The 142,510-nt window shown below is 44.0% G+C and overlaps 5 protein-coding genes across 6 annotated transcripts in view; 3 read left to right on the top strand and 2 right to left on the bottom strand.

Moving 5' to 3' along the window:
* Positions 1–31,597: 31,597 nt before the first annotated feature.
* gabrd (gamma-aminobutyric acid type A receptor subunit delta) lies at positions 31,598–49,890 on the bottom strand. The gene is made up of 9 exons (XM_076026106.1): positions 49,355–49,890; positions 39,558–39,673; positions 37,734–37,801; positions 36,006–36,226; positions 35,465–35,547; positions 35,184–35,321; positions 34,519–34,674; positions 33,641–33,852; positions 31,598–32,670 (listed from the first exon to the last, which is right to left on the bottom strand). The coding sequence occupies exons 1-9, from the start codon at positions 49,420–49,422 to the stop codon at positions 32,338–32,340; spliced, it is 1,395 nt and encodes a 464-aa protein (XP_075882221.1). The 5' UTR covers positions 49,423–49,890; the 3' UTR covers positions 31,598–32,337.
* A 1,941-nt stretch (positions 49,891–51,831) lies between these two features.
* On the top strand, positions 51,832–90,606 carry cfap74 (cilia and flagella associated protein 74). Its single transcript, XM_076026031.1, has 40 exons — positions 51,832–51,942; positions 52,576–52,666; positions 52,775–52,879; positions 53,000–53,060; positions 53,187–53,342; positions 54,616–54,714; positions 54,830–54,934; positions 56,583–56,759; positions 57,070–57,177; positions 58,498–58,600; positions 59,105–59,262; positions 59,531–59,738; positions 59,836–59,979; positions 60,892–61,050; positions 61,197–61,315; positions 65,607–65,673; positions 66,018–66,107; positions 66,284–66,469; positions 66,578–66,698; positions 67,495–67,586; positions 68,488–68,610; positions 68,686–68,807; positions 73,213–73,341; positions 79,577–79,664; positions 82,237–82,410; positions 83,462–83,595; positions 83,686–83,962; positions 84,842–84,976; positions 85,324–85,448; positions 85,863–85,994; positions 86,262–86,365; positions 86,450–86,505; positions 87,251–87,370; positions 87,466–87,621; positions 88,131–88,260; positions 88,544–88,698; positions 88,800–88,932; positions 89,069–89,199; positions 89,393–89,524; positions 89,966–90,606. Exons 2-40 carry the CDS (start codon positions 52,588–52,590, stop codon positions 90,068–90,070), a joined length of 4,998 nt encoding a protein of 1,665 aa, XP_075882146.1. The 5' UTR covers positions 51,832–51,942; positions 52,576–52,587; the 3' UTR covers positions 90,071–90,606.
* A 4,429-nt stretch (positions 90,607–95,035) lies between these two features.
* Positions 95,036–122,096, top strand: LOC142888086 (guanine nucleotide-binding protein G(I)/G(S)/G(T) subunit beta-1). Its single transcript, XM_076026105.1, has 11 exons — positions 95,036–95,437; positions 109,776–109,880; positions 110,758–110,796; positions 110,923–111,029; positions 112,961–113,024; positions 114,045–114,207; positions 115,798–115,864; positions 116,080–116,281; positions 116,386–116,602; positions 119,120–119,235; positions 119,766–122,096. Exons 2-10 carry the CDS (start codon positions 109,824–109,826, stop codon positions 119,224–119,226), a joined length of 1,023 nt encoding a protein of 340 aa, XP_075882220.1. The 5' UTR covers positions 95,036–95,437; positions 109,776–109,823; the 3' UTR covers positions 119,227–119,235; positions 119,766–122,096.
* Positions 122,097–122,656: 560 nt separating this feature from the next.
* nadka (NAD kinase a) lies at positions 122,657–135,682 on the top strand. Of its 2 annotated transcripts, XM_076026107.1 has the most exons (12): positions 122,657–122,812; positions 123,477–123,653; positions 125,572–125,655; positions 131,267–131,396; positions 131,616–131,724; positions 131,818–131,903; positions 132,002–132,104; positions 132,203–132,345; positions 133,281–133,380; positions 133,926–134,083; positions 134,986–135,068; positions 135,503–135,682. In XM_076026107.1, exons 2-12 carry the CDS (start codon positions 123,502–123,504, stop codon positions 135,648–135,650), a joined length of 1,296 nt encoding a protein of 431 aa, XP_075882222.1. In that variant the 5' UTR covers positions 122,657–122,812; positions 123,477–123,501; the 3' UTR covers positions 135,651–135,682. The 2 variants fall into 2 exon arrangements, with proteins under 2 accessions (XP_075882222.1, XP_075882223.1); XM_076026108.1 differs by lacking the exons at positions 122,657–122,812; positions 123,477–123,653; positions 125,572–125,655 and adding an exon at positions 129,498–129,802.
* Positions 135,683–140,442: 4,760 nt separating this feature from the next.
* LOC142888090 (uncharacterized) overlaps positions 140,443–142,510 on the bottom strand; it is a 6,231-nt gene continuing 4,163 nt past the window's right edge. The window contains exons 5-9 of the mRNA XM_076026109.1: positions 142,381–142,510; positions 142,168–142,284; positions 141,984–142,070; positions 141,153–141,294; positions 140,443–141,037 (exon numbers count right to left, since the gene is read on the bottom strand). The exon at positions 142,381–142,510 is cut by the window's right edge and continues 47 nt beyond it. Coding sequence (XP_075882224.1) covers positions 141,018–141,037; positions 141,153–141,294; positions 141,984–142,070; positions 142,168–142,284; positions 142,381–142,510 — 496 coding nt within the window. The 3' untranslated portion in view covers positions 140,443–141,017. The remainder of the gene's footprint in view (positions 141,038–141,152; positions 141,295–141,983; positions 142,071–142,167; positions 142,285–142,380) is intronic.

The following is a 142,510-nucleotide window of genomic DNA, read 5'->3' as shown; positions in this document are numbered from 1 at the left end:
CTTTGGGAAACAAATACACATCTGCAACGCTTCATTGACTTGTTTGTTGCTAATTTTTGTTTCTTTTTGTTCCGCGTCGGACACGTCGGAAACTTTCTTTTTTCCGCATTGCCGCCTCCATCACCATTACGTTTGTTTTCCACCATCCGCAACGTTTAAAATACACCAAAGCCAGATTGATTTATGGAATTTCATTTTTCCCAGAATGCAGCATGAGAAGCCCCAGAGTGCTCTGATATATGTCCTCTAATTAGAGCGAGCCGGCTAATGAGCTTTGTTTGGTCTCAGGAAACTAATAAAGGAAATCTAAGGCAGAGGTGGTGCCCTGTGGCAATTAGATAACTCATCAGATAAGCAGGAGGAGCGTTGTTTTTTTTCTCCCCTTCAAGTGCTTCCGTGCACGAGCGCCAACATGTGAAAAAGCAATGTTAAGCATCGTCATTACCTGAGATGAATTTGTCTGTTGCGGTCTTTGATTGATAGAGATTGATCTGCAGCGAGACGCCTTTTCTGGTTGATGGGAGCCAGACAGTTGAATTCATTAAGAGTGGGACCAAAACTTAAAGATCCAGCTCCGTTCAGGCTCACATCCGAAAAAATTTAAACAAAGTGCTCGTCGTCTGTGTTGGTATCTGGAGTTGTTTTCCTATTTCCCCTCCTCTCTTCCTGTTGTTTCCTGTCTCCCCTGTCTGGCAGCTGGCCTGGGAGGGATCATCAACTTGACCAGCTACACCTGCTCCCTTGACTCACCTGCCAATGGTCCACCTGATTGCCTTCAGCTCTTCTACACCTGTATTTACACCTTGTCTGATCACCTACACGCTGCCAGTTCGTCAGTTACTTCCAGAGCAGCACCTGTTCGACTGCATCCTCGCCACAGCCTGTTTAACTGCTGTTTTTCCAGCCCTGCATATTTGGATTCAGTTTATAAGTTGAACCTTAGACCTTTTGAGTTAATAAACCTTCATTTGTTAAGTCCAGTAAGTTGTGGGTCCTGTTTCGTTTGAACTTAAGTCGGGGATCTTTTAATTAGGATTTGTTGAATGTGTTTAAACGCGGATTCAAAGTTTATCTGAAGTAAGCAAAGCACATTCAATCATAGTGTGTTTACATATAAAATCATAACAGTTCCGCGCTCATTACGAAGACATGCAGGATGACACAAAACAGCTCAGGTCACATGAGCTGGACGTTGGTTCGTTCCTCAAAAAACCAAAGACAATAACAAAAGAACGTGCAAACGTGTTGTTCCCATAAATATTGATGCAAATGAAAAGGTTTTATAGACATGCAGGAGTTTGAAAGCTGACGCTCAAGTCCAACTCCATGGCCTGTGTAACACAAAGTCCCACGTAAGTCAGTAGGGAGTACAGGGGACCAGTCTCCTATCAGCGCCTCTGGAAACTGGTGCTGCAGAAGTTTAAGTACTCTCCCACTTCTGACAACTTTGACAGAAAACTCCTGATGCTCATTTGTTCATTAAAAAAATGATAACATCATTGCTTTATAATGATGTTTGTGATTGCTTGGGACTAAACCGCACTCCCCCCAAAAAATGAACTTGTCCTGAGGCGGTCATTCATTTTCTAACTGTCTTTGGCAAAAAAAAAAAAAAAAAAAAAAAAAAAAAGCTAGTTTTTAAAATGACTCAATTTCTGACGACTTTGTGTGCCGTGTCCTCCTGATAACTCGATTAATGACCACTTATTTCTTCCCTCCCGCTAACTGACTCTCCCCTGGAAATGGAATTCTGGTTATGAAATTCCATAATAAGAGTTTATTGCTCTGCTTTTCAAAGTGTTTGGCAGCTGGTGGTATGGTAATCCTCTGTCCTTGAATGCACCGCCAACAGGAGGGCACTCGGCCTGAGACAAGACTGAGAAGAAGATACGTCTGTATCTAGTCCCTGCTTATTGGCAAATGTCTTGTGATGGGATTTTTTGGAGCCCCTCAAAGTCCCAAAAGATGATTTATTTTGAGATGCCAGATGTTGAACTGAAGAAGCCACTAGATCTGTTCCTTAGCATGGAAAAAAAAACTCAGCTAATCCATTTCCCACCCTCCTGACAGTCATCAGGCTCCAAATGGGGCAGTGTCAGCTGACGTCGAGGTGTTAGGCAGGTGACACAAACTCAAAGTGCAGTTCTTGCTGTGCGGTGAGATACTTTGTGATGGAATTTGAAGGTGTTGGCAATTAAAGAGTTACTTCTCTGAATCATACAGCTGTATGTGCGGAACTGAATAGTTTAAGGAGCCGATATCACAAGAATACGAGTTCTTGGGTTTTCTTGTCAGCATGAGAGCAGAAAAGTATAATCTTCCCAGACTACAGGTGCTTTGTGTCGTGGTCTATTTTAGTGTTTATTCTGAAAGTCTCGTATGCTCTTGTATTTTCTGCCATTCCACTTCTCTTCCTGTTTTCGCACCATTTTTTGTTGCCTCATGATTTTCACTTGTGTCTCGTTGTCAGTCCTGCTCTCGATTGTTCTCACCTGTGTTCCCCAGTCCTGTGGTATAAATAGTCCTCGTCTGCTTTAGTCTGTTTGCGTTCATTGTTCCTTCTCTCAGTTGCCTTGTCTGTATATCCAGTTCTACGCCGGTTTTAATATCTAGTTAATTTTCCAGTTTCAGATTTCTTCACCCAACCTTTAGTTAAGTTTTGTTTATCATCGGGAATGAAGAGTTTCTGTTCTCCCCACCCAGAGTTTTCTTTTTTTTAAATCAAACTTTTGTTTTTACCTCAACCAATTGACTAACACTTTGACTTTAGCTAGCAAGGCGACTGAGGCTGCGCAAGGTTGGTTTTCTCTACTGTAAACGCCTCAAAGGATTAGCACAGCAGCACAGGCAGGTCTGATATACAGTGTGACACCAGCAGGCGCTGCAAGTTTTTTTTTTGGGGGGGGGAGGGAGTCTGATGCCAAAGCACCCTGAACTGATTGCTACGGGGCTTACTGTTGCTTGGGCGATGGCAGCAAGGGACAACATAATCCGCTCAGTGTTGGATGACTCACTACATACTTCTCAATGTGTCTGAGTCATAAAAAATAATGGGTACAATGAAAGGTCTTCCGTGGCGCTCAGTTTTCTCCGTCCGCTTCGGGGCACAATATGTCGGAGGAGTGCAGATCTTTTTTTTTTTTTTTTTTTTTCCCCCAGAACCATTTTGTTTTGTGGGTCCTCGGAGCAATCGCAGCGGTTCCATAATTTCTCAACATCTGTTCCTTGTGCTGCGAGACAAAGTGAGCGGTCTTGAGAGAGCGATCGCCAGGGATGTGAAGTTTTAAAGGACGCGGAAGTTTACTCGATTCTCAGCGTGGCCGTGAGAACTGCGAAAAGAAAGTTTCCCGAGTTGGTCTTAGGCATTTTTGGGGTGGAAATTTACCATTTTGAGAAATGTCTGTAATTAATTGGGTTCAGTAGTGGACAAACTGATTAATGAGGGAGTTGTTGGTGAGGACCATACTGCAACACTTTAGTTCTGCTGGTGGTTCTTTCTGTCTTTGTCAGTGAATTATTTATTTTTTCTTTTTCTTTTTTTTTTTTTGCTGTCTGTCTTTTGGCCCCGCCCTCATCAAACCCACTCTGCCCCTGCAATCAAGGCCACCTGGACGTCATAATTGGCTCGTTACCACACAGTGAATCAGCTGCACTCTGACTCTCAGTCCCTGCTGGATCCTCCTCCTGATGTCTCACACAAACCCACAGTCATTCAGATTGTTTCGTCCAAAGCCTTGTTTCTGCATGGAAGACCTTCCAGCCAGCTAACAAACCTCTTTTGTCCAATCCCCAAGTCAACCACTGCTTTACTGGATTCCCCCGCAGAAACTCCAGATCTCAGCACTAAATGATCCTGCAAGATTACTTGGTTCCTTCCGCTCCTATTGGAGTATCAGGCAACAAGGCCCCTCAGTTACAAGCGGTGATGCCATCTTTTAAATTTCCTGTTTGGTGATAAGACCAAGTAGTCACCTAAATCTGGTTCTTCCTTTTTCTGCTCGACCGGATCTGAATGAAAAAAGAAACAGTTGTTCACTTGCACCGTCTACATTCTCGAAAACCTTCCACATCTTGGCAAGAAGATCTTGGAACGCTCCTATTTTCCCGACTTTCGAGAGACGTTCGGCTTTTTAGGCAGATCGACACGTGATCACGTTATGTAGATCAAACGGTTTTTGATTTGCGCCGCCGTGTCCTCCAACCTCGGATTCAACAATCTCAAATGGACGTGTAGCGTCAGCTTAGAGGGTCAGGATCCCATCGTGGCTGCTCCGCAGAAGCCTGAACGCTCTTAAGCACTGGAGCTCAAACAGTGGACAGGTTTGTAGAACCTTTGTTCTCTCCAATTGAGTCAATTCTGCCAGCTTGGTGTGAAGCCTAAACTCAATTCTAGGCTGCGTCGCATTCGCCCGTGTAGGAAACATCCATGATAAATGAAGCCAAAAGCCAAGCGTCATAAACTCCGCCGCCTTCATATATTTTAATTTGAAAGTGTGACACCAGACAGCGGCAGGAGCCATTAGGGGGGGATTAAAGATGTATTTATCACTGGAGGTATTTCGCCGTAATGGACGTGCAGATAGCCTGGTGGCGGCGAGGGGGGAGAATAACACTGCCCCTCCCCCACAACCAGTGGCGCAAAAAAAGGGAACAAATGAAATTATGTCACGCACAGGTTTATGGATTAATCATCAACGACTCGCTAATTACGCGACTTATAATGAGGCGTAAAGATGGAATGGCGTTGATTGGCAAAGAGCGCTCCGACGTTGGCAATTACTGCTATCGCCCAACTCTGGAGGTGGCTGAGAGCCGGCTTAAGTACACCTTATTGGCGAGAACAAATAACGATGGGGACATCCCCCCCCCCCCCCCCCCAACACAGACACACACACACACGCGAAATGAATAATAACACATAATGTATTCATGTTTGACTAATAAAGGACCCTTCTTCATAATTTAATAATGACGGTATTAACGCGATTAAACCTCATCACCATTGAAAGTAATCACTGAGGGGCTGCTGGATTCCATTAGAATTAATTGTCCACGATGTCGCCGCCTCCCCCCCCCCCTCCCGGTGAGCGTCGCCACCTACACAGCGTCACCGCTCGCACGTCAGGGTCCCGTGTCGGGCCGGGGGTCGTGCCGGCAACACCGACCAACTATACACCCACCGGCCACTTTACGAGGTACATGTCTCATTAGTGACATGTACCTCGTAAGGTGGCCACTGCTCTGGCAGATGTGCTGCGCCGCTCTGCAAAGCTTCCTTTGGTGACTCGAGTTCCTGTTGCCTTTCTGTGGCTGCCGAGCAGTCTGCCCGACATGACCTCTGACCCGTGACGTCAACCACTCTCTTTTCGAGGTCATTCTCTGTAAAATCCAAGTGATTGGCTGCGATGTGCTGGAGACCGATGAGCGGTTTGTGATTGTGTGGCACCGACAACCATGTTCACCAACGGCCCTTCAGTCCTCTCCCTTCTGCGCTCGGAGGCTCGCTTTGACCTTCAAGCGGGCCGCCTCCACCGCATCTGCGGTCCTAAATGTATTGACTTGTTGCCTGTGTGATTGAACAATTTACCCAGTAAAGGAGTGCATAATGTGGACAAAAACTCCAAACAAAACCTACATTTGAAATGCTGCTGGGTTTTTTTTGTTTCGTCTGTTGCCAGGCGACAGGCGAGTCTCGAGCTGCTGCTTATTGTCGCTGTGTTAAATAAAACAGGAGGACGATGGCCAAACAACTCTTACCTCCCTCACCCCAGAAGGATCATCTCCCTGTTAAAATAAGCCATCCAAAGGATGGCAAAAACAAAACCATAAAAAAAAGTGCCCAATTTGTCTCAGCTGGTGGGGCGCTGGAGGCGGATGAGGCGCCCACAGCAGGCAGCTGAACCAAGGGGGCGCTATGCGGCTGTTTTTTTTTTAGAGTGGCAAACCTCCCGTCACTCTTCCTCCTTTTTGTTCAACCCCTTCCAGGTTTTCACCCCGACTGCCGTCGTTCTGCTCCATCAATAAGGCATCAAAAACGCATCGTCCCTTGGTGGCCGCATCTGTTTGTTGTTTGCACTGCCAGGCCTTCCGTGTCGTCAGCGCCACAGACGTCACAGGTGACTTTCCGTCATCGCACAACTCCCGCCATGTGTTCCGACCGGTGGCAAATGTCACTCTTGAAGTTCTTGGCGCCTTTCGTTTCAAGCTTCTCCCAATTAACTGGTCTGAATCAGCTACGTCAGCGTCTGGCAGAAGAGATCAGGTCGGTTACACCTTCATGTATTTCTTTAGAGTGTGTTGTTTTATTTATTTTCTGTTGTTACCTTTATGGTCCTTCTGTCACTCTGCTTCTGCAGATTGGCGATAATCAATGCTGGGTATTACAATATTTCTTTTAGGTTGTTTTTTTTCAGCTTCACTGCCTCCCATGAAGTGCAGATTGCCATGCACATCCGCATGATGAGGAAATGTCATGTATTGTATTAAAAACAACAACATCACTACATTCTCTGACAGGTTGATTGATGCACAGGGAATTAAAAATCTGTTCAAAGTTGAAGCCATACGGATAAATAAGGGATTCAAAACAAGGCATCCATCATTATTAAAAGTTAGAAAGTTAATAGTACAAGAAAGAACTTTGTGAAAGTTTGCGACTCTGTGAAAATGTGTGTAGTAGTCAGATGAATGTCATGCATGCCATCTCTGAGGACTGGTACGTAACAGTCTGAGTGACTGAAAAGCTATTCTAATTTGTCTAATTTACAAAAAGAGTCTTTCTTTGGAGTCTTTTCTTTCTTCTCCTCAGTCGTGTGACTGGACTGCGATCAGAGGTTCTCTCAATGTTTCGGTTGCGGCCCAACGTCATCATTTATCAGCAAGCCCACAGTGAGACCCAGAAAGTTGCTCTCTGCCTCAGTCGCAGTGTCACTAATCATCCAGTGCAGTATCAGTCTGGTTTACCCAGTGTCCAGGATGAGGAACGGCAGGCTAACACAAAATAATTGCTGTGAACTGAAAGGCTCTGCACCATTGGTAGCAGAGTTCTGAAACACTGGGGGATTCAGGTTTGTACTCACACAAGCTTAAATACCTTAAGATCAGGGGTCAGCTACCCGAGGTTGAACAACAACCTAATAACATGGAAATACATTTTAGCATTTTTATGGTCCCGTTTACATGGAGAGGATTTTTTTTTTTTTTTTAATCGAGCGTGTTGAAAGCATTCGGGAAAAAAAAGAGATTACATAAAGTCGTCTCCAAAAATATCCGCATGTACACGGCAACGCTGGAGACAACTTACGCCAGCCCTTGTGTGGCGCTGTGGTTTTACTCCCTGAAGGCGGAAGAAGAAGAAGAAGACCTGGAGCCCGGTGTATTTACAGAAGTAGCAGCTCACTAATATAGCACTGCGAAGACAGCAAGGAACGCACGCAAAAAGACGGTGTGGATAGCCGACAAAGTTGAACTCCTGCTTCGGGTTACTTACTTACTATCTCCGCCATCTTTGCTACCGGAGTACAAATGATGTTTTCACAGGTTAGGGGAGAGAACAGAATATTTAGCCCTCTGTTTCCAACCTCCAGCAAATGTGTTCTCTCTTAGCTTCCTCATCTTCAGGAAAGTAGCAAAAACAAGGTGGTCTCTGGGGGACTTAACCAACACCTGTCTGGATGCTGTTTAACCTGACCTGGCTGCCTTTTTCGGGCATCACAGACAGGCTGATCTCCAGAAGCACGAGTTTTAGCGCCAACTTTCTGAAAACAGGCAAAAGAAGTAAGAAAGAAGTAACTTTTGCTCACACCCGCATAGTTCACTGACAGGATCATTATTGGGAGAGAACACAGGTGAGTTCTGCATAATACCGAGACCTCTCAGAGTGCTGTGGAGGCGTCATTTCCAGCATCGTGCAAAAATGAACTTGTCACCCGCTAACTAATGAAGAGGCTGCTAGATCTGGGGACATTTTTGACAGTTTATCTCGCCGCAGCGCGGGTTACTCTTCTGCCAGATCCGAAAGAAAAGGGTAAAAGAGTGAAGCCAAAGAGCTGCACGGGAGGAAACGGCTCCGCTGCAAGGGGTGTTTTCTTTATTCAAATCGTCTCCTATTTGACTGTGGTTTAAATAGGCGGGATGCAGGGGTGTATCTACTTTAGATATTGCGGGATGAATAATTAAAAAAGCGGAACGTCAACACAGGGTGATGTGTACATCTCTTTGAACAAGCCGTGGAGAAAATGCATAAATACATAAATTGTATTTGTGTGTGTGTGTGTGTGTGTGTGTGCGTACGTACCTACATGTATTTGTGCATGCGTGCGTGTGTGTGTGTGAGGCCAACAAGGGAGACAGCCGCGGAATCCAAATTACACCGGGGGATGAAAGCGGGTGGTAATTTTAACATAAAGCGTGAAGTGTCAGAAAAGCTTTTTAACTCTTCCGCAGCAGCAGCAGCAGCAGCAGCAGCAGCAGGCAGTTTTTTGGGAAGGACGGCGGTGACACGAGCGATCCAGCCCACCGTCACAGGAACACAAACAGCTCCCTCAGTCGAGGAGGTCGGTGTTGACAACTACACAAATTACCTTTAGTCACTTGTTAACAGACGTACTTAAGAGGAGCGTAGACTTAACACCAGCGTGATTGGTTTGCTGTCATCGGTGCAACAGGAGTTTAGAGTCATGCAGAACCAAAATTGGAGTTCAAAGTGGAACACCGGGGTCGGGAAAACAGCTTTGTGCTCGTACGGCCATGGGCCAGGCTGTGTGTTGCAGTCATTGAGCTCAACATCACAGACCGTCAGTTTGCCCCTTCATGGAAACTTTTCCCCAACTAATTGGTCTTGACTTAAGCTGTTGCAGGAGACGCCTGTTCTGCGTCTGCGGGCCAAAGTTTGGTGGGCGACAACAAAATCTGAGAGCCGACACTTTCTTCCCAGAACGCAGGAAAATGTCTCATGGGAGGGAAAATAAAATCCTCAGGAGTTTCCGCACACTGAATTAAAAGATGGAAGATTAAAAACAAGTGACAAAAGAGGTTATTATTCATGTAAAATGCATTCATAATGTGTTTATCATCTCAGCTTGAAACAGAAAAGGAAGGTTTTTGGTGATAAACATCTGCTGAGCCACTCTGAGCTTTCTTTTCTCTCAGGAAAAGTTGCTATGAAATCATTATTAGGCATTGTGTTAAGTAGAATAAGTCACAACTATTGTGCCATAAAAGAAAAGGCTTAATTAGATTTTTTTTTTTTTTTTTTTTTGTCAGATTTTTCTCTGAATCAGATCACCGTAACCTAGCTTCGCAGCTGGATCACCCAAGTTAGAACTCTGAAATTGTACTTATCCATCTTGCCAGCGTCCAGCAGGCACTCTTTTCATTTGGTTGTATATTCTCAGTGGATTCTGCAACCAGTTATAGTCCTTGACAGCTAAGGAGGTGGGAGGTGCGATGTCAAGAGCAACGACCCTGAACTGCTGCAAATAAATCACAGAGGACAAAAAAGCAAGGAGAAGCTACCCCTTGTTGTGAAGAATGGCTGCCGTGAAAGAGATTAGCATAGAAGCTGCGGTTTAATGCAAACAACTAAACCCTGACTCCGACCCTGACACGGTGACAGCCACCTAGCTGCTAGCTACAATGTACGACGGCCCGTATCTAATGTGTGTTTGACAGGACATCACCTTTGAAGCTTCGCCTACCCATGCAAAATGCTTCCTATGGGCTCTTTTCAAGGTGGATACACGAGAAGATTCCATCAGATGTGTTGGGTTCCATGGGCCTTGGACTCAAATGATGAATCCAAACTCATAAATACAACACTTCGCTGTGTGGATGTTGGTTATTCCCACCCTGCAAGCCTTCACATCCTCAAGCGTATTATATTACTGCCACAAAAGTAGTACAGTTTACTCCCTAAATCTGCTCTTGGTTGGATGCCGCACACTTTAAAGCGCGTAAGCTCACCTCTTTAACATCTCCCAAAAGATTTGTTTCATTTAACCTACTCTTTGACCTAATTTCAGAAAAGCTTAGCGCAGACAATGAGAATTTAAAGGAGCGGGGTGTGCTCGACACACACACTCCTCCTCGCCCGCACTGTATTCTAATTCCACCTTGTTTTGAAACAGCGTCAGGTGAACAACAAAGTCGAGGCCAGGGGGCCTGCGTTTAACAATGTCGCCCGGCCTGTCAGTCACCTGCATCTGAGCGATTCCCTTCACCCTAGGGTCCACCTCCTTCCATTCAGCCGAATAAATGAGGTGCCAATCAGGCGGGCGGAGGTTTTTCACTCCACGCACTGAGTGCTCACCTCCACTGTCTGATCTGCGGTGCAGCCTTGTCAGAGGCAGTCGTTTGAGACAGTTTCACACCGTCACAAACACAGGTGCGCAACTTCGATGCAGGCTGGGATTCAACGGGCCAGCGTTTAGGAAAACTACAAGAATCATTTAAAAAAAAAAAAAAAAAAAAGTACAGGGGAAGTGGCCTACAGATGGTGCCGTCTTTAAACAGAAATGGCCCAAGATGTTTTGTCCATCTGAGAGCAGGTTACAGGACACATGCGTTCACTAGTTACATCAGCTGCTGTCGTGCAGCTTGATGAGTGTCAGACAGCAACAGAGAAGGCCAGCCAGGTGCAAGATTTTGAGATGCATTTTATTATTACCTTGTGGTTTTGCTGCATCTGTTCAGGAGTTACCTGGCTGCAGTGTTGATAACTAATATTAGATGAGCCAGTTTTTTGTTTTGTTTGTTTGTTTGTTTGTTTTACCTCTCGCGGTATATTCTGGCAAAAACAGCTGTCACCTTTTATACCCAAGTAATACAACAGTTAATATCCAAAAGAATTACAACTGCAATAGTTTAAAATGGACGTCAACCTGCATCAGTAGGAACAGAGTCAGCGGGGGAGGCCCAGAGCTGCTGACTGCATAAATCCTGTGACTATGTGGCAGTTTTCTGTTTAATTTATCATCTCGTCCCCACTTCCATCAGACCCGACGGCTTCACGCGAGTGTCCCTCAGTGGCGCTCATCATCCACGTGCTTCGTGCACGTCGGGATTTATTGGCTGTTTGCGTTGCGCTTCGTCGCATTTCCCTTGTTTCTGATTGATGCGTCGCGGGCAGGTTCCTCCCAGCGGAGCGTAAAGACATCCCCAGCAGCTCAAGAGCGGGTTTCCTATTTTTTTTTTTTTTTTTTTCATGCACGCTTTTTTAAAATATATGGGAAAAACCCTCTGCCGGTGAACTCTAAGCATGAGGATCAGCCAGATAACAGCATGAGAGGGTTGTCGGGGGGCCGGGGGGGGGTCATCATGTGGGCCTGACAGGGGAATCATGCGAGTTAGTAGGTTGCCTCTGGTCGGCTCGGGTCTTAATTCATGCTGAACTCTTGCCTTTCCACAAGTGGCTGAGGGCACCCGCTGAGCGTTCGAGAGCGACGATGATTAATGCAGTTATAAAACCAGCTGGCCGACTTTTAAAGTGTTGCACTAGATCACCCGGCGAGGGGGAGCGACGGCGAGGGGCGCATCGGAAACAAATCTCTCATCAAACTTTGATGTACTACCGCTTCACGCACACACATACACGCACACGCACACGCACACGCACACGCACACGCGCACCAAAATAAAAAAAAAAACTCCACCCTTCCCCTGTAATGTGACCCAGTTCTGCAAATATTTAATGCCTCTCAAGTTCTCCTGCGGTAATTTGTCTGTTCGCACCGGCGTTTCGCGTTCGTGGTTTAATTGGCCGGTTCGGACGGACGGGGCAATCAGAATGGATTTTTACAGCCTCTTGACACAAAATGGCTGTAATATATTTGCGCAGGGGCGGCTGTGATTATGACTTCCTTAGCCGAGAGCCGCTAATATTCATAGACAGGCTTCAGAGAGAGGGCATGAAAAAAATGATTACATGCTAAGCATATTATTCATTACTCCACCTGAGGACAGATGTGGTATTACACTGTAGGAGGCCACAACTGGTTCTTTGTATGTATTAATAGTATAATTTATTTACAGAGCCATACACATACTCGTACTCAGTCAGGTCACTCAGGAAAGGACAGGAAAAAAAGAGGAAAACTGCAGGTGTTCCACGTCTCTGCTCTGCTCTGTGCGCTCTTCAGAGTACTGAGTCTTCCATAATCAGAGAAACACTAGGAGAACCAGAGGAAGGAAAAAGAATCTCACCGTTTTAGTGGAACAGCAGTCGGTAGACAATGAAAGCGAAACAACGGGAAAGTGCGTGCACCTGGTCATGCAATTAGCAGCAGGTGTCTGGGTCCTAATTAGCTGGGACAACATGACAGCACGCGAGAAATCGAGGGAGGTAGAAATATTTATTTAGCTTTCACGACAGGGATGCAGAGAGGGGGAAATGAAATTGAAAAATCGAGGCTTAGAGGCTGAATCCTCTGAAGGGTGCAGCAACTTAAGGTTTGAGACCTGAGAAAGCAAATTAAAAAAAAAAAAAACACCTGAGATGTGGCTTCCCACTGTGGTTCCCTTTGCTGTTTCTAATTCAGTGGCAACTGTTAGTCGTCATTTATGTCAGTGTTTCAAATTACACTGTGAAGATAGTTGACCAAGTTCCACAGAAGTCCAGAAGAAACACTACTACTACTACTACCCTCACTTTACATTTTAGCCAAAACAGTGGAGAGAATTCTCTGTCGCTGTCTCACAAGCTAAGCCAGGGGATTGAATTTGGTCTAACCTGAGCATCAGGGGCCCTCTGATTAGCCTGAGATCTAATTAATGAAAATGTTAGATGGCAGACAAAACAAGGGCGGACAGACAAAAGAAATAAGCTTGGATTAGCTTGATGGATCCATTGCTTATACACTTTTTGGTCGCAATAATGCGACTGTTCAACTCTCATTCTCACTCTTGGATTAGCTAACCCTTTATTAAGCACTGGGTGAGCAAAATCGCAGCAGATCTTGTCGGTAAACAACCCTCAGATTTTGAGGGGGTTTTACTGTCTCAGGCAGGTGTGGTTTTTCTTCCAAAGGCACAGTACAAGGTTTAATCTGTGTGTAGAGGAGCAGTGGCACTTCACTCTGAGCCTCTCGGCTTGTTATCCGATGCCAAATTATCTGTTTGAACAAAGTCTCTCCGCTGCTGTACATATTGGATTCGAGAGGGCCGCTGTTGACAGTGACATATGAGGTCTGCTCGAGTGCGAATGTGTTGAGTGGATGTGTGTATACAGGTCCCGGTGTCTTTGTGTCAACTCATTTTCGCCATCTCATGTTCTGCCTTTTGCCCGTCTTGTGAGGACAGGTTCTACGGATAAGTTGAAAGCACAGCAAGAAGGTTGTGGATTTGCTTCCAACCGGGACCTTCAGGTATGGAGTTTACATGTGAATGTGTTGGCCTTGTAACAAGCAACCAACTTGTCCGGGATTCACTGCAACCATTAGCCCTAAGATGACTGGAAATGGTCCAACCAAAAGTGAATATATGAACATGAATGCGAGGCTTGTTAAGGTGAGACAGTTAATTGTAACTGTTGCGATTCGGTGCTTGGAATTGCACTGTTTCAGTGGAAGAAAGCCATGGGGACACGTATAGGGAACTTCTGGGTTGTAGGACATTTTGCGCAGTCCGCAAAGATATTCGAGACTTTGATTTCAAGGAAAATGTTCAAATTACTTTAAGATGAAAGGTTACTGCAGAGGTTTGGCTTCTCCATTTGATCATAACAGTTAAAGTTGGACTCAGCTGCGTGGGACGGCAAGATGTCGACTGGATGTTCCAACAGCGACTGTGCGTGTGCGTTCGCGTGTGTGTGTGTGTGTGTGTGTGTGTCAGATGCTGGGAAATATGAGAGCTGTGCAGCCACTCCCATGCACAGCTCCTCATTGCTGGCGAGCACACAGGGAGGATGTTGCCTTCAAAGACTCTCTCTTTCTTTTTTCTTTTTTTTTCTTTTGAGCACGTACCTGCTAACCCATACATCAAAGCTAGCCTATCAGTTATAATTTAAGGAACAGATATTTATATGTTTTTACAAATGTGCAGCACCCCAAGGGAAGCCCCGCTGGTAAACAGCGGGCGCGGTGTTCCTTCACACATGAGCTGGTCCATGGAGCACAAACCCCATCAAGCTCATCAGGCTTGTCAAAATTGTCTCTGACTGGCTTTGATTTTCGCCTCCCCGCTCGCTAAGAGTGAGGCGAGGCTGTTATCGTCGCGCAGTGGAAATGGAAATCAGCTCTTAGCCTACAGTGCGATTGCATGGGAGTCTCCGAGTGGCACATAAAACAGAATAGTCTTTATCAATTCTCAGTGAGTGGGTTTCAAGGACGAGCTCCAATCACGCTCGGCCGGCACATTAAGAGCGCTGCGGGTGAAATAATGCAGACATATATATAATAGGTTTTGCATCACAAGGCTCTTTTCAACACAATTTTCAATTTTTGAGTTGTTGAGTTTTTAATGTAAAGAGCTGAGGTAAGAAGTTTTCAGTTTTGATAGACTTTGTTTGAGTTAACATGGCATTGAAGATTATAGCCAGGATTCAAGAGTTCCTAAGCTAACTCGCATGTCTTTCTCAATGTAGATGTTGTGCAAAACTATCCTTTTACTGACCTGACGTTTATGTGTGTCATCCTGCCTTTCACTTCACTCCATCAGACTCACCAATATTTTCCAGCCACCATTGTCCAGAAAGATATCTGTTGTTGATTTTTCTAGCTGATGATGATTCTCTTTCGCCTCACTTTTCATTTCATGCAGCTGCTCACATCAGGATTGCAGCTCTAATGCAAGTACGGAACCATCTGCCTCGCTTAATCCAAAGGCAAATTGATGCTCTGGTGGAAATGATAAGTAAAAATGTATTTTCTCTTTGCAAATTTTGATGTGATCGGTTAGCGATCGCCTGGACGTTTCCATATTCACAATTTTCAGGTTACATCACATCGCCCCCTTTGTGTAATGTTCTCCAGCTTCTTGTTTCCTGGCCAGGTGAGCCGCATCATCAAGTCATGACAACAAAACAACTATTTGTCTTCAATGGCCATTGCTTGCTGCTCGCATAACAGAACAATAAACAATCAAACTCGCAGTACAGTAAATAATAAATACATAGGAAATCCGGAGTAGGACATCCTCCGGTAAGTAGTATTATTTCCTGCACGGAGTCACTTGACATTGTCCACAAATATTGATGGTGCACTTACAGACTCATTTGTTTAGTGGAGGGTCATGCTCACGTCCATTGCTGTTTAATTTTTGTTTATGTGTGGCACAAAACTACAACAGTGAACAAATGATTTTGCCCCTTTAATGAATGCCTGTGAAGTAAACAATTGGAAAAAAAAATAAACAATTTTTGCAGCTGTGCACTGTTATAAGCAGAGAGACAGCATGGCTGACCTGATCTTTTATTGGATTTAAAATAAAAAATAAAAAAAAACAGTGTCATAACGATATCAGAGGCGCATGTGAAACTTCACAGGCAATCCCTGTGATCCAAGATACCAGAGGCAACTGTGTTTACTTGTGTCTGGCAAAGAGAGGTGGAACTGGGTGGAGCAGTCCAACAGTGCCACCTGTGTCTGGACTCCGTGGGGAGATTTATCTTTCTCTGTCTTCCGTCAGACGACCCTACATCCTAAAATCCCCCCGCAGAGATTGACTGCCAGAGAATTTCTGACTAGAGTTAATTATCACCTGCTGGGATAAATTATCTTCACTTCATCCTGCCGGGATTGACTTCACTCCACCTCATCCATTCTATAATTTGGGCGACACTGATTCGTCGACGTTCATCATGTACCTATGTCATAATGTCGGTCAGAGGGGACGGATTTCTATAAATCAATGCATCTGGGAAATAAAAGACGTGGAGTGTTTGATTAAATGTATGTTTGATTTACACAAATGAATAGAAAGCCGTATTACTAAGCTTTAGGGGAGGTTTCAGGTTTATTTCATGCCAAGGAAGCAGTCTTTAAGGTGAGTGATCTGAATCAAGGCCAGCCTCAAGATATCAATTTTCTTTTTTTCCAAAGCTGTCCAAGTGAATCTACTCTGCTTCTTTAAGCTGCTCTGGTTGATTTTAAATGCAAAAGATGGAGCTGGTATTTGAGGAATTTTAATCACTCCATGCTGCCAGACTCTTCTCCAAATATTTAATTTATGAATGGGATGCAACACGGGTAAACACACAATGCTGTTATCTCTGCTGAGATGTGCCCCGATACGCTTTATATCTTACTTTCTACAGACTTTGGGGGCACCGGGGGCTGCATAGTGAAATAACAAATACCCTAATTTGTAAAAATATGTGTTTATTCTCTGAATCAAGCCTCTTCCCCTCACCACTAACCCACTTCCTGAAATAGATCCGCTCCATTCACTCTCTGAAGTGTTCCAAAGAGAAAAAGCGCTCCTGGCTGCCCATGTCCTACATAATGTAATTATGTAAACCAAACCAAGAGAAAGGAACCCGCGCACCACACAATCTACCACGCAATCAATGACAGATCATCTTTGAGAGAGCTATAAATGCACACAAATGTATTGAAGCTCGCTGGGGTTAAAGCTGAGCGTGGTGCGGCTCTTCTCATCCCAGGCATACTGTCGGAATGGGTGGTTTTTGTTAACGTGCATGATGTTGTCACAGATAAAAAGATTTGAGTGTTGTTGGGGTTTTTTTTTTAAGCCGCGTCAGGAGACAGCGGAGGGCTCAGCTGCGTCTCCCCTGGCAGCAGACCGCTTTCTTGAAACTGAAATGGCCATTTCCTTTGCATTTATAAAAAAACAAACAAACATTGAGTACTTCAAACTTCATTAAATGCCTGTTCAAAGTCCCTCTTGTCGCCGTGCTAGCTCTCCGGTCCGATGCCTTGATATTATCACTCAGGCGGCACACTCGACTGAGGTCCTCCATGCATGTGCCGCTATCACGCTCGTGTTTCACATGATAATTCTTCCAGAATCGATTCTTAAAGGGCCAATCTGAAAGACAGTAGAGGGATGAGCATAGCTGAGGCAAACCCGGGTGGTTCAGGGGTGGAACAAGAGCTTAGCATGCCTTATCTTTATTGCAGCATGCCTGTTAAACAGCTCATTCGGCCGCCCGTTAAAGGGAACAGGCTCTGCTATTGATTGCAGCCACTCGCTCGGGGATTACTTGTGCCGTTACGGAGCTGCTCTAATTGCAAGAAGGGCCACACTTTCCTCTTCTTTGTGTTTTTTTATTTGCATGTACAGAGAGCTGTGTTAGATACACGTGACCAAACACCTTGACCTGGAGCATTACGGCCCATTGGTGCCACCATCGCCCGTGGCATTTTCCTCAGATAAGAACTGTCAGGTCAGTGAAGATGGGCATTAAGTGAAGTGAAAGCACTTACTGATGGTTGAGTCTTTCATTTGACACATCACACCACCACACCTGCTGGACACTCTTTGTACAAATGTTCTTGTTTTCATTCTACAAAGAGTGCTCCATCAAACACTTCACAGGTCAAATCGTCTACAATGACCGGTGATCTTTAGTCGCAAGTTGCCGGGCAGAACACTGCTATCTGGTCCAGTCAATGAATTGGTTGTATCCTCACTATAAACCAACCACCCCAGGGCTGTGATCAGCTCTATTGTTCCCCATTAGGGGGCCACTGTTGCATGTACATGTCCGAAAATCATCTCCTCTTTTAGGAGAAACGTCTCCAGTCAGTCCAGTTGCAAACTCATTTTTTTCCACCGTGTTTGAGTTAGAATTATATTTGTCCTTCGCGCGTACAGCAAGTCTTCAATCTGCATCACTGGAGTGTTGTGCAAATGAGTCAGAAGCTGCCCATGTCCTTTGGTGAAGGAGAGAATGTGTGCAGTATACCACTGTAGGGGTATTACAGGCTCATAGAATACCTGCATACTGTTGTTTGCCCTGTACACTTGATTGTCTAATTACCATCCCGTTAGACTGTCAAGTGTATTTCCTCATAAGAATCCGTGTCCCCATGTGGCCTTGGCCTCAATGACCAGAGGCCATGTTGTGGATTGGAACTGTGTAAAAATTGTAGCTCTCCCACTTTAGAGGAGCGGGGCGATGGCAAAGGAGGCAGCCAATTAATATTTGAACAATAGATTCTCTGTGGCCTCTGATTGAGTGACTAGATTGCTAACTGCTAGGGCAGTCATCTCCAAAACCGTCATGTGGGTTAGTATTCAGAATGCTTTGTATGGGAAAGTATTTCATATTCATGGCTCTCTTTTGCGTCCCATATCAAATTTGATACAGAGGAATTAACAAGTGAATATAAATAAGCGTAAGCGACAACAAGACAAAGTTATCAGACATCCAAGGCCGAGGGGGTGCTCGTATGTTTCTGGAAATTCTTCCATCCTTATCCTTCGGGTGCCAAGACATGAGTATAAAAGGTCATTCGTGACCAAAGAGCCAAAACCAAAAACTCTGAAAGAGGAAGCCCAGAATGTTGCCGTCCTTCTGGCTGTGGAACTTATCGTGAAAGCTGAAGGCTTAGCGAAGGTCATGGAAACCAGTGAAAGCGTTGGGTTTTTATTATGAAATCACCCTAACAGGATGACAATATTGAAATAATAGTTCCTTGGTCAGGACTTGACAAGCTCACAATCAGAAAAAGAATTAAATGGATGCAACAGGTGAAAATGTATCAACACCTCAACTCACTTTTTTCCATTTTTTTGGAGAATTGCAAACCAGGAGTGTGGCGATATTCGAGGAGCAGCTCTGTTCAGATCATTTAGGAATAGGTTTCGGTGCTGGTATATGACTCTGAGGAGTGTTAGAGATCAAGGAGAAAATGATCATGTGAACTAAACCATAGCTGTGATATTCTATAAATTCTAACTCCATGGCTCCGCTGTTATCTGCTGTGGAGTCTAACTCAAACGCTCTACAAGAACAACACCGTGATATAGCATCCTTTATCTTCCGCCAGTGAGGTGAAGCTTGTTATTTCACCATCCAAGGCCTCGCTCTCCAAACTGTCAGATCCTGTCAGAAAGTTGCGAGAGTTCATTTGAAGTTTGTCTTTTGCATTCACTCGCCTGTTGCCGCTGCAGTGTCTCAGCAGGAAGTTGATTGTGGGATTGGGGCTGATGGGGCACACCTGGGAGTGTTTGGACTTCCTAATTAGTTGATATGGGGGGAAAAAAACTCTATGGTGTCATGTTAAAATGCACCCGTGCCAAGTGCTGTGGTCAGTGAAATATTCCTTTGTTTTATCTGTGAAGAATACCCAAACTTAACCCTAACCATAAAAACCTGTAGAGTCAAACTTGGCAAGGAGGACTGCTTGTCTCACGTTCAATTTGTAATTTCTGCTTATTCTGAACTTTGCTAAAGCCATGTGAAGATACAAAGTTTGTCCCTTTTTATTGCAAATTTCAGTTTGTAAGAAAAAAAGAACTGGGGAAAGAATGGAGCCTTGTGGCACCCCAAAGGGCAGAGAGGCACAAATGTACAAGTCATGAACCATCACAGAGAAATAAGATAAAGAATACAAGGCAGAGCACTTGCCCAAAGATGTCAATACAATGATTTGTGCTATATAGGATGGACAGGATGAGCTGGGTCCACTCTAGTGCGTCAAATGTGGAGCCTAATCGGTCACTCCACTCCATTCCCATTAACATGATAGTGTAATGGTAATCTATACCATGTACACAGACTTTGCTTTCGGGCCTAATGAACTGATCGACCGTGAGCCGCTCACGGATGAACTTTGAAAGAGCCACCTGAAGGCAGCGTGGCTCCTCTCGGCGCCAACTGATATTTGACGTGCGGCAGCTCGTGCAGGGTGATTCCTCTGCGCGCTCGACTTGAGCAGGCTTTGAGTTTTTATGCTCTCTTCCTTTTGCTCTATCTATGTAGGGCAGCCCATGGATCAGCTGACATCCCCATCCTCCCACATGCCCACACAATCTTGTTAAAGCATGCAGTTAATCTGAAGAGGAGAAGGACTCTCTTCAACGAGTGACTGGCTCTTTCATCACCCTTTTGTGAGTGCACAAATCGCGCTGTCACACAATTATTGGATTCCCCCAACACTCAGGTGGGCCCTTGCCCTGCTATTTGCCCTGCCTGGTGTCATGTGACTTTGTGAATTAGGCAAAAAGTCAATCTCCAGTGCGGCATACGGTAGCATTTTGCCGCTAACGGGATTGCATGTCTTAATCTCAATGAATTTGCTCCTTTTCTCCTTTAAGAGTTCTGGCTCTGCCATCAATAATTCAGAGCAAAGTGCTACCGCAATGATGTAACGGGGGAAATAAAGGAGTTCTACCCAACGAATCCTCTGCAGGTCATTGATTTAAGAAAGCTTGTTAGAGTTCCATGTCTTTATTCCTTTTGTAATCAAGCACACAAAAAAGTTGGGGCTCTTTGGGGCGGTGGAGGGGTGTGTCTGGTTTGTATCAGACTCACCGTCTGCTCGTCTGATCAGATGGATTTCCAACATGTCAACAATTTTAGTTCATCAGGCTCCTTCACTCTGATGAAGCTGAGAAATTAACAGGTCTCCCACTGACTACCTTTGATTCTCACTGCGCCTGCTCCAGTTGACAACCTTCCAAAAAAAAAAATTAAAAAAAGCACCATGGCAACACGACACTGAGTAACTTAGAGCTGCTGCACAACAGGGAACTTTACTTTTGGTAGCTGGCCTTAGCTACCACATTAAAAAAAAAAAACAAAAAAAAAAAACACTAAAGTTTGCTTGGATTGAATTCTCATTGTTCAAGTCTGCCGTGCCATTCGCTCGCCCATATGTACGAGTGCCTCTTCTTTTAAGAGGTCTCAACACAGAAGAGAGCGCAAACTGTTTTAACATTGGGAGCTCATTCTTCCTGAGGTCTGGCTTTTGATTATGAATGAGTCACGACCTGCAATTAAATGTCAAGATTTGCAAAAGCGCACAGGGTTCTAGCCAAGCAGGGAGAGCAAGAAAACGTAAACGTGTTCTTCATCTTTCCCCTCTTTATGTTTCCTTTCTCAGCTCATCGGGGAGCTATGTGGAAAAACAAATAGCTCAACCCATCCGCAACCTCTGCCGCCGTCTTCAGCTGGCCGGCTGGGCCCAGTGACGCACACTGGACAAAAAGGTCCCCCTGATTGAGCTGCTGCTCTCCATTCCCAGTCTGCCCAACACAGTGGAGGTGACAGAGTTTGAGGCTCATCCATAAATGCAGGAGGGCTTGGTATGATAGGAGAGGTATTGTCTGGACTGGAGGATCAGAGGGGGCGGGCCGGCCGGCCGGCCGTTCCGCAGCTGTTTGCCTCCAGTGTGAAGTGGCCACCGAAACCTTGAGAGCGCCGCCGCCCTCCACCCTCCACCGGCTCAAGCATCACTCCCCCCTCGTGAGCTCTCAGATACTACCTCGCTTTTGTGGGCTGCGGAGAAACATCTCAAAAGCACTTTCCAGCTCTCTGAAAAGAGTGAAAGCGAGCGCGGGCAAATCATGTCGAACTCGAACGACTCCCACATAATCACGAGTGCGCTTTTTCAGACATAATAAAAATGCAGTGAGCTCTCGAAACATGCTTCCACGGGCCTGATTGTGCTCAAGAGGAAAATGCACTTTGAAAAATGAAGCGAAAACCTCTTTGCTCTCCTGCTTGTTCTACTTCTCTCTATTCTCTCTCTCTCCCTCTCTCTCTGAGGTGTCTCCTGCTTTGACTACATCGAGCCCTTCATTACGACGCTCCAGCCTGAAGGTGACTACATCTTTTCAAATTTAAATCTTTTAGAGCCTCCACCCTAACCCTCCTCTCTCTTCCCTGTCATCCCACCCTGCAATAAGATTAATGGAGCAGATTCCCACCGCAGAGGGCAGCTCACAGCGAAGTTCAACGCTGCTGCTGCTGCTGCTGCTGCTGCCGCCGCCGCCGCCGCCACCACTGCTGCCGCTGCTGCTGCTGCTGCTGCCGCTGCTGCTGCGTCTCTTGCTGTTCCACCATTGGTGTCTTGTTGTTCTGTGTAACTGGCGTGCATGCAATGCCACACTCCAGCAAACACTGTGGTGTGCCTGCATTTCCTCGGTTGACTTGGCAACACTGCCATCTCATGGTGATCAGAGTAAGGATTAAAGCTGCACTTTTTTTATGATTTGGAAAAAAAGAAAAAAATGAATAAATGGTCAATGGGAGAATAGCTTATTCAGCCAATATCAAGCTACCTTATAGCACCTAGATATTACACATTTGCAATTTTACTAATTAACACGTAATACAGTAAAACTGTATTAAATAAAGACAGGCCTCTGGTAACAATAATGAAAACAAGAAGAAGAAGGAGAAGAAGAAGAAAATGATTATGTTGCTTAGAGATTGTTGTGTTTTAAATAGTTAATATCCACTAATAAGGATGTGGTCATGTTTTGTTTTACAGTGACCCTGAATGTAGATCTGAAAAAAATATGAGACCCTAAGTGGAGGAGCATTAAATGAAAATTAGCATTAGCATTGTTGGTGACATGGGCTGTGTCTCAATTCAGGGTCTTCACCCTTCGAAACGAGCGTCCTCAGTCTGAAGGAAGCGTTCTTCGAGGACCCGGCCTAGAAGGACGAACCAAACCCCGCCTCCCTGTAACCACTCGGGACAGTCTAGCCTTCGGCGTATTTCCTTGTTGCGTCACCGCCGTTCCCTCCTGCTGACCAACCCCAGAAGTGACGTTTTTATAGCATCAAGCTAACCATTGGTTCGCTATCTAACAATGTTGTTCGATATTCAAATAAGTAAAAACCCTATGTTAAAAATGCATATTTTACGTGAAATTTCAATGCTTAAATTTACATGAAGTGTCTTTGCCAGTACGTGCCGCTAATTTCAGCTGACTTTCCAGGATCTCATGATGCTTTGCAGCAGCACGCAAACCATCATGGGATACAGAAGTACGCGAAGGATAGTAGCTGTGCAGCCTTGGAAATCGGCTAAAACGAGGGCGCATTCCGAGTGCGCATTTTGAGTGTCCTGAGGACTTTTGGGAATTGGGACAAGCCTTTGCGCAGTGCTCTGACGCAACTTCCTTTCAAATGCGTACTTCAAGGATGCAGACCCTGAATTGAGACACAGCGATGGTTTCTCACCAGTAGATAGTGCTTAATCTGACACGGTGGGCCTTTAAGGAACGGTACCCCTGTTCAATGCTACTGAGCATCACTACACAAACAATCTGAGGCTGTAGGATAACTTTTAGGGGTGTTTTTTTGCAATATCAAAAAGTGAGTTGCATAAATTCATGTCTCATCTTTTCAGTGGGGACTTGTTCTTCCCTGGCGTGGTCTATTTCCAGTGACTGAGCCCCCAGAGAGCCAAGACTGTCTCTGAGCAGGGCTGAGATGCAAGACGAGGAGGATCTGTTTGGGCTGTTCTCCTGGTCCGTGGAAGTCTTTCAGCCCCTCTGGGGCCAAAGGGTCTTGCCTCACAGAATTTTAAACTTTCTTAGGCCTGGGCCCTGCCTCACAGCCTTCCTCCCAGTCATTCTTCCTGCAGCCTCTAATTCCCACCACACTCTTCTGCGCTTGCTTTTCATCCCCATTCTTGTTTGGACCTTGGAGCGCTGAAGCAGCACAGCCAGCCAACCCTGATTCCCTCAGTGGCTGCTCGCACCGCATCAAACATATTCAATAAAGCTCCAAGAGGACGGTGAGGACGTTCTTGCAGGCGAAGTAAATGATGAGCTGGAATGGTCTGTTTTGCAGAGCAACGAGCCCCAAACTGAACGATGATGAGCACAGTCTGCTCCAGGACTGTCACATGGTTCTCAGTTCAGCAACCTCCTGCATGAAGGAGGGACAGTGTGGCAAAAGGTGATATAAAACATTTCAAGTGGGTGTGATTCATAATTGGTTGTCTGGTGTATTTTTTGTTTTTGTCTATCCAACTTGCACAGCACTTTGATCTCTTACATTTTTACTATCACGCAGCCATTTTGCCAGTCTTTAAAGTAATTGAAAGCATTTTGATCCGTCTGAATTTACCATGGATTTCATAGCTCTCTCTATGATGTAAGGTGGAGAAAAACAGGAAGCAGCTGCTAGTTACACCTTAAGAAGGCAAAGCAGTAAACATGAGTGTAGCTAAAGAAATTTCCCTATACTGCCATAGCAACACCTTTACCAGAAATGGATGGTTTTGGCAGGATTTAAGTTAAGCCAAGGTGTAGGGATGCATGGTCAATGTTGCCCATTGCACCAATAGGAAGCCTTGAAAGTAGTGACAGGGCTATACTAGCAGGACGAGATCTGAAACAGTTCATTTTGTCATCTTCCATATTCTGCCTTCCCTTTCCGAACACCTTCTGCTCTTTTCCTGATGGATAGGTGAGATAAAGTCAGAGGATTTGGGAAACCATCCATCTGGGCCTCCAGATTATTATTTTCCTGTCAATATAAATACACAGCGGCACAGTTTTCAGCAGGAGGGACGAGGATATCGTCTGCACGGCTCAGAGTGATGTCACTCTCTTCAGAGAATAAATCCGATGACATGTGAGTCGGCCACATCATCATGTCAGAGTTCATCAGGTTCAACCTGACAGCGGCACTCTGGACATTTCACAAGCACTCCATCTTGCCATCGAGCCCTGGAGCACAGCCAAGGGGCGGAACAGCCTCCAAACTCCAACATGAAAGATGCTGTCACCCTACCCCCCACCTCCGAACCCCTCCCCAGCGGGAAAAAAAAAAATCCTCAGAAACCAAAGAGATCTGAGAGTTTTTCCAAACAGGCACCTATCTAGACTCCATCGCAGGGTGTCTACTACACATTTTTTCTCAATAATAACAATAGTTTGTCCAAAATAAGCAGCTCAAACCCCTTCCCATTCAAATCCTATCTGACAATCAGGTGTTGATTTATCGTGGCTGAGGTGTCAGTGCCCTCCGCTGTCATCTGGACGCACTCAGCCAGCGGAGCTCAGAGCCAGAGGAGTCGTTGACGGGCAGCGGGCTCAGCTCCAGGAACCAAATAGATGTAAATAAGTGGGATGACGGCACTGAGGTGGAGGAACACCATGGGGGAGAACCTCAATCTGGACCAGCAAAGGAGGAAAGGGGGTGTCGGGTGTATTTTCAGTGGCACGCCTTGTTTTTTTATCACCCCCACCCCGGTAAAGTAGAAAGAGTCCCCTCTTCTTCTTTTTTTCCAAAAGACGTGTCAAATTTCAGACAGGCAATTATTCTCATCATGTATGCAAATCCCACTTGACAGTGCAAAGCCTTCTCCACGAGGGGAGAACTTCAAAGTAGGACTCAGTGAGAAAGCGAGAGGCCTGAAGAAAGCTTGCCTGTGTGCCAGGCGGCTAAAGCTTTTTGAATGAGATGCAGCTCGGGGTTGAATGACGCTAAGTGCTCAGTTCCTTTGGAGTCTCGCCGCGAAGGTCGATGTCAGTTTATGTTTACTCAAGCCCACCACCACGCAAAAAAACAAAAATCGTCATTTTAAGGGAAGGAGCTAACCGGTCAGAAAGTATATGAGCAACCAGGAGGTATTTTCCCCCTCGACGAGAGAGGGGAGCCAGCGACAGAGAGGCGATAGCGGCACTCGGGTCTTCAGAGGAGATACGGGGCAATAACACACATGCGAAAAATAGACTTGTTTCGTGATAGATAGTGTAAAGAGAGGAAGAGTGGAGTTTTCGGCAGAGGAGAATATCACAGGCCGCACACACAGGCTGCCTCTCAGAGGCCCAGGCCAGATGGGTTCCAATGTCTGCATACACTTACCAGTCCGCAAGTTATTTACATCTGTTGCACGCAAAGCAGGTTTACACATCCCGACTGTACAAACACGGCCGCAGGTGGCTTGTACTCGACGATTCAGGACACAAAAGTGCACAATTTTGTTGATTAGTGCCGAGCGGAGGGAACCCCGTCGCACCTGCTCCAGCGACTGTGAACAAATCGAAAATTTAACGCATGGCGATGCGTTTCTCTCGCGGTCGCACACAGCGCCGAAGCCTAAACGGTGGTGGAGTTTTCTCCATGGGGAGGATTTTCAGTGTATAAATTGTGCCTTGAGAAATGAGCTAAATTGCATACGCATCTTTCAGTTAGTCTAGAACAGGGGTCGACAACTTTCACCATGTCAGGAGCCTTCTTGCCCCATGTGCCATCAAATGACATTCACCTGGAGCCGGGGGGGGGGCATTATACTGCCCCTTTAATATAAGAGGGTGACGGAGACCCGAGGCTGTGGGGATTTTTGCAACTGTCTCTTTCTTGGCGTGAGTTCGGAGAGAAAGCCAATGTGCATGTTATTTGATAGCAAAAAAAAAAGTCTTCTGTTGGAATTTAGACGCGCTTCTGTCTCATCGGGTCCACACCGTCTTTTTGCATGCGTTCTTTGCTGTCTTCGCAGTGCTATGTTAGCAAGCTGCTACTTCTGTAAATACACCGGGCTCCAGGTCTCCTTCTTCTTCCGCCTTCAGGGAGTAAAACCACAGCGCCACATAAGGCTTGGCAAAAGTTGTTTCCGTGTGCATGTGGATATTTCAGAGACGGCTTTGTGTAATCTCTTTTCTTAACACGCTCAGTTTCACATAAAAATGTCCTCTCCATGTAAACGGGGCGATAAAAATGGCTAAAATGTATTTCCATGTTATTAGGTTGTTGTTGTTGTTGTTTTGTTTTGTTTTTTGGTTTTTTTCTGGGGGGTGGGGGGGTTTCAACGCTAAAGGGAGCCACTGCAGAGGCGCAGCAGAGCCACATGCGGCTCCAGAGCCACAGGTTGCTGACCACCGGTCTAGAACAAGAGTGTGCACTCTTATTATTACAACTACCTTGTATTACAACGAGTGTTTATCTCTCTTTGTGGGGTATTAGCTTACAGATTCTATTTATTTGGTGAGGTAGAAAATCCTTTGTTTGCCATTTAACATTGATTTAGTTGCCGGGATACAAACAAGACACTCAAATGGGAGTTATTATGCACTTGCTTCACTGCTTTTGTTTGCAGCTGTGGCACAATGAAGTGATTGTTGTTCTTTTGATCAGAAAATCTAAAGCGTAGCAAAGCAAACCTCACTGTCTCCCAAACTCCAATACAAAAGTCAGTTTCAGTCTGCGAAACAAAACCAAGGCAGCCTTGAAAACCATTTTCAAAAAAAAAAAATTAATAAATAATAATTTCTCATTGTGCCCCAAGTTGGGATTCCATTATCGGTAGCTGTTGCACAATGTCGGCGTGCGGCGCTCCCTGCTGTCAATTAGTCAACAGGATAAAAAGCTTGTGAGCTTTTGGGGGAATTCAAAGCGAGCAGTGATTAGTAAGCTGGAGAAATGGCTCAGCGGTCGATATGAGGGGGCTAGCAGAGGCTTTGCATAAGTTTGTTTAATTCTGATCTCAGGATATGGCTGATTCCCGGCGTGACCGGATGAACTCAAAAGGGATGTAAGTGGCCCCTCGGTTGCCTTTCTGGCAGAGTAGCGGCTTTTAAACTCAGTCAGTGCTTTTTCCGTTTTTTATTTCATTTTTCTTTTGTTTCACATTGTGAAAGCGAAACAAGTATTTTTTTAAAAATGTCAAAAATAATTTCCCAAGGCAACTGAAGTAAAAGTAGACACGTCAATGTCTTGAATTCAGGGTTGGAAAACATACTAAAGAATTTCCCAAACGAAGTCATGAGGTTTTTTTGTTTGCTTATGTTTTTTTACTCATCTGCGTGGAGTTGTGTATATCAGCTGTAATTGTTTCTCTGAGTGTCCTCTAATTTCGTTTATACATTGTTATGAATGCAGACATTTTTGTTTTAGCTTGGCTGCTATGTGTGTGTGCCCTGTGGGGCTTTTTTTGTTTCTGTTTCTGCCAATTTTGTATGCAGAATAGGCGTGCCCTTGCGACACTGTCATTGGTGGAAAGTTCCATGCCCTGGCCAGTGATACTGATGGCAGTAGGCACTCCTCATTCTCATCTTCTCCCAACCGGCCACACGCCCATGTGTCTTCTGATCTTTGATTCGATTGACTGCCATTTCTGTTTTTTCCTGTTTAGTTGAACTAGGGAGGTGAGTTATTTGCCATGTGTTTCTCTTGGTTTGGTTAGTTTAGCTTTGTTGCCTCTCAGTCAGGACACCTTTTGTTTGTTATTTTGGCCTTGGTCCACCCCAAAGCCTATAGCTCAACCTATGTTTTATCACTATTTCTTTTGTAAATCAAACTTTTGTTTTGAATACACCAGTTATTATTTTGTCAAACTAACCTGTGTCCGTGGCTGCTTGGGACTTGGGGAAGTTAGGACCTTCTCATGCTATGTCTCAGACCCCCTAGACTGGGACTTAACAACATGCAAACTTCAAACCCTACCTTTTGACAGTTTGGAGACACCTTGTGAGGTGAACTCACAGAAAACCGCATACTGTGGGATGTATACACCTTATCCCAGACAGTGCTGTCAGCAGCAGCAGCTGTTGGCAGCTTGAGGGACGTATCAGCAGAGCAAACATGGCAGCGCCAACGAGGACGCCTCACTTGTGGGCTGGCAAAGAAACTTTTATGTTTCAGTCATGAAAGGATTCGGTATTAGTGAAAGTTTAGGCAGGAGAGGCTTGTGAAGTCCTGACTTTTTTTTTATAGGGTAAAGGATGTTGTTTTAACAATTAACACTGTGTAAAGGAGTAGTATTAAATTGCAGTGCTTTAATTATTCTAGAATAAACAAAAACTGCTGTGGTTTGTGCTGTAAAAAAGCATAAACATAGGACACCAGGAAATGGTGTCTGTCCACAGGCATGTAAATGTCCAGGTTTCTGTGTTCCTCAACATTCCGCAATGTGACCAAAACCAGGGCTGCGTGGACACCAAAGCTCATGTAAATGCAACTGCTGGCTTCTTTTTTTTTTTTTTTTTTTCCCCCCCTTCGAGATAAACTGACAGCAAAAGTCAGGACTGGCAAAGTGCTTTTAAACAATTCATCCGCTGGTTAAGAGAAATAAAAAGTCAGCTCTTAAAGAGGCGGTGCCTTCGTGCCTTGTTGTAGCAACGGGAACAAATGTACCCCGACAGCTTTCCAACACGGAGCTGCATTAAACTTCGAAGCGACGGTGTTCTCGAGCCCTATAATCCCCGCCGTCAAAAACACCGCTGCGTGCTGTTATTGTGAATTTGCCTTAGAATCGAGAGGCCATGCATAATGTATGGCTGCAGTGGCATGCAATACAAACCCGCTGCCTGAGCCGCACTCCCGCTGAGACCGGCTGAGATCACTTTCTCCGGTGTATTTTTCTTGAAAGCCTGCAGGTCCTGTGTGATACAGCCACACTTGGAGCGTCCAATGTCTCACTCTTAAATAACAACCTCTCCCTGAACCCAGGTTTGTCAGATGTCAAATGTGTGTGTGTGTGTGTGTGTGTGTGTGTGTGTGTGTGTGTGTGTGTGTGTGTGTGTGTGTGTGTGTGTGTGTGTTTTAATGTTTTAATAGGGAGTGGACATCAGTTTTGCAAGTGACATCCTGTGTTGGTGCCACTCCAGCAGATAGCATCTCCTGTCTTCTGAGCCCGGATCTTCACAGCCATTCGTCATGATGTTGTCTCTCCCAGCCCAGGACAAAGTTATCTCCTTGGCCAAAGCCAGCTCACGGTGTTTCCTCTCTGTTCACAGAGCAACCAGCCTTGCCCTGCCCGGGGTCTCCATCCCTGTCTGCAACACCTGCACCTGCACCTGCTCGGATGATCATTGTCCACAATTGTGTGTTACTCTGTTGCTGCCTTTACATGAGAGCCAAGGGTGCTGCCCGACACATTCATTCACCTTGTCAAGCTCTCAGTCAAATAGTCAGATTCCATAATCAATCAATGTCCTTTCAGTTCTTCTGCTGCTAAGGGTTAGGGGTTAATGTTAGGGTTTAGATATTAGGGTTTGTATTCCCCCTGTTTTCTAGGAGGAATAGGAAAACAGGAAGTGTCTACTTCTCTAGTAAATGCCCAGGAACCTCAATTCCAAAAAATATTTTAGACAGATGACTGGCAAGTTTGTTTGTTTTTTCAGTGAAATAATAACACACTGACAAATGTGTTTGTGTTTTTGAATTACAGTCGTACCAGTAGGATTTTCTTTTGGGTCAATGTCATTCTTCATCAGGAAAAACAGGAAGTGTACGCTTGCCTAGCTACTGCTAAAGAGATTAGGTCTGAATGCTGGAGTAGAAGTGGTTTCAGCAAGGGCTGAATGGTACTAAGACAACAAAAGAGCAACACTGAAGGCTTTCCCTGTGCAAAAAAATATGATTTTGGCAAGAGTTTTGTTAAACCCTGCAGCACAATAGACAATGCAGACGGATGGTTTATTTCCAAAATAGGTTTCCACTTTCCAAGTATTTGAATGGGCTGTCACGTGACTCAAATACAACAGGTTTCATGAGATGTTTTATCTGCCATATTAGGCAGCAACAACCTTAATGAGTCTGTAAGCGATGACGCTGGCAGACATGGAGCAACATTACGTTGTGCTTCTCAACATCCAGACGATAAAACCCACGGCTCGCGCTACCGTTGGCTGTTTTGTATTCCACCTTGCGCCTTTTTTTTCCTATGACAGGCGGAGCGCAGCGTCTCCATGTGTTTGCCAGAAGCAGCTGCCTGCTGAGGCCCTGAATGAGGTGCTTTCTGCCTCATTGTGATACGGCCGGACCTTTTGCTTTTGTCCCTGCCTCCGCAGACCGTGTCCCCACCAGCTCTGTGGCGACGAGGCTGATGTGTAAATTCCCCTCCGCTTCGAGCAAACCTTCAGTTGTTTGGAGCCAATACACGCAAATGGCCGACATCTACTTTTTGCACAAATGATGCACAGAAAAAAAAAACTCTTGCGCAACTAGTCCATGGGTCAGTTTTAATTACATTGATTCTCATTTTGCAATGTATGGAAGCTGAAAGAAAGCGGCCATATTAATGTGTTTCTGCATTGCATGTGAAGCAATTTCATGCATTTGGCACCTCATCAAATATTCATCTTATTAACTTAATGGATTCTGTAGATGGAATCTGTCCATGCCCAGTGCGTAATAGACATAATGCTTTTCTTCCCTTGACTGTGAGCTTCCGATACCTCATTAGGGTGCATTATGTAGATGTTCATAGCCTGCAGAGGATAATTCTGAAAGCTGTGCAGACCCTCTAATTTATTTTCAGATTTATCGTAAGGACAAATTTATAAACATAATGTGTCCCTGTGTGTCTTTCAGCCTGTGTGATTGCCTGCCCCGCCCTAATGTGTTGCACCTGCGGCCCGTGGTCTCCCCTCCCTTCACCCCACCACAGTATTTACTCCTTGTTGTTTCTTCCCCTTTGAGTCAGTGCACTTTTAGCCGTCTTTACTGACCGTTTTGAATTCCCTTTTTGTTCCAAGTCATAATGCAGACTGACACAGAAGCTAAGACAATCATGTTGCTATGAATCCTCACACGACGGTTGATACGTTCTTGTTTTCTTATGCTTTCATTTTTTTTCGGTACTCTCATTGTTAGGTCTTTAGATTAAATATCATCTACCTTTTTTTTTTTTTTTACAGTGAATCACACCCAACGTGATTTCAGGTTCAGGAGCTTGAGGCACGTGCGCACACACACACACACACACATACACTCACACACAGGTGGTGGAAGAAGTCCTTTAATGGTGAGGAAACGGGCAGAACTGGCAGAAGGAGATAAGACTCTCCGGGCAGCATCCTGTGAGAGGAAAAAATGAATTGGAGGGGAACAAATCGGGAGGAGAACCAAAGGAGAGACAGTAAGTGGGTGGGTGGGTGTGGGGTTGCAGGGTGGGGAGGGTGGGGAGGGTGGTTGACTGGTGATGTTGGTGGTGGTCGAGGGCAGAGGAGGGTGAGTGTGTTATCAGCCATGCAGAATACTAGAACAGCTCATCCTGTCATCCTCCAGTCCAGGGACGTCGCCGTAGCTCTCGTTAGCTAACGCTGCTGGTTTGCAGGATGGCCGGCGCTGCGGCTTTTCAAGCGAGATGATTGGTCAAGGTGCCCCGTGTCCGTGCGGCAGGAGTGCGTGTCGGCTACAGTGCATTGAACCGCAACGCATGCCCTCCTTATTATACATCTCTGTGTTTGTATTTAAAGATACAAAGCTATGGCAACGATTAGTTTAACTGGCTTCCAATAACGTATCACAAACCGCCACGATCCATTTCGCCAGGGGTGTGTGCTGTTCTTTGTTTCTTCTCGTCTCGCCGAGACCTGCGGTGCCTGTCAGCTGCACCAGGCCGCCAGCATTGAAGTGGCACAGCTCGACAGCTCAGTTTGTTTTTTTGTTTTCTTTTGTTTGTTTTTTTTTTACTTTTCTATATACAGTCCTGGAATGGCAGCGGGCCAGCTGCCTCCACCTCACATGGTGTACGCCACCCAGTAGATCACGTTCACCACGGCGAAAGTGAAAGGGAACACAGCCCGGGCGTAGATGTCGATGGTGTCGGCATCGATGGGCTTGCACACGCACTTGGAGCAGCACTTCCTCTCCTCCTCCTGCTTGGTCTCCTCCGTCTGCCTGGACCTTCTCCTCCTGGGCTCCACCTCCTCACCGCCGCCGCCCTCTCCTGGGATCTCGCTGCCGGAGCGCTGGGCCCGCCCGTGGCGGTTTGAAATCATCACGCTCTGGTTCATTCCGGTGACGGATAGGGAAAACAGCACCATAGCCTGTTTTCCATTCTTCACAATGGACTGTGGAGAGATACACAGACAGAGGCTTTTTTTTTTTTTTTTCGCTTAGCCCTAAATATTCAACAGAGCAGGCAAAAGGAACGACACTGAAGCCCTTTTTGTGAAGAAAGCTGAACAGAATCCAGATAAATGTCTCATCCCTGCCTCGTACTCAAAGACAAATGGAGCAACTTCACATCTTTCACCCTCATAAAATCTAATGCACACTCTTTTTTATGTTTCCTTAAATGAGAACATGTTTTATGTTTTACTGTCAAGACATTGTCTGGGGCAAATTCAAAAGACACTGAAAAATATGGTAAAGAATAGCTCTTGGATGGATGGATGGTAACCTTTGACTGCAATTCATCCATCTTACTTTTATGAGAGTAAATTATCTTTCGTCAATTTTAGTCGAGATCATTGCTAGTGAGCTACGTTTTAGTAGCAAATGGCTGCTATAACACTGCACAGCTGCCAGGAAGCTCAAGATTTTGTTCAGAAATTTCAGTCATCCAAAGGACAAAGAAGAAATGCAGGAAATGGCAGAGACAGTGGCTATAGACATTAGCATGGGTGCTGCAGTAAAAGCAGTTTAAGCAGAGCTGCGTGGCCTTTTTTACATCAAGGAGAATAAAAACAAAGAGCGGCACTGAAGTATTTCCTCAGTGGAAACAATATTTTTGCTTGACTACAAACTGCCTTGTGGCACAGTCGCTCTTTGCAGCAGCTTTTCTTTTGGTTAGAGGGACGTTCAGCCAAGCGGCACGTCTGTTTACGGCAGCCTGAAGCAGACGTCACAACGACAGCTCATCTGTCAAAGTGGCTATCTTGTTTTTACACTATCTAGAAGTTAATTGGCTCTCCTGAAGGACACCAGAGCCCGATGTCTGTCAGCACAGACAGACAGGTGAAGATCTTGGTTTTGAAAGGTGTGCTCGTTACTCATCCAACCCGCCAGCGATGACGGTGGCGCGAGTGGTCTCCTCACCTCGGAGCTCAGCTTGTTGGCCTTCACTTTGGCCTTTTCCTTGAGCCTGTAGTCGGCGTTGTAGTGTGCGAAGGCGTACTCGATGAGCGCAGCGAACACAAACACGTAGCAGATCCAGAAGTAGACATCCAGCGCCTTGATGGCCGAGGCTCGGGGGAGGGAAGAGCGGGCGCTCACCATCAGCGTGGTCATAGTCAGAACGGTGGTGATCCCTGAAAAAAGTCGACGGCACAAACACGGCTAAGAGGTCCTGAGGGAAGGACATAGCGGCGAGGTCTGTTTGTTTGCTTGGTGGAATTTGCTGCGTCGGCTGCTAATAAACACATTTGTCACTTACACGCAGCACAAAAACTTAAAGACAAAACGTCAATGTGTACAATAAATTCTTTTTTGTATTAAAGCTGTGTTTTACAGATGATTAATGACTATTGTGGGGGAACAACATTTCGTTTTTGGGTTAACTGTATTGATCAAAAGTCATAAAAGTAATTTCTTTGTCCTAATCAGTTTGGAAATTGCTTGCAGAGCAAAAATAGCCACTGTTCATGTTAGCTGAGTTATGATAAAAGGTCCCATGCCATGAAATGGTTATTTTACCAACATGACAAACCAATAAAATGCATCATGTCTGTCAATGAAAAGGTCAGATGTAGTGAAATTACCAATAACGTTTTGGCATAGGTATTTGGTAAATTGACCAAATACTATTTATATTTTTTTTCAGAATAATGCTATGCTATCTATGCTGTCTACCCAACTACACAGAAATTACAAAAACTCCATCCTTTACTTTTCTCGCTTAAGCACAAAGTTGTGTTTATGGAAATCCCGACCCTGGTACTTTAACTTAAAACAGACTTGTAAAAACTGGCACCAACCTAAGGAGACACGTGCCGGGACTGCTGACTGGCTGATCCAAAAGGACACCCAGGACATGGCGACCAGTAAAATGGACGGCATGTACGACTGAATGATGTAGACACCTCGGTTGCGTCTCAGCTGGAAGCGCAGACTGAGCCTCGGAAAGCGTCCCGCTAGGAAAGCAGAAACAGAATGTTTAATTGCTAATTAGGCACGAGCTAGCTAGCGAGCGCACACAATTCTTCATCAGAGGCGCCGCTACCTTTGTACGTCTGCCTGCACACTTGTGCCCCCAGTGGCAAAAAGCTTCAAAACGTGAGCCATAAAGAGACAGGCGCTACTTTTTTTTTTTTTCCTCCAGCCCCAAATCCTCCAGTATTATTTCTTAAACCTCTTGCCTGGCTCAGCAGCAATCCTAACTTGATCTATTCCTTCAGTGCATAGAATATAACCCCAAGTGCCTGAAGTCAGAAGAAAAAACATCTTTCATCTTTCAAAAAGAATTTGCAGAGTTTTCAAACACAAAAGTCAAGCTGAGTCCAGAACCTGAAAATAATACATGATGGAGAAATCGGGGAGAGAAAAAAAAAAAAAAAGGAATAATCACACAGGAGGAACATGGAAGCAGCTTCAAACGGCAACGAGCGGGAAATCAAAGAGACAAAACAACCCCGACGCTCACCAGACTTGAAGTTCATCATCTCGGTGACAAAGCGATAGTCTGTGATGGTGAACTGGGAGAGCTCCAGTTTGTCCAGGCCGTGGATGTGCCGCTGGCTCTCTGACCAGTGGTACACGATGTCCTCTGAGGAGTAGCCGTCTGAAAATGGGACAAAAATCCCAGTTCGTCATGCCGTGTGTGTGTGTGTGTGTGTGTGTGTGTGTAATCCACGTCCGACACTGTGCAGCAAAGTGGAGAAAGGAAAGCAGGAAAGTGTTTGTCATTTGTCGTTCCTGACTCACAGCTCTCCAGGTCCAGCATGCACTCCTGTTCATCCATAGGATACTTGGTCAGGTCCATGTCGCACGCCACAGTGGAAGTGATCCTACAAACAAGATGGAGTAGTGAGACATCGACTAAACTTCACATGACTGATATATATTTTGTCCCTTTGCGTCTTCTTCAAACATTTGATATTTTCCCCAGACCAATTAGTGAAGGAAACCAATGGTTGGGTGGTCTGGTGCAAAAGTGACCCTTTTGACCGTAAGGCCTCTCCTGTGTGGACTGTGTGAAGGTTACGCTCCACTGGTGCGTATTCAACCATCTGCCAAACCAATGTACAAACTCTTGAGATTGATTAAAGAATGAGGACTTTATATTCCCCCAATACAACTACTCTGTTGGCCCTAAACTTTTCCAAGTTTCTAAGTTTATTTCAAATGATAAAAGTAAAGCTGCTCGAAAACTAAGAGCTAAATTCAACAACTTTACAAAAAAAGACTATGAGCACTTGGCGTCTGTGGAACTGCCTCGGGACGACAGTAATCTGCTCGCCCGTACCGGCTGCTGTATAAAATGACTCCGTTGGGCTGCAGACGGATCAACTTGTTCTCCACGGTGACATCGTGGAACCAAGCAGATTTGGCGTTGACGATGAACGTGTCGGGCAGCCACAGCTTGTCCACGAACCGACTGTCCAGCCCCAGCGTCTTGTTGGTGTGGTTGTAGGACAGGCGGTCGTCGTGCCAGCTCTGCCGCAGGAACACGGTCATGGTGTACTCCTGCCAAGAGACAAACACGGGGGGCTGAGTCACGGGCACGGCGGACAAACTTTGTGTTTGCTACGTGGCGGCGGAGCCAGAGCAAATGTTTGCGGCGGGACGCGCGACGCTAGGAGACGAGGATTCCTGCTCTGTGTGTGGCCGGGACCGCTCCGTCTGGGGGAATACTGAGTATCTATACAAACATTGCACTTGCGTAGGTTATATTGTACAGTATCAGGGCTGTTCATTCAAAGGTCTCAGGAAGGACCAATGAAGCGGGTTTTTGGCAGGAACAAAACAAGTAGTTTTGCCGAGGGCTAAGTCTGCGGTCTCTTGCAGACCTATTGAAAAGTCTCTTTGTCCAATTTCCTCATTGGGTGCTTGGTGCTTTTATTACATTTTCCTTCTTGCGATAGAAAAAGAATGAAATTAATTAATAAATGATGTGTCAAAACATATTAAGGTTTTTATGTTTTCCCCTCTTTATAATACTGATCCTTCCTTCACAGATTACAGCCACTCAAGACACCAAATTGTGACTTTTACCAACTTTAAGGACATCCGGGAGCAGCTGGCAATGCTGGATTTCCAAGGTGATGAAATTTTCACATCCAAAAAAACACTTGAATGGGAGATTGTTTTAAATTGAACTTACTCACAAACTCACACAAGAACTGCTCCCACACTGGAAAAATGAAACTGGTCATGCGGCTTTTGCCTTCAAAAGTCAGGGATTGGGCGGCTTTAAAGTTAACTCGGCGGAATTTGAGAATAAAAGAAAAACTTGAACAAACTTGAACTTAAAAGCGCCCTGAGCCCCCTATGTTTTAGGCCTGACTTTTTCCTATGCCAGAATGAGAATTCTGTACTTGATGCCTCTCCACTGTGGTCTCACTGCCGAACCCATTATTTATTGATTATCACTTATTCCCGTATTTGTCACAAAGAAGAATTTAGTTCCAGCATTACTAAAACCCCAGAACGTGTTCAAATCATAAGTCATAAATCAAAGAAATTATAACTTTACTCACCTCATGGAACAATCCCATTTTAGCTATTTGGCTCTTACGTTTAGTCTGTTTGTATTTAGGTGAGGTGTCCCCTACTTCCTCTAGAAACAAGTTCAGGGTTTGTTTTTGATAAATTAGAGCAACAAAACCCTGACATTTCAATCTCTGCTTCAGGGCGTTTAAATTTTTTTATGAGGGAATTTAAACATGTACAAATTATTTGGGGGGCTACGTGGACATAAATGTGAACCTCCCCGACTAGATCTGCTTCTTACTCATGCATAGATCAAATTATCAAACAAGTCGAGTGGTGTGTCATACGTGTTCATGCTGGCGGCCTTTGAACCCTCCAGTGTGAATAAATCGGGATTATGCAAATTGGGGGAAAATCTTTGATCTATGCTGTGAAGTGAAGGCATGACAGATCTCTCTGAAGGATGATGGGATATAAAAAAAAAAAATAAAAGAAATTACAAAATTAAAAGAAAATTAAAAAAAAAAAAAAAAAACATTACCATGTTGGCTTCGGAGATGTGGTCAATGCTGGCCACTTCGATGGCCATGGCCACGTTCACTGGGGGACCTGCGGGGGGAACAAGGGAGAAATGGCAAACAAACACATGCACGCACGTACACAGACACACACACTTTGGCTATATAACACTCTCTCTCTCTCTCTCTCTCTCTCTCCCTCTCTCTCTCTCTCTCTCGCGCCACTTGTCTGGGAATCCATCAGACCCTCCCATCATCTCTGCCCGCCATCCATCTGTTTCCCTCCCACCCGACGTCCTCCTCCCACGCCTCAAACACTCCAACGGCGCGCGGAGATTAAGCATCATCCAGTTTAACCGCGCTAAGTGGGCATTCACAAACAGCACCGTGCTCTCGCGGACCCGCGCGCGCGTGCAGAGAGAGAGAGAGAGAGAGAGAGAGAGAGAGAGAGAGAGAGAGAGAGAGACACACACACACACACACACACACACACACAGAAAGAGAGAGAGAGAGAGAGAGAGGTTCTGCCAGCACTCGCACACGTGCGCGCGAGCACGCCGCAGCGTCTTCACACAACAGTTTGCCGTACGATCAGCATGGAGCGCGTCGCTCTGATTGGCCGCCGGAGGCCAGAGACGGTGGAGGCCGGCGCATTGACGCACGGAGGAAGAGGCCATTTGAAATGAACATTAAGGAATCATACACATTACCGTTCCCCGCCATTCAAACACGCCCTGCACACAACTGCTGACGCACACTCACAGTTGGGGGAGCGCTGGGACGGACGGACGGACGGACGGACGGACACCGAGGGGTGATTGACAATGGCGTGTTTGTTTGTACACGAAGGGCAGCGTTCTCTGTTCTCACTGTTATAGGATTGTTCATTTGTTCATTTTATCAATATATTGATAAAACCTAAAAAATAAAACCTAAATAAGTAAATAAATAAATAAAAATAAAAGAACTACTCAAAACAGAGTTTGGGTCGATTGATATAGTTTAAATTTTCATCACTGTTTTGTTTGGCACTGATGTCGCTCCTCGCTGGAGACTGTAATAACACAACAGTATGTAAACGTAAAATGCAAGTCAATTTAACTGTAGCCAGTAGAAGTTCACAATGTCCAGTCTTAGCTGCACTAAAATCTCCTCTCTTTTTTTCGTTCAAGTGAGACAATTTAGAACCAAGCCACTGAATTTCCTGATTTTAAAGTGACTTCCACGATTAAATAATGGAAAAGAAAAAGAGTGAAGTTCAATATTGTAATATTTCATGTTTCTTGGCACAACACATGACAGCAAAAACCAATGGGATGGGTGTTGAATGGGGGGAGTGGCTTTGCAATAACAGACATGATTCCTCAATGGTCATTTTCGACATCACACTGAAAGGACCACACGACGATGGTGCACAGGTTGATGTGTGTGTGTGTGTGTGTGTGTGTGTGTGTGTGTGTGTGTTGGTCATGACTCCACATTTTCACCTGCTGCTCAGCTGAGTTAAGCTGTGAGATTGAGAAATCTATCTCTGTGGTCATTGGATGTGTCACATTTTGCAGCCATTCTTAGCAGCGTGTATCGTGAGCGGTGTGCTCATGGCACCGCCCACTTCCTGTCTCCTCCCTGAAGGGCTCGGCCCTGAACGTAGCCATCGGTAAAGCACTGGTGTGCCCAGAACCTGTTCTCATGTCCATTTTGCTACACGTATTTACGAGTCAAATTAGGCAGAAACGCTAAAACCGAGCCACCATTCAGGTCCATGCGCTAGCTGATGCTAAGGATGGCTGTAAATGTGAGGGGGTGAAATGCAACCCAATGCCACGAGCATTAGATCTCATACTCACCTCCTATCCCAGGGCGAAAATTTCTGGCATAGCCCTTCATTAAATCATCCAGATTAGGTAACCAGGATATTTCAATGTCTGTACCTACATAGTCCCCAATGTCACTCAGCATGGCCCTGGAAGAGACAGACAGGAAACACACACAGGTCTTCAGCCACACCGTGCAGTCGGCACAGGAGAAACCCCAGAAGCACTTCACATAAAGGAAGAGGAAATGAAATTAAAAAAAAAAAAAACGTTGACGATTGAGACAGAGTATGCCAGTGTAGGATTCTGTGGCACTTATAGGAAAATGAGTGTGAAAAGTATGAACCCATAGTGTGGCTGTATGATTTCTGTTAAACCACCAGGGGGCATCGGACACAGCAATCATCTTATCACCATCATCATCATCATCATCATCATCATCATCATCATCATGCTTATTTCGACCTCAGAAGAGACACTGAGGAGACAGAGACCCTGTGTGCTGCTAGATGACTGAAAATGGCACAACTGGTTTCTCTCAGCTCCCCTCCCCCAGAAAGCAGCTGCTGTTTCTGTGGCTCTCTGGAGGGAGGTTAATGATGCAGTGAGGCAGGACCAGTTTGGGAGCCAAAGCCAAATTGAAAAAGAGGGGGAAATGCTTTGTAAAAAAAAAAAAAAAAGGAAAGACAGACAGAATCTTTACAAATGACATGTCTGATTAACAGTTCACTGAATTCTTTTAGTCAGGCAATTCCTTAAATCCTTCCATTTGAGATGACCCTATAATTTATAACCCTATAAAATATAATTTATTATGAAATCTCTTTATGTTTTAAGCTGTATGCCTTGGATGTCTCAAACACAAGCATTCGCAATCAAACTGAAGTGTAACGTATGTAAAGAACGTAAAGAGTCGGAACCGTTGCGTGTGTTTGTACTACTAATCAAGGACGATGTTTACTGGCTTCTGTCATCTTTATAGTCCACATTTCAATGCCCAATACAATTTCTACATTATTGCTCACCATCTGAATTATTGATTGTCGGCTCTGTAGGTTGCACTCAGTTTCGTATACTGCTGTAAACAACGGGGGCGCAATTGCAAACAAACATGATGAAATATTTACGGAGAAAATGTATAAAGCGGCCTCCTTTCACCCCCTTCATGACCCCAATTTTTTTTTTTAATCAATGTTTAAACATCATTATAAATTAATTGCTACCACACTGTTTTTCCTACAAATCTTCTCCAGCCAGAGTGTAATAGATGCGGTTTAAAACATTTATACACAGAAATTATTCATGGCTAATCATCTATATTAAAAGCCTGTTACCAAAACATGTAATTGTGCCTGATATGATAGGCTGTTACACAAATGATAAAAGCAAATTACCAAAGGAAGAAGCCACCTTGAGTTTTTGTCCAAAAGGAGGCTGGTGGTGGATCCGGACTTCCCTCAGCCTAAACTTTAGACTGTTTTTTCTAGTCTTGGTCACTGTCAGAGCACAAGCTGACAGCATCTGCCTGGGCACAAGATTCAAAGACAAAAAAAAAAAAAAAAAAAAAAGCAGCTATTCTTCTCATAAACCACTAGGTGGCAGCTTTGCATTCCGCAACACAGACTTTGCACACGCGCATGCATGCACGTGTGCACACAGTCTGGACCGTTTTAGTAACACCTTTAGTAACCACGCTGTTACACAAGCAAGTCTCAGAGCTGCTGCGCCTACAGAATTGCATATAAATATACATTGAATCAACTAAACTAACGGACTGAACTCATCGTTATTAAAAAAAATAAATAAATATAACTATCAATTGACTGATTTGAGAGTTAAGCCGACTCTCAGATCAGCAAGTCCCCCACACATATGGAACCCAGGCCTCCGTGGATTAAAAATGAAATGCATTGTGTAAAAATAATAAAGCATTTCTCGGTGAATTGGTTTTGCAACAGCGGATGTGTTTTATTTTTAGTCTTGCAATCACTGTCATGCCTGGCAATGAGTGGGAGCAGCGGGTAAATTAATCACTCTGTGACTACTGGATTCCTCCGCTAATTGGCAGCTTCTAAAAGTAGAAAATACAGAAAGCCGTTGTCACGCAGCAAGGTCAAACTGCACGAGAGGGGAGCGAGACAGTCGGAGTGTCTGCAGGGACAAGAATCCTGCTCTATTTTGTCTCCGAGTTGTGGGTTTGTGCTGAAGGTTCATCGGTGTGGCCCCCTTCACGTCTTCATCCCAGACCCCACGAGTGCAGCCTCAATCTCTCTCTGTATATCTTCAGAAAGTAGCACATTTAGCCTTCTGTTTGCAGCCAACTGTTAAAATACAGTTTTAGCTCCAGAAATGAGGATTTGCTGGACCTGATATATGTCTTTAGGAGGATGAAACTAAGTCGGTATCATGGGAAGGAGCCAACACCCGTAAGTGGCAGTAGTACCCTTTCTGACATCACAAAGGGATAGATTTGTGAACTCTATCTGAAAGTGGAGCGAGCAAATGGCGAGAAAGTGAATTTTGCACAATGTGGGACCGTCTGGTAACATTCTGTCATTAGATTTACTGAAACCATGTTGCAACATGTTTATCATCGCATTACCTCTCCTCAGTTCCCGACAGGAATAACTATCTATGCTTCAGTTCTGCAAAAGTTTTCTTTAAAAACTGACAAACCCAAGATTTCTATTCTGTTTTCCTCTGTCTAGAGTGTCTGACGTATGGTATTACTTTTTACCATAGTGTCCTAGAAAATGCTCTCAAGCATAAAAGTTTTGATTGAATCGCTATTTAATTTTCCCTTTTTCATCAACAACATGTATGCAAACCGTAAATAGACTTTTATTTGCTCTTGTGGTTTGAAGAAAAATTGTTTCTCTATTTGCCTGCCTGCATTTAATGACCACCGAGAGCCGAGGACCAAGGACCGAATCACAGCTCCCCCATATTAGACGGAGCCATTAGAAGACGAGCACGCGGCGGAACATTTGCATTTGCACCTCTCCATTTTCCCGACCCCTCATCCATGACAAACAGCGAAGAGTGCATTTCCCCCGGCCGGCTCCTCTGTCGCCTGCGCTGCGCTCCTCTCCCGAGGCCTGGATCGGCTGAACGTGCTGACATTAAACAGACGGAGGAAGAGTAGGAGAGGGGAAAAAACAAGGAGCAGCAGTATCACTCAGATTCACAGCGTCTTTCTCTCTTGTTGGGGGTAGCGGGATGGAGAGGGGGGGCGGGGGGGTGGGGCGGTTAACGTGCAGCGCGGCCTGACGAGAGCAATTAGTTTTTTTATGTGCTGACACTGCTGGTTGTTACCTGAGTGCCGGTCCCCTGACGCTCGCTCCGTGACTCGACATTTCATTGCTTTGATTTGGCGGCGAAGTGAGTCGAGCCGTGTCGCCAAAACATCTGAGCGCCCATCTCCCCAATCCCCACCGCGGGTGAATCAAAGCGGTGCACCTCAACAGGCAGCTTTTCATGTTGCTGATAATTAATAGACAGTAATGACAAAATGAACACAGCTTTGATTGACTTCATTAGAACTTGACACATCCAGTTGGAGTCCCAGCGACTGAAAACTGGATTGATTGCCTCCACCTTTGCACTGGGAATTCTTTTTTTTTTTTTTTTTTTTTTCCCACACCATCGCACTTTTGTTTTCTGCCTTTGAGTTCTGCTGGTGCCCGCATCTCCTTTTAAAGAGTAATTTTCCAAGCAGTTGGATCGCTGTTGTTTTCTAATCAGCGTCTACGTGAGGAGACAGCACTTTTGAAAACCAAATAGGACAACAAAGCAATACAGGAAGTAACTGCTCCCCTTGTAAAGAAACTAGCGTAGCATAGTTTTGTTAAACAATGTGCGTTTAACATTGCCATTTTGTATGGGTCTTTTTGTGTTTGTTTATGATGAATATGTGAAATAAATCTGTTGGATTACAGGAGACATTATGAAAAAGGAAGTGAATACCAGCTGATTTGGGGTGGGGGGGCCTTAGTGGCAAAATGTCCCACTAAGTCTCCCACCTCCGGCAACGTCTGTGCATCCCTCTGCAGCAGCTCAACATGAAAATCCAAGCAGCCACAGAAACGTCATGTGTTTAAGTGACTGTAGGCCAGTTATACAAACAAGACTGACACATTTTGCTGGTTGAAAGTTTCTCACTTTCACATGATGTAACTCTTGCCTTCATTGTCATTTGTGACAGCAAACACAATGAGGTTGGGTGTGTGTGTGTGTGTGTGTGTGTGTGTGTGTGTGCGCGCGTGTGTGTGTGCCATCACTGTGCACTCTGGGACATAGCAATTATTTCCCTTCACATTTTATAGTTTAATCAATAGCGAAAATAATCCCCAACTGCAATTCCACAAATCTCCTCAAATCTCCACTGGCGTTCACGCTGATGAGCTCAATAATCTTTCCTCTCAATAAATCTTTCCATCTTGCCTTTTGCTCCTCTCAAAAAAAATAAAACATTGCAAATGTCACTGTGTGAGTCTGGTGAGATGTGGAATTTCATTGTACATCATCAAACATTGGCTTTTGTTGTTGTGCTGAAAACAATTTGGGTTTTATTTATAAGATAACTAACAATAGCTAAGTAGCTGCAGCTAAAATGTTCTGGATTTACCAAATCCTCCATGCAACCTACAAGAAAACTTCTGATTATTTTCTGCACTTTCCTCTATAGTCACTGGTTTTTCCATTTCTTCTATTTCTATTTTGGAAAGTCAACAATAATATCAAGTGATGAGATGAATTTTATTCATCTGATATAGCAGAATATGGAGTGAGTCTGTATGTATATAACAGTTTTACTCTTCTTCTCCTCCAAATATCTCCTCTTTGCTCTTCCTCTAGTCTTCCTCCTGCCAGTTCCAACCTCAGCATCCTTCTAATGATATCTTCACTGTCCCTCCTCTGCAAATGTCAGAAAATGTCAAACCATCACTGTCTGACCTCTCTGGCTTTAGCTCCAAAACATCTAACATGGGATGTCCCTCTGATGTCCTCATTCCAGAGCAGGTTTCTCCTTATCAGGGTGCAGGTAGCCGCAGGGCTGGCGTTCAGGTCAGTGAGTGTCCTCTGCCGCAGATCTTAATAAGGTGACATTTGTCTTAAAATAGCTTTTCATTAGTGGCTGTGCGATAAGTGTTGTGCTGCTCCATCACAGGGAAAAGCTGAACAACCTTGAAAGGCAGTAAGACAACCAAGACTTCAACTCTCCAGAACATGCTGGGTTATTTTTTTTATTACATTTTTTTCAAGGAAGCACGAGCACGACCTGACTAATTTCATCCTCCTTTTCTTTGAAGAGGCGGGACCTGCTGCCAGGGTTTATCAGTGACAAGAAACAGGAAACTACTGCAAACTCTGTAGACAATGACTGCCCCTGCAGTCAGTTAAAATACTTTAATAATGAATTCAGTTCACATTTTTATTAAATAAGAAAAAAAATGAATTTATTTAATGTTTTTGTTTTTTTCTTTGTATGTGACTACAATTTCATTTCGCACAGCACGCAGTTTTTGTTTACGCACTAGCTTCCTGCTTTTGTTTGTTTTATTTTCATCACACATTCATCAGTGCAATGAAACGTTTGGACACATTAAACTGATGCCTGTGGTCAGATCCAAATGCAAAATTTGGCTCTTGGGAGTCTAAATCCCACACAGCATTTTGGATGGATTTCCCTACAGAATAATTACAAACAACTTTTGCTTCTCACATTTAATATAACAGCTTAAAGCTGCGGGTTGCTGACGCACCACGTGTCAAGTCAGGTCTTGCAGACCAGTACATGCCGCCGGAAGAAGGCCGGTTGCGTCCCAATGTTGTTGGTGAACGTGCGCCGTGGACAGTAGGAGGGATTTATCCGCTGACTCAGCCTCTTGCACAGATTAGTTTGGAGCACTGTGTCAGGTTTAAGGACAAGCGTGTCAGACCAGGAAGATCATGAAATGTCAGGATTAACTGCAGCTGCATCCGAGCGTGCTAAGCGTTTCGCGGCCACGTTCGGACACGGCTCACGTGTGCGCGGATACTCCTCATCTCTCTTCATTAATGCTCACTGTTGTGAAACAGGGAGATTATTTTAAGAGTTCATGTCGAGAGCTCCAGAGGGCTTAAAGTACTTGTGTCGAACAAGTTCAATGCCGTAATCTTGCATCACTTAGTTGCTGCATTTACTTCAGTTAATTATTTAAAAGTGAAAAATGATTTGTTTCACGTATTTCACAAAACAGGCTCTGACAATTAAATTACCTTTTTATATTAATAGAATTTTCTTTTTTCTTTCGGACCAATACATTCGCGTCATGGGAAAACATACTGCACCAATTCTGTTGCCCCAATCTTGTTAGAGTGCGAGCTGCACATGGAGTTCAGAGATCCTCCTAAAATGTCCCAGGAATTGCTCCTGTCTGCTTACTTAGCAGTAATATTTTCTCGTTTTCGTTTCTAAGGTTGAAACGTTGTTGAAAAATCTAATATCCAAGGACACTCAAATTAATCCTTCTCCCATGAACACTATTTTAGACGACAATAGTGACACTTAAACACTATTTTTAACACTTAAAAATAGTGTATTGTCAGTTCATTTTATTCATTATGTTTATGTCACCTCAACCCTTGCTAGGCAACAGGATTGCTGCGATTTCAACGCTGATACTGTGTCTCACAGACTCATCACTGCTGAATCTGTGAGTCTTCAGCGGTTTTAGTCTGAAGTTCTATGGGCAATTAGTGTCATTAGAGGAGGCAGAAGCAAGAGGAAAGGCCAAAGTTTAGTTGTGCCAAAAACTGGAAGCAGCTGGATGCTTGTAAAGAGTGGCGGAATGCTGCAGTGTGGTCCGTTTTTATGGAACAGGCCAACATTTCTTGATTAAAAGAAGAGCAAAGAACAGCGCTAAAGGCTTTTCCCTACTTCTGACTCTCATGACATCCACAGGAACGTGATGTCACTGCGCCCCCTGTGTGTGTGTGTGTTGTTCCCTTGCTCCTTGTTTACTGACTGGACTCATCATGTTCCTGCATGTGCATCTCCTCTTCCTCCCGTTTGGTTGTATCCCGCTCCCAACACTGTGTCGATAAGCAAAAACACAAAAAACAGACACCACTGACTGCCAATATTAAAATAGCAAGATTAAAATGGAAACCCGATACTGTCATTTACGGGGAATTATAACTATTGTCCGCTGGCTGCATTATCACGTAATGGCTTTGTCACTCGACATTCCATTCGGTCCATCATGTCAGTGTTTGCTCAGGGGAGACACAGCTCTCACTGCATTGCTGAAGGGCCCGCAGGGAGCAGTTTTGTTGCAGTGTACGTTCAGTGCAAACTCACTACAAGTGATATTAAGTAAAGGTAAAATAATTGCATATATTGCTTCTTTAACACGCATCTAAATGCCTTACACACAGGAAGCCTCTTAGACAAACCGACACCACTCCAATCCACAGTTTATATAATGTTTGAGAGGTTTTTTTTCTCTCATATTGGCCCACAGAGCTTCACCGCTCACTACCTTCGCCGCACATACACCCCCCCCTATGGTGACAGGGAGAACTTAGCTGTGCCACGTTTGTGATGTGGACAAATGAGGGACTAAAAGGAGAAATACAGCAATTCGGCTCAGAGGAGAGGACGCACCATGCAACTCTCAGCCCCCGCTGACAAAACAGTAGCGTGTGCATGCGTGTGTGTGTGTGTGTGTGTGTGTGTGTACCTGCTACAGAGAGAGAACTGATACATAATGAGGTGGAGGAGCAAGAAAGGAAAAAAAACATGCACGCACACTCTGCCTCGTACTCAGGACAAAATAATGATATTAATAATAAAAGGGCAAAGTGTTGGGAGTAAAATCCACTTCCAAAAGCTCCCTCTACTTACTTGCCATCAGCATCAAATTAAACCATTTTTATTTTAGCTCAACAAGCTCAAAGCTTGAGCAACTTTGACCTTTGACCCCTTCAGTGGCAGCATATGTGCTTTCAAGATTTTAGGTACAGCTCCCACTCCTCCATCGTATTATGAGATGTATGTTAAAGTTTTCAGCAATTCCGCAAATCAGTGCCTGTGCGTCATAATTCCAATAAATTCCCAGCACAAATTAACTACCTCTTCCGTGGCATTGGCCTAGTGATTCTGCCGCTACACGACCCGGACTGACTGAGTTAGGATGATGCAGGTGAAAGTGAGTGGGCCTGACATGGCTGATGGAGTGCCTGACAAATCCATGGGATTTATTTCACACCGGAGACTTGATGAGGTTTGGAAGTGAGCAAGGGATCAATGTAACTCTCAAACCAAAAGTACAGAAACCACCCAAAAGGCATTTGGCCCCGAGTACCACTATGTAAGACTTCTATGGACTCAAATGGAAACGTATGGTCACACAGACGGCCAGTTGTATCGGCTGCTTGGCCTTGATCAAACAGTAGCGACACCGCAAAGGATATGTGTTGCATTCATCGCCGTCTTCTTAATGACAGCTGAAACAGACACATCAGCGCTACGCCACCTTTGCTGGTGTCTAATCACTGTGTAAGGCTTTTAGGGTTCTCAAAAGACACAATGCATTAGCCTAGTTGGTCAGTCAGCCTACAGGGCTGTAGCATAGGAAATGAGTAATCAGAACGTGGCAATTATTTCTGAAACTGATGTTAAATTCTTCCCCACATCCATTGAATTAGCGCCCCCACTGGCCTAAAGAAGGGAGGCTGCATCACAATAGAATAGAATAGAATAGAACAGAATAGAATAGGTTTGGTACATTTCATGGGTGCGGTTAAAAAATAGCTGTGTCTTTGAGAAATTGTTGCCAGAACTGTACTCATAATACAAAGACATAAAAAAAAAATTAAAAAAACTTGAGCTGGATTGAAATTCACAGTGGCAACGTACCAAAATCCCTGAAAATAGCTTCAACTGAAGATTTTCTCAGCTCAAGAGGATATATTCTATTACATGCAAATCTCAGTCTTACCCTACTTAGTTTAAGACCACAATTGAATGTGATCAGACTAATTTTAGAGTCTATTCAGAGGAGAATAAACACTTAACAGGAGGTGTTGTAAACAGAATGGGCATAGTCCTGATAGCAGTTCTCCATCTGTGCACCCCCAACCCTCACCGCCATTATTACACTCCTCACACTGGATATATGGGTTGTTGCTCTGTTTGGATCGCCTGTTTTCGGGCCACTGTTCTGATCCACGTGCATCACAGGCAACCATCTGACGCCTGACCCGGATGGAACAGGCCTGGATGTGGGTTGACTTTATCTGTCACGCAGAAAATGCGCCCACACACATACACCAACATGTTGTGAGCAAGAACAACAAAAAAAAAAAAAAACGAATCCAACAACAATCCTGTCCATCTATGCATATGCATTATGCAAATTGTGTCATCAGGGCCACGTGCCTGGAGGTAAAGCAGAGGGGAGAGCAGACCAGGCTCGTGGGTGTGAAGTCTGAGTTTGGATGTGAGGCTTTGGAGGGCAAAACAACAGAAATTCAATTTAATGCGCTTCAGGCTTGATATTGGCTGATGGAATGGAGTTACAGGAAAAACGAGCTGAACTCAAGTGTTTACAGGTTGGCTGAGTTCATAAAAGCAGACTTATAATTTTTTTTTTTCCCGCCACTGACGTTATACTCTCTAGAGCAATTATATCGTATGTCCTGTTTTTCATGTTGTCGATCAGACATTAAGTTTGTGTATCCGTGTGTGTCCAACTTTTTAATTCACACAGCTTGGCCTCTTTAAATCAACAACAATGAAGACATCACCTGCAAGAAGAGAAAGGGAATCGACCTGATCTCACCTGGTGAAAATGTCCCCTGCGAAGGCAAGCAGAGCCAGACTCGACAGCAGGAAAGTTGGAACCTCCATCTCTCCAGAATAGATAATTGAAGTCGAAGGGAGTAAAGGAAGTTTCCACGCGGAAGAGAGGCGAATGGAAGGGCAGAGACGCTGCCGACTTGTCTCTTTCTTTCACACTCGAATATTTCAGCGCGCTCGCCGTCGTGATCCGGCGTTGCCGGGCAGAGAAAGTAAAGTGCGGTGCTGATGCTGCTGCTTCTGCTGCTGGGAATGCTGGTGATGATCACCCCATGATCAGGTCATCAACAACCCCCAAGCCAGAGGAAAACACCCCAACAATCCTGCGCGTCCTGGAGCGCACAAAAACAGGGGGCTTGGGGAAAAAATAGGAGCGCACCGAAAAAGTCCCACTGCGCGTCTGACCGCAGCAACGAGCCGATCCACCGCCGCTGCCGCCGCTGTTGCTGATGATGCCTCCTCCTCCTCTTCCTCCGCCTCCTCCTCCTCCACTCACACACAGAGTCAGAGAGGGAGAGGGATGGAGAGAGAGTGAGAGGCGCGCTAATCTGCCGATCCCGCCTTTACTCCTCTAAACGGCAGATTCAATCTGGCCGCGGCAGGGACGCACGGCATGTCACGAACATGGGACTTCAAGCATATTACGTAATGTTTGACACATTTTAGTCGTATCCAGTCGGTAATTACTGGTGCCAGTGACATTGGAATGAGAGAGAGAGAGAGAGAGAGAGAGATAGCACATGAGGCCCACATACCCAGTGAGTGTAGTGAAATTTTTATTTTCACAGTATTGTGGAAAATTCCCTCGACCAAGGTTTTCTCAGCGGATGTGTTAACAAACTCCCTTAAGAAAGTTCCACTTTGATTTTCTGGATTTCCACAAGCTCTTTGTGACGTCACAAAGGGGATGTTGCCTTGTTTTTATTTTATTTTCTGGAATTAGTTCCATTGACAGCTGGGACATTGGCTTCAGCAGACCCCCACTAACCCTGAGTGCAGGAGTGAGCGGGCATCACCGCACTCAACGTTGTTTTTAATGTTCAAAGTAATTCTAATACAGTGCAGACTTGTTACAAAGTTAATTATTTGTATTTTGGTTAAACTTACACTGAATTTGATTAATAATTAGAGGAGAACATACTTCAAATGTAAGATTTGAGAATTGCTGATTTTTTTTGCAATTGCTATAAGTGGTTTTTAGTCTGCATAACACAGAGAAAGCTTGCTAAAAAATAGTTTTTTTCCTTAAATAAAACAAATAAGTTGTAAGCACACTAGGCTTCCAGATAAATCAACACTTTATTATACAAATGTTATCAGGCGATAAAATGTCAAAGCATTTCAATCGTCTTTTTCACCCTCTCTGTTCTGCAGGCTTTACATTCTCCTCATTAAGCATAACCCCCTTTATGTGCTGTGGTTCAGTGCAGAGCTGCATCACCTGCCCTCGATTCTTGGCTCCAGTCCCTGGAAGGGGATTCAGGCGTGGAGTCAGTGAATCAAGAGCCACTGTCCCAGTGGAACATCCACTCGACCGTGCACTCTTTTGATATGACAATAGAGAGTTACAGTGAGCTACTGGCTGTAAAGTGTTGCATGCAATGTGAAGCCTGTGTCCTCTGAATGCAAAACCCAATTTTCCTTTTTTTCTTCTCTTGCCCTCCTGTATTATATTTCTCATTCACTGCTAATTCACTGTTTGATAACCACAATGTATGTTTAATCTCACTAATTTAATTTGTGCTTGCCACTGCCCTGCTGTCTGGAAATACTCTAATACCAACTAATACTTTTTTAATTCCATTAATATTGCAATTAAATTGTATGCGAGGGAACATCAATTTAAGTGTAAAATGAATAAATGCAAAAAAAAAAGTGTAACAGTGAAATGTTCCACTATTTAATTGAGTTAATTAATTATTTTAACTATGATTTTATTTATTTTTTATTTTTTTTATTTTTTATTTTTTTTATTTTTTTTGCAAGATCGGCAGCATGGTTTTTGTTTGTTTGTCTGTTTGTTTGTTTGCTTGTTTGTTTGTGGTTAGCACTGCCGCCTCGAAGCAAGAATGTCGTGGGTTCAATTCTGGGCCTGGGACCTATCTGTGTGGAGTTTGCATGTTCTCCCTGTGTCGGCATGGGTTCTCTCCGGGTTTTGCGGGTTCCTCCTACAGTCCAAAAACATGAATGTGAGGACATTTGGAAAGTCTAAATTGTCTGTAGGTGTGTATGTGAGTGCAAATGGCTGGCTTTGTTTGTCTCTATGTGGCCCTGCAATGAACTGGCGACTTGTCAAGGGTGTCACCCTTGCCGTAGGGAGCCTATCCCTGTGACAGCTGGGATAGGCTCCAGCAGACCCCGTGACCCTGGGCTCAGGAATAAGCGGGTATTGCAAATGGATGGATGGACGGATGGATGTTTTCGTCTAATTACTTCCGCAAACACCGGCCAACCCCGCCCCCCTCGTCCCCTCCTTCCTGTCTCCTTGGAAACGCCAACAAATACGGAGGAGTAAGCTAGTAGCTTTTCAAGAAAGAGAAACATTTGGAGCAAAATAAACTTCTGCTTGAGGTAGGACACATGCCATATCGTTTAAAATCTTGGCGAGCTGACGGGAAGGATTAAACACGTTCCGTTAGCTTGCTAGCTGGAAGCTAACTAGTGGAAGTGGCGACCTAAACTTTGGCGTGAATGAATGGCGTGTGCCAGTGAAAGCAGACGACGGACTTGTGCAATTATAAGTACAGTACTGTATCGCTCTCTTTGGAATGATAGGATAGGACAGGGAAGTGGGTTTATTGTATATGTTGAACCGCGGATTAAAGTTCATTACTTTAATCTGGGAATGTAATTGTTTCAATGATTTAATGCTTAACGCCTAGTCTGTGTGATAATCTTGAACTCAAAGCAAACGTTTATTTCTCACGCACATTGTTTTCAATTCAAACATAATAACATTTGATTTTTGTATTGAATTCATATTTTACCCTTCTCCAAAGTATTTGCACATTTTAATAAATTTGCCGTATTGGTCACGCCCCCCCCCAAAAAAAACAAAACTAAATAGAAATCTGGGATCTTCTTGATGTCAGCAATCATTGTGCTGTATTAGCCATTCACGGGGAATGTCGTTGGCCTAGTCAAGTGTCATGGAATAAATTAATTGTCACTGCGTAAGAAGATATTCATTTACTGTAACTCTAGGATTGACTGGTCATGGACATAAAGGAGACAGATGAGTTGACAGAAGGTGAACTGCTGGATGTCGAGCGGAGCACCGGTGAAATCAGTGAAGGTGAGTCGGAGCCACTGAGAGACATTACCTATGTCTTTTACACTGGTTATTCTACGGGAATAGAGCATTTTGTCATCTAATAACACTGACTGTTGTTGTGTATTTCAGAAGATATTTCATACCAAGAAGACTATTTGGACATAGAAGAGAACGCAGACTTGACAGAAGGTGAACTGTTGGATGTCCAGCAGAGCACCGAGGAAGTCAGTGACGGTGAGTCGGAGCTCCTGCTACTGTCTACTTCTCTATTTACCTGTAAAATTTGTTTTGGCTGTTCTCAGGCATTTAAAAATGTTCTGACCTCACCATGTTGATGGTTGCTGTGTGTTTCAGAGGATGTTTCAGATGAACCAGCGCCGTCTCCTGATTTGGGATGGGTGGATGCATTGCATGAGTGGGTATTCCTCAAGGACTGAAGGAATGTTTTCACGACCTAAAGCAATCTCGGGGGGGGGGGGATGTGAAGAATATTCAGTTTATGCATGCTCTCCTCAATGTCTTTTTTTGCATCTGCTTGAAGTGAGGAGGATTTTGATTCCGACGAGGCTTCGTTTGCAGCCAGCTTTGCTAAGAAGGGTAGCTGTGCCGAGACAGCACGGATGTTCAAGCTGAGACGGGGCCTGGACCAGCTGGACTGCATCTACCAACAGAAGGAGCATGACATGCAGAAAGCCAGGTACAAATCTGGCAACCAACAGATACTACAGTATATCCTTAACTTAGAGAGCGCTGCCTGCCGCAGACTCTACTGGAACCTTTGCATGCCAGAGTCCCCCAGAGGTCACTCTTAGAAAACAAGCCCCATATTTTTTTTCCAGGGTTATTTCTCTGTAATCCTGCATGTAAAATTGGACTTTTTGTAAATTAACTTTTTTCACAAGCCCCTTGGGTAACGTGTCAAAGGACAGTAAGAGAATTGGAAAACAAAATCCAGTTCGAGAAATTACTTGGTTGTTCTAAGCTGATCATTTAGATTTTTTTCCTTCAGTTTGAGCCACAATGCAGGGTCAGAGTCAGAGTAAAGCAAAAAATACATATTTTATTAAGAAACAAAATCTTTGTTTTGGTTTTTTTTTTATTTAATGTGAACTTGCAATCCAGTTTTAACAGAACCTCTATAGCTACAATGGCCCTGTTAATCCTTATAACAGCCTCTAGACTCATAACTGCTTCCTGAATTTTTTCGTCGTCTGTATATTAAACCTGCTGCTCATCGGTTACATGAAACTAAAGACTTCTGCAAGATGAATGCGCCAAATTTTGGAATGAACCGTTAGCGACCCTGCTATTTTGAACGTTTTTTTTTCTGCTCTTGAAGGTTTTTCCCTGTCTCCTCTCAGCCTCTCAGCTGAAGAATCACTTCTGTACCCGTTTTATTCTTCAATTTGCAGGAAACCATTTGAGCTGAAAAGAAAACATTTGCCATCACGTTTTCTCTCCCTACATTATATATTTCGAGTTGCTTTTTTTTTCCCTGACTGCGTCTGCACGACGAGCCATTAGGCGCCTGATGAACTGTAATACAGTCCCGGCGAATAAATGGTTCCCATTTTTCTTCTGCACAAATCATCAAAGGTCAGGGGGATGGTTGTTCTGCGCTCAACTTAAGGGGAAGTTAAGTGGAAGGCAAGCCGACGTGGCTTTTAGCTAGACTTTTAGCTATCATTTTTTTCTCTTTAGTCCACAGAAAGAACTCTGGGCAGATAGCGTGTACTAGATGAGTTTGTGGCCATTGCAGCTTTCTGCATTGTTATCAGACCATCTTATTAGCTGCAAAAATCACATCCCTGCAGTTGTGGTGACCTTAAAGAAAACCCTCCAGTCTAGAAGATTGTTAGCTCACTGCACTCAAAAACCTCCGGCGTTAAAACGTTAGAATTCTGGCTTTTTTTTTTACTGGGTCAACACTTGTATATTATCTCTCTATCTGCCTTTTTCTTTTTTTTCAGAGAGGAGTTGATTCAGTGCCGTCAGAACATCGCAGACATGACAAAGGAGAGAAGTCAGTTAGAGAAAGAGATTGAGCAGAAGAGAAGGGCTTTTAACGCGTGAGTTCAACATCAACAGAAACCGGCTTGAATTTTGTGTTCAAACATTTAACATATCATTTTAACCCTCTCCTCTTTTCTTTTTTCTTTTTTTTTTTTTTTTTTTACCTCCCAGTGCTGCAGTGTTTCGTTTGCGAGTCAGGCTCAGGAAGCTGTGTCTGAATCTGCAGCGTGAGGAGGAGCTGCAGGGCGAGATAAACACCAAGCTAAAGCAGCAAGAGTGAGTCAGACATCGGAGAACGGTTTTGGCAGAACGGTCCCGCTCTGTGTGGGAATTTCATTTTTCCCTTCTATAAAGGCAGCCCCCTCACAACCAAGAGCAAATGTGGTCAGCCTGCACAGCGAAAAAAAAAGTTGAACCCGCTTTTGCAGCTACGACACGTGACCTAAACCAAAAGCAAAGTAGGTTGTGTCAAGATCTCCTGGCAAGTCGCTTCTTGATATCTGGTGCACGTGTGCTGAAAGGTCAGCCATCTTTAGCTACGGCTACACCGCCCGGACAAACCGTGCAGTTAGCAGTGCAAGTACAAGACACAAACAGCAGAAATTGTGAGGGGAAAATTGGGGGTTTTAAAGTGGTTCAATCTGCTTTCAATACCATTAGAAAAAAAAGAGGTGGAGGGACGAAGTGTTCAGGCAAATGCGCAAATATAATTCGTTTTACCCCTCCACAACTTTATTATTGTTACAGTTACCATTTCTACGTATATAGTATAGCTGATTATAAAAAGAGCGTTTTGCAGAATTTGCCAAATTCAATTATATGGACAGTGCCAATAGTAATTGCAGCTGTTCTGTCCTCCTTTAGCATTTGGTCTTCTTACAGAATAGTCCTAATGCGCTCTTTATTTTTCTAGGCATTCCTCTGTTTTGTTTTGTTTTTTACAGCAGACTGGTTAGTGTCAGACGTGTTTTTTGAAAGTTGCACATTGCAGGAGTATCATAGCAACACTGACACTACTTCTCATTGGCACACCCCAGACGAGTGGAAAGAGCCAGCAGGAGCAGTCAGAGCCGCAGTCTGTTTCACGATAGAAATGACTCTGGCAGTGATTTTCATAAAATGCCAAACCTAATGTGTCCCTGTGTCTGTCAGCTTCCAAATTCAGGATGATTTCTTGTTGGAAGAGACAGCAAAAGGATGCAGACTTTACTACAACTGACTCACTGTTTTGCAATTTTTTTCTGATATGTAGAAATTAGAGCGTAATGCAGGTCACATGTTGTAATTTAACCGAGTTCCTATAGCTTTGGCTTTTCTGCACTTGTACCGTCCTATGACATGCAGAGACAAAGTGTCTTGGCCATGTGTTTGCGATGTTCAGGCATCCAACTCAACCCTCAAACTCAAGAACTTTCAATGCTCTGTTATATTGCAGTTCCTACATTTTCTTTTTTTTTTTTTTAACAAAACGTTTTTTTTCCTTTTTTTGATCGGCTTTCACTGTCAAGACAGAAAATGAGACGCTAATGTCCTCCAAAAAATATATCAGAAGACATTCTTGCCTTTCAAAGTGTTGGTCCATTGCCTTTTTGCTTGTATTTTAAAAAAGAACTTGAAACGGATCCTGCCTTAGTTTTACTGTGAGCAGCTGTCAGTGTTTATAAAGAAAGATTTTGCCCTCTAATGGTCGGCTTGCTGTTATGTTGCTTCTTTCAACAACTGCTCTTTAATGTTTGCCTCTTGGGCTGATATTGATCTATTCTTAATCATGATTTAAATAGAACTGGAGTGCAAAATTAAATCTGTGTTGTGCTTTTAAGGCCAAATATAGGCCACACCTCATGACTGCATTGCAATATAGGCTAATGTGCACAATTACCACAATCACAACCTTTTACCTGCTCCACATCTGCATCCTTGTCAGGGTGGAGATGAGCGAGCTAGAGCTGGGCCTGGACAAGATCTCCTTGGTCCGGCGGGAGGTGCAGGAGCAGGAGCGGAACTTTCACATGTTAAGGGCCCGCAAAGCTGCAACACGACTGGAGATACAGAAGAAAGTCAGCAAGAACCTTCAGCATCAAATACAGAGGCAAAAGCAAGAGTATGAGAAACAAAACCTCTCTTTTTTTATGCAAGGCATTTTAGGCAAGTTAGTTTGTGTCAGATATGAAAACAATGAGGAATATTGAAAACTTTCAAATGACCCTTTAGATGTACTCTAATCATTTTATTTGTGCTTGACATACGGGTTTAAATTGCTTATTCACTACAAATGACAGCTTTTCTGAAGTTATTAAATGACACATTTGTGCCGGTTCTTTTCTTTAGGCATCTGTCTTTGGAACCGGATGCATAAACCTCTAATAAGCTGAAATGATGTTGAGACTGTGTCTGTTTCACTGTTCTGATAGAAAACAGGAAGTGGCGCTGACACTAGAGGACGAGTGTCGAAAGAGAGCGGAGGCCAGCCAAGCAAACCGCAAAATAGCTGCCAAGTACTTGAAAGAGACGATGAAAAGGTAATCAGCTATTAAGCCAATAAACTCAACCCCGACCACAGCAGAACAAGATCAGAACATCCCATTGATCATCTGCTCAAATTGGCAAAATGTGTTACAGCAAGGATGGGTGACACACAGGCTAGAATTTCTACTGAGGAGTTTGAGCTAAAAGGGAATGGCGGTTTGGAATTTAACAACATCCCAGAGCAAGTGCTGGTATTTTCACAAAGTTGCGTTCTCGACTATAAAGTAGATTTCTTTCAGTTGTTCAGTACTGTCATACTCTCAGGCGACACTGAGCTAATGTAGGTGTCCTTGTTGCGTATTAATGTGCAGATGTTCCTTTACACACAATGAGGTTTAATAGGGGTTGTCCTTGCAGGGAGGTTTGGTCCATGTTAACGGTACATGAGCTGAATGACAGACGTTAACTGTTGTTAACATTGATAGTTATTGCTGAGTTCTAATCCCATAAATGCTCATAGCTACTGAACAACAAGTGGGCGCAGCACGTTGAATCTGGACTGTGGACCCAACACGTCGAAGGCCACTTCCTGTGTGATGTCATTTGTTCTTTAAGGGGCGTCCTGTTCCAACCATTACTGCTTGTGTGACTCAGTGTCATGGATCCCTGAGAAACAGCAAATAGATAGATTCTATTTTCATGACTTGTTGCAATTAATGAAGGTGAACATTAACTTGATTCACATCTGCGCTCAAAGTTGACATAATGATGTCTGTACAACGTTGGTGTCTCACGCCAAAACCACAGACTGGCCACCACAAATTGTTAATTTTCAAAGACACAGACGGCCTCAGCCGGAAAGAGACATTTGTTTTGATCATCAGTGTTGCAGCTTTTTTCTTTTGAAAGGATTATGAACACATGGCAACACAGATATGATTGCTGATATATCAGTCTATCATTTGTATGAATTGCATCATGGGGTTGTATTGCAGTTGCAGTTTATTGTAGGCCACATTATCTGCAATAAAAGCTGCAAACAAATATTATAGAATTTTTAGTTTTGGACTTCTAATGCTTGTGTTTCAGTGAACAGAAAAAATATTACTTGCTACATGGTTTTGTGACACATTAATGCAGATTGTGTGTTTTTTTATAGCCCTAATATTTTACGTGGATTATCCGGCTCATACTGCAACAGTTTTTGCAGATTAAATTAATAATGCAACTGGGATTAACCCTATTCCTTCTCCATCAGTGTTGTTGCTCACCTCCTCCAACGCTCTGACGGCAGACTTTTCTTCATTCATTCATTTATTTATTTTATTTTCTCTATACTGCTAGTGGATATATTTGTCTCCCTCTTCGCTCAGGATACATCAGCAGGAAGCTGAAAAGGAGCAGCAGAGTCGTGAGTTGCTGGAAAAGAGGATACAGGCTGTCACATCACTGAAATCAAACATCGCAGCAACCCAAGTAAATGGCGCCATCCTCCCTATCTGGCAATGCATTATGGTTGTTGTTTTAGCAGCAATGACTGACAAAGGCTGTGGAACAATGTATAATTAACACTGCTGTAGGGGCCTTATCTTTGGTGCAATATACGACCATTTTTTTTTTCACTCCCATGTGGTTTTCTTTAGAGTAAAGGCACTTTTCGGTGATGAATTATGCACTTATTATACTTTAAAGATATACATGATGTTATTGTATAAGATTGTTCTGCCCTGATTTTGCAGGAGGACTTTGTGCAGTTGTATTGGTTATGTGCAAATCTAGGAGAGTCTTTTGAGTCTCAGCCTTTCTATACTAATGATTTTACCCGATTTTCATAAGGAGTAAAAAGCTAAACAAAAGCATTGTACTGAAATTATTAATTTTTTTTTTACTCCTCTTACAGTCCAGTTATTCACTCAATTGAAATATTACTACAATTAAAAATAAAAAAAAATATTATTCATCATCCATGATTATTTTTAGGCGGGTTTTCGGGTCCAGCAAAGAAAATCCAAAGAAAACGTCCAGAAAAAAGAGCAGCAGGAGAGGCAGCTGAGAGAATCCCTGCAGGCCCAAGGCATCGATGGCATCAGGCAGATGTATCAACAGAGACGGGAGGAGGAGATAAAAGAAAAACAAGAGTATGTCCTCTCCTTTCCTCTTCCCTCCCTCTTGTCTCTATTCTACTCTCCTCTCATCTGCTTCTTTCCTCTCCACTTCTATCCTCCCCCCCCACCCCCCTCCCCCCACTCTTTCACATGCAAGTCCTCTACTCCCACACCGCGCAGCACTGTGTGGGTGGCGTTTTTTTTTATTTTTTCCCTCTCTCCTTCTCGCTCGCCCGCTGTGTGCTTAGAATACGTGACCGCATTTCAGTATAATGCAGCGCTGTTTATTTGCCCTTCTTAGGGAATTCGCGAGGAGGCTGAAGTCAAAGAGAGATGAGTTTGCTGCTAGGATTCTCCAGGAGGAGCAGCTGGTGAAGAGCAGGAAGAGGCAACAGGCGCCCATTCCCCCAGCCAATCGCAGGCTGTCGTCCCTGAGGAGGACCAAGGGCAAGCTCCTCAACTACCTGGACCACGGCCACGCGTCAGCCTCAGAGGAGAGACCCGCTGTAGTGAGTGACATCTGGCACTACACGGTGGGAAGTGACGGCGCACTGATCCCGAAGCTGCATTTTCGCACACTTCTCACCCGTTCTCTTCTCCCAACAGTACAGGGAGTGGACCGACACCCGCAGTTCATCTGCGGCCTCCAGTGTTGTGGACTTGGAGGAGGCCGCCTTGGACCAGCGGGACCTCACTGAGTGCCTGGCTGAGCCTGAGTTCTCTGGGCTGTGGGAGCAGGAGGACCAGCAGGTGCCACTGCCAAGCAAATCTCTGCGAGTGGCTAAAATTAAACCCCCATAAATCACTTCAGGCACTTCAGGCGCAGCACATCACACGTAGATGAATCCCCCCAGAGCAAAACGAAAGGCTGCTATAAACTCAATAACTTAATAACTCAATAATAGATTTTGAATAGTTTTGTCTCTTCTACCTCTGACAGTATCCTCACTGTGCTCAAGCGTATCAGTTATTGTGTGGCATTAGCATACAGTACACTGACCGCCTGTGGGCAGAATGTTGATTTTATAACCGTCTGAGCAGATGCAAACAAAGAGAAAAAGAACTTTCTCACCATCTTTCAGTACACGCCGTTTATTTCCCAGTGTCAATCATTTGAATTGCATGGAGTTGCACCAGAGACACAACAACAGTTCTGACTTGTCCAGAAGACTGGACCTGAAGCGCCTCCAGCTCCCTGCCACTGGGGTCAAGCAGCTCCAGCCCCCACACACACACACTCCAAATCTGGGGCGACAGGCTTCACTTCTTATTGTGCCGGTGGTGTTGAAAGCTCGGAGTGAGTGCGGTGGAAGAGATCCCCTGACAACATGCAGATCAGACTCACTGCCTTGTCACAGGAGACTTCTCAGCACAGAATTGGTCTGGTTTCAGCAACAGATCGAGGGCAAAAAGAAAAATGTGCAGTTTCATCGTGAAGCACTTTCTACATCAGCTTATTGATTAAAATACATTTTGGCGTTGCTATCAAATTCCCAAATATAGTTGGCGACAATAATCAGAATTTGTAGTCGCATTTTGTTAAATTGAATCAAAACGATGCACATTTTTACATTTGTAACAATTTAAACAGATTCACTGTAAATCTGCTCTCTCTCTCTAAACATGGCGTTTAACAGCTGCTTCCCTCCTGTACTGTTCCAGAAACCTGAGGATAAAAAGACAACATCAGTTCAAAATGAAGTAAAGCAGGAAGCTGCTGAGGTTGCCGCTGAAGTGCTGACCAAGCCAGAGAAAAAGACTCATGGAAAAAAATCTAAAAAGACTTCATTTATCTGCAAACCTCCGGTCATCCACTTTAAGGTACAATTCACCATGCCCTGCCAATGGCCCGCCACAAACTCCTAATCACTGTTTTGTTTTGTTTTGTTTTTTTAGTTAATTTTTTTTTGTATGAATTTTAATCGTCTGATCAGCTGACTGATCTGAACTCGGTGGTTTGTCTCCAGGACTTTGACGTGGGGAAAATATACAAGAAGAAAGTCGTCCTGACCAACACCAGCTATGCCAACAACAGCTGCAGGCTGCTGGGAGTCTCCACCCACCTGAAGGATTTAGTCTCTGTCAAGTAAGAGTTCATGCGACCAAATAGTTCTGCTTTTGTTTCTCAGACTTTTTATATGTTATATGTATGTATATATATATATGTTATATGTAACACATTAGACTGTCTGTCTAATTGTCTTTATCAATACTTTTTCTGTCATGACACTAGATTGTGCAATTACGTTTTCTTATACCATAATACCATATATTTAATATATGGTATTAAAAATAGTTTTTTTTTATGTTATCAAACTTGCCTCTAGGTTTTAATATATCATTCTACCTAATATGAACATGAGAGAGCAACAGCTCTGCCTATTAAAGGTACATTTAAACAGGTGTTAAACAAGTTTCCCTCAATTACAGCACCTGTTCACCCGTGTGTGGCTCCTCAGCCCCCATGTGTCAAAGCTTAAGAATTTAATGCCACCACTTCCTGCCATTTCAAACACCAACATGGGAGTCGTCCTGGAGGCAGCGCCTCTCCGCCCACTTACGGATCGGTACGCTCACAGCTCGGCGCACGAGTCTCAACTCAGTGAGTCAGTCGACGTCCTCGCCAAGGCTGCAGGCAGCCCACGGGAGGCCAAGCAGAGATGCATTGTTCTGCAGGTCACTCGCTGTGTATCACTTTTCCAATCAGCCCCCACAACCCATGGCGCCATGACTTGACGCGGTTTCCTTCAGCGGCCCCTCTTTCTGCCTCACTAGGCGAAGACTCGATCCCAGCTACGGCGGCGGGGTCAGCCAGAAGCTATAGATGCCGTGCTCGAGCCTTCGCGCTGGACCACTTGTCGGAACGTATCAGTCCTCTCGTTCTTTGGTCTGAACTCGCGCGAAGCGAACTTTCTTTCACAGAACGGGTAAATGCGCACATTATAGTGTATAGTGTGCGTGTTACACCCACGCATGCCTCTCGATGGCCACTCCCCCAACTCCACTCAGATTTGTCATGATATACATCTGATAAGAAGCAACTGGAAATCCCTGTTCACGTTTTAGGTGAAAACCACTCAGCCGTTAATCAAAATGAACATTCCTAATAACATGTCACGGAAATGATAAATGTCCATCCTTGCTCCACTTTTCAAAAAGTGGGCGCTAAAACATGCAGCTGTGGAAATCAGCCCTTTGTGATATCATGATGGCAACTGGTACCTTTTTAAGGAGACTGCAAACATAAGGACCAATATGATGCTTTCTTGAAATCGATATGGCTTCTTTTCTTGTCTTTTTTTTATTTTTTATTTTTTGTTTAATTAACAATGCAAGGCCGCCCGACTGGAGTCCCCCAAATCTGAAAATGTTTTGAATGTGACGTCTTTAAATTCTGCATAACCACGACGGGAAGTTGGTCATTGCTGCCTGAACTAGAGGATTCTGCCTTTTCAAGCAGTCGTGACTGTCTAGTAAATTACTTTCACACAGGAAGACAGAGAGATGCATGAAACAGGCACACACTGGGATTTTTCACACCAGCCCATGGATCCCTGTACGCCCCCTGAATTTCTAAAAATGGCTTCCCACGGCCCCTCTTACATCGTACATGTGTATCGATGTGGAACTCTGCGCCGCGTCTTTTCACTACTGGGACAGAAAAACATATCCGTCCCGTCCTACTGGCGGAGAAAAAAGGGCCGTTGTACGAAACAATGGGTGAAAGTGACCACAAACAACTAGAAGGAAAACACCTCACTGTGGCCTACGCCGAGGGGAAGTCCAATTGTAGTAAAGAATTGTGGCACTTTGTATCATTCGAGGGTGTCATCACACCTCCAGTTTGTCTATTTTGGGCCAAATCATGTGAGGAGGAGATGCATTGTTCCTTTGGAACGTCAGTGTCTGTGGGAGTTCATCAGTGACAGCACATTCAATGGGATGTAACTAAAATAAGGAGTACAACCACGGTCTTGCATCTTAACCTAAAGAAATATCAAAGCTATAACTTGGGATGGATCAGAGGAATCTTGGAAGTTGAGCCTTTAAAAGGAATAAAGAACAATATTACATGTAACCTGCTATTGGAACTGTACTTTCTATCTCAACACTGTGTTGATCTAGACGATAAACCGCAACTAATAGACACTGTTGATTACTGACAACCATGTAGCTGCAAAGGTGGGAGTCTGCATTGTAATTTACAGGCAGTAAAACTGATGCATAAGAAATATCAAGACCTGGCTATCAATCAACTGTATGTACTCCATCACTGAACACAGCCTGCAAAACGGTGACGCTCATGTTATGTCCAACATCCATCTATGAAAGGATGGTCCCCGTGTGCAGTTTTATTTCTAAATACAGACTGTTGACTCTTGTTTTTGTATTTCAGAGCAACCGGCAGCATGGTCTGTTTTTGGAGAGCGATTGTTTTAAGAAAGTGGGTCATGGTTTTTTTTGCTGTTTAGGGCATTCTCCATCTACATCGGCTGTGTAAACATGATGTCACGTACCTGTGCTGTACTCAGACTAGTGAAAACCAGGAAATGTTCATCTTCCAAAACAGAAAGACAGTTGCAATCTTTCAACGTAACATTCTCTTCACTTTTTTTTTCAGAGTTGAAGTGTTTGCTTTCAGAAATGGCTGCGAGCATGCGGCTGGTTATAGCTCTGTAGAGCTGAGTGAATAAACCGAGAATTCTTATTGATTTGCTGATGGATAAGTTAATGGAAAACGTTCTGTATGTATCTTGGAGAAAAGTGACACTGTGCAGCTTTCTCATCGCGGTCCACTCAAACAGATGTCGTGCACAGCGTGGCCTCATTCGCAGCATTGTATATAGGACTCGTGCAGGCTTTTTCAAACACACTCACTCAGCATTTAAATCCCAAGAGGACCGCTCTATTTTCCTCCACGCGTCATTTCATGCCACCTGTCTCCAAGCTAGGAGAAGATGGTACCACTGAGGAAGTTAATTAGCCAAACGAGAACAATGTGGCGTTGGGGCAACGTGACCTTGGTGGTGATCGCTGGCAGCTGCGGCGAAAGCCAGGTTGGATCCTTTCAAACTCTTCCAGATCACAGTGGTGAGCTGGACCACCATCTTCATTGGACAGCTGGAGCCACAACTCCAAACTACTTGCCCAGACCAAACCTGAAGGTGACTCTGGCACACCTGCTAACAGGACGTGCTGATTTATGAGGGTGCCAGTCTAAAGTTTTGCAGCATTAATATTATAGACAAAGCAGGAGTTACACGAATATCTATGAAGTAAATATGGTACGGGTCGTGAAGCCCCACAGTATTTAGCTCTTTATAGAAATGACTCTTAAAAAACTGAAGAAATGGAGGAAATACAGCTATTTTATGACTTACTTACTTACTTACTTACTTACTTACTATTAATGCATGTGGTTAAATCTAAACATATAAATGCATGGTGTGGTTATTACAAGTAGTAGTGGTAGGAATATTAAATAGTTACTAACGCACAAAATAATTGCATGCTGCTGTTATTGGTATATTTTACTTACTTTGTGAAACATTTTGTCAAAAATGTGGTAGCAACAGGTAAATGCTGAAAATGAGATATTTCTTAAATTCTTTTTTTGTTTTTTTATTACAAAGGCATTGCATTATTTTTTAATTCTTGGAAACCATTGATTGGCTTGAATTTCCAACATGCAGACTGGCCACAGGAAACCTCCCAAAAAAAACATGACAGATTTGTATTTATTTATTTTGTTTTACATGCTCTGGCTTGGAACCAGGACTTCACGGTCTGTTCCCATAACTACTGCCTAATTAGGCTCATAGTTGCATATTTGACTTTTTGTTCAACCGGAGAATCCTCCGTGCATCCCTGGCTGGCTGCCCACTGCACTCGCATCTATCGATCCTCTCCGCGCCACTGTGAAAGTGCGGCTGGTTGGAAGTTTCCTCGGGGCAGCGAAGGAGTCGGTGCGAACATGTGCTGGTGGATGCACGTTTCTCAGTGAGAGCGCTCCTGGTTCTCCTGTTAGTTTTCTTGTCTGGAAAGAAGAAACTTTTGGTTTCCGCTGAGGTTTGTGGTGTCGAGCAGTTCTGTTCTACTTGTTTTCCGACGGAGCGAGCAGAGCGTCAGGTTGACCTTTGACCTCTGCCTTCATCTTATCCGTACGCCTCTCGGGAGGTTTTCCGTTCTGCTGTGTTTGGTCTTGAAAACCACACAGAGACACAAAGTCTTGTTGCCTGTTGGCCATGAGACAATAATGCAAAGACAAACATTTCTTCACAAATCCCTTCACATGATGTCATTTACTGCTTGTTCACTCCTCCATAATTGTCAAGTGTTGCATCTTCTGTTGTGGCTCATTAGGATTTGTCTTTCAGCTTCGAGCCCCCGGGTTTTTTATCGACTGGAATGTCCTGTGAGATGCAAACTGTTTTTCAACCCAAGGTTTGTAAAATCACATCATTCTCTATCTCACATTTGCTTAATGAAAATGCTTATTAATAGAGCCCCTGTGCTCCACATTGGGCCCTTTAACTTAGTTAAATTCTTTATAGCCATCAATTATTTACTCCATTGATCCTGCAACATGCTTAAATCTTCCATTGATCCTGCAACATGCTTAAATCTTTCATTACTTCAGCTTTACGTTCTGCTGTCGAGGCTCAACACTCCACCTGTTGTCTTTTCTTGGTGCTTTTGGAATCACGTCTGTATTTATTCTGAAAATCTCTGGAAGACTTTTTTTTTCCTCTAATGCAAAACTTCTTTCTGTCACTCAATGACTGCAGATCAACGAGGACCTGGAGGGAGAAGTCAGATTTGCATCAGCAGTGGGACCGTTCGCTGTGCCACTCAGATGCACCATCAAGAAATGCGATGTGAGTGAGTTTCTACAAGGTCACCACAACGTTATGGCGATAACCTCCAAGCTGCTCTTGATTTTGTCTGAATAATGAGTCTTTCCTTTTGCATAAATATGTCTGCAGGTGCGACATGGGTTTCTCTGCTGATGCTGATGCTAATTCTTGTTTTTTGAATTTGACCTCCAAACAAGCTGGGGGTTGACAGCCAGCTCGTTGACTTCGGCTTGCACGTGGTGGGCCAGACTATTTCACGGACCATCACCTTGACCAACAAGGGGGCGCTGGCCACCCATTTCAGCCTGGACACCTCTGAGGGTCTCAGTGCAGAAACTAGCCAGGTCCAGATGCCATCACAACACTCCACGACAGAAATCCAGGTCAGCCAGACAATTTGGATGAACTGAGGGTTTCTGACATTTACTGATAAAATATGCATGATCATTTATGAATAGAGCCAATCTGATCTGTGTGTTGCTGACTGACAGGAGAAAAGCAGCGATGGTGTAAGCCCTGACCAGAATAGCTCTGCTCCCGTGGTTCCCGAAGAGCTCCAACCAGAAAAAGACAATCAGGAATCCTCCGAGGAGCCACAGCAAGAAATATCAAGTACAGTTTGATATGTTAACATACCACATTTTTAATGCTAGATTTGAGTCTGATCTGCAACTGGAAATCGCATCAGCACCTTTAGAGATCACTTTCTAACAATAATAATAATATGTGTGGACTTCCGAGAAATGAGAAACATGCATCCTTGACTTCTTATCAACCTCTTTTCAGAAAACAGAGACATTTCCAACTTGTGCTTTGTGCAGTGTTGTCTTATAAAACCTGAACACTGGATGTAAAGTCTCACTGTTGGTTCGTCTCATTGCTGTGAGGATATTTGGTCATCGTGAGAATAAAACTGGGGTAGCGCACACTCATGCAGAGCTTTAGGTTCACCTTGTTCTCACAGCTGAGGGACAAGGACGCATCCTCTCTTTAATGCTCCCTCAGATCTGGAGTCTTCATCACGGCACTCAGCACTTTTCCTCGCTGATGTTCTGATAAGCTGCTCAGTCTTGTGACTGTGCTCTGCTGGCTTTGGAAAGAAAAAATCTGTCCTGTCTGTTTCATTTTACCCGCAGTTTTCTGGAAAAGACAGTTATGTTGGTCAAAGCTTTAGGCTGCACACAGTGTCTAATAGTTGTCACATATATGACATCAATTGTATTTTCAGGAGTAGACTGATATCAAATGTGGTGTCCTGAAAAGAATGATATTTACATGCTGATACAGTAAAAGGTTGTAGCTGACTTGGAGGAGTGTTGTTTTTGGGAGATCAAAAGTCTTAACTTTTTGAACCTTTGAACCCATGAAATTGACAGTATTGGCATTATGTTTGTGAATATGGTTACAGAGTCCTCAGCTTCAATTCTGGAATCTGATCTCAAGGGCCCAGCAGATCCACCACAGAGCTACATAGACTCTGGTGACATACATCTCGGAAAGGTACGTTTTGGATGCAACTTGACTGCCGACCGTCATCATAAATAAACAAAGGCTGTGTGGAAATAGGCCACAGTTTTATAATCCTGGGGATCCAGATAAGAAGACAGAACTCTGCTGGTCAGTAGATGTAGTGGCTGCTGCTCCAAAGAAGGCATCTTAACTTAACTTCACTTCTATTGCGATTTGAAAACTGTTGGTGCTATAATGCCACATTTGCAACTGGATCACTTTCGCAAAACGAGCTAATTAAATGATGCCGTTTTGCACCAAACTATGCAAAATACTCATCATTTTAGAAGACTGTGCACGTGTCAGCTGGAGAGCATTCGTTCTGTGTATTTCCTTTGGCCATGTTGTGGAGCCGCTCAGGGTTCATTATGTCTCTCTGGTGGGGGGCTAATGGTGCATCATTTTTTTCACATCCACATTTATTGCATGCTTATTTTGACTGGTACTTTACCACTGTGCAGTCGAATTCCATGTGAGAAATGGCAGGTTGTCCATCCATCCACTGTACTTCCACAGGACTGAGGCCATTGCTGAATGAATGACCTCCCTTTTCTGTAATGATCCTCACCACCCCAGTGTCATCTCACAAGACAATGGATGCATGGTTTCACAGTTGTATGATATTTGTGTCAAGTTGCATATGCGAGATATTTCCCCTGCATGAATGAAAATGGTTTGGCAGGATAAAGTAAAAAATAATATAATCCATTATTATTATTATATTGTTTGAGTTTTGTGATTTTATGGCTATTTCAACATTTATTTGGATACTGTGAAGGAAATCTTTTATGACCATAAAAACAATTTTGAAACTATTTTAATGAAGTCTGTTTAAAACAAAAGATCAGAAGAAAACGAGAAACCTTTGGCTGTTTGGAATTCACTCCTCCAGGTCCGATCAGGTGAGATTGGACCCTTTGAAAGCATCAAACTCGACATTGTTTTCACTCCGACCATTCCAGGAGAGGCAAAACTCAACTTCCATATAAAGTTCTCTGATGCAGCCTGCAAGCCAGTAAGACATGTTCAATTTCTTCAATTTCATTGGCAAGTTGTCTTTTAATAATGAGGGGAATGTTTTTGCCCTCAGATCCCTGTTCGGGTGATAGCTGACGCAGTGAGTATCCCAGTGTGGGTCGTAAAGCCCACTGTTGACCTGAAGATCTGCTTGTATGACTGCCTCTATCAAGACTCCATTGCCATCCAAAGCAGGTGGGTCTGCAAGATAGCTGATGTCTTTGTTGTTGGCCTAAAACAAGGTCTTGATGCAGAAATCCTCACCACCTGAGCTTTGAGACTCCCTCTTGTCATCACAGATTATTAGAATTTACTTGAAGCATTTATCTCACTTGATAGTCAGGTCTTAAAAGCTTAAAGTAAGTTATAATGCTGAAAATAATTATGTGGGTATTTAACAGAATTAGCAGTGTCTCAATGGTGTGCGAAGCATCTGAACAATCCCTCTGCTCCTTTAATCACTCAAGTCAACTTTTTATCCCTTGCTGGGTTGTAAGTTGCCTCATTAAAGGCTTTCACACAGATGTCTTTGTGATTAACTTTTTCCGCAGGTGTCAGAACCAGGAAATGTAGTGCATGCATGCATACACTCAAGCACTTTCAAAGTCTTGTTGTTTTGCCTGCAACAGTTTATTGACGTTTGTTGCACTTTTTGTCCAATAGTCCAAGGATTTTGAGAAGCTTTGTCACTTAGTGAGCCAAGTTCTGCTGTGTGGTAATAATAATAATACATTTTATTTGTAGAGTGCGTCTAGAGTCCCCAAAGACACTTTACACAGAAGAACAGATAAATATAAAATAGTTAAAACCCGATAGAATAAAAATCAGTTGTTAAAAAACGATTATAATTGGCCGATTAAAATTCTGAACTTTCCAATAAATAAAATAAAAAAATGTTAATTCTTCAGTACAATTGGTAATAAAAATCAAATGCTTTAAGAATTGGTCAAAAATGTTTCCAGTTTGCAATTGTTAAAGTGTGGACACTTTTGCTGCGAAACAGCAGTGAGCAGTTTCGTGCAACACATCCCATGTTGAGATTACGGCGTCACACAGTAGCTGTACCACAACTGTATGAGATTGATACAGTCAAACAGTCGAAAATGTTGTTGCCGGTCCCAGAAGAGCATTTCCACAGAAAAGCATTTCACGGAAATCCCTCAAAATTTGAGAGGAGCAGCTTACTCCTCAGTCAACCCACTATTAAAACTCCCCGCCCTCACGAGAGCACAGAGCGTTCGGATATAATAAAACAGGGATGTATTAGCTGATAAATGTTCCTAGACAAAGGGATAATGTAAGGAACTAGAGGTTAAGCTCACATCGCCACAATCCTCTTTGTCAGCCTCCTTCATACAACAGCACGGAGCACCAAAGCAAATCCTTTATGATTATAGATGTGATACATTATGAATCACACGCAGACGAGAATGAGACGATCTATGGCAGGAGATAAAAAGCGGGAAGAGGGCGCATACGTGCAGTCCGGCACCACCTATAGCCAGTCATCGCGACGCATTGTGCGGAGGAGGAAGTGCATGCGTGGGGACGGGAGGTTGGGGAGGTGGGCGGGATTTGTGACAGCTGCCATCTGGTGCGCTGGCACACCAGCACATGCGACGACATGCCGACGACAGCGTCAGCGTGAACGGCGGCGAGGGGAGGGAGGCTTTATGGAAATGTTAATGCAGCGGCAAACTGTGCAATATGTCACCCTGCCTCCGAGACAGTCACTTGAGCACAAAATAGCACCGGCGGGGGACAATAACGGCGCTGCCACTCTCGTCACACAATTTGTCACTTTTCCTTTTGATTCCATGAGTAGATATCCACAAGTCCCCTGTAGAATGTGACAGGTTCTGCTTCTGTTTTTAAGAAAAAAAAAAAAAGAGAGAGAAAGAGAAGAGCAAAACACAATTGAATACATCTCCTTTGTCTGTGTGCCAAGACTTTCAATATTACTCCTACTAATCGAAAGAAAAGTTATTTTTTATTTTTATATATTATGTATATTATTATTGTATTATTAATATTATTATATATATATTTTGGTTTTTTTATTATATTTGTTTTTTGGGCTTTCTTTTCAATCCTGTGTTGAACCTGTGCGGACCAGCCAGTGATGGAAATATTCTGCAACTAGTACAGAATAACATTTTATTTTATTATTTATTTTCTTGTTTATTTCAAAACCTCTTCCTGTGGCACCTGCTGGGAATTTCAGCATTGCTGGCAAAACTCAGGCCATAAAAATACACACACACACACACACACACACACACACACACACACCCAGAGTGGAGCATCCTGTCCTCACCTCCTCTCATTCCACTATTTTTTTTAACATTGCTACTTTACATTGCGGTTGTCTGATGTGCCTGCTGTGTCATTTGGTCTCCTCAATGCAGGCTTGTTATTTATGCAATCCAAAAAAAAATGCTCTTCCATCTGGTTGTTTACAAGTTACATATTTTAGGTGGGGGGTGGGGGGAGCGGCGGGGGGGGGGGGGTCCAATATGGAAATAGTTGCCTCAAACTTTCTTTATCCCTCGAGACTTTTGAAGTTATGTTGAGGAGTGGCCGAAGCACTGCCACCGGACCCTTTACACAGAGGGCAGAGACTCAGCTGTAGGCCCAGCCTATCTTGGCAGAACTGCAACTGTTTTTGTCGATAGTTACTGCAAGCATCAAAAACTTGTTGTTTTGTTGTTGTTGCTATACTCACTATTTACAAGCTACTTCTGTTTTTATTGGTGCAAAATGTCATTACTGTGGCAAAAAAAACACACAAACATGATACTCGTGCGACTGTAAGGTAGTGCTTATAGGTGTCTGTTAAAGGTTCAGCGTGTGACATTTCAAAAGATCCATTGCGGGAAGTGGAAAGAAAAAACATTTTTCATTACGTCAATGACATAAAGTCAATAGCCGATAAACAATAACTGTCATTTTTCTTTCGCCAATAATAAGCATTTATATTTACACAAAGCAGAGGTGATATATTGTGGATATAAGGGACACCATCTGTGTTGAGCCTTGTGGTTTGTACGCAGCCGGTAAGAGAAAGACATGAGATCAATTGCAACATGAAAAAATATGGACTGCTCATTGCAAACATCACCATTGTTTGCAATAAGCTTACTGATTTTTTGACACTTCTAAATATTCCACGGTGAAGTGTCTTACTGTATGTGTGTGCACGACTTATTTGCACGCGTGTGGTGCAAGATAGTGGATCTGCCAAAATGAATAAGGTTGAGAACATACGATCATGATGGACATGGACAGATAGTTGTTGTCGAAGTAGTTGAAACACTGTAAATCACAAGTACCTTAAAGACCGTAAGAGAAAAACACGGTAACGTAACAAATCCAACAATGAGCAATTGTATTTTAAGTGCTTGAAAAGAAGCACAACTTTCCTTACCCTGTGATTCATGTGGCTCCTTTATTACCTCCCATTTGAATGATCACCAAGTGCTTTGCAAATAAACTGGCCACAAGGTGCTAGTAAAAATGTCAGACTCAGTTAACTGTCCCAGTTCATTTAAATACCTAATCAGCCAAAATGATAATGTCTCCATGAATATTCCCCTGCGGGTGATTTGAAGGTTATCTTTCGGCCTGATTGAAGATAGTGGCGCTTAATGCCCCCCCGCTGCCCCGCTCCGCCCTCTTCCTCCAGCTGTCTCTCCCTGAGAGAGACTCTGTGCCTTTGGGGAAACAGCCATCTGGTTGACCTCACTGTTTCAAACAGGTCGCGTCATTTGACACTATAAAATGAAAAAAAAAAAAAAAAAAAAAAGCCAAGGTAGCCCTCTGTCTGTTTGGCCAGAGGCCTGCCTGGCGCCGCTCGCCAGCCTTTGTGTCACGGAAGACGCCGTTTTTGTCCAATTGTTTCTCCGCTGCGCCGCTCTGAAGACCTGTGCGAGTGTCAGCCTGTGGCTGGATGTGCCGCAGAATTCCCGAGGTGACAATGAGCCATTTATATCAGCACCCTCAGCTATTACTGAAGCTTGTGGCCACGGGCACAACCATCTGTTGGAGTGCCTGGAAATTGGGTCAGCGAAATAAAAAAAAGACTCGGACTTCGGGCAAGTTGCTTTGGTACAAGGCAATTTGTGTAGGTGTCGCTCAAGGAAATTTCCTCTCCCTGTCCTTCCCCATGCCCTGCGGGTGAAGGTTTGCCCTTTGATGTCCACTGGGGAGAACACCTGCAATATATATTTGATTGTGCCCTACGGTTGCTGGGATAGGTTCAAACTCATTGCCGACCGCGAATAATTCGATTTTCGTTGAATTACAGAATGCTCCGGTTGTGCTGCCTCCAACATTGTCAATCACATCTTTCTTTCTTGCCAAATATATGTCAGATACCATATAATGTGATCAGATATATTTAGATGTGTCAATGGTCTTGAGCATGGTTGCGATGTGGATTGCTCCAGCAAAGTTTGGTTGTCTTTGAACCAATGTGAAGAGGCAGGCGTTCCGTTTTGATGATTATAATGGAGACAGATAGCAGTTTTACACTGAGAAAAGAAGGAATTGGCTGTCAGTGCTTTGCTAATCTGGCCACACTTCCCCCCCCCCCCGACAGGGCCAGCACGGCCTTGAAGCTGACCTTCGAGGTGTGCCCGGAAATGAGAAAGCACATGGAGATCCTGCCTAAGATGGGCTTCATCCAGGCCCGCTCCAGCTTCAACGTCCAGCTCAAGTTCTTGCCGAGGTGAGTGCGGGCACGCAGAGGATGCAAAATGATAATGGGATCGCTGGAGCATGCATAATCTTGTTTTAAACTGTAAGCTTGTTAGGATTTGATCAACCTTTGATCAAAGCTGCGCACACTTTTTCACTCCAGAGGAGACTTGGGGTGTGTGCGCTGAGTGAGTGAGAGTGAGTTGTGCTTGTCTCAGCATCAGATTCCACTCTGGACTCATCTGTGCTGCAGCAGTTTGTTTTTTTTAATTTAAGATACACTTGTAGAGCCCTAATGAAAACTCCCAACATAAATGAATCTTCATCTAGTGTGAACAGCACGATAAAAAGTCATTTGAAAGTCATGCTCTGAATCCAGGTTATACCAATTTAGATTTAGACTAAATTAAAAAAAACAAAAAAAAAACAAATGAGCAAAGCAAATATATGAAACTGCGAGCGCTTGAGCAAAAAGAACAGCAGCGCCTTGCTTGTTTTTGTTGAGGCATCAGCTGCAATAAACCACAGAGGCGACAATCAGTCGGCCATCGGTGCCCAGCGGGTGATGTTAGAGTTGTGTCGACGCACCTGCGCTCCAAGTGCGACGATAATGGCTCCTAATGACTTTGGAGGACATGCTAATTCTTGCCACAGCCGCAACAGCAGCAGCAGCAGCAGCACGGCCGCTATATTTAGATGGGAGAGGCAGGACTTGAACTGCGGCTCGGATGCCAGGAGAGCGGACAGGGGGACCCCCGGGGCAAACATGAGAGGCGTGAAGTATTTAAAAACTCAGCGTGGGCGCTCACATCCTTCTACCCACCACTCCTTGTTTCGTATTCCTTTCAGTTTGTTTTGGTTTTTTTCCATTTCCCTGCACGGTCTAGCAGCAAGGCCGCTGTGTTGAACGGCGGATATGACTGGATGTATTTGGGGGGAGGGAAGTGGGGCAAGATCTGGGAGGATTTCCACGACGATTCGGGGGCCGTGCGCTGGTCATCATTCAGCAAGGGTCTGAGGTTAAAGTGGGAAAAGGTTTGTAATCTGCCTTAGTGAATCAGCAGAGGTTTAATGCCAGGATTAAAGAGTGGCATTACTCGCACTGCTACTGCTGCTGCTACTGCTGCTGCTGCTGCTGCTGCTGCTGCTGCTGCTGCTGCTGCTGCTGCTGCTGCTGCTGCCAAGATGGTGCACCGCTTTCACCAGCACGGCTTCATCCACCGCCCCCTCCTCGCTCATCATCAATCATACTTTCCATCTCTGCCTTCACTTGTGTGTTGTCTTCTCCCACTCTTTCTCTCTCTCGCACACTCGTGCCTCCCTCCTTTCTTGGCCTTTCTCACCTCAGAAGCTTAACTATGCCTCTCTCTCTCTCTCTCTCTCTCCCTCTCTCTCTCTCGCTCTCTCTCCCTCTAACTCTCTCTCTCTTTTCATTCTCTGTGGCTTCTGCTCTTTATCTGTTCTGCCGTTAGAAAAGCTGCCTGAAAAAGGAAAATAACCTGAAACAACATTTAATACAGCCAAATGTAACTAGAATGCGCTAACTGTGGACGTGTTAAGCAGTGGAATCTGACTCGGCCAATTGAACGCTTTCATCCTAGTCTGGATGAGGGAACAGAGTGGCGCTACTTGGCTCAACAACATAGTCATGGAAGAGGTGAAAATGCTTGTGTGCTGGGTTTTTTTTTAAATGTGTGGTGCATCGCCGAGGATACCGTCCATCCAACAGAGAGTTCTGAGAAGTCTGTCAATAGTTTGGAAATACCCATTTTGGTTTAAAAGAAAAAACAATGGGGATTTCAGGGATTCCCCCTGGAAGAATTGATGAAATTAGAAGTGATGGAAGTACGAGTCATTGCCAGTCGGAGGCAGTGATTTTTAATTGCCTGCGTGTAGTAACGCGGCCAAGGCTCTCGTAAATAAGACTTGAATTATCATCCAGTTGCTCCGCGGGGCCGAACATAACGCCTCCCGCCACACACACAGGAAATTCACGCGAGTCTTCTTTTGGATGGAATACATTTGGAGAATATGAGCAAGTTGTGCATCATATCTATCATGGTTGGAGCTCGTCTTCGAGTCTCCTGATTTTTTTTCCTTTTTTTTTTTCTTTATCCTTTGCTTGCTTTTGTTTCACGCAGTGGCAGTATGTCATTTAAAGCGCCACTGCCAAAGCTTCCCCAGCCGGAGTCTGTGATTGGATTTCCAAATCCTCATTAGCAGCACAGCATTCACTCACTGTCTCTCAAACACACACACACTCAGACACTGTTATATCTGGCTGGTGAAATGACTCACAGTTCCATTCTTCATACAGGTGTTTGCGCCTTGCTGCCTCCCCCCTCTGCCGGGTTTTTCCGGATAGCGTGCGCACATTCTCGCTTCCTCCGGCTTTCCGAGGGATTGTGCTCGCGCTGCCCACATCCTTCAGCGACTTCCTTCTCCTTCATCCCTCTCTGCCTGTCTTCCTCCACTTTTTATTTGTCACCATCCAGCCCACATATTTCTCATACGTATCCAGCGCGTTGCCGCTCAGGCCGCGTCAAACCCTTTCTCATGACACTCGGCGGCGGCGCCGGCGCCGGCGGCGGTGGCACTGGCGCTCTGCCGTGACAGCCACAGGAAGTGAACTTGGATTCGTCGAGTCTGGGATAAGTTGGTCGCACAGGGAAGTTGAAGACAAGCGCTGATCTGTGAACGGTGATTAGTAAACCTGCTTAACCTCCGCAGGTTATGTGTTGCTAGGTAGCAGGCCATGTTGAATAGCGGTGGCTAATTTTAACTTTTGGGAAAAAAAAGGGAGGCCTTCCATTTTAAGACAGATAAGTGTAACTTTTACCACTGCAAGGGTCAACGGCAACAATAATTGTGCGAACAGGTGCAGCAAGCACGTACGCCACAATGCCCCTGTGCCTGCGGCTGTTGCATCATGTTAATTGCTAAAAAGCGACTCGGCTATTAGAAATGTGACTGATGTTTCTAACCTCAACTCTTATCTTGCAGTGTAGCCTCACCCCTGAGATTCACAGTCTGCAATTTGAAAGCTAAAAATAACTGAGAAGAGTTCTCCTTCCTCCATTTTGCTCAGCAGAAAACCGCAGAATGTTTTCAGTTGCCCGCCTTCCATGTGTTCACATACAGGCTCTCAATGGATCCCAAGTATATTGTCCAAACCCGTCGTCCTTAGGCTTGTCTATTCCACCAACTTAAGTTTGGAATTCAATGTAAGTCATTTACGGCTGCCGATGTTGTTCAGTGCAAGCAATTGTCGTGACCCATACCAGCATTTTCTTTTTTTTTTTTTTTTTCCATCTTCTGCTGTTTTTGAGATTCAGTTACCATGGTAATCATAACTGGAGTATAAAGAGCAACCACATTGGGAAAAGGTTGGCGTGTAGAAATGGGTCAAAATGTAAGATGTTGCTAAAAACCTCATCAGCTTCTTTCAAGAACAGCAGCCGTCAGCCACACAAAAGGGAAAGTTTCAAATGATCCTGAAGGCGGCGTTGATGGCCGAGGTACAGGGAAACAGTTGTGGCACCTGGCTTGCAAAATACGCGCTCCATCAAACGCTTGTCACCGGGTAAAATGCGTCCCGCGTCGGGTAGATTTTAACACGGTAACGAGATCAGCAGGGTCATTAGAATGCGAAGGACTTGAATGAATGGACGCGTAATCTCCAGAGAGCGAGGCAGCATGTTCAACCCCGACGTTTCCGGCTGGTAAAAGGGAGATTACAAGGATGATTTGCTGCAGATTACGGCAAACAGCTCTGCCCGGAACTCTGGCCGCTGGTTCGCTGCTCACACCAGCACCGGGCAACGTCAGTGACGTCATCGAGTTGCAAGGGAGTGAAAAAAAAATATACGTATTAATTGTCTGTCCAACCTAGTTTCTAGGATTTCTTCCCCTCTGTGTCATTTACCCATATTTTCGGACCTATCCCTCCCCCCATAGTGAGAAGTCCCTAATCCTTAAGCTGTATTGTAATCCTTTTCATAATCACTCTTTTTAATGGTGATGTGAAATCTAAGCAGGAGTCCATACTGAAAAGAAAGGCGTTTCCAAACGCACGTCACGTCATGCTTTTTTTCCCAACAGGTAAAAGGAAGGGTGTCATTTTTGCTAAATCATAATTTTTTCAAAACATTCTCTTACATAATCTAAATCTTCTTTGATATTTTGCACCGCTCTCATGAGTTATAGAAACTCTGTGAGATTTTTCTGACTCTCCAGGTTTTTTAGGGTGATGGAGGGACAGCACAGGCAGCCTTTTGTGCTGCTGCTGCTGCTGCTGCTGCTGCTGCTGCTGCTGCTGCTGCTGCTCTCGTAACGGCACCACAAAGTTTAACCGACTCTTCCTCTCTTCATCCCTGCGTCCTCCACTAATCTCAGAAGTATCATTAAAGACTATGGAATAGAATTGGTTTTGGATGAGGTTGAGGATAATCTGGCCACAGAGAGGACAGGCGGGGAAGAGGAACACAAGTAAATCTGCACGGGGCGCCGACAAATCTGAAGCCCCGTCCATCGGCGAAATTCTCCCGAGCATATGGGCCTGGCGACATCCCACCATGCTTTTCCACTCTGGCCTGCCAAGCTAATTCAAGAGTCACTCACCAGCAGCGATGCTATTTGCAGGCAGGAAAACAAGTGCTTCCTTAAATACCCCATCTGTGCTCATTGGTCAAGCTATGGAGGAAGACATTTTTTTTAATTAGTCGCCTTTGTAAATTTATGTTGGACAGGAACTGCTTGCTCACTTGCTTGCATCAAGTCAGTGCACTGTAGTTTTTCTTTTTGGGGCGGGAGGGGAAGTGGTTGCATCCATTATGGAACCTGTCCACAAACCTGACAGATTTGTCCCTGGCTCGGTTTTTAGCGCTTTTTTGGGAAAAAAAAAAAAAAAAAGAGGGAAATAGATAAATAAATAAAACAGGCTGACATCTGGAGAGCCTTAAAACCACTGACATTTACGGCATTAGCTCTCAAGCTTTCAACTAGCATTAGGAGCGTAGAGACGGAGAAGACAGCTGATGGCAGGGAAACAGAGGAGGGGAAAGAGAGGAATGAAAAATAAAAAACATAGAACGTAAAGAGGGGGGAAAAAAAAGTGAGAGGCGGGAGTTCAATGCGTGCCAATGGCTGAATTTGACATTTGACCGGCAGTTTTCATGCTAATGAAGCTCGCTTGTGCCTGTGCATTTGTGCGCGTATTTGTAATGTAGAGGTAATGGGAGTTTTTACATAAGCATGAGTAGTGGACCTCTTTGAGTCTTACTTACGTCTCTCATCACCATGGCTACAACCTACAGTAGTGTGGAGGCGCACTCTCCTCCTCTCCCCGTTGCTTTCCTCTGCACCGAGCCCACAGCCGTAGGTTAAAGGAAAGCGCCGTCTCTCCGGGGCCGCAATTCAGGACGTTTTGTTTTGATCTAGAAAGAAAAAAACAGACCCGCGATTGATCATGTCGAAGGCATAGTTCACCCACGATTAAAATCTCATCCCTTTACCACTCCATACTGACAGTCCTTTTTTGGAAACGCAGTGTATATTTCACATGATTGTTACATGAGTTACCCCGAGAGCTACCCGAGGAGCTACCCCAGTATTTGCTCTCACCATGTTAAATGCAACCCGGACTAGGCTATATATGAATGCAGCTCCCAGCAATGAGACCATGGCGGATGTTTTGGCTAATTAGATGGATGGATGGATGGATGGATGGATGGATGGATGGATGGATGGATGGATAGATAGATAGATAGATAGATAGATAGATAGATAGATAGATAGATAGATAGATAGATAGATAGATAGATAGATAGATAGATAGATAGATAGATAGATAGATAGATAGATAGATAGATAGATAGATCCCAAATTGGGAAACTACATTGTTGCAGCACTAAAAAACAGTGCAAAAAATAAACCATACAGTAATTACAAAAAACAACTCAATCTTTGTACAACAAAACAACCAAAGCAGATGTGCATGTACATTGTGTTAATTTTGTTTTTGGACTAAAGTGAGTCTTTGAACACCGTCGACATGGTGTTGTTGGGTTTCAACGCAATGAATGAATTGTTGACATTTCTGTTTTGATCTATGTCATTCATTTACAACTCGTACACTCCACGATGGGACGTACGTTAATAATACCAACCTTTGTTATTTGTTTGTTTCTTTCTGCATTTTGGTGTCAGAAAAACAAACAGATGCTGTGTCCTCTCACTGTCTCTGCTCGTCTAACTCCATCTTCCAGGCCGTCTTTACCTAAGGATGCCAGGAAGTTTTTCGACAGTGATACAAAAGTGCTGGAAGTCCCACTGACTGTGCAGGTAGCAGGCCAGGTATGGATCACACTGCGCTGTACTGTTGGGATGATGTTGCGCCCCACTTTGACTCATCCCTGGCCACACTGACTGTCTGACTAATGTGCAGGGCAGGACGTGTATCCTACTTTGTACTGTTCCCAACAAGCAGAGCTGCTGAAGGTTATAACCCATTTTGCTGATTAAGCTGCTAAAATTATCTCCCACCCCCAAGGCCTGGTCGCTCCATGGGTGCTAACAAGCCAAGCATAAAGGTCATCCAGTGTTTTTTTACTGGAAATTGCTCCAGAAGCTCCAAATTGAAACACAGAATTAGATTTTCACAAATCACAAATCATCTAAAAAAGAAAATTATGTATATATTGATTGATTGATTGATTGATTGATTGCTTTTATTATTAACAGACTCAAGGTCCAGTTCACAAGATTAAAAAAAAGAAAACAAACATCATATATATGTATGTATATATATATATAACTATATATATATATATATATATATATATATATATATATATATATATATATATATATACATACATATACATATATACATATATATTTGAATGATTCTTAACTATTTTTATTTCTTTACTTTACTTTTTGTTACTTTTGTGGTAGTTTTTGCTGTTGTATAAACTGTAAAAATGCTAATCTGAATTGCTTTTGGTCCAACATGCATTTAAACATGTTCTTCTTAAATATAAGAAGAATGTTCCAAGGGGAATTTTCAGTCCCCTTGGAAAACATTGGATATGTTTAAAGCAGCTGAATTGCACTTGTCAGCAACCACCCATCATGATGCACACACCCACCCAACACACACACACAAACTCAAAACACTGAGCAGCTGCTTAGACATTTGTGTTGTGTGGATGCCAGTCCTCTTCTGCAGTTAATCTAAATCTGGTTGCTCGCCTTTGCCAAATTGTCACCTTTCTCCCCGACTTCCCGTCCAGCCTTAATTCCCTCGCTCTCCCAGGGACAGCAGAGGGGAGCAGAGCTCCAACCAGGAGCCAGTCACTGGGCCAGGATGCTCCCGTGGAGCACCAAAGCTGTTGTTGCCCTGAGCCCTGGCTATTCAGCTTCTGGCATGAGACCATGCAGGCACACACAAACCAACACAGACACACACACACACACACACACACACACACACATATACAAATACAAATAGTGTCACATTTACATGCAGTCACTCATACACACCTACACATGTATGTTGTGTGGCTGCCACAGCCAGTGAAGTCTTCATGCAGAGATCAGGCAGTGACATCACTGCTGAGTAGGGATGCAAATGAGCAATTAATTCATTAATCGACAGTTGATTGACCTTATCGATCGATTAACGATTCATTGATAAGCAGTGATTTTTCCTGAGAACCTAAATGTCACCATAACAAATGTGTAAGGAACACATTATTTAACCCTTAAATAATGTCGAGGGTCCAATGTGACCCATTTTTACATTAGAGAACAGTAAAAACACCCTAAACATTTATCCTCTAATCTTCCTAATGTTGACTTCTAATGGGTCACATTTCAACTTTTTTTTTTTTTTTTTTTTTATTAAGTTGTTCAAAAGTAAGTTGTTCTAGGCGTATTATGACCACACAGTATTTCCAGGTGAATTGCTCTTTCCTGCCACTACACTGTTATAATGATGTTAACTACCCATGTGAAAATGTTCAATTAATTGTGTCTAATTTAATTTAATTTAATCAATTAATTTCTTAATCAACAAGTAATCGCTCATCAATTAATTGTTAACATCCCTACTCCTGAGTCCTTGTTGCCACCTGTGAGATGTTATCTTGGGAAGGAAACACAACATCACACGCTCACCTTATTTTATGGCATACTGGCCAGGTTTAAAGGACTTTTGTTGTTGGTAAAAGGAAAGGATGACATGTCGAGTTGATGCAATCCTGTGAACAGCTTTAAAACAACTGTACAGCTGCTTTAATTCCATACACCACGGTGCAGGTTTAATCAGTTTATGATGAGAAAATAGTTTAAGTGTTTGTTGAAAAACACTTGTAACCTAACGCCCCATTATCATTGCAGTCTGCACAAATCTATAAATGAGCTCTGGTTAATCTAATGCTAATTAATATGATAAATATTGTACGTCAGTCTGTAAGCATTTCTTCATCCATTGCTATTTGCAAGAGTAAAAAAACGGTATATATAGATACTTGTAGGGCATATGCAAACATATCTGGATGAGAAGTCAGACTTTATATTTTTTGAACAATGGAACGGTCAGACTGTGCTTCTCCACTGCTCGTGCAGCCGCCGTCTTTGTTCTCCTTCTTTTTTTTTTCCTTCAATCTGAATATTCAAATGCATAATTAAGATTCAAAAAGTGATACCAGCGGAGTGCAGTTTCTGGAACAGCCGTCATTTGTATTATATAAATCAAGGCATGGTAATGTTTTTATGATAACAGAATGGAAGGGAGCGACAATCTGGGTCAAATTCAGTGTGGAGCATTTAAAGGGGAAAAAATATTTTTTCTCCAGAACTTATTTCCTCCTCGGTCATGCAAATTTATTGTTTGACAAACAATTTATGTTTCTATGTTCAGGTGAAACCCGTCACGTTCACAGTGCAGGCAATTGTGACCTCTTCAGACCTGCAGTTTGACCAGACTGAGGTGGACTTTGGTTACTGTTCCGTTTACCAGTCAGTGCGGAGCAGCGTCCTCCTCACCAACCTCTCCCTGCTCCCGCAGGACTTTGGATTCATGTCCGTTCCAGAGGTACAGTATGAATCTGGCGAGATCGAGGTAAAAATCTGGAAGCAACAGGACACTAACCAGCCATTTTAACATTAACCTAAAGACCTTTGTGCACCACTGTACCGTTGTCAAAGTGAGGAGAGTGTGCTGGCATGCAACCCTGCAGGAAGGTTATCGTGTTGTGTGTACCCATTGCCATGTGCGCATTGCAGAAGCCCTGTACTGATCTGTGTGGGTGTGTGGTTTTCATCAACCCTGCTGTACTCGGAAAAATAAAAAATAATAACATAGAAAGTAGTTTGTTATTATTAATACTAATAAATAACTTTGAAAGCAAAAGTGATTTTGGAGCTGCAGTGTTTTTGTAAAAGCTTTTCTATTTTCAGGAAAAGGCTCATCTTAAATGTGATTTATTTTTGCGTTAGTCTTTCACCAATTTTATCACCACTTAAATAATTTACAGCCAGGTTTATTATAATGAAATCTCAATCATCAGCTTTCTAAATGTGGCATCACAATGGATAAATATAAAGTGTATTATTCAAAATTGGAAATGAACTTTTTCACCTTTTGAATGAACTGAGAAATTGCATATTGTGATGGTTGCATGTTGCAAAACGCATTCATGTTGACAACGCATTCCATGCTGTCAACATGCTTTTATTACAGTAGGATGATCAGCTGCTGCTGCCGATGCTGCGTGGGCAAAAGAGAATCTAATTAGCGCTGCTATGAAAATAGCGGTCAGACTGCGGTGCCAAGAAAGTCTCTGATTTTCCTCTAACTTCAGCAATCTTTCGTACTTTTTTTTTTTTTTTTTACTTATAAGTTATGCAGCTACACAACAACAGATGTAAAGCAGCACAATGCAGTGCAGAGCCTCCCTTGTGTTACAGGGGGGTGGTGTGTCATTTCTAGAGACTTTTGACCATTAAAACAGAAAAACAATCCAGCAGCTATTATTATTGGAATCAGTTCCTCATACTCAAGTATGGGATGGTTGAAAGGGGGATGTCGAAGAATAACTGTAAACTTTCAAACTTTGTTCTTTGCCATCTCTCATCTCATGCAGTATATTGAGGTGCAGCCAAAGGATGGTTTTGGAACGCTGCTCCCACAGGAGACTGTGAAGATAGATCTGATTTTCAGCGCCAACAAGGCCAAAGAGTACAGATTTCAACTCTGCTGCAAGTCCGGGACAGACAGGTTAGTGTGCGAAGATGTCACCCAGTAACCATCATCATTATGATATGATTTGTTTTGCTGACGTGAACCGCTGCTTGTGCTCGTGCTCAGAGATTTCCATCTGCCGTGCCGGGCGGTGGGTGTCCGCCCTCCGCTGGAACTCTCCCACTCGCTGGTCAAGTTTGGGCCCACGGCGATCGGTGACCACTCCACCGCCTTGCTGTACCTGTCCAACCGTGAAACCGGCCCAGACTCGTCCAATCAGCCGAGAGCCTTGGCAGCCAAAGACACTGCGGCTCCTGCGGCACCGAGGCTGTTCTCCTTTAAGCCGCCCAAGGATGGACAGATCAGCATCACTCCCCTCGCAGGCAGCTTAAAGCCAGGAGAGGTAGAGCAGCGTGTCCAGTGTTACACACATTCAGTCAGAGATTTTTAGTATTCATATTTAGAGTCTTCTCTAACCAAAAGCCGGATATGGAACATCTGAAACGCATGGATCTATGCATTCTCCCTAAACGATGATTTTAAGTATTTGATTATTTCTATTTCTAGGAGGTTATTTGCATTTGGTCAAGTTTATAATTGTGAGATACAGTTTGGCTACCACTTTTGTTAATAGTACAATTGGAAAGATGAACAACAGGACATGATGTGGATAAGAGACATTCGATACCCACCTAGATCAAATTCAGCAGCACAATAATGAGTTCCTCAAAGTCAGTGGAGGGTCAGCAAATATTATAGATTTAAGAGTTCACCTTCCCTAAAATAACTTCGAGCTTAAAGAGACAATTTTTATTTATCACAACATCCTTCACAGAAGATGTAGGATCACTTTGGAGAAGGAAAAATGTCCAGCCTCAGCTATGTTGAATGCAACGAAACAGCGCAAGCCCGCAGTACGTGACTTTAGTGTTACAGCACACTCAAGTGGACAAAAGTGGGAATTGAAAAAGTTTCTTATTCTTAGTAGGTTGTTTTTAGGTTTTTATTTAATTATCAAGGATAAAACTACAGATCTGGGAGGGGGTAAAAAATATGGTCCGACTGAGGGCAGAACCAACACCCTTTGATATTGTCACTGACTTGGGGGGGCGGGGGGTCCAGTTCCCTTTGTGACATCACATTGGGGTCTGTTTACATCTGTTGGGGTCAGTTTACTTATCTGTCTGTGGACTTGCACTGCAATGTCAGAATAAATGTCTATGTGTCAAACAAAACCTGTTTTCACATCGGTGCTGTTTTTTTCCTCTCCTCCCCTTTGTAGCGCTGCATTGTCCTGCTGACTTTCAGACCAGTACTGCCAGACGACGCAATCAGAGACGAGGCGCTGCGTCTTGTTCAGAAAGCAAAGTTACTGCGTGAGCAGGAGCGGGAGAGGAAGAGGCTGGCTGAGCTGGAGGTACGACACCACTCCTCATCCTAGCTAGAGTGAAGCTCAGGTTGTGGACACAAGTCCCATATAATGTCAAGATTCATTTCAGCTGCTTTCTGGCAATAAGATTCTTTATTATGTCACAAAGACTTAAAACAGAGGCTGTAAATATTTTAGCTTGATTTTAGTTTTTTTTTAATAGTTATTCTGTCAGTTCATCTCACTGAAGTCCAGGATGGAAATGAAAGATCTGAATCACTTTCATATCAGTTCACAGTTTCACCAGGTTATATTTCATATATTGTCTGTTGAGAGACTATTTGTCTGAGCTTTGTATAAATCTGTCAGTTATTTGCTTTTTTTCTCACTTTGAGGCTAAGAAGGAAGCCCCGGTGGAGACCAAGAAAGGAAGGAAGAGGCCTGTTACTCCGAGCAAACTGACAAGTGAACAGATGGAAGAACCAATCAAATCCCCAAGTCCTGAAAACATACAGCCAGGGTAGGGGTATCATCATTAGCTTACATTTTATGGCATCTGTGATGCCATACATTTTTTTTTGTTTTTTGGCACTCACTTTTCAAAGCATGCTAAAAAAAAAAAAAAAGAAAAGAAAGAAAATGACTTTCCTTATTTACAAGTTCAGCTGGACACAGGACAGTCACTAGTTTTGCACATTATTGAATGTTTACAATAATTAGAGACAGACACACAAGCGTAATAAAATGTTCTTTGCAAACATTGTCCAGATCCAGATCCTCTGGAAATAGCAAATGTCTTCAATCTAATACCTACTTGTTCCATTAGTGCTCCTGAACACGTCTCTGCTGCCCCATCAGGTGTGATCTCTCCACAGTGTCGGTGCAACCTCGATGAATCGGGCCTCACTCTCTTTAAATTGTGTTTCCTTTAAAGGTCGCAGTTGTACGAGGAGGCCAAGGTGTCTCTGCTCTACTCTTTCCCCCGACGCTTCAGAGAGCTCTTGGTTCCCTGCTACGTGTCCGATGGAAACACTCCAGAGGCCGGACAGTTGCAGCCGCCGTGGAGGTAACAGCTCTGCGACCCTATCGCGTCAGGTCTGCACTGCAGTGCACTGCTACCAGTTCAAATAACAATGAATTGTCCCTTTAAATCAATGCATTTCGCAGACCTGATGTGCTAATCACACATGTGGTGCTATTTCCTACATTTAAGATTCTAATGGCCTTTGTCAGCAATTAACAAAGCAAGTTTGGATTGGATTTTTAGACATGTCACACTGTTTGTGGAGATATTTACTACACACACTTGTGGGACTATTAAATATCTCCACAGTCCCTTCAACACGCTTTACCTGAAGGTCCAGTGCTCCACTGTCAGGCCCCCGCTAGTGATAGTATCTAACAACAGTGAGGTGGACTTCCAACAGGTGGCAGTAGGTGAGTGGTTATTAACCCTTCCGTTGCTTTATCACCTTCGTTGTCACATTCGTGAATTAACTTGTTGTGGTTTATGATATTCAGGAGAAAAGTCAGTCAAGAATTTGACAATCCAGAACATCTCCAGAGGATCTTTGGATGTATCCTTTACAAAAAAAAACAACTGAGATGGGGCAGAAACCACATGAAAACCAAGACAAACAGGAATGAACGTTAGTGTATAAAGTAATGCAGTGCTAAAAGTAAGCATATAAACATAACACAAAAAGTAAATTTGAAAGAGAAATTTGTGTTTGATAGATTATTTCTTTGTTGTAACAGTGCTTCTTAGAAATAAATCTTATATCATTGGTAAGCCTGTTTATTCCCTTTTAAATGATGCCACACTTGTAAGAAACATGCCTTTGTGTGGTGAGCAGCAGAGCTAATTATCTGGGTTGCACCCCTGAAAAAGGTGACAAATCTTCTCTGCCGAGTCAAACAGCTTATTCTGCTATTGACCCTAGTTTGGTGGATTGGATGATTGAAATTTGAAGAAACAAAACATATTGGCAATTTAACAGTTTATTCGTTTAACAAACAGGAGCCTCAGTAGCCTCAGTGTGGAAGAACCATATGCAGCCACAACAGCCTGGCAACCAAGAAGCATTGTTCCAACAAAGGAATAATCTAACAAACATAAATTTCCTTGTAGGGAAGTGTACAACAGTAGTTCAGTGCCTGAGAAAACTGCATTTCTAAATAGATTCCAATAAGATTAATACGATCTAAGCTGCAGTAAATATTTTCTTGTGTGTTACTTGTGCTTTGTGATTTGGTCTGGCCAACAAGTCAACGCTGCAAACAAAACCAGTGATTGCTGGTTCTCCTTGACGCACTCAAAAGTTAAAGTCCTCTGTGCTGGATACTCACAGTGTATTTTCCATCCTCAACGCCTTCCGATGTCTCAGCCCGGGGGAGAAACACACTCTGATTCTGGCCTTCTGTCCCAATACAGAGAAAAAAGTGGGTGTCACGTACAGCAGAGATTTAATCATCCGAAACGTCAATATTCTCCTGCTGAACCACTGAAATTAAAGACCCTCTCACCATGTTCCCAGTACTGTGAGACCCTGGAGTTGCGCAGCCAGCAGATGAACCTGGGGCTGACCCTGTGTGGGGAGGGGGTGCTCCAAGCCATCAGCTGTTCTCACCCCGGAGGCGAACTGGACTTTGGCTACATGCTGCCCAAAGACAGGACCTTGCAGGTCTTTCAGGTCAGCTGTGCTGATGGGTTAGAGGAAGCAGAGCTTTCCCCGCTCACTTAGTCTGTATATCGTTCCAGAAAATGAAACTGTAGCAATGTTATGTAGTTTTATTTTAGTAACACTGAATGCAACAAAAATTAGAATACTGTCTAATAAAGCAAGTAAGAAAAGGAAATCGAAACAGGGAAAATTCAAACATCCTGCATTTGCAGTGTTGTAAGTGTTTTCAGAAATATTGAACTTTTGCCCGAGGAGCGTTGAGCTCATTCATTCCATAACAGGCACAGTGCTGCTAGTTTGCCCGTGTGTCAATGTGTCAATGCAGTAGTTTAAGAGTCTGATTGGATAAGTACTGTTGACTTTTTAACACAAACATGTGTGTAAACAACCAGTAGTACCAAGGCTACTAAAAGATATTTGGATACGACGGTTTTCCTGAGGTTTTCCTCCCTGACTTCTGATATGCACCGATTACACACATCATCCCCCGCAGCCGTCTCACTCTGTGTTATCCCCAGCTGCGGAACAACTCGGCGTTGGCGGTGGATTTCAGCGTACGGCTAGCTAGTCTGGGCCCACCCAGGCCTCAGGATGACGCCGAGTGGGTGGCCCTCCTGCTGGGTGACCCTGGGGCCCGGCCCACCGTGGGTAAGAACACTGCAGTGACCGACCGGTGGGTGGGAAAATGTTGGCAGAGCTTCAAAGTAGAGCGGAGATGCATAAACATTTCCAACAGAGATTTGTTGGATTTAGCCAAAGTTAGACAGATATACATTAAGGAGTCTCATTGTACCCATCTGTATTTATTAGATTTTTAAATGCACAGTCTACTGTTGTATGTCATATGGGGGGGGGGGGGAAGTGAAGTGAATATTATGTTAGTCAGAACTGTGTCTCTAAACCGGAAGAACGTGTGTGCTATATCCTACAGGAACCCATAACCACAGCGGACTGAGTGTCTTCACCGTTACACCAGCAGAGGGCAGCATTGCTGCAGGACAGTGCCGGGACGTCACCGTGACCTTCCAGCCCGACCATCTGTCTTTCAACTACTTTGACAGACTGACCGTGGAGCTTGGCAATAAGGTCAGCAGAACCCAACACACACGCTCACACTTTCCTTGCTTACTGTCCAGTTTTTTCCTCCCCCTAGTTGCTTCTTTTCAATGTCTTTGACTCACACGCAGAGCAAAGTGTGCGTGATGGATCTGAAGGGTGCCGCTATTTCACAGTCGTTGTATCTGCATGGAGGGGACATGCTGAGGGCACCAGTCGAGTCCCTCCTCCCCCCAGTCACCACCTGGCTGCCTCAGCCATCAGGTATTGAAACCTCCACTTCACCAGGGCCTCGACGGTGATGATGGTTTTAGTTTTAATGCCGACATCCAAGTCGTTGTGGAGTGAACGCTGCATGTTTTCTGTCGTGCTATCTTTCTGGTCCTTTTTTGCCCTGCAGAAGTGGAGGTTAAGGAGAAGTCGTTCACTGTTCTGGTGACTATGCAGGCCAGCGATAGCGCAGGGGTCATCACACCTGCAGTGCGTCTGCTGCAGGTGGGCTGCATCAACTCCACCCCTCCCAGTAAGAAGGTGCGATGATGTCATCAAGCATGCACAGCGCACAAAGGAAGAAAAAGCGAGAAACTAAACCACGCTTTTCATTCTGTGCACTCTGATGCATTTTTACAGATCTTTCGGAACCCAAACTTCTGGGGAAAAAAATGCCCTTATTAATGGAATGCAACTTTAACGTCTGTCTAAGCTCTATCTCTTCCCCCTCCAGAATGTTGACTTCCTGTGGGACATTGCGGAATGTCTGCAGCACGGCTTCAGCATTGAGCCCTGCAAGGGAGTGTTTGAGCCAGGAGGCAAAGAAAGCATCACCATCACCTGGACACCCACCAGCGAATTCAAGGTGAAAACAAAACAAAACTATTAATAATATGATGGCAGATCATTTACTAACATGTTGGCAGTTGTAAAACCTTGGATTCACCCCTGATAGCACCAAACTTCTGGCTTATTAAAAGATCACTAATTGTTCATTTATATTTCAACAGTTTAAAGGTCTAATTTTCAAATATTTATTTTTACATTATTTCCTAACACCAATGTTGCATTCTTTTATAAATAATTATTTAAACAATTGGACCGATCCAACGACAAGGTGACCATAATGTCCAATAATTACACCGGCACAGTGTGTCACTTAAGTATTGGTGCCCTTTGTGACATCACAAAGGGTTTATTTTCAGAAGTATATGTTTTAATACACGCAAAAAGGAGAGAGCAAAAGACGAAGAAGACAGACGTGTGCGTGTGTCCGTGTGTCCGTGTGTGTGTGTGTGTGTTTCAGCCCTTTGACGTGGTGCAAACCTGCGCGTCTGTCACTTTGAAGTGGGAGGACACGTGCATCTTCAGAGTCACCCTGATCGCGTCAGTCTCCGTCACCACTGACTGACCTCTGCTGCTCCTGGACTCCCGCCAGCAAGGCATTCCTGCTCACAGTGACACTAGCCAGCCGCAGCGTACAGCGGCTCTGTACAGCGGTACAGACGCCAAAAACGTTAGGTGAAATAAACTTGCTGTGTTGCCGTCGCTAAGTTGCTTGTTGTGAATCTTGTTGTGAAGATGGTTCACTCTGCCTTTCGTGAGAGTAACGAGAAAAGCGCATCTCACACTGGACCGGGTTTGATGGTTTGAAAGGAGCCAACCAGTAAATCAGATTAAAACCTCATCCTTGTTACGGATGAATATATTAGCTCAAAACAGTGGCTGCTTTTGAAATCACACACATTTTTTTTTTCTTCCTTGAGGTGAAGTCTCAACCAAACTACTGTACTGCTGCAAGAACAAAGTACACTGATTCATGCGGTGCATTCCCAGCTGGGACCCGCCTCTTCATCTCATCTCAGCTCTGTGCCATAAACCCTTGTGCTCAGGTCCAACTGTTGTGCTTATTTATTTATTAAAAGATTATGTCACAAGCACTGATCTGTTTTTGTCCTTCCAGCTGCTTAGTTATCAGTTTCCACTTGATGTACAAGATTCTGTCCCGGTATACTGGGCGAGACTACCATACGTTTTCGAGTAACCGAGGAAGACCGCAAAAGTGATACAAAAACAAGCTTTAAGTAACCTTTCACCAGGAACCAAAGCCCTCCCTATACACAGGCCATGTATCAGACTGTAGCCCCTGAAGTTGCCACTAGGGGGTGTATGTGTGTGCCTGAATGTGTATGCGAGGCACTCTGGATGCAGCTGCGTTACATCACTACTAAGGGTGTGTCAGCTGATGCAAGCCAGCAGATGTATACAGTACATACTGTTACAGTGCTGGTACTGTATCCCGCCTCACGTAAAAAAAATAAAAAAAAAAAGGAGCGCACACAACCTGACAGCATGAGTTACGTGTAAATCACGTGAAGACAGCCATATCCGACCTGGATAATAGTCGCTATCTTTGTAGTGTGTTACCTGTTATGATCACTTTTTGCATCAGCTATATGTGAGAGCAGCTTTGGTCTAAAAATATGAGTGCTGGTGGAAGCGTTTTCAAAAAAGCCAGGGGGTGATGGTTCAGATTTGGTTCTCTCAGCATCCACCCAGTAAAGTAGGTACTTCTGCTTTGGAGCGCTGTTAAATTTAGCGTGTCACATTTCCACTTTACATATCTTTTCGAAGTTAGGCCTACATAGATGGCAGGACCAACCGACTCTGATCAAAGGGCGTCAAGCCACTTCCTATTTTTATCTTTGCAGTGAAGGATGCTATGGCACCATTTTTTTTAATGCTGCCATTCACTGGGAACAGAACAGTGTAACCAACAGTAAGTATATGTGTCCTATATTGTGTTTTGTATTTATTGTTTTTTAAAAGCCCAACATGTTGTATTTTAGAAGGATGTGCAGGAGATATGAAAAATAAACTCCATTCATATTTGCATAAAGGGCAGGTCCAGTTGCCAGGAGCTGGCCTTATTTTGACATTGTGTCTAGGCCCATAACGTGGATCTGTTAAGGGTTTCATGATTTCACACTGACGTCCCAGCTGCCGTAGGAAATATACGAGATCCCGTTGGACATCGGAAAACAGGTCTTAGCATTAACTTTATACGCAATATGCTTTTTTCGAGCTCAGTTCAATTCATCTTGTTTAGCTAAGTGGGGAAAACAAAGGGAATGTAGGAAAGGGGGGAATAGATATAAATGACCAGTAGGGGAAATTAAAATGAAAAAATGTAGCTACTTTTTCAGAACTGACCTGAAAGACCAAGTTTGACAATAGATACTGGCCCAAACTCCAGCCTTTTTTAAGATTGAGCATTTATTTTCAGAATTCCAATGATCTCCATGCTTCATGTTGAATCACCAGTCATACATTAAACACGTATGAAATCTTTACATTTAATGAGCATTTTTAGTTTTAAATATGGGAAATGTGCACATCTCAGACACATTTATTTGTTTTAGAGTCAGATTAACTTCTTCCACATGTGTAAACAATGCATCAAGCTAGCGTGCAGCTTTTTGCTTTCTGTTTAAACCTCAAACTAAAACCCTTTCATTGCTTCTCAAACACAGGTGTGAGCTACATTGTAACTGGTGTGTAAGGGCGTCGATCTGTATTCATGATGAGAAGAAGAAAGCCTTTGAACTTATTACAGCGCAGAATCAACAGCGTGACTGGATACACTGCTTCTTCCCGACTGGTAACGTCACGCGTGCAAATTCACGTCATTAAAGTCTTCCAAAAGACAAGTGCCCTGTCGGTAAACCCCTAACAGTGTCCCAACTCTGTGAACAGCAGATGTCAGTAATTCCACTGACTGAACCAATAGGATACGACCTCTCTGGGAGATACATGCTGTAAGCATTTATCAGAGATTGTAGGAGATTATGCTAAATCAGATTACTGTACCCCAACCTGCCTATAAAAAGCAAGGTCAGTACGAGCTTAGCCTCGTGTAATGCCACGCCTTTTATGAAATGCATCGGATCATACTAGGCGATATTGTGTTGTCATTTTGTCTCATATTTTTCTAATCTTATTTCTCCTCTGATCTCCTACTAATACTGTGAAATAGTGCTACTTATGGGCGCGGCTGTGCTGACGGCAGATTTCAGTGTTCTGAGTCTTTGTGAGGGAGTCCTGCTATGGCTGTGTCAAATGATTCCATTTTAATACAGTTTCTGATACAAACGTTAAATATTAAAGCAGGCTGACCTTGGGCTTGTTATGGAGGAAAAACAAAATTCTCTATCTATTTTCCTGCCTTCTGAGGCCGCTTCATTCCTACCATGTTTTTGCCTATTTCCAAAAGTATCAGTTTTAGCTGGAAACTAAAACCGCAGGATGCTATGAACAGAGGACTAAAGATGCTTCTGGAGATTGGAACGAGTAATCATCCAAGGCTTGTACACTGGAATCCAAAATGAATTAATAAAGTGCTGAAAATGGGTTTAATATCACACCTTTAATGAGCAATACTCCCCTCAGCAGCCCTCAGAATATTTTGTTTGGCTACATCCAAAGAGTCATGTCAGCTTTCCCCTCCATCCCTCTGCAGAGTCCTGGATGTCGACAACAATTTTCCTCTCCTTAAGCTCCACGACACAGTGTGCATATGCAAGACAGACAGGCAGGTGTGTATCCAGGGCCAACTGAATCTCACAAGCATTAACCCAAGCAGATGAGTCCTCGAGGAAATGCACACCCAGAACACAAGCCGATATCACGCTCACAAACACAGGAACTGTATTTTCAGCTCACCCTGTGTCTATGTGCTACTTTTTTTTTCCCATTTACTGTTGGTGAATAATTTATAGGACAGCTAAATTAGCCAATGCACATATAAACTGTTTCCTTATTTCACACCTAAAGATGTGAGTGGTTGTTTTCTTCACACATTTGTGAGTGCATACACACTCCTTTATACAGTGTAGCACATTTGAGATGGGGAATGCACTGGGAAACGCACTGATGTGTTCAGTTCATTTCTCTATCATTGGTATTAGAATGATAACAAACTGATAATATATATGTGTTTTAAGCCTAATTTGGAATTGCATTTAACGGTCAAGCCGACACTGTATATGCTGGCTGTGACCCTGCCACTGTCAGTGCCCTGCTGTTGTAAAAAAAAAAATTACCTGCGAACAAGACTACAGCAAAACCAGACACAAACTGTTCACCTGCAAATGCTGGCTTCCATTGTTGCCAGAGCAGCAGTGCCACTCCAGAGGATTCCTCTTGCAAGTCAAGCTGATGATGCTTTTGCTTCTGCCTCCCCCCCACAATCGGAACGAGTCGGAGCACTCTGACTCGTCCCGGTGGACGCCGAAGTGTTCCACGTTTCTAAGAAACGCCTTAACCCACTGAGCATTAACCTGCTCCTCTGAGCTCTCTACTTGGTGATAATGATCAAATCATCTGCGAGCAGAGGTGACGGTCCACCTATAAACACAAGAAGTGAGTCCCTGCTGATTTTGTACATGAAACTACAGCCCAGCAAAATTAATGGGGAAACAAATGGCAAAGTTAATAATGAGGTCATGTCACTTCTCAAAAAAGAAAAAAAAGAAAAAATATTGAGTTGCCAACATTGACCATATCACCATGACACTGAGTGATTCATTTCATGCATTTCAGACTCAAAATATCTGCAGTGCGTTTTTATTACATGGTTATCCATATGCAAAAGTAGTATTTTATATATATATATATATATATATTTTTTTTTAATTAATACATACATAAATAAAATGCAGTCCCATCACCGTAGGATAAAAAATACCCTAAATATGCCCTCTTGCAAACAAAATATGTGTGTCAAATTGAACGGGCAGATTCTTCCCTTCCTTCCTTTACTTTAAAAGTAAAACTGCATTTGGAATCTGAGAGGTAGAATCCTGTTTTGTGCCACGCTGCCTGTTGGCAGTGAGATAACTGTATCTATAGTTAAATGTGTGGCTCGGTCAGTTTTGTTTTGCAAATGAGACAGGGGTGCGTTCAGGGAGCATAACTGTTGTTTACTGACATGGACCTTTGAATGGAATTGCTTGACGTGACAGTGGAACATCTGAAACACAGAGCCTAGCACCTTCCTTAATTTTGTAAAGTTACGGTTAAATCACGACGAAAAATGCCAGAGGAAAGTCGTGTATGCAGAACCTAATCGAACGGGCTGGTGTGTTCACGGACTGTCGTTTTCAACTGCGACCAGACATAAAAAATGTTTCATTTCGGACCACAGTTGATTTTAACTCTTCAAATGAACACGCTTGGTTGACTGAGTCAACGGATTTGGGTCGGTTCCTATAGTGTAGGTGTGTTGGAGCGGCCAAAAACGGCACTATTTCCTGGTGTGTTGTGGTTGCCGACCCTTCGTCGTGCGTTGTGACGCTGCCGTAACGTGGGGTTTCCCAGACCTCAGTGCAGGGTTACCGCGCCCATCTCTGCTGTTTGATGGCCGGAGGAAGAAGCGACTGAGATTCTGGCGTGAAGGAAGAAAAAGGAGGGACGACGACGGTGGGAAAGACAAGAAAGGGATTTCTTGCTTCAAATTGGGGATTTGCGCTGACACGGACGAACGCCTTAAACGGGACCCCGACACATCTCTTTGGGTTGAACACCGTCTTGTGTCTGCGCCTCTGTGCCGGTGTGTCTCCCCCCTCGGCGGGTCAGAAAAAACTGGGTTCGGGGAGTGCCGCTCCTCGGTAGCTAATCTAGCTAAATCTGAGCGCCTGGGCGGAGAGAGGAGAGTCAAGATTTTTTGCTGTTTCCAGTCAATGTGATATCAAACAGCGGATACCGTCGACTGAAGCGGGTAAGGGCATATATTCTTTCTTGAAAACGCACAGGGGGGAAATTGCTTATGTGCAGTTGGCTAGCCCGTCGAGCAGGAAAGATGGGCGAAAGGGGTTAAACTGGGTTGAGTGGCTTCTCCGTTAGCTACCGTTAGCCTGGTGTTAGCTAGTCGTTGCTGCCGATAAAGTCTCCGTCAGAAACTTAAACCAATTGGCAAAGACCAAAAACTGTCTTATTTTATTCCAATCGGTTCCCCACCAATCAGGTAGCTTAATTGTCTGTCGTCGGGTTTTATTAGAAGGTTAGCTGACAGCTCGGAAGGTTAGCCATCACCCCTCTCGAACGTCCGGGTATCTTTGCCCCTCTTAGGAAATCAGCCACCTAGGTTAATTGCAATCGCGTTGTATTTTTACTATTTATTTTCCACTGTATTGAATTAGGGTTCAGCCAAAGCCTACCCTCTCAAATAGTCAATGGGAATTGTGTTATATACATCGGCCGACATCTTTTTTCCCTTTCAGATTGGCATTTTAGACTCCCAGTGATTGCCCGATAAGCTAATTGGTCGCTTATTTGCTAACATTGCTCCGTATTTTTTATTTTATTTTATTGACTAATCCTGGGGCGAGCTGTAGATGATAAGCACACAGACTTTCTTACCATTGCATAACTCATGCAGAACCCGAACAGACTTTGAATTATACTTCCATTCGTGCTGAAAATCATGCTATTGACAACGGGATCTAAAAATGGCTACTTCGCCAACAGAATTACCACCACCCCCACTATTCCGTGGCCAATCCATACAAGTTAGCCGGCAGTGGTCCCAGCCTACGTTTTTGCAGCCTGCTATGGCTGATCTGGGTGTGTATATCCCGAACATGGCAGCCAGAACAATCTGACACTGTACCTTTTACTACATTTCTTACGAGAACGTTGCCGTGCATGGATGCTTTTTGTCAAACCCGTGCACCGAAGCGTTAACATTAACCCTATTAGTGTCATTTACGTAATGCTGAGTTTTCCAGCTGTGCCCACTTACTTGACAAGCCATTTCAGAGCTGCCTAGTTGAACCAACGGCGTATTATTCAGCGAATCGAAACCAAACCACCCCGAATCATGGCTACTGTACGCACGGCTACATGTTAACATCCCAGCGGTTTGGTCTGCAGAGTTAGCCATCTGTTCTGCCCACGATACTGATAGTCCTGATAATGAATGGGCACTTTGCACGATTGCTCTTAGCAATTTACACGTACTGCCAGGCGTCAACTCAAAATTTAAGATCGCACGGGACGAAATGACATTAGGCGCCGCCGTGGATCTGATAGTGGCAAAAGCCATTTTAGTTCCCTCGTCGTCAGCCCCAGAGCCCGCCCGGGAAGCCGCGGTTCGGGCTCGATTTGAGCTTCTTCTCATAATGATGAGAAAACGAGATCGTGTAATTGGATTCCGCCAATCTGTTTATCCCGATCACGGGTCTGTCGCAGGGCAATTTGTTAGCAGCTACAGCCAACCATGCCCCACCGGGCCGAGCTGCTCAGTAGTATTTAAAGCCCTCGTCCTGAAAGCAGAGCCGTATTATCCACGGTGAAGCGTCGGCTCCTCGTCGGACCGCTCCGACACATCGGGTGTTCAAAACGGCACAAATGCCGTTGATTAAGACCTCTACGGTGAACATTTCGAACGATTGTCAAGCACCGAGTCGTATGTGCTGTCGCAGGAAGCCGAGCAGGGCGCTTCTCGACGCCGATGTATGCAGGCTACACTTTGACGAAGTTGTTGGCCAGCAATGCGAAGATTTTGGACGTGAAGAATCGATATCCGACTATCCCCGATTTACTGTCGCTTCGTTATTTATTTATTTCCTCGTTTCCTAAAAGAGCTATTTGTATTTACTGGCTCACAAAGATGAATTCATTTTGCCAGTGTGCCCCCTCCCTCCGCCTCCTCAAATGAATGGGTTCCTGTATTCAGGGCCCAACCAGCTGCAATGAACAAGATGGCGTTCAAAGCCTTTTTCATCACCGCTTTTTCTCAGACAGAGAGAGACGGCTGCCGAGCATCGGATAAATCCAGACCGGGCGGATTAAATGACTTTATTTCCCTCATGGTAAAGAATCTTTACAGCGCGTATTTGTGTCAAAACGTTTAAAAAAAAACGATCGTATTCCTGGTTAGAGTCCAATATGTTCACCTGATACCGGACAATATGGTGGGGAAGGGGTGTTGCACGTCTCGATTGTGAACCAGAGGCCATGCTAACTATAGAAAAAAATATTTATTATGTGTACCGATTCTTTCTTTCTTTGTATTTTAATTGATGCAAAGCATCAATTAAAACGTCTGTATCCACACCTGTGCAAATGATTTTTTTTCTTGGTCTTAAACAATAATGCATATATAATGACACAGTGTAGCGTTTATTAAAAAAATAAAATAATAATAATCACGAGATATCAAAAACTTTTAACAAATAAGACAAATCACCGTTTTAATTATATAAGCCCTCTCTTCATTAATATCCACTGACGACCATATTTAATTTAAATGTCTGCATCTAATTTTCTGTAGATTGTTCATCAATAATCATCTGTGTTACGTTTCATGTTATGTTTTCTTTAAATGTATTTTAATAGGAAGCTGTGTTGCATAGAAAAATTTATACCTAAAAATAGCCCTGTGAGTTTTATCTTATTTTTACAACCATTTAACTTTATGAAAATCATCCACATCCAGCAAGTCCAAAGGGCATAATCTCCAGACTCTGGAAATTCAGAAGTGATAGATTGGTGTCACAACAGGATGTGGGCCATGTGTTGAAAACCGACGTTATTAGCCATTTTATGTGGGGGGAAGGGAGGGGCAGCTGTCCTGAAACAGGGATTTTTATTTACTATAATATCTTTTTTTCTCCCTCTAATCTCTAAGTGGAGGATATGAATGGGATTACATCCATAAACCATGGATTTCACTCTTTGGGATTATGTGGCTGTGGTCAGTCATACTGCTAATTTTTCCCCCTCACCCATTATATGATTTGTAATATTTGCCCACCATGTGTTTCAAAATGACTTGCGTCTGGAGTTGTTTCGGAAGTGTTGACGTAGAATGTTCACACTGTAATGTGATGTTTAGTACATCCGACTTTTGAATAAGATATTGTATTGTACAATAAATGATCCCATAGTGAAATGTGTCTTTCTGATCGCAAGTGGTCCTCATAAGAAACGGTATGAATGTCTACACACAGAAGGGGGGGGACATACTACCCCCGACCCCCCCCCCCCCCCCCGCCGCCGCCGCCGCCACCCCCCAACACACACACACACACAATATAATCACCCCCTCCCCCGACCTAAACAATGTAATTTCCAACCCGGTGTGAAGCTCCGACTGTTTGTACAAGTTATAAAGACTCATAATGTTGCTCCTGACACATGTGTAATGAAGTAGGTGACTGGCTTATATCACAAGTTTTCTTCTTACTGTAAATAATCCAATTATTTTAGGCGAGATATCCCCCCTGGCTAAAGCACAGAGGAATAGGAGCAGTACTCAGCTGTAGTTAGAACTGGTTTTTCATTTCTAGCAGTATTCCTACTTGGATTGTACATTAATTGTACCGGGGACTGTGGGGATACAGTCTGTTAAATGTCCAGGCAGAATGATTTAGACATTTCCCTTAATACATACGGACTCTGGTTAATGTCCAGAAAATGTCACTGGGCCAGTGTGTATGTGAAAGACACTCCAGTTTTCTCTTGCGGGATTTTTAGATGTTGCTCTTTGGTGACAGATTTTCCTATTCTTCTTCTTTCTTTCTCTCTTTCTTCAGCGTGTTTTGTGCCGTCTGGTTAAGCGTGCACTTCTCTAACAAGATGTTTGATATAAAAAAAAAATGCAACAGTTTTGTTACAATGGTTTGTGAACTGCAGCTTAGTTTTCCTGGTAACATTCCAACCTCAGTCTTTCGCAGATTCTTAAGCCCAGACTGATTCTGCTCTCCCTCAGAGCTGCTTTTTTACACTGACTCTTAGCTTGCGAGAGCACTGAGAGTTCATAAATGGAGACTGTTCACTGACAAAGTATTTCCTGCACCATGTCACATGGTCTTCACCACTGCCCTGCCCTTTAGAGACTTATGGCAGGTATATGTTTATTCCACAGTAGTTGAACATAAGAACAAAGACTCATTCTTAGCTAATATTTAATAAAAAAAAAAAAAATCAGTTCTTGTTTTTATACTGCTTTCATTTTTATTACAGTAATTAGAAACATGTTTTTCCAGCATAGTAGTAAGTATAGCTGACATTAGTTAAGTAGCTGAAATCATGGTGAAAAAATGTGTTTTGTTAACATTCTGAGGCCGAGGAATGTTAAAATGGCATCTCTCAGTGATAACAGGGAATCTTGTTATTTTCCCTTACATGCATAATAGGCAGAGCCTCATTGTCCTATTTTGACCATAATGGTTTGTGAAGTAGCAGACTCACCAGTCAGTTACTTGGACTTTCTTGTAAGGCAGCTGAACACGGGTTAACGTTGACCTGCTGGAACAGGCAACATAACTGAAAACCACATCTAGACAGAAGCATGTGTTGTCTCATGTCATTCCACAGTAGTGTTGATGGAACAGATGTGCACCTTGTCGTGGTTTCATATGTTTAGTTTAGAGGCTCCGTTCACACCAAATCAAATGCTGTAAAAAAAAAAAAAAAAAAAAAAGCTTGCAGGGTTGTGTGGTATTTACTCAGCATTGAATTTGGTGTGAGTGCATCCAAATATTTAAAAACTGAGAGGAATAAAGGGTTACCTTTTCTTTTTTGCTCAGCCCAGGCTTTAGTACACAGTGTTCATTTGCGCTCATTGGTGCACGTCACGGTGGCCAAAATGTAAACTAAAGAAACGATTAACCAATTAAACTCCATTTAATAATTTTTGTTTTCTTGAGTACAAAACCAGTTGTGTTTCTTGCTCCAAGCATTTTTGGTTTTCAACTTGATGAAACAAGATGTTTACCTTGAACTGTGTTGTTTGGCTTCATACCCCCTTAAAGATATGACTATTGTTTAGCCCATTTTGAATTACGCTGATTAACCAGTTTGGGGAATTCCGGCAAAGCAGGCAAACAAGTCAAATCGTAAACAAGTCCTAAATTATTTTTTTTTGCACATTTTGTTTTTTCTTTTTGAAATTGTAGTACCTGGATTGATATTAAAACAGGTTATCTAAAGAGTTCCTAGTGATTTGCGTTCAGTTTTGCAGTAGCACCGTTATACATGCTTGACTTGTCACCACTGGCAAAGGTCTTGCCCACTGTTTTCAGTAGTCAAATCGGCACCAGGGCCTTTCGTTGACCTGCACACAAGCCTGTCACCACTCACACTAGTCGTGCCAAAGCCCATAACAAACTCCACAGTGGTGTGCATTTCCATATCCTGCTTTGAATAGAGAGCGTGTCCGGCTGCATTACAGACCTTACATTTGACTGCCACAGGGAAAATGTGACCAGACCTGAAACTTGAGATGACAGCAAAAGACAGCCAGTACTAGATAGTGTCTTCCTTATTTTTTGAGCAGGAAAGTCACTTGAGCAAAAGATGGGGCTGGCTGTCATGTGACTCCTCACAAACTTGTTCCTCTCTTGAAAGCAGGGAGAGAAAGCACGGGGGGAGGGGTGTCAGTAATGCAATCAAAGGAGTGTATTTTATGTTTTAAATAAAGTCATGCATTTGGCTTTGGGCGAGCACGCCCTTTTCTCTTTTTTCTCCCCAGTTTTTAAAATTAACTCCTTATTTATCACTCTGAGAAGCTGTTTTCGTACCTTTGCTTTGAAGCATAAACAATGTTTTGCTTAATGTAAGACTTTTCTTTTTTTTTTGGAATTGCTGTAATGATATTAGTGTTAGCGTTATAGGCACTTAAACGAGGCTATATAACCGCTCCCCCTCCGCCATATTTGTTTAAATTCTTTTTTTTTTTGTTATTGTTCACATAGTTTTTTAAATGTAATCATCAATTGTGAACAGCCTTGTGTGTTTTCTTTGTTGGCCAGCACCTCAAGCTGCTGCTTCAGCACGCTTGCATTGTTTGTGTGGGGGAGCAGGATTTCTTGTAAAGTGATGTACAGTTGGTCCTACACATTAGCAGCCCCGCCGGAATTCTCTCCCCAGATTAACATTCCTTTTTCTCCTGATAGCACAATTTCAGTCAGACAATGGCCAGTTCTGTGACACTTGTTTTTAACAATAAGGTCAGTTCCTGTTGGCCTGTTTTGTCCTTCTGTGGTCCCAGAAAGCACACAGCCGTGCTCAGAACTGATTTCTCTTCGACCACAAACCCATTAGAACCACATTAAACCCACGTTTGTCTTAGGACCAATAATGTACAAATAATTGATGACATGTGAGCAAATGAAGTAATCCAGCATCACAGGTAAATTGTTGTGAATCTGCCACAGTCACGTCCCACTGTTGTGTCAGAAACACAATACATCTCTTCAAAATGGGAGAGGCGAGGTAGCTGAGAAACAACTGATGAGGCTGTTTGTCAGTGACCAGAGGCCAAGGTCAATGTGACTTAAACAAATCAGTCCCACTTCTCTAAATCATGCTGCGCTTCCACAATATGTGTGTCTGAAGAAGCAGGTTGGGAGAGTCTTTGCTGTTCATTTGCTCCGGAGCATTTCATTCCACCCCACTTGGCCGCGATGTTTCTGCGATTAATGCACTGTCTCCCTCTCGTTGGAGCGTACAGCATCATGGAATGTTTTACTGATCAATTAAACTCACCCCACCGTTCCATTGATGTCATGTCCCCTATCATCAGGCATTACACGCGGCAGACAGCCACATAAATATGTGGCCAGTTAAAGCGGCAGTTCGTCCCAACATCATACTTCTTCTAAGCATTATCAGGGTGTAAAAACACAGTGTGGTGTTGAAAATGTATTTGCCCTTAACAATGTGTTCCATATTTACCAAACAATGTGTTGTAGATGGTTTGTATGTACTCTTTTAGGCAGTATGGTGGTTGTTTGGCACCATAGCCTTTTGCATACATTCAAAGCATGCAGCTGTGTATCTTCAGTGCTTTAAACTTCATTTCAGATCAGTTGTGCCGAATGCAGGATCATGATGAGCGCTGTGTGTGTCGGCCTATGCATACTTATTTGCAGCCCCAAGATTTTTGCTCTACTTTCCAGTGGAGCAAAATGGGTTAGAGAGCTTGAGGCTACCCATTTTCAGTCCAGCCTTTCTTCCTGTGACCCGAAAGGTTTGAGAATCCCCATACTCTCAAAAACAGGCTTCGGTTTGTCAAACATTAAGTGGTGGCGTGGCCAGTCAGTGTGTGGAACCTGAAAAGGCTTGTATCTGCAAAGCTATCATTTTTCCAATACGTGCAGACGGTTGAAGCAATTTGGCATAGCACTTGAAACCAACCTCTGTGTAGATTTAAAAATAAATCACTTGTTGCCGGACCCATACTTAAAACCCGTACATGATGTACTGCATTGAAACCCCTTGTATGTTTTTGCGCCACACGCATCAATCGGACGTTAGCCTGGCAGTGAGAGCACAGATTCACCTTCTCTCCAGTGTGCCCGCCGCATGGTGGAAAAGCACCGGGACCGAGACTGTGCGACAGAGTGAGTGAGATTGGATGGAGCTTTTAAGAAATGTCCCGGAGCAATCCCCTTCTGTCTTCTCTTTGTGCATCACCAGCCCCCTTGTTCCTGCCTTCTTTGTGACCTGGTTATGTTTCAGCTACATTTACCATGCATCACTTCCCGACAGCACTTAGAGGGCCCCATAACCACCAGCCAGACAAGAAAGGAGACTAATGCACTTACAGTATCTCTGGTCGCATACATTCTGTAAAAAAATGTTTTAAATTCATTTGCTGTTGTGTTACCAAGTAGCGTTTCAATTTAATCATCAGTGGCTTGATCTCCCATTGTGACCAGTCCTTTCAGTGGTCCTCAATGGTGTGGTCTCATATCATTAATGCTCACATAAACTCTCCAGAAAATAGCATATTTTTGGGTGAAACTGCTCTGTTGGGCCTGCTTTGTTTCAGGGGAGGGCGCGCTTGATTCACAGGTTTGATACCATATGATATGGAAACGGGAATTGTGCTTCATACGTAGGCTTTTGGACCTACCAGGATCCTGTCTTATAACAGAATTTGACAATTCTCTAAAACTGAAGCATCTTCTGAAAGGCTTTGATGTCATCTCCTTGTCCATCGTGACAGTTCCAAGTTTGAGTGGGTTTCATGAGGTTCTGTTCTTTGTTCAGGTTGCTAGATCACTATTAGACTCAGTATGTTTGGAGGTTGAAGATCAGTGAAATAGTTTGATGCGATTTGACACACTAGATTTCTTCTGAGTGACATTTCAAGACTTTTTATTTAACCAAGAGATTGAGATGAGTGAAAAAGTTGAGAATCAGCTGGCCACTTGCTCGCAGCACAGCAGATATAGGTCAAGACTCCTTATGTGCAATTTTTGGTGTGTTTTTCGTTCTTTTTTGAAGAAAAGAAAAAGAAATTGACAGTGGCCACCTCTGATTGTTCCCAGCAAGTCAGTGGTTGAGCTGTCACTGTCGCTTTGGCTGGAGACGTTGAGCACCAGCGTTAGGTTTGTGTCAAGCTTGGCGAGAGAGCAAGGGGTTGGGAGAATGCGCTTAAATATTGCACAGACCTTTCTTCCTCTAAATGGATAGAGAAGAGGAGATGTGGTGCGGCCCTTTACCCTGAAAGTGTTTTTTTAAAGGCCAATGCAGATCAGCAACCGAGAGTGCTGCCTCATTTAAAGCCAGGCAACCGACAGCATTTATAACAAAAGGCCTTTAAATCAAGTGTTCTGGAAGCATTCATAAAAATAGCAGCATCCATAGTGTTTTTTCTACTTGGCTAATATAAACCGTGACCTTATTTTTTCAGTTTGAGGTGTCCAACTGTATCCATCTCATTAAAGGTCTATTTTAGGCAAAAGTGGCTTTATCAATCATTTCTAACAGTAATCACTGTCTTCAGGTTGTCTTGTGCGCCTGAGAAAATGTGAAAAAATGCACATTTTAGGAAGTCTTGTGCTCAGATGTCCAGTGCGACCGCGGCCTACAATGTAGCGGGCTGCTCAGCCGGGGTTTGAATTCTGGATGGTACCCTATGAGTGCCGTGGTAGTAGCAGGAACCACAGAGCCAAATATATTTGTGTCTGTACTGTCACCACATCCGCTCAGTGTTTTGACAAAGGGAAGAGAGCGACGAGCACAGCTAGGGAAACACCCTTAAAAAGGAAGTTCCTGCTTAAAGAGGCGATGCGCTCGCATGAAGGTGGAGACTGCACACTGTCGCAGACGATTAGCCGCAGAGGCGCTGTCCTATCCAGCAACAAAAGAACAACCAGGTCTAGATCCTGCCTCGCTGTGTGCAATGTTTCCAGAGGAATCAAATTAAAGCCTTTTGTATCGTAACTGACGCTTTCGGGCTCTGAGCGGTTAGCTCCCTCCGACAGGCCCGCTGGAAGAAGTTGGCCAGATGTGGCGGACATGGCACATCCCTTGTGAAGGGAGGAGAGGGGTGGGGCAGCTGCTCTCTTAGCAGGAGGGCCTAAATTATTAAGTTCCCAAGGCCCTTCCCCACCTTTAGATCACTTTATTTCTCTCTGATTAAATCGTCGACTTTTACAGCTATTTTTTTTATTGTTATTCTGCTGTATATTCACAACCAGCAATATGCTAAATAAGGAAATTGAAAGTGTTTCTAATACGTTGCCACATAGTCCTTTACATGTTTTTTCCTCTAATATTCTGCATATATTCTTTCTTTTTTTTTTCAGAATTTCTTTTAACAAATTATTTTTTTATTTTTGATGTCCAAATGAGCTCATCTGAACATTTCAACCACATTCCTACAGTCATATTAGAAGTACCTTTATGTTATGAAAATGTTTTTTGTGCAGACAAACAAAAGGGAATCAATCTTAACATTGTTAATGTAAGAAAGAATACTCTACTCTAAGCAAATCACAGAGTGGTTGCGAGAAAACAAAACGTATCTATTAGATTTAGCCTACAGACATGGCTTTAGAAGAGAGACGGTCAGTAGTCAGGACTTAAAATTCGGTTCATGCGGTTAGATAAAATCTCTTCTAGAGAGACAGGCCACAGTGAAACTGCTCCAAATTGGGACGGGACGACAACAATGCCTTCAAAGAAATCATGATTATGAAAACACTGTCTAGCAAATTGGCGCTATCATTGGTTTTTAGAATAACACATAGATGGTCGTAGTAAAAGTAGCGTAGCAAAAGTTTGCTTGGCTCCCCAAGAAAAGAAAAAATATTGTGTACATTCTCTCCATGTTAACATTTGGGTGCAGTCTTGATCTGGCTAACCATACTCTAGTCTGTCTTGTTTTTGGTGCGCCCCTGTTCCAGTAGCGTTTAAGAGACGGTGCATTAAGTTATGAAAGAAATGGAAAAAGGAATTTTTGGAAAGGCCTGGAAACCCAGAGTTGAGTCCGGCCTCCAGTCTTTACAGCTGGGGAGCTCGCCAAGCCGTACTCCCCTTCACCAAGGGGTTAATGACTAGCTCCCCTCCCAGTCGTCCTCTGCTTGTTCACTCTCATTAGTTTAATCTGGCTCTGTCCTCCAGCTTTCCCCTCTTGCGTCTATCCTCTTGCGCACCAGAACATCTCAGCGTCGGCCTTGAATCTTATGTCATCAGGGCGGGTCCTCTTTGTCTACCCCCCAAAAAAATTCACCTCGCAGCACCACATTCCCCTTTAGGTTACAACTGCTGACTTCCTGCATGCAATACACCTCCATCTAGAAACCTCCTTATCTTTGACATCAATATTTCCCGTCAAAGATGGTAAGAGGTCACAGTCAAGTTAGTGAGTCAATCTCAGTTGCTGGTGCAAAAAAAGAGAGGGTAGTACAGTTTGTTGTGGTAACTGAAGGCACTTGCAACAGTGTCATCACAAAGTTACAAAAGAGGGATTTTAGCTGGTTGCACTTTCAGGATAATTCACCATAAGGTACATGTTGCTTTTTTACTACCCATGATTGTCAGTGTTGTTTTTTTTAATCCACATATCCTCTCTGGAGTTTTTACAGGAGGGAAAAATTCCATCCATTGGCAATAAAGTACTCGCGTATGGCAGTCAGCCCTATACTAAAATGCAAAAAAGAAGAGGAACATAGGGAAACATGTCTCCCTACTGCTCTCAGCCTGTGTTTTTAGCCAAAATATCCGATGCAGCCTCTGAGATGTTTGGCCGACACACGTATGGCAGTTCATTCCATGAATTTGCCATAAAAGTGGTTCCTGTCGACTCTACACTGAATATTCTTCACTACATAATCAAACAAAGGCTCCGTTCTACTAGAGCCTTTGTCAGTTGAATATAAATTTTATGACTTTTTAATTTCTATCAATCATTCTACATGGTTTATTTGTAGGTTTGCTTTTATATGAAAGAACAATCACGACAATATTTTCTGATTAAGAAGCCCATCCAGGCTAACTGGCGTAGTTGTGAAAATGGACTGTGCATGCGTGATCATTGTCGTATGGGAAGGAGAAATGCCAATAAAGTGTGTGCCTATGCTCGCGCACGCGCACACTCACACACGGAGTCAAATTACACTTCCTCTCTCCTTGTCACTGCTGTGCTCGAGATGTTGGCCCTGATAGGAGTGGCTGGAAAATGTGAAGTCTGTTTCCCTCCTCCTCTTTCTCCTCCTCCTCCCCCACCACCTCTCTAAAAATAGCTGGCAGAGAGAGAAGGCAGCAAAGTCGAGGCTCTATCTATTGGTCTGCCAGTTTCAACACTCCCACCACCAGCACGGGGGGGGGGGGGGAGTCCTCTGAATCACACCTCTAATAAGAATATTATCAGCCAGCCATGCATACCTCCTTGATACGTGAAAGTGAGGTTTATTATTTTAGAAGCAAGCTTATTTGTCAAACGAGACAAAATGGGATATTTTTCTTCAGCGTCCTCGTGGTCTAAAATGGCTTTTCTAGCACAAAGCGTTCGAAGCAGATGGGTAACCTCGCTATGTTTCCTTTGCCTGCAATGCTGAAGACCTTTACAGACCAGGAAAACATTGAGATGCCTGCAGTAAAGATCTGAACGTATAATTAGGAAGGATTGCATTGCAGTGTTATTTCATATGAGATCATGAGACAGCATTGGGTTAGTGAGCATGTAACTTGATAGATGGATTTCTGTGGCGTACCACCGTTTCTGCCTTTTTTTTTGCCTCTTAAAACGGAACCTTTGTCCTTTTGTAAGGGTTTAGTGATAATATAAAAGGCTGATACGATGCCCCCGTGATCTACTCTACAGTAGACAGTATAGATGGCATCAGGACATACTCTGTCGCATTAGGGTTGTGTTTTTACTCCCATTAAACGAGATGCAAGCCCACAAGAGATCCTGCTTTCATTCACTACTGCATGTTTGTTTCAAGCTCGAATGATGTTTGCCTACTTGGTGCTGTCATGAAAATCTAGCTACCCCGTGGTTGTTGGCACTAATATACAACCTGAACTAAGTAGTGAGGTTCAATAGTTTAAAGGAGGGAGTGGGGGGGAGGTGAATCATACGTAGAAGAAATGGACACTTTAAAAAAACAAAAAAAGCTGTAGAGGAGTGTTTTAGTGAACTACTTATTTATCCATAGCTCTAAGTTAAAACTTGTATGCCAATATTTTGGGAAAGTTGGGCCATATCTTCGGTCCCGGTGCAGGTTCTGCTGATGAGATGCTACCGTACTGCTGTTTTCTGACTCAGAGAATTATCGGCTTTTGCTAATTGCTTTAGTTTTTTTTTTAAGCCCCTAGTGAGTTACATTACCTCAATGTATTGTCTAACCAAGAGGTTTTTTTTGACCACGAACACAACAATTGACCTGCGAAATTCCCATGAGATGTCCCCCCCCCACCCCCCCCAATCACCAAGATTGGGGGTTAAGGCGCCTTACATAGATGCAGAACCATTTAGCAGCAGCAGCAGCCAATCAGGGGACAGAAGGCTGTTGTGATGTCAGACGCTTGAAGGATAAGGTGTTCATTCAGAAGGTCCAGCCTGGACTGTGAACCTATATCAGTACCTCGAGGAGCAGGAAGGTAAGGTCGGAGATGTGTTAGTGGGGCGTGTAAAATCGTAGGCTGGGTCCTTTTTATTTATAGCAGTTCCTTTATAGAAACTTTGTTTTATGAAGCTATGAGGGGTACTTTCTCGAATGAGTGGGAAGTGTGAAAAGAAGACTGCATCCGAAATTTCATCGTTGTCGTCCTTCTCCGTTTCAGTCGACGGCTGTGGCTAATTTGGTCTGCGCTGGTCTGGTGCACCGTGGGTCACTAGTGTTGAAGATGCAGCAGCGATGAGCGAGAGGCTTCGGTTCTTACACTATACTTTTTGAGTCTAATTTGTCTTGGTGCGGAGAGTGAAAGTGTTGGCTCCAAGAGTGTCAACCCAGAGGATTGGGGTCAGCGGGATAGCCACTGCTTTTAGGATCATCAGCAGGTTTTGTCTTAACCGGATTTGGCTGGAGGAGCTGAATCAACTGTGTCCCAGGATTACAGGGATGACATTGGATGAGAATTTAGAGTCCCGAGGCCAGAGCGTTGACGGCTCCACCAAATCCTGCGCATCTTCTGAGCACCTTTGGGTTCCAGTGGTGGTACACAGCCCAAGCTAGTCTCTCGGCGTACCTTTCTTCTGTGTTTGGCGTCTGGATTCTCAGATCCTTGCTTCATTTAACAGTCCAGCGCCAGGTACGCTCTCATCGTCTGACGACGGGCAAAGTGGATTCTTCTTTTCTCCCCCACCCTCGAAATGTGGTAGTTTTGCTTCGCAGGAACTATTGTCAGCTGCTCTCTGGGGCCAAATGTGCGCTGAAGGGGTTTGCTGTTATTTGGGTGGGAAGAAAGAACAAATTCAACATCATCCTGAAAAACTGTTATCTTGAGCCTAAAGTAGCTGCGGAGTGCCTGTTGCTAGGTAACAGTCTGAAGCCGGCAAGGACGAGTCTTGAGCTGTCTAGAAAGCGTTGAGCTGTTGTGATTCCCAGAGACTTTGTCGGAGTTGGAGATATTAGATGGAAGAGACACCATGAGATTCCAACCTGTGTTCTGTTCATTTAAAAACAAAAAACAAAAAAAACATCCATGTTGGACATGGCAAACAAGACCAGCAGAACAAGCAAGATTATTTTTTTTCAACCTAAACTTGTTTTTTATTCGGAGGAAGTCACCTGGACAAGTTACTTGCTGTGCCTAAGCAGCGAGCCTGTGATTCTAATGTTGAGCCTCTGACATCTTGTCTCCCCCAGATCAGAAGAGTCTAGGCGGCGGAGCGCAGCACACCATTAGAGAGGAAAATGAGTGAACTGGATCAGCTACGCCAGGAGGCTGAGCAGCTCAAGAACCAGATCAGAGTAAGTCCTTCACTCTCCTCAAGTCCGCCTGGGTAGAATTCCCACAAGGTCTTAAGAAAATGAGCAGCATCAAAACATTAAAACTTTCGATCAAGTAAAAAAAAAAAAAAAGATTGATTAAATTTTTGTTGATTATGCCAAGCTAGCCATTGATGAGACAAACGGTCATAAACTCATGAACTGCTATGGGATCCTGACAGTGCGATAAGCGTATTTAATTTATTTCGGACTGTCTTCTGTCAGACCGTGGGGTCACCGGGAGGTTACACACACAAACTGTCAGTGTTTAAAAACCGCTTTTCCAAGCCGTGATCTCAACTAACCGGACTGAGGTGACTCGTCACTATTGACGGAGGATGACCGTCGCCTTCAGAGTGCAACCCCCTGCGAGCTCCAGACAAATGTTTCAACATAAAAACAAACAAAAAAGAAAATCAATTGTATTGATGGCCGGTCTCATGACACCAGTGCTCCTCCACTGACCACTCACGTTGAACTGCTGTCGCTGAGAATGTCAACCTGATGGAATCCAAAGCACGTTGCAGAATCCTGCACGTTGTTTTTTTGGTTTGTTTGTTTTTCAGGCAAAACAGTTTCTGGCAGCTGTTGTTGACACGCAATGCTGAACATTAGTGATGAAAAAAAATATGGATTACACCCAGACTTGCATGAACGTTTAAAATTGAAGGCACCTTTTTTTTTCTTATTTTTTTAAGAGGCACAGACTTTTTTTTTAAAAAAAAAAAAGAAAAAGTCTGTGCCTCTTGCATACTAATTTCGTTGTATGCACCGTCATATAATGACAAAGGCTTTTGATTTGAGTGATTGATTAAAACCACAGATGTTAAACAGATTGCTTCTGATTGTTGTGTTGTAGGATGCCAGGAAAGCGTGTGCGGATGCTACCCTGTCTCAGGTAAAACACACTTTTACCATCAGCTTTTTAAAATCAATAATATTTTTGATACCTTAAAAATAAATTAAAAAAAACTGTGCTTTGCTGTCGCTCTGTTGTAACCCTCTTCATTTCATTCTTGCTCAGATCACAGCTAACATCGACCCTGTTGGCCGAATTCAGATGCGCACTAGACGGACGCTGAGGGGGCATCTGGCTAAAATCTATGCCATGCACTGGGGCACTGACTCGAGGTAATCTCATTGAGCGCTGTCCTCTCCATTAACTAAATATTTCATCCCGCCGGCCCTCCCCCCACCCCTTGGCCTGAGTGCAGGAGCGACGTACAAAAGAAGGCTTGATTCTCTCTCTCTGCGTGCGAGTTCCTTCTCCTGAGGGTCCTCATCAGATCTCCACATTCCACAATAGCTGTGGAGCATCAGAGAAAAGCAGGTCGTTCTCTTTACGTTGGGCCACATTTTACGTGTGGCCGCTGTCCCAACATTCCCACAGCAGCATATATGCATTATAGGTAATGCAGGTTTTTATATATATATATGTGTGTGTGTGTGTGTGTGTACGCTGTGGGCTATGCGTATCAGCCACTCCATCTTTGACCGTGTCCAGTGTTTTGTGTGTCTGTGTGTCATGTTTGTGTGCACTGGGGGTGGGGTATGTGGGTAGAGCAAATACTCAAAATGGAGTCATTCTTCGTCGGAGCAGCGTCAGATAGCCGAGGTAGACACAGTAACACGCCCCATTTCCCACAAAGCCCGACCCCTCCCCACCTCCCATTTCCCCCTTGGGACGTGCGGCGGGATCTCACCTCAGCAACAAACAAGTTAATGGCCGTGGTGCCACGGCGTCGGTCCACAGAGACGCCCGTGTGCTGCCTCGTCTTCCTCCCAGTCACACGCCCAGCTCAAGGTGCGCTTGCTGTGTGTTTACCCGCCGGCTCTGCGTCCTGTCATTTCTTTCTCCCCTGTTTGACATGTATTTAGCACGTCACCTGTTCACCTCCTGGGAACTCAAAAGTATTTTGTTGGACTCCGTGCTGAGATTCAGCCACTGAGAAAAAGGTCACATGAAGATGTTTGGTCCCAAAGACGGGGCCAAGTCTGGTATTTTTAGCACAATGGAGACAAGACTTGAATTCAGCCGAGTGTTTTGACGAGGAAACACATTAATGTGCACACTGTTGTGAATCTGCATCGCTGTGCACTCACAACGCTTCCTTGTCACACTTTTTCTTTCCTTTCTCTCAAGGGCTCCAGCCACATTCTCTTGTTGTTTCTGCAGCTGAAGAAAGGCTTTGCTAAAAACACACTGCTTGTCTGGTGTTTGCCTATATCACAGCCACTTACACAGAAGCGGTGACGATCAAGCCAAAGCTGTGTGCTTAAAAAATCTGGCAAGCCAGTTCAGCTTTCAAACACGCTAAGAAAACACTGCAAATGTCAGGGCCACACTTCAAACAGCAAAGCATTTCTAGTGTAGTGGTGTGAAGTGAAGTTGATGAGACCTAATCAGCGCAGTGTCTAGTGTACAGCCTTTAAAACTGCCTCAGTCTCATCTTCTTTTACACTCCCAACACCCAGCGGACATCACTTCATCCCGACACGCTGTGTGTGTGTGTGTGTGTGTGTGAATATAATGTTCCAGCCTGCTCAGTATTTAAGATTTGCAGAGTCTCGGCAGACCTTGGTGTGTTCACTCCTCTGCCCTGTCCCTTTGTGCATTGGAACTGTCACTGTGGTTACTCCTGTTGGGTTCACTCAGGGAGCAGAGCAGAGCCGCAGAGGAGTTACCTGTGTCTCCTGGATGAGGCGAAAAGGACGGGGCACGTCTTGTCGTTTTAGATTCCTGGTGTCTCATTCTACAGCAGAATAGATTGCTGTATTTTAATGGTTGCACTTTGAAGAATTTTTACAAGTGGTTTATTTTATGTTCTCCTCATTAGCAACAAGCATCAGAAGCAACCGTAGCAACAAAGTTTATCTGGATTGTAGAATCTTAACAGGGTTCATCATGTAAATAGGACAGTGTGCATCACAGAGTATTAAAGAAAAGAATAATTGTAATGATTTTACTAGCTTTTGCTGTGCTTGTAGGCACATTGAAGGTCCGTTTAGATCCTCAGTTTTGACTGTTTGTGTGGTTAAACCTCATCTCGTTTCTTCGCCAGGCTTTTGGTCAGCGCCTCCCAGGACGGCAAACTCATTATTTGGGACAGCTACACCACAAACAAGGTAAACATCTTTTACATATTCTATACACCTCAACTAATGTCATTTGAGTAGGGCAATGCCAAGAAAACACACACCACTGAGTGTTGCGTCACAAGTTGAAGTGCTGCAATATCATTCCTCGACAACCAGACCCCCTTTAAACTGTTGTCCTACAGCCATCATAAGGCCAAATTATTTTGACTGAAAGCTAGTGACAAAAAAGTAAGGAAATCATTTTTGTTTATATAGTACTTCTCACAGAGAGGCAAAAAAAGAACCAGCCTACTAGACAGCTGTGTACAAGATCTATAAAACACGATAGAGACGCCACAGAGCCCAGACAACCTCAGTCACTGATGCTTTATCAGATCAGTCTGCAACAGCCGAATTGCTTCAGCACTTTTTCAACAGAAATTGTCAAATGGAGCGAGCAGTTTTATATATATATTTTATATATATATATATATATATATATATATATATATATATGATAGCCGTTTTAATGCCAACAACCACTTTTACTTCATATTTGAGGTTCATTTTAAAGCGACAAAATTGGACACCAGTGGACACCAGTGTATCAATGATCACCTCACCCCCTCCAAAATAATAAATCCTGCCTGGCCGTGGGTGTGGTGATTAACGTCACCCACATAGAGGCACTGTGCCGAGTGCCTTTTGTGATATCACAAAGGGCTTATTTCCAGAATGGTGCTTTAATACAAAATTCATGAAAGATTTATGCAAGCTGGAGGCGCAAAGGACACTCTCCTAATTTCTAGTTTGTTAAGTGACACGATATTCATTTTTTGAATTGAAATAGTCTAGGAACTAGAAGGACTGTCTTAAATACCACATGGATGAATGGATTCATAAAGCAAATTGTTGTACACTGCCAAGTGACACCAGCTTTCTTGTTACTTTGCCCTTGCAAGGATGAGTTTCAATTTGCAGACGGGCTCGTCACATGACGCCCCCTCCCCTTTTCCCATCTGCCACTGCTTAGCGGCTAATATTAAAACGTCCCTCGCTCTCCCCCAGGTCCACGCCATCCCGCTGCGCTCCTCCTGGGTGATGACATGCGCCTATGCCCCTTCTGGAAATTACGTTGCCTGCGGAGGTCTGGACAACATCTGCTCCATCTACAACCTGAAGACCCGCGAGGGCAACGTGCGCGTTAGCCGCGAGCTGGCGGGACACACAGGTGAGTTCAGCCACCGATTTTTTTTTTTCCCCCCTCTCTCCCTGAAATTCACGATATTCGTTGATAAACTCTCAAGAAAAGAGAAGAAGAGAATGAATGTTGATTTATCCATCAGTTGCTCCTTTGGCGCATATGTGCATTTTCAAACACGTTTTGTAAATGTAATGTCATTTTTATTAGGTTTCTTTTGTGGAATGCAAAAGCGGTAATATAAAATAAGACAAAACATCTCAAGGTACAGCAATAAAGTAGCATGTAGAGGTTCTGCGATATTCTATACAAGCGTGCAGGAACATTGATAGTTTCAGGCCATAGTTGTTGCCATAGCAGGAGATAACTGGAGACGGAAGTAAAAAAAAAAGGTGAATATTCAAATGTGCCATTACATTCTTCCCATTGTTTTGCCACACAGTATGTTAGATATATATATGTATGTACGCATGCCATTTCGACCGGTTTTCTGTTTTTTTGAAAAACATTTGATTGTCATCCTTGGTGTAAATGTAATTCTCTTGCCTTGTCTTGTGTCAATACACTCATTTATGGGTGGTATTTCTCTTTTGAGCCTGTTTTAAGCCTTCAGACTAATTTTAACAAACTAAACTAAAAAATATTGGGAAGCAGAGGAGGGAGGACATGGGACCAGTGGTGCTTTCAGAAATGCTGCTTTGCCAGCAGCAGTCCCCGCCCAGTAATCAGTGTACAGTGTTTCAAATTTGACGCAACAGACAACTTGTGCAACGTGATGAACTTAATTAATGTCGCGTCTCCGCCTTCATTTGCACACGCCAGCGTTGTCACCGTAACGGCAGTGGGAGGCACCGCCATTTGTGAAATTGTTAGAGATCAGTACAGAGGACACCGTAAAGGGGAAATAGATGTCCAAGATGCAAATTTGTCAGAGCATTTCAGTCCCACAAACGCCAGTTGCGACATTTGTGAAAACACTTTCACACACACGCCTTGGTGCGTCTCATTCCGCGAAGATGAGCTCGCACTCGTAGAAACTGAGTGTTTCAGGTGTCGTGGCAAAGCCTTGTACGCACGCGTTCCCGATTCAGAAACCATCATAATTAGTTGTTTGTATTTGATCCTGAGTGCAAGTCTCGCTGGCTCGTGCAGCCCAGCGACTCCCCCCATCCCCAGAGATGCCAGTCACATGGTGCGCCTCTCTAAAAAAGCAAGAGGCCGGCTGGGACGTGACTGCAGCTCGGCTTCTGAGAGTGTTGAGCTCTTGGGCAAGGAGCGTTCATCTGATCAGTGTCACATGATGCAGGAAGTGTGTCAGCATTTTAGTTCTAGTTCCCTCACTAAAGGGAGGAGTATGCATGCCCTGGCAGCCGGTGAAAGACAGATTATGGAAGCGAGTCATGAACCAGGAGATGCCCCCCCGGTGGGCCTTTTTTTGTGTGTGTGTGTGTGTGTTGGTGAATTTTTCTGTTCATCTCGCCAGCAGTTGTCCATCAGACATCATTCTCTCCCAACTAGCAATAAACTTTGCTGCCCATGCAAATTGTTAGACCACTCATTCTTCTCATTTTGGAAAAAAAAGCAGAACAACAGTTAATCTGAGCCTTTCACTTTTACTAGGTTACCTGTCCTGCTGTCGCTTCCTGGATGACAACCAGATTGTCACCAGCTCTGGAGACACCACCTGGTGAGTTGTGGTACTGCGCCTAATGCAAGCAAATACAAGATATAGCAAATACAATAAAAAAAAAAAAAAAAAAATCTCAACCGGTCCAGATGAGCCACCTGTTGATCTCCCAGGAAAGATGAAGATATCACTTTAATTGCATTCCTGTCATCGAGTCATCCCACCGTCGAGTCTTTCTCAGCCGTCGTTAAAAGGTGCCGTCTGCTTCCTTTCAGCGCTCTGTGGGACATCGAGACCGGTCAGCAGACAACTACGTTTGCCGGTCACACCGGTGATGTCATGAGTCTCTCTCTGGCGCCTGACACCAGGCTGTTTGTCTCCGGAGCCTGCGATGCCTCCGCAAAGCTCTGGGACATCAGAGAAGGAATGTGCCGACAAACCTTCACCGGGCACGAGTCGGACATCAATGCTATCTGTGTAAGGACACCAACACAAACGCAACACGCGACTGAATTCTCAGCACGTCTCCTTCTCTAGCCTCAGCCCCTCTTTAAATGAATCCCTCGGCTTTGTGTTTGTAGTTCTTCCCCAATGGCAACGCCTTCGCCACGGGCTCGGACGATGCTACCTGCCGGCTGTTCGATCTGCGCGCGGACCAGGAGCTGATGGTTTACTCACATGACAACATCATCTGCGGCATCACCTCCGTGGCGTTCTCCAAGAGCGGCCGCCTACTGCTGGCGGGCTACGACGACTTCAACTGCAACGTCTGGGACACTTTGAAGGCCGACCGCGCTGGTGAGCAAACGGAGGAAGCGTAGCCGGTTGGCGCTCTGGTCGGCTAGTAGTGGCTAACATCGTTTCTCATTCTGCTCAGCTAAACGGCAGCGAGTGCTAGAAGAGGAAGCCAAAACATGAGCAATGCTGGGTGAATTTTCACCAACACTTATTCTGTCAGCTTTTTGCACTTCTACACCCCCTGCTGGCTGCCGCCAAAAGTGGTCACAGCCTGGTACTTCAGTCGTCTGTCAGACGTTAAACAGCTGATTGGTCAATTTCCTCTGAAATACTACAACAGGAGGCAACTGACTGTTACCAAACCAAGTTGTGAAAAAGCCCCTGTGCTCGTCAGGAAGAAGAAATCGTAGCTTGACGGCAGACGTACAACAACTCCTGCCATGCTCACTCACAAGTCTCAGCTTTATGCTTGCTGAACTTAAAAAAAAAAAAAAAATACTCACATGATATCTGGGCTAGCAATTGCCAGAAGGTAATTCTGGGAGAAAACAGTTGAAGCTGGAGTTGCAAGCGAGTCAAGAGAATGTGTTTGGATTCACAAATGTGTGATTGTTGAACAAGTTATTGGAATTTGTGTCAGTGTATGAACTGGCACACGATATTCCAAGTAAATCACAACCAGCAGGTTTTTTTCATTCTTTTGTAAGTTTATGCAGCTGAAAAAATATGGTTCTGATTCTGTTTGAGAAACTTTGTGCTCAGTAGAAAGCAGCGCTTTCTGTGACCGGTGACAAATTGGTTGTGTTTCGTCGTGCTCTGGTTAGTGCCGATCGCTAATGAAATCGTAATCGGGCCGAAAACAATTGGACAATAAAAACGTTTAGCTGTTCTTTGTGAAATTGAGATAAATCTCGGCTGTGGCAGTAGCAGAAACTGCTGCACAGCCCAATGTACTTACTAAACTAAGAACAAAATGAGATGAGTACATTTTAAATATTGTCATTTACTCTCAAAGATTACTGTTAAAATCAGTGTCTGAATTGAAAACATGCAGTAAACAAACCTGTGACCTTATTTGGTAGAACGTCTTGATGAGTCTTGCCCGGTTCCGATTCCAGTCATCAGAGTCGGCCTTTGGTCAGAACATCTTCAGTAGATCCCGTTCCTGTTGGTCTTGAGCAACGTCTTAAGCCCTTTAATGCATTAACACTGGTGAGGGCAGTGCTTGTTTATCCCTGTTTATCTCGCCTTCTTTTTACATGGTGAGAGCGAGTGTGGTGCTGTGGGACTGAGCTGCTGAATTGCCTCTTGGGACCAAACAAAAAATAGTGTCGGTGTAATGGCAACCTTAGTTTTCATGTAATGAGTGATGCTGCTACAAAGGGGCATTGTCATTATTTCTCATGGGATCACAAGAAAAAGGGGTTGAGTCCAGCAAAATAGACTGGACTGCTTTATGACCAGTCATGATATTGTGACCCCCATTGATTTTTGTTTGTTTTTTTCATACCAAGAGAAAATTGTTGACGCGTGCTTCTAAAGCTGAGGTAGGAGCTTGCGAAACCCACGGACATACGATTCCTCACAGTAGTCGGTCTGGATTCTCGTTGCCTGCAGATCGGGTTGCAAGGGTCCCAGAATTCCAACATCTTGGCATTGGCCAGCAATAATGGAATGTAAATGACAGTTGTTTATTTGAAAAAGTCTTTCCGGGAGAAGGAGGAATGTTTATCCAGTGAGATCATTCCCTGGAGTTACTAACGTGTGGGGCCCGGCTGTGTTTTGTTTCATAAACACTCCCAAATTTCATTCATTGGCGCAGCCGATGGGGAAACGTGGCAAAGTCGGTGAAAGAACCACAAAGTCGATTTGGTTGCCCTCACTCACACTGAGAGTCTGACAGACTTCTGTGCATCAGGCCACGTTCTGCTCTGCAACTGGTCATTTAAAACTGTCGAATATTAGGGAAGTGGAAAGGACTCGACAGGCCCTGGATTGCAAACACTGCCATAGACTGGGTGAGTTAGAAGTGGCGGTGACTTCTTCATCCAACGGTTGAAGAGGAAACGACACCTGCCTGTGAGGCTCCGGATTCAGCACTAGCAGCAATGTGACTGTGTGAGGAGCCACAGGAGGCCCATGCATTGTTGCGTTTTAAAAAAAAAAAAAAGCCTGCGGTATGGATCCAGGAGAGCGAGTGCCACCTGCACACGCGGTGCAGAAGCCCCACTAGCCCCCCGCCGAGGCATGAATACTTTACAGGTATTGACTGAATGCTTGAATAGGGATTAGAGCAGGCCCGCATCTGAGCCGCCGTGTCTAAATACCACACACTTGACATATAGCCGGGCGAAATCTTAACGATCAAACGTTTAAGGCGCCTTTGGATGCTAGTAGCCCGAACGCTCTGCGATCGACGTCGACGGTTCGGCGCGAGCGACTCCGGCGGTTGAAGCGCACGGTGGTGCAGTCCAGCGGTGGTAGGTGTCACACGCGCGGGTTTGAAGGTTTCAAAGTGCGCCTTGAACATATGGCAGCCGCCACCAGACAGCTTCTCAGCCTGTGGCCTCTCTGCAGGTGTCCTGGCGGGTCACGACAACCGGGTGAGCTGCTTGGGCGTGACCGACGACGGCATGGCAGTGGCGACAGGGTCCTGGGACAGCTTCCTCAAGATTTGGAACTAGAGTCTCAAGGTAAAAAAAACCAAAAAAAAAAACCCATACACACTCATGATGTCGTGTACAGTTGGATGCTGCACAGCAGCTGTCAAGAATGAAGCAGATATGATCAACTTTCTTTAGACTTGGGTGTTTGCTGCCCCCTTGTGGCATGAAAACAGCCTGCAACGTAAAGCACTTAAAAAAACACACATACAGAATAGGACTTGAATTAGAATTTCTTTTTTTTTGCTGTAATGCTGTTTTTTTGTATGTAGTTTTATTCTTTAAAATCATTTTAGCAGTCAGTTACAGAAAACACTGCATCTTCATGGTTGGGTTGTGCACAAGAACGTTGACGAATATTAATGGTTGTATCACAACCAGTGGTTACATATGTGTATTTAAATAGTAAAGATAAACACAAACGCTAAATAAGCAAAAAAAATAAGTAGACAAACACAGAAAAACTGAGTGCAAACTGACAGTGTCGATCGAAGTCGTCTGATTTGTCATTTTATTGAGCAGTTTCCTCAATTAACATTTTCCTTTGTTTTTCCTTCTAGATGGAATCTGGGCTCCAAAGTAAGAGTGGAAGATCATTCCAACATCACAATGTTCAATTTTATTGCATATCCAATCTTTAAAAGAAAAAAAGAAAAAAAAAAAAGCAACACAACACCATGATACTGACTCCAAACACCCCGTAAAAACTATCAAGGGCAAAAATTCTCTCTCTCTCTCTTTCTCATTTTAAAAGAGCACAATTGTCTTGTCACTCATTCAGTTATGACGAAAAATGAAAAGAAAAGAACTCCAGGAATTTTAGAGGTCTCCAAACACAACGGAGAGGAAAAATTGTGCGTTCCTCCCATGACCATGGTCTGGTATTGTAGTAAGTGAAATAATACGAACACCCCACCGCCGCCACCACCAAGCAAACATCTCCTGCGTCCTCATCATGCACAGGTCTGAGTGAAGGTTAGTGACCTGACAGCGATCTAACTCTCTATAGCTTTTTGGCCATGTTAATTTTTTTTTTTTTCCTTTTCTTTTTTGGTTCCTTTTGGTAAAGAGAAGTAGATCAGTGACCTGTCAGTAAGTGTTTAAAAGAGGATCAAAGCTATGTTTTATTTCCTAGTCTTTACACATTTTAGAGAATGTTTCTTTTATAAGATGGGAAGTATCCGAATCTCCAGATCGCGTCATTTTTAAAAATCCAGCTTTATCTCACCGGAGAACAAAAAGCATGAGAACTTGGCTTCAACAGGGAGTCCTCAAGCCACCTCTGGCCCTTCTGTATATTTAGTCCATGATACTTTTACAGTTTCTTTATATTTTCCAGTGTAGTCCACAAATCTTTGTTTGCACAAAAATTAAAAACTTTGCATATATAGAATAATGTCTAAAGAAAAAAAGTTAACTAACCAAGCACATACTGTTTATGATAATGAACGCTCGTTTTTTTGATCCGAAAAACGGCAACGACGACGACAAAAATTACCCCCAAACCATTTTAACCATTCTTACACCTTTGTGTCTGGCGACAGTGTAGAATAATGAAATGAAGATTAACCCATCGGGTCATAATCCACCCACACCCCCCTCCCCCTCTCTTTTTTTCCTTTCCCCTCCTTTATTTACTTTTGTTTCCTGGTTTCTTTTGCCCGTGGTTGGGACCGGTGATGTGATATGGTCGGGTAGGGAGTACCTCCACTTAAGCCTGGTTACAATCCGGGCCCTTTTCTCTTTTAACAGAGGTGCCCATTCCGTGCTTGGAAATGCAGTTACTACTCTGTGAATGACATGTTGTATAAATCAATGTTTGAAAATAATGATATTGAAACTTTTTAAGTTAAAAACAAAAAAAAGATTTTGGTTGTCTGCCATGGGTGGGTTATCTCTTAGAATCGCATGCTGTAGAATTGCTTAAAAAGGTGCATATGGAATTAAGTCCTTTGATGTTTTTCTTTAAGAAAATAACCTGTTGAATATATCAATACAATGGTATTTATATTTTTCTTTTTTTTTCTTTTTTTCCTTTTTCTTTTTTCTTTATTTTGGTTTGTTTTTGGCTACTCTGTGCATACACGATTCAACAAAAATGTCAAAGCTATGCACTTGAGAAGCAAACCCTGCAACATAAAGATGTACTTGGTCTGTACTTGGGCGGGATCTCACCAATTAAGAAGTAAATGTTTGAATTACACACACTCACTCACGCACGCACGCATACCTACATTCATTCACGTAGACATACACAATCTCAAATGGAACAAATAAATTTTCATTCCTTCTGTAGCAAACGAAATTCCACTTATTAAGAAAAACATTTTATAACAGGTTTTTTTCTGTTCTTTAATAAAAAAATTAAAAAAAAAATCTTGCAGCATCTGAATGGCAGAATTTTCTGTTGTTCCCTTCTCCTTGTGAACAGAGATGCTCTTTCTTTAGCAGTAGTGACATTTTTTCCATTATGTTTTTTTTTCTCTGCGACATTCTGTACAAAAAAAATGTGCTGTAATTGTGCGTTAGGCCTGGAGTTGGCAAAAAATAAAATGAAATAAAAAAAATATTAAAAATTAATTAAACTCCCTTTCCTTTTCTCTCTTTCTCCATCAAATAACTGTAGAGCTCTGCACCCCCACTGTTCCCTTTTCACCTTTTGTATTTAATTTTAAAGTCAGTCAGTGTACAACCGAAAGCTGGATGCAAGATAGAAACTATATTAAAATGTACTGTTATTTAAGATGTAATAAAAAGCAGTTTGAGATGACCTACTGTGTTGAGTGTGATTCACTTATAGCGGTTACCACTGAGGCTAGAATGTTGCAGACTGTTTGGTTTCCTTGTAATTATGTTCAAGTCCAATAAACAATTTCTTATCCACTGTTGAATCAGCCTGACTCTGTACTGTCATTTGCACGCTGTTGTAGTTCATGTCCCTTTCACATGTTAAACCTTTTTGAGGCACCAAGCACGGTAATGTCTTCCGTAAGGAAACTAGCTTTCTTTCACTTAGAAAGTCAAATAAGTGCAAGTCACCAAACTTTTTTTTTAGCCACATATATTTGTATAATCAAGTTTAAAATGTTACAAAGTGCATCAAAGAGCCGATGTAGACAAGACTAACAAACTACAAAAAGGTAAGGGAAAAGTAACTGCAATTTAAAAAAAGAAAAAGAAAAAAGAAGTGAAGCCCAAAAATCAAAATGAAACTGGGATTAAAATAAAACACGCATCCATGCCCATACACGGTATGTTAAAATTATCAATTTCATTTTGTTTTCACTTATTTTATGTAGTTGGTTGGTTTTTTTTTTTTTTTTTTTTTAAGTAGGATCGTCGTTAATTATGTTTTTGTTGTAATGCATGGGTTTAGGTAAGTGACTAACAAAAACTCATGTCAGACAGGTCGCCCAATATGACGTCATTGAGGCAGCGCTTGTGATTGGTGGTCGGTATCAGGAAACCATGAGCTGACTGTTGACAGTCATTTTACATCATACGCTAATATTGTTCCCCTGATGTAACAATGGTGCTGCACTGATCCTCCGCCGGCGCTGACTGTGCTCCACATTTGTGTCGTCTCCTTTAACGTTGCGGGTAAAAGGTACTTCTGGCCACTGAAGCGGGTCCCTTTACGTCTCTGTGCCGAACATGCTAAATTAGCTCCAACCAGCTAAGGCTGGTTTCGGTCAGCTCACTCTGAGTGTTGTGTCACCTAAGCAATCAATTTTTTTTTTTTTTTATCGTGGCAATTGTGACACGGTCTTAAAAGCTAGCAAATAGTGGCTGGTGTTTGAGCGTCTGTTTGTCGTGCCATAGTTAGTGAATAGTGCATAGCGAGATAATAGCGTTAACCTTCGCTAGCTAACGCTAATTCCTCCGCTTCATGACTTTGCCGTCGCTTAAGTGTTTCTTCTTCTATATTTAGACAAATGACAAAAAAAATGTAGTATTTGCATTAATAATGGCAACGTTGAAACGTCATCACCGCTTGTCTAAATGCGAGTCTACGTCGAGAAGTTATTTCAGCTGGAACAAATTGAAGAAATACTCTAAAATCCTTATCCTTACCTATGCCTATTGTTTAGATGTTGTGTTAAAACATTTCTCACCATGTTTTGGCTCTGTTTTAGTGAGACACCTTTTAAGCAGCCTACTTCTTATTGGGGTTTCGCATTGCTTTCGAACTGCACTCCCTTTGCATATGTGAAAGTTTTCCCTCTACTTGAGGTGGGTAGGACTCAAGGGGTCTCCTGTGTGTCCCTCAGTTGACTCGCAGGCTGGCCGTGTGAGATGGACGCCGGAGAGGAGGTGAGACTGGATGCTGCCTCGTACTGCTGCTCCACCTGTGACGGAGGGGACGTCGCCTGCCGCGGCCCGACGGCCAGACGCGGCAAGACCCGCAGCCTGAGCACCTCGTCGGCCGGCAGCTCTTCGGAGTACAAGTAGGTGTCAGTCAAGAGTGAAGAGAAAATTGTCGTGGCTGTCGTACATTCCTAAATTCCCTCAGTAATAATCCTGATTTGGATTTTATTCTCATATTTGTGTAAAAATAAGAATTCTAAATAATTCTAATTTTGATATTAACAGCTTGTGCATGTCTGAAATGCACACTGTTTCAATGAAAAACTGACTTAAACTTTTTATTGTTAAACAGAACAGGTATTGTTGTATTTAGAAACTCTGGATGTTCTGTATTCCAGACTGTCTGTATATTTCTGAAACCTAGACAACGCATGACCGGCTGTGTCGCAACACCACTCAGCGTGTTAGTGTGTGCATTCCCTTCGACTATCACTGTTGAGTCGAACAGTCGAGAAATATTTGTTCACAGAGGTTGTTGCAAAAACTTGGTCTTGCATGTTTTGGTTGCATATGAGGTTACCCAAAAGTGGAAGTGTGAAGGTCTGGGGCTTCCCCCCCCCCCCCCCCCCCCCCACACACACACACACACACACTCACTGTGCTTTTTGGAGTAGCATGGAGGGCTGTGAGAGTCACCAGTGAGGAAGTGAAGGAGATTTGTCCAGCATTTTGAAATATGGTCTAAGAAATATCATTTATTGTACTCCTTCCCAGTTTTGTAAATGGCACTGGTTATGAGGCGCTGAGTAGGCAGGTGATAAAGTCACTCTTAGCCAGTGACACATAAAAACAACTAAGAAGCAAGAGATTTTCCACTTGGTTTAAGGATCAGATTCTAAATGTTATTTTGTCAGACATTAGCTGACTTGGTTTTGACATTTTGAGAAAACAGGATGATGCCAGTACTGTCCTACACACACCTTCTTGGTGGTCTGACCCTGTAGATTGTCCTAGGAGCATGTTATGTGGAAGGTTCTTATGCAAACCAAGATTTGTAACATGGGATTAGCGCAGCAACTTTTTTTTTTTTTTTTTTTTTTTTCATTATTCAGGTATCCCAGGATTTTTGCTTACTACATTTTCTGGGTGCTCACTCAGTGTTTTCAGTAGGAACATTGTGTTAAATGCATGCAGCATTAGGCAGCAATAAACAGCAGATGGTGAATTCAGAGAATCAGACGGCTAAGAGCATTTACTGGCTGGCTGATCAACGGAGGCTCAGCGGATTCTGTAGTGGATGCAGCCTTTGTAGTAGCCCTTCATCACATCAAGTCAGCAACCCTTAACCCGAGACATAGTTGTACTGTTCAAAGGTCATGGAAAGGCACACATTTGTCATCGGGCTTAAAAACGTTTGACTTGTGTTTTTTCAGGTGAGCCATTACTGGTAGTTTCTGAAGAAAGGAGATTGTTTTATTTTAGCAACACATTCATGTTCATCTTTGGCTGTTAATCAGCAAAGTAACACACATGATGTCACACGACCTGATTTTTTAAATCATAAATATTACATTTAATTCAGTTGTTTACTAGTGCCTCCATGTCAAATGACCAAAATGTTTGTTTGTTTGTTTTTTAGAATGAAACAGTAAAGAAACAAAAAATCTAGGTAGATTCTGTCGTCAAAAGATATTGTGGCTATGTGCTCTGCTGCAAAACCAATTCATAGCTGTGGCCTCATTTCATCGTTTAAAGAAGTGTGTCCAGGTACAGGGCGGCAGATCCTGCCAAAATGTTTCCATAATGATCTTCATTATATATCATGAATTCTAAACACCAACTGAAAGGGATTAGTTGACAATGAGTTTTATATTTGTGTGAATCATGTTTTTGATTTTAGGATTTCACTTTCTCTTTTTCTTCCCTTTTTTTTTAACAGTTTTTTTTGCCTACGTAAATTGCGAAACTGTGTGGTTTTTTGCTCTATTTCTATTCATTTATTTTCTTTCTTCATCTGACCGTTTCAGTTGTTTATTCTGCTTTTCGTGTCTTTTTCAGGAGGACTCAGTCTCTTCATGGACCCAGCCCTGTGACCACATTTGGCCCCAAAGCATGCATGCTCCAAAATCCACAGGCAGTAATGTGAGTCTGCTTTGTTATGTTTTTAAGAGTGGCAGGTGTCAATTTTTGTGGAACGCATTTGTTGTTTTGAATCTTTTCGGTTGGGTGTCTACTCAAACACTCTGGTGAGTGAGTGAGTGAGTGAGTGAGGGGAATTTCAATGCCTAAACTTTCCGGGGTCACGTAGTTCAGCTTTAGTAACAATCTGGTTTTCAGCAGGTTTCTGTTTTTGAGTACTTCATGGAGATGGTAATTAGTTAAATGAACAACAAGAGAAGTCAGTACAATGGAGCTCTGACGCTGAGAGAACGAGGTGTTGTGAGAGAAAGTTTTACCCCACCCAGCCAGCCTTCAAAACGGCACGTCAAACATCATTGCAGCCGACTGAAAACAAACAGTGTGCCAAGCACCTCATCCTGAATGTCGTCATTTACTTCTGGTGATGAGATTTCCTCCGATAATCAGTCAGTGCAGCATATCATTGAACAGCGTGCTGCATTTCTCCCTAAAGTGGACGTTTTCAAGAAGTTTTGAACCTGATGACTTTGCCAACATCCTATTTTGTAACTCTAGAAGGAAGGAAAACACAAGTGCGGCAAGTTTGTTTGCGCTCGTCTTCTCTTGAATTTTACTGTTCTTACACAAACGTTCACAAAGATGAACTCTTCACACCTGCTCGATTTCATTTGTGTATCCAGTTCAAACCTCTTCATCACATTGGTGTCTTGTCAAAGATGGGATGGGCCCTGTGTTGTGCGCTATGTGTTATCTACTTATTTTGGTGCCAAAAGCGTCACACAAATATTTAATTGCTGCTCTCGTCCTCGAAAGCCAAGCTCGTTCTCTCATGACTTCACTGAATCGTCGATTGTTTGCATGCGTTCCCATCCCGGTTCTAACTTGGTGGCAGGTCGAGCCGAACAGGTGTCTATTTTGCTCCCCTCCAGCACGCAGCTGGGTTTTATGTCTGTCTGACTGCGAGGATAACAATCCTAAACATTCAGGCGAGGCTACCTGATAATTACTGGATGAACTGAAGGGTGTTTGTCACTGGTGATGGTCATCACCTGACCTGTTACTCTAGCGGTTAATGTGACATGTAATGTGACATGTGACATGTCAACGCAACCTCTGCGTTAAGTGTTCGCCATCCGTTGTCTGCATTGTGTGGCAAATACCGCATTTCTTCCCTTTTTTTTTAAATTATTTTTTAAATGTTATTACTATTAGTATGCGGATGTTCATTAACTGACAGTCACTGACCAACTTTTCAATAACAGATGAATCTATTAATCAAGGAAATTAACATCTCAATGCAACCAGGAGATACATATTCTGTGTATCGACTGTTTTTCATTTGGCTTCTTTTTTTAATGACTTAACCTTTTTGAGTTGTACTATGAAGTAATTGAGGGTTGAGACCACTGCGTCAAGTGCTGCTTCCACAGCGTCTGCTTCACTTAATCCTAATCCTGACGTGGTTTTAATCTCAGTCAAACCAAAAAAAAGTGTTGGTTCTTTAATGTAGTGATTTTTTATTAGCCCTCGTGCACCTACATTCACATGTTGTGATAAGAGACGGCCTATGATGTAAAAAATATATAATTCTGCTGATGATTATAAAATCGGATGAAAATAAACGATTCTAAATAGTTTTAAATGCTAGTAATAACATCCAGACAGGAAACAATAGCATCTGACTGTATCTTCACATCTTATTCTGAAGTGAACCAACATTTCTCAGTTTGATTTCATCCAAGACAGTCCAGCATTACTTGGAACTACTTTCATCTCTGAGTTATTCACACCCAACCCAAGCCATTCGACAAAGTTATGAAAGGCTCTCTGAGTGTTTACACGCCGGAGTCTGGTCAGACTTCTGGCCTCTTAACTTCTTCAGTCACATAAGTGGCTCCCAGCGCTGTTTGTTTTAGGCTACACTAATCAACGGATTAGGCCCCAAAGCTGCTGGACAGGTTAAAAGTAGTAAAACCAGACTACTATCTTTATTCCATCATAAAGGCCACGCTGAGGACCTCAGTCCGAGGTAAACGCTGCGCCTGCGAAGTTCATAACAATTACAAGAAGACCAGATTGAGGATGACGGAAGCCCTGACTGACACACAAGAGGTTCATTGATCTTCTGTGGACGGGCGTGGTCAGCGATACCACTGCAGGGGGACAAAAACTGCCGGCTTGTTTTGTTGCTCTGATACCGCACCGGGTGGTGTTGTTTAAAGTTTGCTAATGGTCAAGAGTGGAAAGTGGTGCAGGCGTCGCCGCTGCTTCCATCTACCACAAACACACCCTGTTGCCCAAGGAGCTGTCTTTTGTTTTCTGATTTATTTTATTTCTGTTTAAAGCTTTGATAGAGGTTGATAGATAGATAGATAGATAGATAGATAGATAGATAGATAGATAGATAGATAAGGAGAAACACAACCATTCACTCACACACTTATAAAGTGCACTAGCTTAAAGTTTCTAATTGTGTGTGTGTGTGTGTGTGTGTGTGTGTGTGTGTGTGTGTGTGTGTGTGTGTGTGTGTGTGTGTGTGTGTGTGTGTGCGTGTTTGATCCATCCATCAATTTGTCTACCACCGCTCTCATCCTGGAGGCTGCAGCCAATCCCGGCCATGTGTGGGTCCAACCTGGACAAATCTCACGGTTTTATTACAAGGCTCACAGAGAGATAAACAGCCGTCCACCCTCCCACAGTTACACCTGCAGACTGTTCAGAGTCGCAGTGAACCTTGGCGTTCACACAGTCTTCACACAGTGGGAGGAGGGAACCCACGTGTGAAAATAAGAGAACTCACAAACTCCATGCATGCATGAAGAAGAAGAAGAAGAAGAAGAAGAAGAAGGGCCCGGGCCTGAGTTGAAACGTCATTGCATTTGGCAATGTTAGTTAGTTGTCATTAAGCTCCGCCCCAGAACCGGCCCCGGTGGTTTCAGCTTTGTGGTCAAAGGGAAACTCACCCACGTTTTTGTCACTAATTGGTCTTGCAGTCGGTGTTAATAACTTTGTCCTGAGCATTTCACATTTTTGTGTCATTTATTTGTGTTAGTGTTTGTCACTTATTTGCTGTTTAAATGCTTTTTTAGTATTTATGACAAACCTGGCAAGCAGGGGTTCCAACTGAGCAACAGGAAATGTCTCTGTTGTCGTTGAAAAGATGCACCAGTGTCGTGCCAGTCGAGCCATTTGACTCTTTAAAGGCCGACTGAAAGGTTTCTCCTATAACCCACGCGCCATGTTTATTATTATTCATTGTTACGGAGCTCCAGCGACTTCCTTGTAAATTCCCAAATTAGACCCTCCTCCCCCTTTTTGAATCACTTTCCCCACACTGTGCCACTGCTTCCTTGCTGCAGTGTTTTCCTGAAAAGGATCATTAAAAAAAAAAAAGTCTACATTTCCTCAAGTGACATAATCACCTCATCGTCTTTTTTTTTTTTTTTTTCCCTCCTGGCCATCGCTTCCTTCTACTTCTTTTGTTTCTAAGCCGTGACTGCGAAGCTTCAGCGCCGCTGACCTCTGTCCCCACAAAAGACTTGTTGTGTTCTGGTGGACGTGTTTGCGTGCTCGCGTGTGCGCGCGTGTGTGTGTGTGTGTGTGTGAGGCACAGCCGCCGTCATTGTTGTTGTTCCAGTGAGTCGCACCTGTCCAATGAGGGAACGCCCCCCCCCCTCCCTTCCTCTATTGTGGGCGGGCTGAGCTCAGCGGCGCTGGGTGGGAGGGAGGGGGGGGGGGAGAGTGGAACCTTTAAGAGGAGGCAGAGCTTTAAGTGAGCAGCAGAATGCTTCAGGGAGATTGCGGCGATAAGTCCCCTCGGTGACAAATATAGCCGCAGAGGATCCTGCTCCGGCCGCGTCCCGTCTATGGAGGAGAGCCTCTCTGCCCCCCTGGCAGGCGGCAGCTGACTCACGGCGCGGCCGCTTCCCTTTTTTTTTTTCTTTTTTTTTTTTTTTCCTTGCTCTGAGGAAGTCGCTGGAGAGGAGGCGGAATGTGTCCGAGAGCCTGACAGGCGCTTCTCCTCCTGTTGAGTCCAACAAACCTGCAGTAGCGGCAGCGTCTACACTTTCATGTGCGCAGCAATGAAGTTCAACCAGTGCACACTGCAGGACATCCCAGCCGGCGACAGCAAGAACAAAGTATGGAAATGGTGAGAAGAACTTTTCCCGTCCGTCTCCGTGTGTGTGTGGCGACCCCTGCAGACGGGTGCCTGGGGCGAAGCGCGCCTCTCTTGGTCTTGTTAAAGTGTTTCCAAGAATGAAGGCCGGAGGTGGAGCGGTGCCGCTGCAGGTGCTGGTGGCCCACAGGTGGACGTCCGTGTTGTGCCGAGAGGGCATGGATGCTTTGCGGGATCACAGCCCTGCAGCTCATGCATATGCTGATTGGAGTTCCTTGCTTTTGTGTGTCGAGCGTTTGTTTTCTGGCCCCGCAGACCCGCCCGCGTGCGCTCAGCCTCTCTGCATCAGTCGGGATCCTCTCCGATCTGCGAGAGGATGCGGGCTGTTACAGCAACAGCGGCATCCGGTGTTGTTCTCAAGACCCAGGTCTGAGGGACTGGCCTGTGAATTCACCGAAAGTTTCTAAAGTCCACAAGTCTGAAGTGTGCACCGCACGTTTTTAATAACCTCAGTGACTGGAGATCTGTCGGCGCCTTGTCTGTAGAGGTTGGAGAACAGCCGACAGCTTTTACTGTCTCTTCAAAGTTCAACTAAAGTCCCCCAGCGTCTGTTCATTAGCTTTCTGTCAGTGGAGAATTGGGAAACTGTTGTTCTTCACTTGATCAAGCTCCAGCGTCCACCTGGTCTCTGCCACTGCGACCTGCCTCCGGCCTCTTGACTCATGAGTTCTTTGCAAAAGGGAATCTGGCTGCAGCGTCATCCGCGCGCCAAGCGACTGCCTCGGCCTCAGACCTGAAGCCAAGGAGGCGGGAGAGCCGCGAAATTGGAACGTTTCAGCCGCGGAGACCTTCTGGTTGAGACGAGTTGGCTCCACAGAAATCCCCCGTGTGGCTCAGACCCTCAGACCTCAGGATCAGAGTGGAGTCTTTGTGTTCTCGCTGACGCCCGGCCGCCGGCAGCGAGGCTGGAATTGACATTCTCCACGCCAGAGTGGCGTTAAATGTCAGCGATATCTGTGCTCATTGGGAAGTCGTTAGGAGCGCGCACGCGGGAGACTTTTGCCCAGGAGCCAGGTGGTGCTCTTTCAGTCAGAAAGTGCTGGCTTGTCGTGGTTCAGCGAGTTAACAACCGCGCCGGTGACTTTTGAATCTCATGACCTGAGAGATCAATCCTCGTTCAGATCCACGTCAGACAAAAGACAGTTGTCTGTGGACGCTGCCGTCCCTCACGTGTGCTCTCGTAGATTCCACTAAAAATTCAGTACTGGTCGGACCGGAAGGGGGAGGAGCCTCCTGCTCACTTTTGTCTGGATCAAACTTGTGTAACAGTCGCCGATGCTCAGTACTCGGCTGTCAATCAAACGCTCCGTTCACATCCACTTCCTGGATGTCGGAACGCCACTCCCGCAGTGTGGACTCTCCTTGCCCTCTATTCTTTTTATTTTCTGTCTCGTCTCACCTGCTCCAGTGAGCCTGAACTTGTGTTTGTGTCCTCAGGCACATTCAGGATCCCGCCAGCCAGAGGCTGACGTGGAACACGCCGCCAAAAAGTGTCCTTGTCATCAAGAAGATCCGCGACGCCAGCCTGCTGGAGCCCTTCAAGGAGCTCTGCAGATTCCTCACCGAGGTTCGTTCACTGCACTCATAGATGGCTGTGCACGTAGCAGGGAACCACAAGGCACCACGTGTCTTCAATCTTGCAAATTAGACTAAAGTAAAAACAAGTAAAAAAAAAAAAAAAAAACTTTTAAAAATGAGTGGAAAACTTGGTTTGAGAATGCATTGCTTAAAGATGAACTGTTTAGGTGGTGATGATGAAGCGTGGGTCACTGGTCTTCTCTCCTAGGTTAAAAACATGATTGTCTACGTGGAGAAGAAGGTTCTGGAGGACCCGGCCATATCAGGTGACGAAAACTTCGGGGCCATCACCAAGAAATTCTGCACTTTCAGAGAAGGTACGAGTGTTCTCCGGCTGCCCTCCTGCAGGTGCTCCTGGGCTCTCCTGACCCGGCTTTTGATTGGGACGCGTCTCTCTTTCTCTTCCGCAGATCTTGACGACATCTCCAACTGCGTGGACTTCATCATCTGCCTCGGCGGAGATGGAACTCTGCTCTACGCGTCGTCGCTCTTCCAGGTCTCCTGCCGTTCGAGGTCCAGCGGTCAGACGCTGTCCTTTTTTTTTTTTTTTTTTTCACACAAAACAACGGCGTCTTTTGCGTGGTTTCCTCGCAGGAGAGCGTCCCGCCAGTTATGGCCTTCCACCTGGGCTCCCTGGGCTTCCTCACACCCTTCAAATTCGACACCTACCAGACCCAGGTCACCCAGATCATTGAAGGTACTTGGCGGGGTGGGGGGTCAGGGAGACACGAAGCGCACGGTGCTTCTCCAGTTCTGTGTCCACTCAAAGTCTTGCGCGTGTTTGCTGCAACGCAGGCAACGCCGCCATCGTGCTGCGCAGCCGCTTGAAAGTGCGAGTGCTGAAGGCCAACATGGAGAAGAAGGCGCGGGTGGATGAGAAGGGCATCATCCTGACCAACGGCGACGTGGAGAGCAGCTGGAAGGCCGTGCAGTACCAGGTGACGGCAAAGGAAGCGAATCAAAGCGCTGCCCCCCCCCCCCCAAGCCCAAGCAGAAACGCGGATGAAAGCGTCACGTAGTTTGAGACTGGCTGCACGAGCGCGCAAGTCAGATATAGTTCATAAAGTGTGTTAGGGCGCCACACGAGCCGCCCTCGGGCCAATAATTACACACACGCACACGCACACACACACACACACTGTCGCAGGAGAGCGCCAGCTAGCAGCTAACGGCTCGTCAACCTCTGGCAGCTCATTCCACCGGATCCGCCGCGGTGTGCGTTCGTGTTTACAACCGGGTTGGCTCGGCACGCAGAGCGGGTTGCGCTCTCACCCAGTAAACAAGGTGCAGGGCAGAATGGAACGCGGGAGAACGCCGGGGCCGTATCTGACGCTGATCCGCTCCGTCGTGAACTGGATGCCACCTGTTTTACTGCGGGTCCCGCTTGCCTTTATCTGCACCTGGAACTGTGTCAGATGATTGTGTTGCCGTGTCGGACGCGACGCGAACCGGGCTTTGTCATGTAAATCATAACTCAACAACCAGGGAACAGGAAAGACGGTAGCACTTCCTGTTTTTCACCACCGAGAACCTCCTCTAAAATCTGAACCTTCAAATATTCAGTTACAAACTAGCACACTTGCATTTCAACAACAATGTGATGTATTTTTACTCACAGTTTCAATACATTTTACAAGTAGTCTGTATGTTATTTGTAGTTTTTTAAAAAAAACAAGGCTGAGACAAAAAAAAAACAACTGTGAGGATAATAAGGTTAAACTGCAACTCATTCACTCATTCACTCATCTGCGTATTTATGCTGCTGATCGTCACTCTGAGAGAACCCCAAACCCGCCGCGGTTGCGCTGGCTCAGGTTGAATGACGTGCAGCCTGTCTGTGATCACGACTGACACCGGCGTGTGTGGCGTTCAGGTGCTGAACGACGTGGTGGTGGACAGGGGACCCTCCTCCTACCTCTCCAACGTGGACCTCTTCCTGGACGGACACCTCATCACCACCGTGCAGGGAGACGGTGAGCGCTGCGTCCGACTCTCGGCCGCCGACCTCGCGTCAGACTCTTGGACAAATGTTCACTTTGTTTCTCCAGTGGTTTTTGACGTTGTTTGATAAAGCGCTGGGGAAGTGTTGACGACGGTAATTTGCAATTCCATAATCAAAGAATGAAAATAAAGGAGTTGTGACTGGAAAGACTTTGACCCCAGTAATAGTCACTGTTGTACTTGTTGATTAACAATTACACGATGGTGTCACAGTTTAACACGCACACCAACCAACCACAGTAGCTGTTTTACTTTCTTTTCCAATACATTGCGGTGGTATGATTGTATTCGTTCAGTTTACAATATTTTTTACTTTCTTTTTTACACAGTAATGTGATGAAGCTTTCATTATTTGGCCTCTGTTGGAATGTTATCTTTGAATTGTGACTCTGAGAGCGAAATCCACCTCATTCTCAGAGAAGTGAGCCTTTTATAACTCAGGTGATTTCCAATGATCACCTCCCGACGCTAACTCGGCGCGTGGCCGCCTCCCCTGCCCGTCTCCCTGCCTCTGCAGGCTTGATTGTGTCCACGCCGACGGGGAGCACGGCGTACGCGGTGGCGGCCGGAGCCTCCATGATCCACCCCAACGTCCCCGCCATCATGATCACGCCCATCTGCCCGCACTCGCTCTCCTTCAGGCCCATCGTGGTGCCCGCCGGCGTGGAGCTCAAGGTACTGACCATCACGCTGACTGCGGCCTCCAGTCGGGGAGCCAGCTGGAGTCGGTAGTCACAGCGCAGCCTGTTCTGTAACGGCCCATATTGCTTCTCCTGCAGCAGGGCCGTCCTCCTGCATCTGCGTTTTCATTGTCTGGGTTTTTTTTTTTTCCAGAAAGCTCCCAAATTGTATCCATTTTCAAAATTCAGATTATTTTCCATCCCCAACTCTTAACAGAACAGCAGGCGTAATTATTATTATGACTTCATTGGTTTCTTGTTGCTATTTTATTTTTATTTAAATGTACTGTTAGCACGTAAAAAAGGTTACTGTTGAAATTTAAATCGGTTATGATAGTAGCATACGGTTCTGATTTCACTTTGTCCTTATTTTGGTGATTTTTTAATTTGAAATTCCATTTTTTCATGTGTGCAGCATGAAGTTACTTATTGTTTTATTTATTTAAACCTTTATTTAATCAGGCAAGTTATTAAGAACAAATTCTTATTTTTACAATAATTGTATTATTTTGTAGTTTGAAGCTTAGCTTGTTCCATATTCAGGTTGCAGCAAAACTTTTTTGTGTCCATATAAAAAGGTTCATATCTGCAGGGAGATTTTTTTCAATAAATATCAAATGTTGGCCCCCACTGTGCGTTTGAGTTTGACAACATTGCTTTTTACAGCCTCCTGCTAAAACGCTTAAAGGTTTTAACTTCCTGTTTAGGAAATTGAGGGTGTGGCCGCTATCCTGGGGGTATTGGTGCCCCTGGTGCACCACAGAGCTCTGATTTCCAGAGCTCCCGGTGCATTTTTAGTGACGTTGACGCAAAGTATTATCAGAGGGACCTTTTTAAGTGTCAGTCAGTGATTCTCTCGCGCCACTCGCGCTGATCCTCTCCGTCTCTTTTGTCAAGATCATGCTGTCACACGACGCCAGAAACACGGCCTGGGTGTCGTTCGACGGACGGAAGAGGCAGGAGATCTGCCACGGAGACAGGTCAGTCCGCAGGCCGAGCTGCTCGAGCCAGCAGGCGGCCATAAAAACCCAGAGTGAGGCGAGACCGAGGCCGGCGGCTGGGCCGCGGATAACGCCTCTAACTCCTCGGGCCGCTGCCTCGACACTTACGCCTGCCGTTGCGTAACCCTCTTAAGGGGTTTTGTGGGCAGCGGAGTGACGCGCAGGAGCTCTGCACTGTTTTGTTTTGTTTTTTCTTTACGAGACTCATCCAGAGATTATCTTCAATCTGCCCGTAACTGTGAGTCAACGAGGCGCGCGCGCAGACAAAAAAAAAAAAAAAAAAACGCACAGCAGGAAGTTGCAGCGCGCCGTGTCGACAGCTCGTCCTTGTGCCATTGTGTTTGCAAACTCCTGACACTGAAACACTTCTCCTTTTCTTCCACCGCCCCCCCAACCCCACCCTCTTCTTCCAGTATCACCATCACCACTTCCTGCTTCCCCGTCCCGTCCATCAGTTTCCAGGACCCGGTCAACGACTGGTTCGAGAGCCTGGCGCAGTGTTTGCACTGGAACGTGAGGAAGAAGCAGAACTACCTCAGCTCAGAGGACGAGGAGTTCTGAGGTCTCCCCAGACTTCCGAGTCTTCTTCTTTTTTTTTTAAAAAAAACCCACAATATTATGGGAGAATCTTTTTTTATGTATAAACCTGTCAATTAATGTGCAGGAATACATTCTCAATTTAAAGAGAGAGAGAGAGGCCCAGTGTTTAATATTGAAATGGATCCATTGGCATGAGTTGGAAAAGAAAAGACATTTAGTTTTTAAAATCACTAAAATCAATAAGTGCTGCTGTCTAATAATGATAATAGATATTTGCATTAGTAGCAGATTCACCTGCAAGCAGGCGGCGGTATTGGACCACCGTGTATCTACAGTAGCCTGGACGGTGGATCTGAGGTTCACAGAGATTAACTTTAATATTGTTTGCATCATGCTTCCTTTCCCTTTTCTTGCTAAATTTTGCACGCTGGGCCTTCAGATAACCAAGGCAGTGTAAAAAAGAAAATACTAAAGAAAACTGATAAATCATCAGATATTTAAATACACTCATATTATAGACAGTCTTGAAAGTAAAATGAAATCAAAAATGAAAAAGTTAATCTTTTAAAAAGTGGGCATTTCCAAAGGAAATGATAAACAATTAAAGAAGGAAAAAATGAAAATCTGCTGGATTTTAATCATCAGAATTTTTCACTGGATATTAGGCATTAATCTAAAACCCAATCAGACATTTGACTTGATCTTTAGACTCAATCACGGACATAATAATCAAAGTCCTCCTTTGTGATTGGCTTTTACAGTCATGCCACGATTGTGGCATGACCCCCCCCCCCCCCACAGTTTTATCTTGAACTAAAACACACAAGTCCGCTTGTGGTCACTCGTTACTGCAATACTGTGGACGGGCGGCAGCAGGCCCCGTCCTGGCACTTTGTGATCCTTGAGACGGGATTGGCTGGGACACGTCTGCTCACGACCCCACTAAACGACACAAACCGGTTCTGCCACTTGACGCCACGGCCGGTGACGGCCCGGTCAAAAACTGCTGAATCACTGTTGCAACAGAACGTTTGACGGTGTTACAGATGCTCCCTGGAGGAGGAGAGCCACGTTCCACGTCTCTCCTCTGGGCAACAGTGGCCCGAGTGTGTGGACTGTGCCTTAAACACTGCTGTCATCGATGGAAGGGTGCGTTGTTGTTTCCCAAGGTTTACGTCCTGGTCTTGTCTTTGATTTTCAATGGCACACGCTTCTCTGTGTGGTCGAGAATTAGGGCCAACTGTTTAAAAGTCAATACGGAATTTTCATATCAAACGCTGCTCTTTTTCAAGGCAAAGAGAGGGTGAAAAAAAAGATACTTTTGGGGAAAAAAATGTTTAATTCCGACGCGATTGTTTTGTAAATTCTGACGTGTTCCCTCTAAAATCAGATGTTTTGGAAAATGGAGAAATCAATATGTATATTTTTGTTTTGTTTTCTAAAAATATATTTTTTATTAATGTATTTGGGGAGAAAAGTAGAACCTTAAAAGCGAGGCGCGCCGTTTTCATGTATGTGGACATGATCTTTGTTGACTCTGGATTGTCAGCAAATGGTACAATATGAATTCCAGGCAAATGTCTGTTTTTTTTAAGGTCCTTCCAAGCCATAGCTAAACTTGGTGTAGATTATAAGTGTGTGTGTGTGTGTGTTTGTGTGTGTGTGTGTGTGTCAGAAGAGAGAGAGCAATTTGTCTGTCAGGAAAGATTCCAGTCATTCAGTTTATTGCTGCAGCCCTCGGCTCAACATGAAATATCTATTGGTGAACTACATCGGTGTAGTTTTGTCAGTGGTGCGGCAGCATTCATAGTAAATCTCTCCAGTGGACCAACTGAGCTCTAACAAGGCGATAATCAATCATTCCGCTGACTGTGTAAAATGCGTGACGCTTAAATAGGATGCATTTTGTAATGTCTGTATGGTTTGTTAACCCGTTTACAATGCTTCACTGCAGAAAATAAATATGTTTCGTACTTTTTTTTTTTCCTTTTTTTTTTACCCTGAAGATTCCCTCAATTTGTATTACATGCATTTGTTTTGGGTTTTTTTTGTTGTTTTTTTAAAGTCTGGTTTTGGACAGTTTTAGTCCTCAAAGTTTTGTCTCTCAAGATGACTTTATTTAATATGCGGCCAAAATACAGCTGGGAAACATTCCAGGCTTGTTAGCCCTCAGATTGAGTCATTCCTGGTTTGGGCTCGCTGGAAACCGGCGCAGCTTCATTCTTGACATAGAAAGACGCCCTCTCTCTGTTCTGTTTTTATGAAGCTTTGTTGATTCTGAAAGTGCTTTTACACTTTTGTAGATCTCAGAGCCTCTCACGCTGACTTTTGTATCAGAAGGTTTGTAAATGTTTCTAATATGAACTCTGCTATTTTTATTTTTATTTCCAGAGCACTTTAATAAACAAATAATGTAACCAGGAAGCGTGTATCATCCCGTGTGGCGTCTCATCTCCTGTCAGTTTCTGGAAAGGTTCCAGGTTGCACTATCCACTTACACGCAACTTAAGAAGCACTCAAGGAAAAACGATTCTGTGTTATTTTTTTAATTCAACAATAAGCCACAAAATCTTTATTTTGAGAAGTCTGACTGTAAGTGCTTTAGGATGCTGCAGGAAGTGTGATAAAAAAAAAAAACCCAACACATTCCACTATTGCACAAAGAATTAAACAATGAGTGTCAAAATTCAAACATAAAGGACAACAAATAGGTTAAAAAAAAAAAAAAATCTAATTTAAATCTAATCTAATCTAATTTTAATTTAATTATATATTATTATTGTTATGTTCCTGGGTTAAAGGCCACATATTCTGATAATTCACTGTAGAAACTGCTTTAAAACAATAGCAATGTCCAAACATGCACAGGCTTCTCTAGAGTGTTGGTCCCACACTTAAAAAAAATGTATGTATGCATGTATATATGTGTACATGTCTGCGTGCGTGTATGTCAGGGGCAACTGTGGCTCAGGAGGTAGAACGGGTTCTCCAAGGACTGAAAGGTCCCGCTCCATTCCAGTCTGTCGTTGTGCTCTTGGGCAAGACACTTGACCGGCATTGCCTTGTACGACTGTGAGTGACTGTTGGTTGGTGGTGGGAGGGGCCGTTTGGCTGAGATTGGCTGCCACACTTCCGTCAGTCTGCCCCAGGGAAGCTGTGGCTCCACATGTAGCTCACCACCACCATTGTGTGGATGTGGTGTGAATGAATAATGGGTTCAATGTAAAGTGCTTTGAGTGCCTAGAAAAGCGCTGTGTAAATCAAATCCATTATTATTACGTACACATACATACAGTATCTCACCAAACCATTTCTGTAAGCATTAATATCTTTTCATTGGACAACACTGAAGATATGACACTTTGATACAATGTAAAGTAGTCTGTGTATAGCTTGTATAACATTTGCAAATTGACCGTCCCATCAAAATAACTCAACACACACCCATAAATGTCTAAACCACTGGCAACAAAAGTGAGCACACCCCTAAGTGAAAATGTTCAAATTGGGCCCAATTAGCTTTTTTTGCCTCCCCGGTGTCCTGTGACTTGCTAGTGTTACAAGGTCTCAGGTAGGAAAGGGGAGCAGGTGTGTTAAATTTTGTGCTATCGCTATCACACTGACCCTCATACAGGTCACTGGAAGTTCAACGTGGCACCTCAAGGCAAAGAACTCTCTGAAGATCTGGAAAAATAAATTGTTCTACATACAAGATGGCCAAGACTATAAGAACATTGCCAACACCCTGAAACTGAGCGGCAGCATGGGGGCCAAGACCACACAGCGCTCCAAAAAAGAGCAGGTTCCACTCGAGAACAGGCCTCGCCAAGGTTGACCAAAGAAGTTGTAGTGGAGTGCACGTGCTCAGCGTCATAGCCAGACGTTGTCTTTGAAAAATGGATGTACTGCATGAGCGCTGCAGATGTCGAAGGGGTGAAAGGTCAGTCTGCCAGTCTGACTCTGACCATACGCCCCACACACTGCATCATATGGTCACATGGCTGTCGTCCCGAAGGGAAGCCTCTTCTAAGGAGGATGCATTAACGAAAAAAACAAACAAACTGCACACAGTTTAATAAAGGCAAGCAGAACAAGGACATGGGTTACTGCAATCATGGCCTGTGGACTGATGAGACCATGACCAACTTATCTGGTTCAGCTGGCGTCGAGCACGTCTGGCAGTAACCAGGTGACCAGTAACAAAGAAAAGTGTGCCTTGCCTACAGTTAAGTGTGGTGGTGGGAGTGTCTTGGTCTGGAGCTGCAACAGTGACGCCAACATTGGAGAACTACAGTTCATTGAAGGAACCATGAACGGCAACATACTGAAGCAGAGGATCCGCTTAGATCCCCTCCGTTAAGAAACCGGGCTGCAGGGCAGTATTCCAACACAATAACGACTCCAAACACACCTTCAAGATGGCACTGGTCATCTTGAAGGTGTGTTTGGAGTCGTTGCTGAAGAAGCTGAGGGTAAAGGTGACGGAGTGGCCAAGCACGTGTCCAGACTGAAACCCTATTGAGCATCTGTGGGGCATCCTCATGCAGGAGGTGGATAAGAGCAAGGTCTCCAACATCCGCCACCTCCAGAGGATTCTAGTGGGAACCTGTGGAGCTTTGGTGAGCTCCAGGTCCAAGAGGGTAGAGGCAGTGCTGGGAAATAATGGCAGCCAGACGAAATATCGACATTTGGGGCCTAGTTTGGACGTTTTAATTCACCAGTGCTACAGGTGTATTTGCTTTTGTTTGCCAGCAGTTTAGACATTATTGCTGTGTGTTGAGTTATTTTAGAGTCATTTTAGTAGTCAGTGTACAAGCTGTACACTGACTACTATACATTGTATCAAAGTGTCATTTCTTTCGTGTTGTCCGATGAAAGGATATAATTAAATATTTGGAGAATTGTGAGCAGTATACTCACTGTTGTGAGATAATGTGCATACATACATACATGCGTACATAAATGTATGCATACATTCACACACGTGTATATATAGATATGTATATCTATATATACACATACATACATACATACACACATCTATATGCACGTGTCTGTGTATATATATCTATATATACATATGGAAATATGGAAACATATATGGGCATACAGTATATGCATACATAGTCCAGTGTTGACAAATATACAGGAGGCTCAAAGGAAGCTTTGGAACAGGAATTAGAAACGGTATCTTATCAAAACTATAAATGTTACCAACTCTTTCAAGGCATCTGATGTTTGTTGTTTGTTTGTTTTTTGGTCATACAAAAGAAGACCCTCGTGAAGCTTCACATCCAACAGCGGGACACGTGGAGTCGGGCTGGCTGAGTCTCCTGCCAAGTTTGCGGCGCTCACACGGCCCTTTATCCGCAACTGCCAAACGCTCCATCAGTCGCCAGACGTAAACGCTGCCAAAAACAAGGAGTGAGGTGAGTGAGCAGTCGAGTGGTGGGGTCAGCGCAGTCAGGGCTGCTCGGACTAGGCGGAGGGGAGGGTGCCTCAGTAGCAAAGCAGGCTACTCACTCTGCTGGCCTTGGCCCAGGATGCGCATCAAGCGGTAGTGGCCCCCGATCAGGATGCCTTTAATGAGCAGCGAGATGATCACGGTGACCACGGCCACCGCCTCCAGGATGAGCGTATCGTCCTTCAACCACATCTTTATCACCTAAAGAAGAGTAAGAGAATGAGGGGCTGCACCTGTCTCAGCCAATCTTCATCTATTAGCCGGTGGAAGTACTGGTGAGGTACCAGTGTGCCCTTTGTGACCCCCTAGGAGATGATTCCACATTCTGTACCTTGGCGCACGCTTTCTGAAGAAATGGAGCGAGAAAAAGACGCAAAGGATGGACTTTTCTAATGAGCGGGGAGTTCACTGGCACGAGCCTGAGCATCAGATTATTGTGAGGAGGAATTTTGCATAATGTGGGACCTTAAAAGCTTTGAAGAAAAAAAAAAGCTTCAATTGCAACAGACAGCACATTTTATTTTAACGACACTGTATTCAATAGGAAACCTTGTGCCCTATGTTCAGCCTCCCTCATATGACATGCGGTTCATTAGTTACGTGAAGCCGATTACACTGAGCTGATAATACCCAACACCTAATAAAGCTGTGAATCAAACTTGATGCTTTTAATGCTCCCCTGGACTGGCCCAGTCCTGGGGGGAGTAACACGGTCCTGTGTTTATCCCCCCCAAAAAAACACTTGCTTCTCAATTGCTGCCATGCCCAAATAGAGTATGAATCTGTATTAGAATGTGTTATACTATGTACGTAAACATTTTTAGAAATTTTAAGGAGACACTGGAGGTAAAACTCAGAAGACGTGCTCAAGTATTTGCAGTGCAGCTTACCGCGTACATCAGGTAGACAAAGAAGGCGACTTGAGGTAAGCTCAGCCCCCAGAAGATCCAAACCAAGACCTTTGATTCTTTAAAAACCTGAAAACCAGCAAGAAGACGCCACCAGTCACTTTTTGCTTCATCTTTTGCAAGGTCCCCCCCAACCCTCCGATGGTTTACGGTCGGGAGAACCCACAGCAATGGCCCCTGCGACGGTGGTCACGACGGCCCAGGCCACCCCTACAGCGATGATGATGTTGGCGTAGGCAGGCATTTGAAAATCCAACGTCAGCACCAGGATGCACAGGCTCACCTGTGGAGGAAGTGCCAAAACTTGTTATCACTACAACAACTCATCCACTGTGTTTGCAGTTGGAGGAAATAAAATCAACGGTATTTGCGAGTGTACCTGAGCCTGCAGGTCAAAGGTCACACCAGAGAAACAGAGATTCAGCATGTAGTATTTCTCCTGGTCAATGGATAAGGCCCCACCCGCACGGAAGGCCATGAAGTTGGGCTTCCTGATGAAATATACGGTG

This window comes from Nelusetta ayraudi, unplaced genomic scaffold (assembly GCF_046127955.1).
Source record: "Nelusetta ayraudi isolate G7.1 ecotype Tasmania unplaced genomic scaffold, CSIRO-AGI_Nayr_v1 ptg000019l, whole genome shotgun sequence".
Lineage (NCBI taxonomy): Eukaryota > Metazoa > Chordata > Actinopteri > Tetraodontiformes > Monacanthidae > Nelusetta > Nelusetta ayraudi.
This window is presented reverse-complemented; position numbering and strand designations above follow the sequence as displayed.

Bases quoted from the DNA above. Each gene is read 5' to 3' on its own strand.
- gabrd (XM_076026106.1), bottom strand. From the start codon at position 49,422: ATGGAGGTTCCAACTTTCCTGCTGTCGAGTCTGGCTCTGCTTGCCTTC. The intron at 36,227-37,733 runs GTAATGTTTTTT...GTCTCTTGGCAG, and splicing joins ACATCTCCGAAGCCAACATG to GAGTACACCATGACCGTGTT. The intron at 35,548-36,005 runs GTACGGGCGAGC...TCTTGTTTGTAG, and splicing joins GTCATTTTATACAGCAGCCG to GATCACTTCCACTGTGGCGT.
- nadka (XM_076026107.1), top strand. From the start codon at position 123,502: ATGGACGCCGGAGAGGAGGTGAGACTGGATGCTGCCTCGTACTGCTGC. The intron at 123,654-125,571 runs GTAGGTGTCAGT...TGTCTTTTTCAG, and splicing joins GGCAGCTCTTCGGAGTACAA to GAGGACTCAGTCTCTTCATG. The intron at 132,105-132,202 runs GTACTTGGCGGG...GCTGCAACGCAG, and splicing joins GGTCACCCAGATCATTGAAG to GCAACGCCGCCATCGTGCTG.
- LOC142888086 (XM_076026105.1), top strand. From the start codon at position 109,824: ATGAGTGAACTGGATCAGCTACGCCAGGAGGCTGAGCAGCTCAAGAAC. The intron at 113,025-114,044 runs GTAAACATCTTT...GCTCTCCCCCAG, and splicing joins ACAGCTACACCACAAACAAG to GTCCACGCCATCCCGCTGCG. The intron at 115,865-116,079 runs GTGAGTTGTGGT...GCTTCCTTTCAG, and splicing joins AGCTCTGGAGACACCACCTG to CGCTCTGTGGGACATCGAGA.
- cfap74 (XM_076026031.1), top strand. From the start codon at position 52,588: ATGGACATAAAGGAGACAGATGAGTTGACAGAAGGTGAACTGCTGGAT. The intron at 59,980-60,891 runs GTGCCACTGCCA...GTACTGTTCCAG, and splicing joins GGGAGCAGGAGGACCAGCAG to AAACCTGAGGATAAAAAGAC. The intron at 61,316-65,606 runs GTAAGAGTTCAT...TTTGTCTTTCAG, and splicing joins AAGGATTTAGTCTCTGTCAA to CTTCGAGCCCCCGGGTTTTT.